This window comes from Stenella coeruleoalba (genome assembly GCF_951394435.1).
Source record: "Stenella coeruleoalba genome assembly, chromosome: 3".
In the NCBI taxonomy this organism is placed as follows: Eukaryota; Metazoa; Chordata; class Mammalia; order Artiodactyla; family Delphinidae; genus Stenella; species Stenella coeruleoalba.
In genome coordinates this window covers 126695163-126803916 of record NC_137148.1, presented here as the reverse complement: position 1 = coordinate 126803916, position 108754 = coordinate 126695163, and the positions used below count along the sequence as shown (strand labels likewise).

Genomic DNA, 108754 nt, shown 5'->3' with positions numbered 1-108754 from the left:
TCGGGGGGTTCTGAGGCTTTCCCCAGGGGCAGCCATGCCATATTGGTCATCTGACCAAGAGGAGACAACCCACTGGTCCTCACTTCCCGCAGCCATCCCCCCAAGCCCCACTCCCGCCCCGGCCTTTTCTCAGCCGCTGAACCGGTTGGGGGAACTGAACAGACGGCCCTAGTGTCCCATCCTAGGCTTGTCTGAAGTTTAGACTAGGGGCTGGGGGGCAGGGGAGGACAGGCGCCACATGCTGTGAATCAAACTGGGGCGGGTGAGTGGCTGGGAGGGGGGCACTGGAGGCCCTGCCGACTGGGCAGTGAATCGGGCATGGCACCGGTCCCAGGCCCAGAATCCGGTCAGTCTAGGGGTTACCGGCAGAGCTGCTGCTCCTGGACCGGGCAAGGCTCACTGCCCTGCACTCCCGGTCCCTCGGCCTCAGGGCCATCAGGACACGGGGGCCACCTAGTGGATCTAAGTACCCTCGACAGCCAGAGCTGGAACCTCATCCCTGTACTGATGAGGAAACCAAGGCGGGGAGTGGGACCCGCAGAGCCAGGACTAGGGCCTCACCTGTCATCCAGGTTTCACCTTATCATACTTTTTCTTCCTCCCCAGGCTCTGGGAGGTCATGTCTGAGACTTGGTCTTTCTCCTCCTTGCTCTGACTGCCCCCCACCCTTACGAGTGCTCTCTTTCATTCCTGCTCTCCACTTAATTCCTTCTACCACCCCTGACCCCAGGCCCACGGATCCTGGCCCTCAGCCTCCCCGTCAGTGCAAAGGGGTGGCTCGAATAACTAACCCCAGCAGGCCTGTCCAATCCTGACTGTCTGTGGATTCAAGATTCTTCTCAGGAAGTGTTGGGTCATCTGGAACCAATAACAATCCCACCCCTGTATAAGCATTTTAATTAAATGCTTTCATACACACCTCTCTCCTTGATCTGCAAAAGCTCCTCAAAGCAGGTTCTTACCCAGCTTTAGCAGAGAGCAAACTGAGATCACAGGAGCCAATGGGCCATGCCTGGGGTCCCCCAGCCCCCCGGACCATCACGTAGGAAAAGTCAACTCACAGGAACTGAGGTTTCCTCTGTCATCCCAGACTGCCTTCTTCATTCCCCCAGATGTGGGCTTCATCCATTTCTAGTTCTAGGGGTTCAGATGTGACTCTGTTTCTTCAGCCCTGGGCAAACAGGTTTTCCAGGAGCCTTGGGGACAGCTCTGGAGTGAAACACACACACACGTCTTCCTATAACTTTTCCCAAAGCCTGACTAGGATAGGCTAGTTCATTGGACGTTAATGGTCACAACCAAGAAAAGAATGGGTAGCCAAGTAATTTGGGAAACTCTAGGTTCACTCAAGTTAAACAGCTCTGCAAACCGCAGGATTTCTCAGAGCCTTTAAGATGCTAACGTGCACTGCAAACTCCCAAGGAGGAAGCAAAGCGTCCAGCATCTCCTAAACATCTTTGACCAAGTTTCTCCCCCAACCTGAGCACTTCAGGCTGCAGAATGCACTTTAGAAAACATCGTTCTAATTGAGAGAGTTGAGGGCTGGAGAAGGGGCAGGTTGTGGGAAGTGGGGTTTCCCTCATGCAGCCTGTGGTGGTTGTGAGGAGGTGAACTGAGGTCCTACCCTCACCCTGGGGCAGGCAAGCTATGGAAACTAAAAAACACGTGATAGGGCTTCCCTGGTGGCCCAGTGGTTGAGAGTCCGCCTGCCGATGCAGGGGACAGAGGTTCATGCCCCGGTCCGGGAAGATCCCACATGCCGCAGAGCGGCTGGGCCCTTGAGCCATGGCCGCTGAGCCTGCGCGTCCGGAGCCTGTGCTCCGCAATGGGAGAGGCCACGACAGTGAGAGGCCCACGTACCACAAAAAAAAAAACCAAAAAAAACCACGTGATACTGCCTTGATTTGGCCCCTGTTTTTCTGGAGAGGGTGGAGGTGGGTCCTTACTCAAGGCCTCTGCTAGGGGCAGGGATCCTTGAGGAGTAAGTCCTGGGGCCTGGGGGGACTCACCAGCAGTTCTGGGCTCCTCCTCAGGTACTGGGGCCCCACGGGCCCTGGCTTTGCTCAGGCTTGGCATAAAGGCTGGCTCAAAGGCTGGCTGTCAGAATAGGGTGAGGCCTGGAGTGAGGCCACGAGGCTGAAACAAGAGGTGAAAGCAGTGATGGGCTGGCAGAGTGTAGGGGGTGAACATGAAGGTTCTTTCTGCTCTGCAAGGGGCACCTCCTTGGCATCAAAACCACCGAGGTTCATACGGTCACCTACCCCTGCTTCTACCTACTGCTCTACACCTGGATGCCAGGGAGCAAGGGAACACAAGGACACGGGTGGTAGCTATCCCTGGGCCCTGAAGGTTCATGGCCTGGCAGGTGTCAATGCCAGCGTCCCCGGCCCAGGTCTCTTCCACATATAGGGTGTTCCCTGCATCCTACCTGGCTTTCCTGGCGTACCTGTTCACATCGCCATGGGCCTGCTCACTGACATGAGCGGGTGGATCCAGCTGCAGAGACAAAAAAAAACCTGTCCATCAGCTGCCCCAGGTGCCATCTCTGACTGGGGCACAGTGGGCAGGTTAGAGGCACAATGTACCCCTTCAGGGAAAGGAGGAGCGACTTGGCCAAGGTCACACCTCAGTATTAGAGCACCTGAAAGGCCAGGGTCTCTGTGGAAAAACAAGCTGTTCAAGTCCCTGGGGGGAAGCTGGGGTCTGCTCCCCGACTCAAGGAGAAGCAGGAGGTAACGGCACTTTCCGGTGCGGGTTTTATCGCGCTCTGCTTCTGTGGGGATGTTAAAGGGTGTTCCCTCCGCAGAGCGGGGGCAAAATTGTTTGGTAAACAGTCAAGCAAAGTGAAACTGGGGAGACTCAGACCACTGAGTCTAACACGTGTCCCTCTATGTTTTGAAGCTCCAAGGCAAATGCCTTTAAGAGACAGTGTTTTCCTAAGAACGCTTTTTTTTGGAGAAGGGGGTGGTATGACTTTTTTGGTTTTCTGCCATTCCAAGGAACATGTCTGTGGAAATGCTGGCCCAGCAAAGCCAGTGTCTCCCAGCCATCGGGGTGTTCTTTTCCCTTTGTTGGGTCTCAAGTTTCCACTTTTGACAAGTGGGAGAATAATACCTCACTCTCTCTACTTCCTAAGGCCTCTTGGGGGGGCTCACCTTCAAGTCTCTGCACCTCAAATTCCGGCCCCTCCAGGAAGGTCTTTTAAGAATTCCTAAAGTCCGCATGGTTGGTAGCCTACTGCTTAGCACAGTTCTTCTTCAGATGTTTGAGGTTATGGGTTAAGTTCTTCGAGAGTAAAGAACATCACCACCACCACCTGGGGAAGGTCTGGGCCCACATGGGTTGGTCACGAAACCGTTACTAATGCATTTAGTCCATTTCCGATCACATACACACCCAGCCTCAGGGCATGAGCATTTGTTCGAGACCCATTTTCATGGGATTTGGGCCACTTTGGTCTCAGCTTGAGTGTCACCTCAGAAGACTCCCTGACCCCTATCTCAGTAGACCCTCTCACATTGTATCCTCGATAGAGCACTTAGTATTGGGTAGATGATCGTGTTTGTTCACCTCCCACTTCTTCCTCCCCATTTAGACTGTAAGCTTGCAAAGCGGGGGCAGCCATCTTTCTCTTTAATTCGTCATTGTAACCTCAGCACCTAGTTCAGCGTCTGCTCTGTGGTGGGTGCTCAATAATTGTCAGACAAATTAAAACAAATTATATATTTTTATACAATAAGCTGATAAGTAGTTCTACTTGACAAATGAGGAAACTGAGGCCCAGAAAAGGAAGTGACCTCCCCAAGGTCACTCAAAGCAGCAGTGTCAGAGTTGGGACTAGAATGCAGATTGCTCAGATTCCCAGTCAAGCCATGTCTCCCCTCTGGCTCCGGGCCCTGATCCCAAGCCTTCACTCCCACGCCCCTGCCCTGATACGCCACCACCACATACACACTCTGCCTCCTCTTACCTTCTGCCCTGGATATTCCCAACTCAGTCCACAGCCACCTGTGGCTCACTCAGAACTACGCAGATCACACTGAAGTTCTCTCCCAGTCGGACTGATGTTGCTGAAGCTTGGATGGTGGGTTCGGGTGAGAAAGAAGGGTCTGCCATGGAGAGAAGGGGAGAGAAATGGGGACACATATGTTGAATTATTGTTAGAATGGCTGGAGTGAAGGTCTGGGTCAGAGCCTGAACAAGATGGCTGCGCAAGAGGACATGGAGCTCACGTCCCTCCCACAAACACATCAAAAATACATCTACGGGGCTTCCCTGGTGGCACAGTGGTAGAGAATCCGCCTGCCAATGCAGGGGACACGGGTTGGAGCCCTGGTCTGGGAAGATCCCACATGCCGCGGAGCAACTAGGCCCGTGAGCCACAACTACTGAGCCTGTGCGTCTGGAGCCTGTGCTCCTCAACAAGAGAGGCCGTGATAGTGAGAGGCCCGCGCACCGCGATGAAGAGTGACCCCCCCCCCACTTACTGCAACTAGAGAAAGCCCTCGCACGGAAATGAAGACCCAACACAGCCATAAATAAATTTTTTAAAAAATTAAAAAAAAATACATCTACGTGTACAACAAGTCTCTCAGAATACTAACTGGAAACTGGAAGAGTTCCTGTATAACCAAGGCTATGAAAAGATTCCTGCAGAATCGGGTAGGATGGGAAGAAAAGCATTGGGTCAGCACCTGTGAGCCTGGGAGGGGACTAAGGTAAATCAGAGAGGTGGATGCTCGTCCTGGAGAGTGAGTAGGTTGAGCCACATACTGGGTGTCCCAGTCCTGGGGTCCTACACGGAGGGGACAAGCCCTCTTGGCTGCTTGCAGAACCAGTGGGACGGACAGAAATGCTGGCAAAGCCAGGACTCCACTCATGAGGAGTACAGGGCTACCAGCCTGCCAACAGACAGGGTGGAGAGGTCTACCCTAGCAGCAACTGCCTCGCCACAATCCCCAACCTGAGCTGAGCGAACACCCTGGCCCCACTCGCTCCACACCACGGCCTGGCGCTGGATCTAGGAAAGCCCGGACCTGGGAAAAGACTATCTAGGGCTGCAGAGGTGACCTGGGGGCCTGGGGTGTGGTCCAGGTGGGGCAGCAGTGGCCACTGCCAGCGCTTACATAAATAGCACCACAGAAGCAGCCCAGACTTCTGACTGCAGCGCAGCCACTTCAGTTCCCGCCACCACAAGACCACCATCCCCAGTAGCAGCCTAGTGAACGCTCCAGCTCCACCCACCCCGTACCACAGCTTTGCACTAGATCCGGGACAGACGAACACAACGGGAGCGATGCGATCACGGGCTGGGTCTGAATGGAGCAGCAGCCACCTACACAGGCAGTGCATCAGACCCCTGTAAGCACGGGAGCCCCACTTGTTTCAGCGTTACCCTCCTTTGGGGCAAAGGCCCCAGTGCAGGGAGGAGGAAAACACACTTAAAAGGCAACAGAGCCAGCTTGAGCCTGACCCTCAAGTCATCTACTCCATCAACTTGGGAGCGGGCCCCACCCAACAGGCCTATGACCACCACTGAGCAGACAGTGAGTCCCACCTCACACCCTGTGCAGGCTCTGGCTTCTCCAATACCAATCACACCCCTTTCTCAAGGTCACAGTGGTCAGCACACCCTGAGGAAAGATGTGGCTGGTGTCCACATCAAATCGAGCCCTCACACTGAAGACACTGGCACACACAGTCTACATAGGGATGCTCCCACATAAAAACACCACTTTGAGACCACAATAAGTAACTGTTTTGCCTAAATTCATACAGAGAGAAAGTTAAATAAAATGAAAAGGCAGAGGAACTACTCCCAATTTAAAGAGCAAGAGAAAACCCTTGAAAAAATAATGAAACAGATAAATCAGACTACCAGACAATGAGTTCAAACAGTTGGTAATAAAAATGCGAACTGAGTTACGAGAATTGATCTATGCACAGATCATTTTAATAAGGAACTAGAAACTATAAAGACCCAATCAAAAATAGATAATTCAGTCTCTGAGATTAAAAGCAATCTAAAAGCAATGAATAGCAGACTAAATGACACAGAATGCCTAAGTGATCTGGAAGACAGAATAATGCAAATCACCTAATCAGAACAGCAGGCAGAAGGATAAGTGAGAAGAAAGAAAGAAAGAGAGAGAGAGAGAGAGAGAGAGAAAGAGAGAGGGAGAGAGGGAGGGACGGAGGGAGGGAGGGAGGGGGAAAGGAAGGAAGAAATATGCAAGATCTATGGGATAAAATAAAATGTGCTAACATCCACATTACAGGGGTTCCAGAGAAGAAGGGAGAGAAGGGGATCAAAAATATATTTGAAGAAATTATACCTGAAAACCTCCCAAGCCTAAAAAAACAGATATCCAGGTACAGAAAGAACAGAGAGTCCCAAACAAGATGAAATCAAACAGACCCATACCAAAATATATCATAATCAAAACAGCAAAAGTTAAAGAGAATTCTAAAGGCAGCAAGAGGAAAAACAAAGATTCATATACAAAGGAACTCCATAAGGCTATCAGCTGCTTTCTCTGCAGAAACTTTGCAAGCCAGAAGGGAGTGGCATGACATATTCAAAGTCCTAAAAGGGAAAACGCTGCAACCTAGGATACTCTACCCAATAAGATTATCATTTAGAATAGAAGGCGAAACTAAGAATTTCTCAGACAAGCAAAAACTAAAAGAATTCATCAATACTAAACCTACCCTAAAAGAAATGTTGAAGGGTCTTCACTAAATGGAAAAGTAGTAAGACTCTGCAGGAAAGGGAAAATCCCAATAAGAAAAGCAAATATAAAGATTGAGGATCACTTAAATAAGCCAGTACTTAGATCAAAAAAATTTTAAAGCAACTACAACTAAAACAAACAGTAAATAGTTAAGGATGAAGATGTAAAATATGACATCAAGAGCAAAATGTGGGGAGGGGGAGTAAAAATATAGATCTTTTCGAATGTGTTTGAACTTAAATGATTATCAATTTAAACTAGATCATGGTAACCACAAATCAAAAATCTATAATAGATACACAAATCAAGAAGACAGGAACTCAAGCATACTACAAAAGAAAATTAAACCATAATGAGGGAATTCCCTGGTGGTCCAGTGGTTAGGACTCTGTGCTTTCACTGCCAAGGGAAACTAAGATCCCACAAGCCATGTGATTTTGCCTAAATAAATAAACAAACAAACCACAATGGGAGAAACAAAAAGAAGAAATGAACAAAGAACTACAAAAACAACTGGAAAACAAGGAATAAAGTGGTAATAAGCACATACCTATCAAAAATTACTTTAAATGTCAAAGGACTGGTACAGCCACTACGGAGAATAGTATGGAAGTTCCTTAAAAACTAAAAACAGAACTACCATATGACACAGCAATCCCACTCCTGGGCATATACCCAGGAAAAAACAAAGTTCATAAAGATACATGCACCCCAATGTTCATTGCAGCACTTTTACAATAGCCAGGACATGGAAGCAAACTAAATATCCATCAACAGAGGAATGGATAAAGAAGATATGATATATATATACAATGGAATATTACTCAGCCATAAAAAAGAACAAAATAATTCCATTTTCAGCAACATGGATGGACCTAGAGATTGTCATACTGAGTAAGTCAGACAAAGACAAATATGATATCCCTTATATGTGGACTCTAAAAAAATGGGTACAAATGAACTTATTTACAAAACACAAGTCCAGTCATGGATGTTGAAAACAAACTTATGGTTACCAGGGATGGTGGGGGAGGGATAAATTGGGAGACTGCGACTGACATATACACAGTACTATATATAAAAGAGATAACTAATAATAACCTGCTATATAGCACAGGGAAATCTACTCAATGCTCTGTAATGGCCTATATGGGAAAAGAGTCTTAAAAAAAAGAATGGATATATATATATATATATGCCATGCACCTGAAAGTAACACAACATTGTAAATCAACTATACTCCAATAAAAATTAAAATTAATATGTATGAAAAAATGTCAATGGACTACATGTTCCAATCAAAACACACAGCGTGGCTGATTGGATAAAAACAAGACCTTTTAATATGCTGCCTACAAGAGACTCACTTCAGGGTCAAAGATGAACAGACTAAAAGCAAGGTGATAGAAAAAGCTATTTTATGCAAATAGAAATGACAACAAAGCAGGGGTAGCAATACTTAGACAAAACAGACTTTAAAACAAAGACTATAACAAAAGACAAAGGGCATTATATAATGATAAAAGGAGCAATACAAGAAGAGGATATTATACTCGTTAACATACATACCCAATATAGGCACACTTAAATATATAAAGCAAACACTAACAGACATAAGGGGACAAACTGACAATAATAGAGACTATAACACCTCACTGACATCAATGGACAGATCATCCAGACAGAAAAAACCAATAAGGCAGAGATCCTAAGAGACACAATAGAGCAGGTGGACTTAATTGATATCCACAGGACACTACATAGAAAAAAAAGCATAATATACATTCTTTTAAGCCTGCATGGAATGTTCTCCAGGATAGATCACATACTAGGTCACAAACAAGCCTCAACAAATTTAAGAGGCTAGAAATTATATCAAGCATCTTTTCTGACCACAACAATGTGAAGCTAGAAGTCAACTACAGAAAGAGAAATGGAAAAAAATGTGAGAATTAAACAATATGCTCCTAAAAAAAGCCAGCATGTCAGCAATGAAAGCAAAGAAGAAACCAGAAAATACCTCAAGGCAAACGAAAATGAAAACACTACTTTCCAGTATCTATGAGATACAGCAAAGGCAGTTCTAAGAGGGAAGTTTATAGTGATACACGCCTTCCTCAAGAAACAAGAAAAATCTCAAACAACCTAACCTACAACTTAAAAGAATAATAAAAAGAACAAAGCCCAAAGTCAGTAGAAAGAAGGAACTAAAAGATCAGAGAGGAAATGAAACAGATCAAAAAAAAAAAAAAAAAACAATAGAAAGGAAACCAAGAACTGTTTTTTTTTAAAAAGATAAACAAAATTGACAAACATTTAGCCAGGCTCACCAAGAAAAGAGGGGACTCAAATAAAATAAGAAATGAAAGAGGAGAAATAACAACTGATACCACAGCGATACAAAAAATCGTTAAGGGAACACTATGAACATTATACACCAACAAATTGGACACCTAGAAGAAATGTACCAATTTCTAGAAACAAATGGCATGCCAGGACTTGAGTCAAGAAGAAACAGATGGGGCACTTCCCTGGTGATGCAGTGGTTAAGACTCCGTGCTCCCAATGCAGGGGGCCCAGGTTCTATCCTTGGTCAGGGAACTAGATCCCATGTGCATGCCGAACTAGAGTTTGCATGCCACAACAAAGGAACCCATGTGCCACAACTAAGACCCAGTGCAACCAAATAAATAAATAAATAAAATATTAAAAGAAACAGACAATTAGAACAAGTTGACCAGGAATTCCCTGGCGGTCTAGTGGTTGGGACTCCGCGCTTCCAGTGCAGGGGAGCCCTGGTCAGGGAACTAATCCTGCAAGCCATGTGGCATGGCCAAAAAAAAGAGAACAAACTGATCTTAGTAGTGAAACTGTAATTTAAAAAACTCCCAGCAAACAAAATTCCAGGACCAGATGGCTTCACTGGGGAATTCTACCAAATTTAAAGAAGAACTTATACTGATCCTTCTCAAACTATTCCAAAAGACTGAAGAGGAGGGAACACTGTCAAAGTCATTCTACAAGGCCACAATTACCCTGATACCAAAACCAGACAAAGACACTACCAAAAAGGAGAATTACAGGTCAATATCTTTCAGTATAGATGCAAAAATCCTCAAAATATTACCAACCTGAATTCAACAATACATAAAAGGAATCATATACCATGACTGAGTCACAAAAGGCTGGTTTGTTCAGTATATGCAAAATCAGTGTGATACACAATGTTAACAAAAGACAAAACTCACATGATCTCAATAGACACAGAAAAAGGATTTGACAAAATTCAACATCCACTCATGATAAAAACTGTCAAAAAGGGAACATATCTCAACAAATAAAGGCCATTTACAACAAAACAACAGCCATCATAATACTCAACAGTGAAAAGCTGAAAGCTTTCCCACTAAATTCAGGAACAAGACAAGAATGTCCACTCTCACCACTTCTATTCAACATAGTATTGGAAGTCCTAGCCACAGCAATCAGACAAGAAAAAGAAATAAAATGTATCCAAATTGGAAGGGAAGAGGTTAACCTGTCACTATTTACTTATGACATGATACTCTAGAGAACCCTTATGTCTTCACCCCAAAACTATCAGAATGAGTTCACCAAGGTAGCAAGATAAAAGATTAATATACAGAAATCTGTTGTGTTTCTATACATTCGTAATGGAATATCAGAGAAAGTAAAAAAAAAAAAATCCCATTTAAAATTACATCAAAAAATTAATACTTAGGAATAAACTTAACCAATGAGGTGAGAAACCTATACTCTGCAAACTGTAAAACACTGATGAAGGAGACTGATGATTCAAAGAAATGGAAAGATAGCCCATGCTCTTGGATTAGAAGAATTAATATTAGTAAAATGGCCATACCACCCAAAACAATCTATAGATTTAATGCAATCCATACCGAACTACCCAGGACATTTTTCACAGAACTAGAAGAATCCTAAAATTTGTATGGAACCACAAAAGACCCAGAATTGCCAAAGCAATCCTGAGAAAAAAAGAACAAAGCTGGAGGTATAACCCTTGCAGACACCAGATTATACTGCAAAGCTACAGTAATCAACCAGCATGATCTTGACACAGAAACAGACACATAGATCAATGGAAAAGAATAGAGAGCCCAGAAAAAAACCCACACACCTACAGTCAATTAACCTATGACAAAGGAGGCAAGAATATACAGTGGAGAAAAGACAGTCTCTCCAAGAAGCGGTGCTGAATAAACTGGAAAGCATATGTGAAACAATGAGATTAGAATATTCCCTCAAACCATATACAAAAATATACCAAAAATAACCCTCAAAATGTTTTTTTTTTTTTTTTTGCGGTACACGGGCCCCTCACTGTTGTGGTGGCCTCTCCCGTTGCGGAGCACAGGCTCCCAACGCGCAGGCTCAGCGGCCATGGCTCACGGGCCCAGCCGCTCCGCGGCATGTGGGACCCTCCCGGACCGGGGCACGAACCCGCGTCCCCTGCATCGGCAGGCGGACTCCCAACCACTGCGCCACCAGGGAAGCCCCCCTCAAAATGTTTTAAAGACCTAAATGTAAGACCTGAAACCATAAAACTCCTAGAAGGTAACATAGGCAGAACACTCCTTGACATAAATCATAGCAATTTTCTTGGATCAGTCTCCTAAGACAAAAAAAAAATAAAAGCAAAAAATAAACAAATGGAACCTAATTAAACTTAAAATCTTTTGCACAGCAAAGGAAACCACTGACAAAATGGAAATACTACCTACAGAATGGGAGAGTAGTTGAATAGAATGAATAGGTGGAATAGTTAAATTGATAAGAGGATCAATGGTTGAGATGGTTGAATTGATAGAGGCCATGTGAATGGGTGTAATGAATTAATGGAGGATGGATGAATGGAATGGTTGGCTGGAGGAAGGGTGGATCAGTGGAACAGTTTGAGAATGGGTGGGTGAATAAACAGGATGACCTGATGCAAGCTAGCTTAAGCTGATTGGCTGGCAGTCAGACAAGGTGGTTGAACATGTGGAGCATTGTTAAATCTGGTTGGTTGTTTAGAGCTCCATAATCCATAGAACCCCAACCTGAGGTGCCCAAAGGAGGCATCTCTCCCCATCACCTCCCCCTTCCCTGCCCACCCAGAGCCCTAGGTTCATGCACAGTGGATGCAGATCAGCACGTACTTGGTAGAGATTCGTCTCGTGCCACCCAGGCTTGCCAAGCAGAAGAGAGAGCCAGCCAAGGAAGCTCAGGGCCAGTGGATGGTGAAGCCCTCTTCACCACAAAGGAGATGTCTGTCCTCACAGATACAGAGAACAAACTAGTGGTTACCAGTGGGGAGAGGGAAGAAGGGGTTACTATACAGGGGTAAGGGATTAAGAGATACAAATTATCATGTAGTAAATAAGCTACATGGATATACTGTACAATACAGAGACTATAGCCAATATTTTACAAAAACTATAAATGGAGTATAACATTTAAAAATTGTAAATCACTCTATTGTACACTTGTAACTTATGCACCAACTATACTTCAATAAAAAAAATAATAAAACTTGAAAAGGAGACGTCGGTCTCATCCATGGGGACCTCCTTAGGGGCTAACTCCCAATGCAGTGTCACCTGGGCCAGGGCGTTGGTCACCTGACAGAGAACTGGAACTGGCTGCACCGCCTCATATAATCCTCTGTGAGGACAAAGAGTTCCTCTGGGTCTGGAAGGAGAGAGAATGAGCTTGACAGATTTGTTGCTTCCTGATGCTCTACCACCACCCACAAGCATAAGGTCCCTGGTGGGGACTTGAAATCCTACTTTACCTGCCTATCCCCATTCTCTATGCTCTTGGCTGTCTCACATGGTGTCCTGTACTGAAGGCTAAAGACCAGTCTGCTAGTTTCAGTTTTGTCATCAGTTTGCTGTGCATCTTCAGTCTCTTTCCCTCTCTGATCTTTAGTGTCTTCATTTGTACAACAAGGGGTTCAGACCACTCAGTCTCTAAGGGCCCTTCTCTGTGAAAAATATCACAGGAAATACTGAAGCAGAAGTCCAGATTTCCTAATCTTGCCACCCACTACCTGTGGGATCTTAAGCGAATCACTTTCTTCCTCCAAGCCTTGGTTCTTGTTTGGTTTTTTTTCATCAAGTAGGAGCAATAATCCCACTCTGGCCTATTTTGCAGAGCTGATAACAAGCAAATGAGATACTGGATATGATGCACCAGGCCTGTGGGAGGCAAACGTTCATCAAACTCTTTCACGGTACTTTTAGCAACACAATCTCAAGTCAGATTCTTCGGTGCATAATGGTGCACTGAGTAGGAATTAACTGGGGACTAGCTTTCTAAAGCAGTGCTACCAATAGAACTTTCTGTACTTGTATCTGTGTTGTTGAAGATGTAACCGCTAGCCACATGTGGCTATAGGGCTCTATGAATGTAGCTAGTGCAACTTAACTGAATTTTCAGCTTTTAGTTCATTTAGGTTTAAATAGCCCTATCTGTTGAGTGGCTTCTGTATTGGGTGAAGAAGCTCTAGAATTAGACAAATGCAAAGGTTCTTAACCTGGCTGCACAGTAGAGTCACCTGAGGTGTTTTTAAGGTAACCAGTTCCTGGGCCCCAGCCCCAGACTAAGTCCATGGGGACCTGGCTTGAGGCGGGGGGTTGGTATCAGCGGGTTTAAAGCTCCCCAGGTGACCCTGATGTGCAGCCATAGCTGGGACACACTGGCTGTTGGTTCCCATATCTTCCTGAAGATTGGAATCAGCTATAGGACTCGGTAGGCTTCTAGATTCTGTCCAGAGTTAATGGCAGTGGGGCCTAAGAATCTGTTTTTAACAGGCTCCCAGGTGATGCTGACAGTCATGATCAAGACCCTCTAGATTAGCTTACCATTACTGCTAGGGTTGGAACTGAGGAAGAGAGAGACCATGCTGAGTCTAGAAGAGTCATCTCTTTCCTCCGTTGCACAAAGGTGGACTCTGACTCCTCCATTCTACATGCAACTAGCCATAAAATCCCAAAAGGTCACAAGAAGGACCTTAGAGATCCACGAGTGCCATCCTCTCATTTTATAGGTGGGTCTAAGGAGAAATACTGAAGACAGGTTTGAAGGGCTTTCTGAGTTGTTTCGTGGAGACCCTGACTCCAGGGCACCTGTGAAGATGAAGGTCTTCCCCTGGAGGTCCTTGCTGTCTACACACATGCTGTCCTGGCAGTGCCAAGCCCACCAGCTGTATTCCCATCTCTGTGCCCTTAGATTCCACCAGCTGTAAGTGACTGTGCTGGCTGAAGGGCTTGATTCTGAAAGACAGTCGGTGGGCAGTGGGCCGGGGCGGGCAGGAGATGGGGATAACCTGAGACACCGAGTGAGCAGCGTCTGTTTAGCTGACAGTGCCCTTCCCCAATTTTTGTCACTCCACCCACCCTGTCTTCCCCGATCGAGCTGTCAGGATATATATTGGCCCTACCCACAGTTTGATCGGCTCTCCTATCCCACTGGCCTCAAGTGCAACTTCTGATTGGTCCATCTTCCCCCGCACTGACGTTGCCCACACATTGCAAATGAAATCTCCCAAACTCCTTTGCCCTTCTTGGCTTCTTTCTTGTGTCCCTTTGTTCAGGCCAGCAAATGCCCTCTGAATGCCTCCACCTGCCAAAAGATGCAGAGTCCACAGAACTCTCATTTTAAGAGACTCAGTTGAGGGACTTCCCTGGTGGTCTGGTGATTAGGACTCCAAGCTCCCACTGCAGGGGTCATGGGTTCGATCCTTGGTCGGGAAACTAAGATCCAGCATGCCGTGTGGTGCAGCAAAAAAAAAAAAAAAAAAGACTCAGTTAAGGGAGGACAAATTTTCTGAACCCGGTTTTATATCCCAACCTTTGCCCGATTTTCTTCCGGACTTGGGTGGGCAACACTGTGGGACCAACTTTGCCTTTATTTATGCCTTCCCTGCGATGGAGCACCTGACAGGAGGGTGGTCTCCAGCCTGACCTCTAAGCACAGATAGGTCAGTCTTTTGGCCTTACCATTGCCACCTTTTTCCCTACAGGCACTGTTTGCTGCCTCCACAATTGACATCCCAAGATTGTGGACAGCCTTATCTCCCATTCTGTAAAACCACTAGGCATCTGACGGGTCCTGTGAGCCCATCTTACTGTGCCTTTTAAATGCCTATAGTTGCTTGTAATGGGATGCCCAGTGTGGGTTCTGGGCCATTTTAATCCCTATAAAGACTTATCAAAGTGCTTGACAACTACTGCCTGACATCCTCTGACCCACCCCCTGCATCCATTTAGGCTGTCACAGGAGTTCTTCCATCCCATACCTCAGGCATCCCTAACCCTCCTCTCCCAGGTTCACAGGGGCCCTCCAGCAGACCACCTTCCGCTGGCAGCTCTGGGGGCTCCCCAGCCCACAGGCTCAGAGTCCCCCACCTTTTGGAATCGGCCTCTCCTTAGCACCTGGGTCAGGATGGAGGGAGCTGGGCGGCTTGGGGCTGCGGCCTCCACAGGCGTCTTCATCTGCAGGGACTTCTGGCTCTGGTCTGATTTGGGTTCTATCACCTGGAGCTCCTGAGCCTTCGCCTCACCAGGGCTGGCTGCTTTGAGGCTCCTCTTTTCTGGGCTTTGGAGTTCTGCCACACTCTTGGATTTCAGCTGCAGGGAAGAAAGGGTGAGTCTGGGGTCAGCCTCCACCATTCTGTCCTTTCCTCACCCGAGCAGTTGACAGAACCACAGAGCTCTGTTGTTTTTTATACTTACTACTACTACACAAGTAATTCTCACTCTTTAAAGAAAAATTATAAAATACAGACAAACCAAGAAAAAGGATTAAATTTGCCCCAAAACTTACCATCCAGAGATAACCACCATGAGTATTTGAAGCATATTTTCCCAGGGCTTTCTAATGCAAATATTTTAAATAAATATTGTTAAAATGGAATATAATACATATTAATAATCTGCATTTTCAGTTAGTATGTGATTACCATTCCATGTCAAACACATGCGGACCAACATTTTTAATAACTTGAATGGTATTTCATGACAGTGATGTATCTTGATTTGGGGGTATTTGGGTTTTCATTCTTAGCCCAAATAAACCATTTTGCAATTATCATCTTGTTCATGCACCTTCAGTCAGGTTGCTTCCTCAGAACGAATTCCTTAGAAGCGGAACTGATGGTAGGCTATGCAAGGGACCTTACACGTGTTCGTACCCAAGCTTCCACCAGTATTTCAAAACCTTCTAAGCATGTTCCAAAAGAGGGAGCTTAACCTGCACTTAGATATGTCTCATGATCGGGAGCTTGGTATTTAAATATACCAATAGCTACCTTTAATGTTAGTGTTTCTGGAACAGGACTAGCCCTTTATATACATCTTATTTCATCCTCTTAATGGCTGCAAAGTATTATTCTGATTTTACAGATGAGGAACTTGAGGCTCACGGAGGCTAACTTTCCCAGGGTATGTGGGGAAGTAGGAGACCCAGAACTCAGACCTAGCTCAGCCTGACTCCAGAGCCCACGGTAATTCCACCAGCAGTGCTCTTGACGCTGAGTGGCTCTGGCTGCAAAGCAGTCCTTTCAGATATGGACTCACTATCTCCAGCTTTTACCACTGAGCTAATTATCTTCCCTGTGGAAGAGGAAGTGGAATCATTCCACATGCCTGCCTGCCACGCCAGCCCCCAAATCTCTCTTCATACAGAGGAAGTTGTAAATTTATACTAAGTCCCGAGGCTCTTTTCCTTCCTAATAGTTACCAGATTCATCCTTTTCTATCACCACTGTTAACACCACACAGTCAAAGCTGTGATCAGATCGCATCTAGACTGTTGCAGTACCTCCCAGCTAGTCTTCTCGCCTCTGTTCTACTATCTTACACACAACATCAGATGCATCTTCTTAAACCACCATGTTACAAAAGCCTTGGGCAACCCCTTCACTGGTATGGATGGCAGGGGCCAATCGGGGCAAGGAGACTCTGGTACAGTGTCTGGGCATCAGTAATAGTAAAAAGTCCCAATGGAGTTTAGCAATCGTCCTTTTTTTATGGTCCGAAACCACCATCACCAACATATAGGCACCCAATGGGCAGAAACAAAACAACAAAGGATCCAAACCACCACTTTCAAACCTGAGTCCTCTGGTTTTCACCACTGTTAAGAAAAAACCACACTCCTGTTTGCTTCTCCTTTGTTCTCACACTACGACCACACTCACAACATTTCTGACACGAGATGTGTGGATTTTTCCACCCCTACCCTAAACGATTCTGGGACACCAGCTGCATGTCCTATAATTCAACTCAATTCTGACAATATCCACCTGGAGAGAGCATCAGATTTCCCCACCACCACCACCACCATAGGTTAAGGGCTCAGTTCCAAAAGACTACCCCTGCCCCCCTACTTCAGATGACAGACTTAAGTCCCAGGCTGTCACCTATGCTTGTGACCAACCAGCTGCAAATCAGGGTTCCCACAACCACCTCCTGGGGGCTTGTTAACTTGCTAGAATGGTTTACAGAACTGAGGGAAACATGTTTACCAGCTTATTATAAAAAGATATGATGGGGGCTTCCCTGGTGGCACAGTGGTTCGGAATCCGCCTGCTAATGCAGGGGACACGGGTTCGAGCCCTGATCTGGGAAGATCCCACATGCCATGGAGCAACTGGGCCCGTGAGCCACAGCTGCTGAGACTGCACTGTAGAGCCCACGAGCCACAACTACTGAAGCCCGTGCTCCTAGAGCCCGTGCTCCGCAACAAGAGAAGGCACCACGATGAGAAGCCCGCGCACCACAACGAGGGGTGGCCCCCGCTCGCTGCAACTAGAGAGAGCCTGCGCGCAGCAACAAAGACCCAACACGGCCAAAAATAAATAAATAAAATTAAATACAACAAAATTTGTGCCCAGGATTTGTTAAAAAAAAAAAAAAAGATATTATGATTCCTGACTTTGTATACTACAAAGCTACAGTAATCAACAGTATGGTGCTGGCACAAAAACAGAAATATTGATCAATGGAACAGGATAGAAAGCCCAGAAATAAACCCACGCACCTATGGCCAATTAATCTACAACAAAGGAGGCAAGATTATACAATGGAGAAAAGGCAGTCTCTTCAATAAATGGGGCTGGGAAAACTGAACAGCTACATTTAGAAGAATGAAATTAGAACATTCTCTAACACCATACACAAAAATAAACTCAAAATGGATTAAAGACCTAAATGTAAGACTGGACACTATAAAACTCTTAGAGGAAAAGATAGGCAGAACACTCTTTGACATAAATCACAGGAATATCTTTTTTGAATCCATGTCCTAGAGTAATGGAAATAAAACCAAAAACAAACAAATGGGACTTAAAAGCTTTTGCATAGCAAAGGAAACCATCAACAAAATGAAAAGGCAGCCCACAGAATGGGAGAAAATATTTGCAAATGATGTGACTGAAGAGGAAATAATCTCCAAAATCTACAAACAGCTCAGGCAGCTCAATATCAAAAAAACAAACAACCCAATCAAAAAATGAGCACAAGATCTTAATAGACATTTCTCCAGAGGAGACATACAGATGGCCAAGAGGCACATGAAAAGATGCTCAACATCACTAATTATTAGAGAAATGCAAATCAAAACTACAATGAGATATCACCTCACACCAGTCAGAATGGCCATCAACAAAAAGTCTACAAACAATAAATGCTGGAGAGGGTGTGGAGAAACAGGAATCCTCCTACAGTGTTGGTGGGAATATAAATTGGTACAGCCACTATAGAGAACCGTATGGAGGTTCCTTAACTAACTAAAAATAGAGCTACCATATGATCCAGCAATGCCACTCCTGGGCATATGTCCAGACAAAACTCTAATCCAAAAAGATACATGTACCCCCAATGTTCATAGCAGCACTATTTACAATACCCAAGACATGGAAGCAAACTTAGTGTCCATGGACAGGGGTGTGGATAAGGAAGATGTGGTATATATATACAATGGACTATTACTCAGCCATTAAAAATAATGAAATAATGCCATTTGCAGCAACATGGATGGACCTGGAGATTATCATACTAGGTGAAGTCACACAGAGAAAGACAAATATCATATGATATCACTTACATGCAGAATTTTAAAAAATTATACAAATAAACTTATTTACAAAACAGACTCACAGATTTAGAAAGCAAACTTATGGTTACCAAAGGGGAAAGGTGGAGGGGGGGGATAAATTGGGAGTTTGGGATTGACATATACACAGTGCTATATTTAAAGTAGATAACTGGGACTTCCCTGGTGGTCCAGTGGTTAAGACTCCATGCTCCCAATGCAGGGAGCCCAGGTTTGATCCCTGGTCAGGGAACTAGATCCTGCACGCCGCAACTAAAGATCCCACTTGCGCAACTAAGACCCAGCACAGCCAAATAAATAAATATTAAAATAGATAACCAACAAGGACCTACTGTGTAGCCCAGGGAACTGTGCTCAGTATTCTGTAATAACCTAAATAGGAAAAGAATCTTAAAAAGAATATATGTATAACTGGATCACTTTGCTGTCCACCTGAAACTAACACAACATTGTAAATCAACTATACTCCAATATAAAAGTTAAAAAATAATAATAAAATAAAAACCAAAAGATGTGACGAAGGATACAGATAAATATCCAGATGGAAGAGATACGTAGGACGAGGTGTGTAGGAAGGGGCTTGCAGCTTCCATGCCCTCCTCTGGTGCCCCACTCTCCCAGAACTTGCCCATTAGCTCCAGAAGCTCTCCAAACCCCATACTTGGGGGATATTTATGGAGGAGGCTTCTTCACGTAGGCATGATCCATCAACTCACTCTCCAGCCCCTCTCCCCTTCCCAGAGGATGGGGGTAGAGTTGAAAGTTCCAAGCTTCTAGTCATGGCTTGCTCTTGATGGTGACCAGCCCTCATCCAGGAGCCCCCAAGAGTCACCTCATTAGAACAAAAGACACTCCGGTCACTTGGGAAATTCCAAGGGTTTTTAGAAGCTCATGCCAGGAACGGGGGACAGAGACCAATATTTCTTTTTTCTGTAATTACACTACAGTGTAAAAGGTTTCCCTAGTGTCCCTGGCAGGGATATATCCTGAGAGCCATGCCCAGCCTTGGAGGGAAAGGAAGTTGCAATGGTTTGGGGCAAGTTTTGGTAGTTTGGGGGAGGTTTATCCTGAAGTTCTTACATGGAGAGCACTTAACAGAGCAGAGAATTTTTCCACCCACATTCTGGTTTAACCCTTGCTGTAGCCCCAAAAGGGCACCCAATGAGCATTATTATCCCCTTTTTACAAGTTGAGAAACTAAGCCTCCGACAGAACAGCTGGACTCAACATACTGAAGAGGTGGCCTAGAACACTGAGGTCTGGCATCTGAAAACAAAGATTCTCTAAGGAGGTATTCTCTAAGACACTCCAGAGACGTGGGGATAAGCCTGGGCGAACTGACGGCAATATGGCCTTTAGAGCCGGTGGTGCCGGGCTTTGAACCTTTGCTCTGCTACACACTAGCTGTGTGACCTTGGCCAGGTCAATAATTTCCCTGAGTCCCTTTTGCTTCATTTAGAAAATGGGAACAAGAACCCCTGCTTGGCAGAGCTATTGTTTGTATTAAATGATAAGCGTGAAACAGCACAATGCCTGGGTTATGATACACGTTCAATAAACAGTTATCATGAATAGCTTATTCATTTCCTATCACTGCTGTAACAAACCGCCACAAACTCAGTAGCTTAGGACGACCCAAATTTATTATCTGACAGCTCTGAAGGTCAGAAGCCTGAAATGGGTCTCACTGGGCTAAAATCATGGCGTCAGCAGGGGCTCTTGGAAGATTTTAACTTGCCTTTTCTGGCTTCTAGAGGCTGCCCACATTCCTTGGCTTACGGCCCCCTTTTCTCCTTCTTCAAAGCCAGCATCGTTGGACCAAGGCTTCCTCACGGTGCCGTCTCTCTGGTTCTCTGATGTGAGTCCCTTGGTTTCAGAACCAGGTTTCTTATCTCATCGAACAGCCAGCCAAAACGCTGAGACGCGGGGTTTGAGAACAGGGAGTTCAAGTCTCGAATCCACATCCCCAAAGGCAAAGGGGCTCAGGGTACGTATCGAATAAAGGATAAAGAAGCAGCGCGGTCTGAGGCGTGCGGAGCGGGGAGAGCGTGGGAAGCCTGGGGAAAGGTGATTGGAAAAAGGTGCGAGAAGTGCTTTTCTGCGCAGGCGTAACTAGGCTACACGTTCTGCACGTTCTGAGGCGTTTTCGGCCCTCTGCTGGCGAAAGATCACTCGCGCATGCCCAGTTGAAGGGTCAGTGGTCCTATCCAGTCCAAACCAACCCAGCTCGAGCTAGACACGGCTGATTCCAAGTTCCCGGAAAATAACTCGGGCAAACATTGTTTAGGCTACGTGCTGCTTGGAGGACATGACCTGGATCAGTGAAGGCAGGTGAACTGGATTTAACCCATGGTTTCATTTCTTCCACATTTAAGGATGCTTGTGATTACATTGGGCCCACCTGAATGAATAATCCGGCATACTCTCCCTATTTTAAGGTCCGTTGATTGGCAACCTTAACTGCATCTACGGCCTTAACTCCTCTCTGCTGTATAAAGTTCTGGGTGTGAGGATGTGGATATCTTTGCAAGACCACAGTATATTTTTTAAAATCTAAATATAACGCTAATGCTTTAATAGCCAAACATCTATGGATAGGGGCCTTCCATGAAACAGAAGCCAGCCAGTCAGTGGGCAGGATAAGAGAGGGGCCAGGAACGCCCCCTGGTTCTTTGATTGTCCTAATTGAGAAGCTGTTGTCTGAGCAGCCAGCTGGAGGTACCTTTGGAATCTGGAATCCTGTAGCTCTCAGAGCTGGGGCTGTCCTGGCTGGATTCTGCCAGGGCCCACAGCAAACCCTGATTACAGGGTGGCTGCACACACTTCAATAGCAGAGGCCCTACCTCCCAGGACGGAGCGCTTCCATGGAAGATGGGGTTCTGCGGGAGCCATCACAAGATACCTACAGGTTTGGAGCTCACGGGTTCGCCAAGCCAACAAGTCGCTGAAGCAAATTAAAGGAAGATGTCAATCTTGACTTCAGGTTTGGATGATAATGATCATAACTCAGAAATTGGGAACCCAGGCACTGTGCAGAGTGCTTTCCATGCATTATCTGACCTAACCCTACGAAGCCCTGCCAGGAAGCTTTCACTCATGCCCCGTTTTACAGATGAGAAAAATGAGTAGCACATAAGTTACATAGTTTGCCCAAGGTCACCAAATTAAGAGAGATCCTGTCTTATGCTACCTCTTTGTATTCTTCATCTTGCTGGCCCTGGATCTCAGTTTTTGCAGTTATAAAATGAAGAGGTTGGACTAAACTGAGATTTTCAAGTTTAAAAACAAACCAATAGACAGAGTCTAGATAAAAGAACCCTGTCTTGAAATGTCGAATAATAATAATAGGATTGCTCTGGTTGAAGAAGATGGGGGGCTGAGACTCACCCAATCAGCTTTTCAATCACTGCTCACCCCCTCCTCTCTTGTCCCCACCCCAAGGCAGGCAGTAAGGCAATAGAATTAATTCCTCAGAGCATAGTTTTTAAATTCCTGGACTATATGAGCTCTCAAGCATCCTTCTCAGTGCCCATGTTCTAAATGAATGATCATGTCACCTCCAGTATCCCCCATCCTCCAACTCCTTCTCCTTCAAATAAACCCTCCAATCTCAACCATCAGCCCTTTCATAAACTGCTACTTCTTATCAGGAGGGTGCCTGTCCCTTCCCTTCCACCTGAGGCTCCCTAAAGGGCATCTGATAGCACCACGTGGGAATAGCTATTGCCAATGACGTGACAGATCTGGAAGAGGACGTCTGGGATGACACCAGCTCTCTAAATCCTATTTCAAGCACAGCTGTTCTCTCGCAGAGATTATTACAGCCCTAACCTCTTCCTGGGATGGCTGGAAGCAGGGAGATAGAGGGACAGTCTCCCTGGGGCCTCAGCCTCCCCTGGGTATTTACCTACTGTCAGGTTCTGGGCCAGAAATCCTTCAGGCTGTGCCCCTGCTGGACCCTCCCTACAACTGTTGATATTTGTAAGCAAAATCATAGATTCTTAGAGTCAAAGAATTTAGAAATAAACACTCAAACTCTTAGAATTACATAATCTTGGTATAATCAGGTTCCTTTAAATTAAAATAATACTGCTACCACTTATTGTTTTTGTGCTAGGCTCCAGGCCAGATGTTTATATACATCATCTAATCGTCGAAACTACCCTATAATTGTAAGATTACTGTTATTCCCACTCTACTCCTGAATAAACTGAGTCTTGGTTTTATTAAATCTTTCCAGTGATCACAGGAGCCAGGGTTTATACCGTCAGATTTCAGAGTTGCACACACTGTACCACCGATGAATCCCACATTGCTAGACTTAAAATTATAGCCTCTGACTTTCAGATCAAAGAGGCCTGTTGGGTCTGGAAAGGACTTGGGCGATAACACTCACGGTCCGTCCTTGTCACCATAAGAGGAGGAAGCTGAGCTCACGGAGGCGACAGTACCCAGCCACGGGGCACAGACAGTGAGGGGAGGAGCTGAGCTAAGTGCTCAGATCCAGGACTCACTTCCCTCCCTCTGCTGTCGACAGGGCAGTCCTGGGAAAGGCAGAGACAATGGGGCGGGGTGTCCTCAAGAGTCCCAAGGGAGGAAAAAGATCTGCCAAGATGGAAGAAGATGCCCATACCTGACATGACTCAGGTGAGCAGGCACAGGAAGCAGAGGGCTCTGGGGTACATGGTGGAGCCACCTGGAGCTGAGATGCTGATGGGGCTGCAGGGGAGAGATGGTCGGTGCCAGCCAGGTGTGATCAGGGAAGTGGCGAGGGACCCCTGGGAATGGGAGAGGAGGGGGGCTAATTTCAAAGGCAAATCAAAGTTCTGGCTCTTCTCCAGTGGACTCCACACAAAATTCTTTCCTCTGGGTTCCCCCTGCTAAGGTGAATGGAGCCATTCGGAGCCCTGCTCAGGAAAAACTAGCCCTGCGGCCCTGAGAGAAGGTCTTCAAGGGCAGACAGGTAGAGCTGGGAGGCAGCCGGAGGGACCACTGCAGGTCACAGGAGGGTCATGAGGGGGCCTGAAGGACAGTAATATCTGAGGACGAAACAAATGAGTGTGGTAGGAGGGAAAGGCTTGAACTGGATTTAGAGCAGGGTTTGGCCAGTGCCCCAGGGCCAGATCTGCCTGCTGCTGGCTTCTAGAGAGCCTGTGACCTAAGAATGGTTTTAACATTTTTATTTTATTTTCCAAAAATATTTATTTATTTATTTAGATATTTAGTTGCGCTGGGTCTTAGTTGCGGATCCAGGCCTCCTTAGTTGCAGCATGCAAACTCTTAGTTGCAGCATGTATCTAGTTCCCTGACCAGGGATTGAACCTGGGCCCCCTGCACTGGGAGTGTGGAGTCTTAGCCACTGTGCCACCAGGGAAGTCCCTGGTTTTAACATTTTAAATGGTTAAAGAAAATATTTGGTGACACATGAAAATTATGTGAAATTCAAATTTCTGTGTCCGTAAATAAAGTCATATTTGAAAACGGCCACACTCCTTCCTGTATGTACTGTCTAGGGCTGTGCTTGCACTTACGACAGCACATGTGGCCCACAGATCCTAAAATATTTACTGCTGCCCTTGGCAGGAAAACTTTGCCAACCCTTGCTCTAAAGGATGTTATTTCTTTTTTTTCTTTCTTTTTTTTTTTTTTTTGCGGTGCGCAGGCCTCTCACTGTTGTGGCCTCTCCCGTTGCAGAGCACAGGCTCCGGACGTGCAGTCAGCGGCCATGGCTCACGGGCCTAGCCACTCTGCGGCACGTGGGATCTTACCGGACCGGGGCACGAACCCGTGTCCCCTGCATCGGCAGGCAGACTCTCAACCACTGCACCACCAGGGAAGCCCAAGGATGTTATTTCTTAATGCCATTTGCAGCAACATGGATGGAGCTAGAGATTATCATACTAAGTGAAGTAAGTCAGAGAAAGACAAATATATCACATCACTTATATGTGGAATATAAAAAAATGATACAAATGAACTTATTTACAAAACAGAAACAGCCTCACAGGCTTAGAAAACAAATTTACCAAAGGGGAAAGGTGGGGGGAGGGATAAATTAGAAGTTTGGGATTGACATATACACACTACTGTATATAAAATAGATAACCAGCAAGGACTTACTACTGTACAGCACAGGGAACTCTGCTCAATATTTTGTAATAACCTAAATGGGAAAAGAATCTGAAAAAGAATAGATACATGTATATGTATAACTGAATCACTTTGCTGTACACTTGAAACTAACACAACATTGTAAATCAACTATACTCAAATATAAAATAAAAATAAAAAAATAAAGTATGGTATTTCTAAAACATAGTTTTATTTAAGTAAATAATATGTAAATAAAATTCATTCTCAAAAAAAAATTACCGATGAGGTTTCATTTGACCAGCCCTTCCCCCCAACACATGGCCCCCCTCCCCTTGCCTAAGAGGTTATTTATTGCCTTGGTGTGTGTTTTTCCAGATTTTTTCCTGCATTTATATAAGCACGTGTGTATCCGTAGACGAATACAGGATTGATTTATGAGCTGTTTTTTTTTTCTGTACGTAGTTTTACACTGTACATATTTTTCTTAAACTTGCTTTTCAGTTTTTTTAACAAAACAATGTGCTGCAGGCCCCTGTGTAGACCTACCTCTATACTTGTAAAGTGCTACATAGTGTCCAATGCCTTGGTTCTATACCATCCATCCATTCCCTTACCACGGGATGTTAATTAGGCTGTTTCAGAGGTTGTTTCCTTTTTTTTTGCTACAGGAAACCATGCTGCAATGAGCAACAGCTAGCATTTCAAGACTCAAATCACTACGTTTACTCCGAGAAAATGTTTGTGAAATGAAAAGAATGGTATTCAACACAGGCATGTCATGGATGGGTTTTCACTCATGTATGTTTGTGACCTAAGTGAACACAGCAGCGTAGATCGCTCCGAACGGAGCCTGGGGCTCTTGCTCTCCTGCAGAGTTTGGTCAACATTCTAACTGCTGTTTGTAAGCTGGCAGAAACCCTCCTGTCTCTTGGTTGACACAGGATCCCCCTGTACAAACGTAACCATCATTCTTGGAAGGAGGGAGGTAGTGCGGAGGGCTGGGGGACAGCAGAGCACGGGGAGCCTGGGGGGCTTGGGGTCCGGTTTTCACTTTGCCACTCGCTGTGTGACTGTGAGCAGCCTCTTCCCTCTGGGCCTCAGTTTCCCCGTCTGTTCCAAGAGGGTGACAGACACCTAGAGCTCCAGCCTTCCAGGGCTTTAGCATTCTATTTTCAGTCGCTGAGTCCTGCGAGGAGGGGCAGGATTTGAGAGGTAATGGTTTAGCTGCCAGCTTCACGGGCACAGTGCTCTCAAGCGAGGTGCTAGGAGCTGGGCAGGTCACTACGTTGGACTCAAGTTCTCTCTGACCATTCCCTAGGGGAGAGATTTCACCAGGATCGCAGCCATGTGTCCCAGATAATGGGCATAGGGGATCCACCCAAGATCCTGGGTCTAGACCACAGGCTGTTACACACTCTCAGAGAGCCCTGTTCCTCTCCGTCCCACAGCACTTACCTCAGTTTGTAATTTTATGATAATTTGTGTGATCGTGCCATGAATGTCCACCCCTGTCCCTCTAGGGCATGAGCTCTGTGAAAGCTGGGACCAGGTCTGCTTTGCTCCCCCATTGTTCCGGCCCCCCAGCACACTGCTGGGCACTTTGTGGGCACTAGACAAACATCTGCTGAATGAATGAATGAACTGCTCCAGGCTGGTTTCAATAGCGGAGACATGGCCCAGGGCTTCTCTCTAATCCAAGGGCTCCCAAAGAGGCAAGTGACAGAAGGGCAGGGAGCAGAGGGGGGCAGGACACAAATGATCCAGGCAACATCATGGAATTGGAAAGGTCACTCCCTCCCCAGGTGTCAGCCCAGGTGGGGTGGAGGGTGGGGAGTTTCTGGAATGGTAGACCTTGGGACTAAATACTCCTGAAATCTTTAAATTGTAGGATTCATTCTTTCATTTATTTTTCATTCATCAAATATGTATTGAGAATCTACTTTACCAAGCAATGGAGACATGGAGACAGGCATTAACCAAAATCACAAATAAATAGATAAATACCAGCTGGGACCTGTTTTGATGGGAAAACACAGGATTCCAGGAGAGGCAATGGAGAGGGGTATGCTCTGGAGGAAGAACTGGGAAGGAATTTCTGAAGAAGTGCTATTTAAGGAGAAACCCACAAGAACAGTAAGCTAGTCAGGTAGGCTTAGAAGAAGAGCTCTCATTTCATGCAAATGGAATCTTTCAGTAGAATTTTGAGTGAGTCATGGGATCTTGGAGTCCCAGAAAGAAGATCTCAGGATTACAGAATCTTGAGACAAACACAGATTCTTCAACAGCAAATGGAGTCTTAGAATGTTACAGACTAAGAGGCATCACAGATAAGAACAAAGGGAATCTTAAGAGATCATTTCTTCCCATCCCCTTCTATCAAAACAAAAACTACAGTGCAAGGTCATATGACCCAGCCAGATTAGCTCTCACCTCTTATTATTAATAGACCAGGACTGTATCCATTTAATAAATAATAACAATGCTTATATTGATTGTCTCATTACTAAGTGCTAATTGCTGCTAAATGATTTATATCATTATATCAGTGAATTCCAACCTGAAAAAACAGAATCTCAGAAAGGTAAATAACTAAATGGTTCAGGGTCACTCTGCTAGAATGTGGTGGAACCAGACCCCTCAGGCTTTTATGCTTATTTCATTTTTTAAATTTTATTTATTTTTTATTTTTGGCTGCACTGGGTCTTCATTGCTGCATGCGGGCTTTCTCTAGTTGCGGCGAGCAGGGGCTACTCTTTGTTGTGATGCATGGGCTTCTCATTGCTGTGGCTTCTCTTGTTGCGGAGCATGGGTTCTAGGCGCGCGGGCTTCAGTAGTAGTGGCACGCGGCTCAGTAGTTGTGGCTCATGGGCTTAGTTGCTCCGCGGCACGTGGGATCTTCCTGGACCAGGGCTCGAACCCATGTCCCCTGAAGTGGCAGGCGGGTTCTTAACCACTATGCCACCAGGGAAGTCCCTATGCTTATTTTATTTTTAACTTAAAGACTGGGCTCTAAAGCACTGTACTACATAGCTTTCTCTCATTACAGTGGCTTTCAGGCCTGCCCCTTTCACTGTGACCCCAGGATTCCTAGATCTCTCTCCTTGGGGGGGTCAAGGGAATCTTTTAGCTCTGCTTTGCTGTGGAGTGATGAACTGCCTGTAAGGTCCACAGTACACTCTCGTCCTAAACATGCAACGATAGGCAATTAGATAAGTAAATTGTACTTTACTGGTATATGGTAAATAGTATTACCATATAAAGGAATTTGATATAGCTACTTTAAATGTTTTGAATAATAATATTTAATCACATGAAAAGATGTTCAGGGCTTCCCTGGTGGTGCAGTGGTTGACAGTCCGCCTGCTGATGCAGGGGACGTGGGTTCGTGCCCCGGTCCGGGAAAATCCCACATGCCGCGGAGCGGCTGGACCCGTGAGCCATGGATGCTGAGCCTGCGCGTCCGGAGCCTGTGCTCCGCAGCGGGAGAGGCCACAACAGTGAGAGGCCCGCGTACCGCAAAAAAAAAAGATGTTCAAAATAAAGATTTATAAAAGATGAAATAATATTTGCAATATGTTACAATTTTTTTGCAAAGAAAAGTTTGTGTGTGGTGCATAAGTGCTCCATAAATGTTGCTATTATTGTTGTTGTTGTTGTTGTTATAATACAGAATGATGTGATGGGGACTTCCGTGGTGGTGCAGTAGTTAAGAATCCGCCTGCCAATGCAGGGAACACGGGTTCGATCCCTGGTGTGGGAAGATCCCAAATGCCACAGAGCAGCTAAGCCCATGCGCCACAACTACTGAGCCTGTGTTCTAGAGCCCAGAAGCCACAACTACTGAGCCCACGTGCCACAACTACTGAAGCCTGCGCACCTAGAGCCCATGCTCTGCAACAGAGAGAAACCACCGCAATGAGAAGACCGCGCACCACAACGAAGAGTACCCCCCGCTCGCTGCAACTAGAAAAAGCCCACGCAGAGCAATGAAGACCCAATGCAGACAAAAATAAATTAAAAAAAAAAAAGAATGATGTGATAATGTAGGCCATATTTGGATTGTAAACTTATGACTTAAATTTTTTTCATCTTTTGATTATCTATAATGATAATTGTTAAGCCTGTCTTCCATTTGAACACTGCTTCTCCACCTCTTCATCCTCTAAGTGACATGCCTACCCGAAACTAAGTGTCCTCATGTTGCTAAGACCCCATAGCAGAAAATAATCTGCTTTGTGCCAAGTGAAACTCTTTATGTGCTCTCCCATAGACAGAAGCAACCCTCAAGTCTATGGAGAAATGCCAGGCATTGCAACAGGCCTTTTTGGTTTTTTTCCTTCTGGCCGCACTGCGCAGCTTGTGGAATCTTAGTTCCCCAACCAGGGATTGAACCAGGGCCCTAACCACGGGACTGTCATGGAATTCCCCTGAAACAGGCCTTAAGAAGAATTGTGATAGAAGAAAGAGAGCCTTCCTGGTGGCCATGTGAACAGTACAGACTAGGGCCCCTTCCTACAGTGAATTTTTTTTTTTTTTTTTGGCTGCGTTGGGTCTCCGTTGCCGTGCATGGGCTTTCTCTGGTTGCGGCAATCGGGGGCTACTCTTCCCTGCAGTGCGTGGGCTTCTCATTGCGGTGGCTTCTCTTGTTGCAGAGCGTGGGCTCTAGGTGCATGGGCTTCAGTAGTTGCAGCACACGGGCTCAGTAGTTGTGGCTTGCGGGCTCCAGGGCACAGAGTTTAGTAGTTGTGGCGCACAGACTTAGTTGCTCCGCGGCATGCAGGATCTTCCCGGACCAAGGATCAAACCCGTGTGCCCTGCATTGGCAGGCAGATTCTTAACCACTGCGCCACCAGGGAAGTCCCTCTCCAGTGAATTTAAAGTGAGACCCGGGGATTCCCTGGCGGCCCAATGGTTAGGACTCCGCACTTTCACTGCCCAGGGCCTGAAACTGTTCAATCCCTGGTCGGGGAACTAAGACCCCACGAGCTGCATGGCACGGCCAAAAATAAAAAGAATTTTTAAATAAAATAAAATAAAGTGAGACCCATCTCTGGGAACACCCAACATTGGGCATCCTCTCCGGATGGAGGCCGGCAGAACTGGGAACTGCCAGTAGGTGGCAGTATGTGACTGTTTCCAGCTTCCCCAGCTGGCAGCCAGGAGATCTTGAACTCCTCTCTTAAATTGCAGAAACCACAACCCAGCTAAGGGAAGTGAGAAAATCTGGAATCCCAGTCCCTTGTTCTGGTACGCATCACAGCACCACAGTCTCTCTTACAAACACTTTTGGAAGGGCCACCCCATGGAGGAAGGGGCTTGGGTCAGTGCCAAAAAGATGAAGTCATCTTAGCCTGTTCTCTCTTCCTATCATAGTCATCCTTTGTTTGTCTCTCTCCTTCCAGGCTTTGTTTCCACCAGCCAGTGAGGCTGCGTGACATGTGCTTATTTGCTATTCCAGCCCCTGGATGTTTAGGTTGTTTCCTTTTTGCAGTTAATAAATACATTGTTGGGGCTTCCCGGTGGCGCAGTGGTTAAGAATCCGCCTGCTAATGCAGGGGACACGGGTTCGAGCCCTGGTCCGGGAAGATCCCACATGCCGCAGAGCAACTAAGCCCGTGCGCCACAACTACTGAGCCTGCACTCTAGAGCCCGCGAGCCACAACTCCTGAAGCCCACGTGCCTAGAGCCCATGCTCCACAACAAGAGAAGCCACTGCAACGAGAAGCCTGTGCACTGCAACGAAGAGCAGCCCCTGCTCACTGCAACCAGAGAAAACCCATGCACAGCAACAAAGACCCAACGTAGCCAAACAATAAAAATAAAATAAATTTATTAAAAAAACAAAACACTGTTGGGCCTAAAAAAGCTTTCCCTGTATTTCAAACTATTTTCTTAGGACTATTTTCTTAGGACTCATTCCCAGAAATGAGATGATCAGCTCAAAAATATCAGGGGTATATTAGACTTTTTTCTGTAGCTCAGGGAATAAGGCCCTGGGCTCTGCAGTTAAGGGAATCTGGCTTTCACGCCTGCCCTTAGTCCCTTGGGCTGACTTTGGGCAAAGGCCATGATTTCTCTGAACTTCAGTTAACTTTACTGCGAATTAAGTATACTAACTAGCTCCCACACTTGTACACTAGTTCCCACTCTTTCTCCATCATCCGTGTTGCCCCCCTCTATCTGATCATTCCCATCAGCACACAAATATGCTGTGATGCCTCCAATCTTAAAAAAACAAATGAACAAAAACCCTCCTCTCAATCCCTATCTCCCTGCAAGACACTGCCCCATTTCTTTGCTGGCCTTTGCAGCAAAGCTCCTGGAATAAGTAGCTAATACTTATTATCCTCAGCCCATTCCTATCAGGTCCATACCACCAACAATGCACTGAGTCTGCTCTTCACAGAACAGGAAACAATGCTTCCCATATAATGTAACATATCAAATAAGCCTAATTAGTTTAACATTTCCCTTTTTACAAGGAGAGAGAACAAATCTTTGGCACATTTTAGGGGCCCTCTGAAATATTTCAAATCTCAGAGTTAGTTCTAAGTCAAAAAGACTTCATTTAGAATCCGATTTCGGAAAGTTAGTCAAAAATATCAAAAGTTTTCAAAACACTTGGTCAAACAGGATCATAGGTCACCGTGAAAATATGCTTAGCTATCCATTTAAACAAAATAACAAAGACTTCATAGGCAAACATAAAAGGTTATATAGTTCTGAGCAAAACTTAGCTTTTTAATATCGAGAAGACTAGGTTTACTTAAGTAATTAAAGACCTGATAAAGACAACATAGAAAATAAGGTGTAATTTTGGCAAAGCATAAGATCTACCTTTTATAATCTCTTATTATCAAGAGCAGACCAATAGGAAAAAGCTGTCCTTTTAATAGACAGAAAAACCAAATTTAAATTTTGCACCAGCTTACTTTTGGTATTAAAATGCATTCATTTAATTAAATTTATTCCAATTTTAGCCAGTCCCGATCAGACAAAAAGTTCTTCCTCAAGATTCCTTTTTTCGTAAACCTTTTATAACCTTCTATATCCATTTTATTTGTCCCTTGTTTTCTTTCCCATTTAGAAATAACCAGCTTTAAGACAAAATCACCTTCTTTTCCCTTAACAAAATGCATTTCCATTCCTTACACCTTTACAAAAAAAACCCTTGCATACAAAGATGTTTTCCTTATTAATTTTAGTAGTTTTAATTACATATATTAATTAAAATTCTTAACCCTTAAAAACCTTAATTTCTAGTGAAAACTAAGAAGTAAGCAATTATGAACATTTACATTAGTATTCTGTAGATTGGCAAACTTATACTTTTTATAATTTCTAGCAACATGTGCTTTCTCATAGAAAATTTTCTCAGCATGGCACCAAAGATATTTACTAATAGTTCCAAACATCTTTATTAAAGGATGCCTATGCTCAGTAATTAATGTCTCAGTATCTTTTTAATTTGGGGTTGATCTAGATATTCAATAAATTTCTATCATTCAACTTAATTTAGCAAAACTCTACAGTTTCAAGTTCCCAAAAAGATTTAAGGAAACTGTTTTTAGGTAGACATACCATAAAACATAATTAGTCTTAAAGAGTTCACCTAAACTCTTATCACATTTACATTTAAAGAAAATTTTACCATACCAAGTTATTATTCTTGCTGACAAATCTTGTAACAGAGATAACATGAACTTATTTGACTTTTAGTTAATCTACATACAATAAAAGTATTGTACTTAATGTTGATAACTCTAAAGACCCATCTGTATTAATCAAAACAACAAAGTTAAATTAGCTTTATTTACTGTAGATGAATCCTAGATCATGTGGACTTGAAAAACATTTGGCTTAGTTTCTGTTATATTTTGGCGAGTATACTCAATTTATATACTGCTTTTTTGTTTTAAGCCAATTAAATAGAGTTCTTTTACAAATTAGTTTTAGCAACACCATCTGAAGGTAGAAAAAATACCATTATCTATAATGTGCATACGTAGATATATATACAAATAGACACAAAGATCTCATAGTTTTCATTTTAAAACTTTAGTCATGAATCAGGTATAATACTGATTATATTACTAGGTATAAAACTCACTCGTTTATAGAGTTTATTATACTTAGTGAAGTAAATCAGACAGAGAAAGACAAATATATAATATTGCTTATTTGTAGAATCTTAAAAAAAGATACAAATGAACTTATTTACCAAACAGAAACAGACTCACAAACATAGAGAACAATCCTATGGTTACCAAAGGTGAAGGGGGTGGCATAAATTAGGAGTTTGGGATTAACAGATACAGAATACTATATATAAAATTGATAGGGACTTCCCTAGTGGTGCAGTGGTTAAGAATCCGCCTGCCAATGCAGGGGACACAGGTTCCAGCCCTGGTCCAGGAAGATCCCACATGCTGCAGAGCAACTAAGCCCACGTGCCACAACTACTGAAGCCCGCGCTCCTAGAGCCCACGCTCCTAGAACCCGTGCTCCACAACGAGAAGCCACCGCAATAAGAAGCCTGCACACCATAACAAAGAGCAGCCCCTGCTCTCCGCAACTAGAGAAAGCCCACCCGCAGCAACGAAGACCCAACACAGCCAAATATAAATAATAAAATAAATAATAAAAAATTTTTAAAAATAAAATAGATAAGTAACAAGGACCTACTGTACAGCACAGGGAGCGATATTCAGTATCTTGTAATAACCTATAAAGGAAAAGAATCTGAAAAAGAATATATAACTGAATCACTTTGCTGTGCAACTGAAACTAACACAACACTGTAAATCAATTATACTTCAATAAAAAAACAAAAAAACTCACTAGCTTAGGGCTTCCCTGGTGGCGCAGTGGTTGAGAGTCCGCCTGCTAATGCAGGGGACATGGGTTCGTGCCCCATTCCGGGAAGATTCCACATGCTGCGGAGCGGCTGGGCCCGTGAGCCAATGGCGGCCGCTGAGCCTGCGCGTCCGAAGCCTGTGCTCCGCAACGGGAGAGGCCACAACAGTGAGAGGCCCGCGTACCACAAAAAAAAAAAAAAAAAACAACCCCACAACACCTCACTAGCTTATAAATAACAGTTGGAATAAATTGCCTACTCACTCAGATGACTAAAGTCTTTCACTATTTGTAGAGAAGATTTTTAAGATCTGTATGTGCCCTTGACAAGCAGTTTTAAGGAGGCTATTTGGGCAAGAGTGTCCTTTAAGCAGTTTGTGTTTAAAAAGGCCTCTTCCTTTTTTTTTTTTTTCCCCTCCTGTCTTGGAAATTGGAGATGGCCTAGGTAAGAGTTCTCAGAGAGGTTACAAGCCTTTTGAGTTAAAAGGGGATCCATGAAAAAGAATGGGTAGAATGGGTAGAATCTGAACTGTCTCTACAGCTGCATTTACAGTTGTGCAAAGATTTGTAAGATGTAACTTAAATGACATTGTAGGTTGATCCACCCATATAAAAGCATTATAGCTGGTTTTAAAAGGGGCTGTCAGAGGGCTTCCCTGGTACCGCAAAAAAAAAAAAAAAGGAGGTTGTCATTACAGAAAAGTCAGTATGGCTAGCCTTCTGCAGGGGATAAATCTCAGTGTTAAAAAAAAAAAAGGAAGTTCAGAGTGAGATGGCTAGCAGGGAGGAGAGCATCGTGGTAGATATTCAGAGGAACAGGGAGGAAGAGAGGAAGCCGGAGAGAGAGCGCTCAGCAGCCTCAGAGGATGTTTCCAATGTGGAAATCCTTTGACATAATTAGGAGTTTCTCTGAGGGAAGCAACAGTGGGTTCATTATGATGTTTCGAGGCTTCCAATACCAATTGAAATAGGCTTCCCATTATTTGTTGTGTTACATCCTTTTTCTAATTAACTGTGCAGATAAACTAATTTAGAAATTTCAAGTGAGACCCAGTTTGGCCAATTTAATTGTAAATCATCCCAGGTAATCATAGTCCAGTAAGATCAATACTTGCAGGACTAGGATACATAGTTTTTACACATAAATCCAGCAGGAGTTCCAGAAAGGGGCTGCTCTGCAGCCTCACCCTTAGAGAGCGAAGTTTCCATTTTTCTAAGAGTGATTAGTCACCAGACCAACGTGGGAAACAAAGTCCTGAAAACAGAAGCGCACAGAGGAGACCCAAATAGAGTAGAACTTCTGCCAAGGTGGGAGGTTCAGGTACAAAACTTACCACTATGAGCCAGGACCACCTAAGAAACAACAGAGCACAAAGGACTCTTAGAGGTACCTTATTCCCATCATAGTGATGCTGGAGTTCGGGAGAAGGCAGGTCACTCTGTATCCCATTTGTCTGACACCAGGTCCACCAAAGACATGCAGAAGGCTGCAGATAAGAAGAGAGTTTATTTGGTCTTCAGAACTGCAATTTGGGAGATACAGATTCCAGTAGAACTGAAAGAGTGCTCCAAGGAAGAGAAAGAATCAGGGTTTATAAAGGCAAAAGCGGTGAGGCTGGGAATTCCCTGGCGGTCCAGTGGTTAGGACTCCACGTTTTCACTGCCAAGGGCGTGGGTTCAATCCCTGGTCAGAGAACTAAGATCCTGCAAGCCATGTGGTACGGCCAAAAAAAAAAAAAAAAAAGTAAGGGAAAATTGTACTTGTATTTAAAAAAAAAAACAGCCATGAGGCTGGACTCTGACATAAGAAAGTAAATATTTGTCCTTAAGGGATGGCTATTATGAGTTGTTTTAGGGTAAGGGTCTGATGAGTACATTGAGTACCAGGCTCTGGATGACAATAGATATTCTGGAGAACAATACGTCAAAAGATCGGATTCCAAATAGGCTGAGACAAGCGTAAGTCACACTTCCTCAGTGGCCTCCAGGCTCCATATTTAGAGAGCTCTCTTAACAATACCAAGTCCATTTGGATTTTCCTTTCACATTGCTCTGCCCAGAGAGCTAGGTAAAACATTATTTCTGAGTGTATCTGTGAGGATTAGCATTTGATTCAGTAGACTGAGTACAGAGGCTTGCCCTCACCAACGGGGTAGGTATCATCCAATCCACTGAGGGACCAAATGGAACAAAAGGCAAATGAAGGGCAAATTTCTCTGTCTCTTCTAGAGCTGGGACGTCTCTCTGTTCCTGCCTTTACACCTAAGAGCTACGTCTTCTCATCCCCCTGCCCATCCCTGTCCCCTCACTACCTTCCCGCCCCCTTACTCTCCCTCTGGCTCACCTCACTCCAGCCACACTGGCCTCCTTGCTGTTCCTTCAATATTCCAGGCTTGCTCCTGCCCTGGAGCATTTGTTCCAGCTGTTTCCTCTGCCTAAAACACTCTTCCCACAGATCTCCCATCAGCTCTGCTACCTTCCTCACCTCCTGCATGTCTTTGTTCGAATCTCACCCTCTCATTGAGGCCTCTGCTGAACACCCTACATAATACTGCAACTTCCCATATCATCCTGGGACACTTCATCTGCTTCTTCTTCTTACTGTCCACACCACTTGTCACCTCCTAACATATTGTCATGTTTACTTATTGTGTGTCTATCTTCCCTCTGCTGGAATGCAGATTCCATGAGGGCAGAGATCTTCATTTTGTTTACTAATAAAACTCCTAAAATAGTGCCTGGCATGCAGTAGGTGCTGAATAAATATTTACTAATGAATTGTGAGGATTCAATGTGACATTGCAAGTAAAGCACTTACAACAGTGCCTGGCTCATACAAAATGCTCAATAAATAGCACATACGATTACGATGCTTGAGGAAACCTCACCTCTATCCTTGCTGGGGCCAGCCTCCTCATATCCTATCTCAGAAGGTGTTGCTTCTGAAGCCAAGCAGGACCCTGTGGGGCTCCCAGGTACAAATCCTTTCTGTGTCCCCATTTCTTGTTTGTAGAAAATAGGCTTTATTTAGAAGCAGGTTCAAACAGTTGCTAATCAGGGAAGGGAGGGAATGCAGAAACAAGGGAGGAGCAGTGAAGAAACAGTGCAGCCTTGGGTCAGGGTCCTGGTTCTTCCTGAAGGAATATACATAACAATATCTTTTCTTTTTTTAAAAATAAATTTATTTGTTTATTTTTGGCTGCGTTGGGTCTTCATCGCTGCACGCGGGCTTTCTCTAGTTGCAGAGAGCGGGGGCTACTCTTTGTTGCAGTGTGCAGGCTTCTCATTGCGGTGGCTTTTCTTGTTGTGGAGCACCAGCTCTATGCATGCGGGCTCAGTAGTTGTGGCTCGCGGGCTCTGTAGTTGTGGCTCACGGGCTCTAGAGTGCAGGCTCAGTACTTGTGGCGCACAGGCTTAGCTGCTCTGCGGCATGTGGGATCCTCCCGGACCAGGGCTCAAACCCGTGTCCTCTGCATTGGCAGGCGGATTCTTAACCTCTGCGCCACCAGGGAAGTCCCTCATAACAATATCTTTGAGTTCTTCTGCAGGAACTAAGGCCCCCACCCAGGAGGAGGATGTTAACTTCAGCCTGAGCACAAGATTCCTGGAACCACCCTGTTACCTCGCCACCAGCCAATCAGAAGAAAGTCACACACCTTGCAGCCCTCACCCCAAATTTTGCCTATTAAAAATTTCCCCCCCCAAACAATTGGGGAGTTTGGGGATTTTGAGCATGAGCCACCCATTTTCCTTGCTTGGCCCTGCAATAAACCTTTCTCTGCTCCAACTCTGATGTTTCAGTGTGTTTGGTGTCACTCTACTTCGGACACATGAACTTGCGATCGGTAACACTTCTGTTGAATACTAACAGCAGATCTCATCTTAAGGTAATTACTTACTTTATTTATTTATTTATCTATTTTAATTTCTTCTTAGTCTCCTACTAGATTGCATTCATCTTTTGGTCACAACACTACTCTCATTCAAAGGTCTAGGTTATGTGGGATCCATCTGCTGTGGCCATCATAGCACTTTATAGTTTCCAGATTACAACTGCCTAAACCGTATTGTAACAAAGACCTAACCATCTGTCTTCCATAAGAGTGGAAGCTCCATGCGGGCAGGTCTAGGCAGCATTTCCCATTTGCTCACTTTAGTCTCCCAGCTCAGTGCCCAGCATGCAGCAGGTAATCAATAAATGTTGGGGGGATGTATAGATGAAAGAACATACTAGGTCCCCTTGCTAAAAAGGCTTAGAGTTCTCTAATTAGTGAGAGGTTGAAGACAGCCTTTGGAAAGAGCATTGATCATCCCTATCTTTTGCTTGAGCTAACTGAAAATCAGAGCATCTAAGAGTCTTGCCTATGAAGACTCAGCAGCCCAGGGTTGCCATCTTTCCACCAAAGCAGAATTTCTAAGGGGTGGGTGGGTGGGAAGTACTACTGATTTCACTGCAGCATCACCTCCTCCAGGAAGTCTTTACAAATCCCCTGGGGGACAGTCATTCTCAGTTTCCTCTGGATTCCCAAAGAGTTTATCACTTTTTTATTATTCTATGGTTTTCCCCACAGCCCCGGATTATAACTGGTGGTCTGTCTCCCTTTCTTCTGGACTATGCACTCTCCTGAGCCAAGCTAGAGCAAGCGCCCCCCTGGAGTCACCTGGCACAGGTTTGAATCCGGCTCCACAACTTACTAGCTGTGTGACCGTTTAAAAACTGGGCTTCTCTGGGCTCTCCTCTGGAAAGTGGCTAAGTAATGTCACAGACCTGAAGGGGCTATGGAGGGACAGAATCTGATCAGGCAGGTTAAGTGCTTGGCTTTAATTTTATCAAGCCTCAAGGTTCTGTTTCTCAACAAATCTTTGGTGAGCAGTAGGAATTTGGGGACAGTGTCCAGAACTGGAGTCGGGAGCTTTGACTTCCAGCCCTGAACGGCCGAGTGACCTTGGCCAAATCCTCCTCCCCTCTTCAGGTCGCAGGTCTGGGGTCTGAGCAGAGACGGAGTTTTTCCTGGCGAGGCCCCTCCCGGCTGGTGACATTCTAAGATTCCAGGAGCGAATGAACTTGGCGGGGGCTGGGGGGTGGGGGGTGGGGTCGGCGGGGAGTGGGGGAGGCGGGACGAGCCCGATTGGGCCCCGCGCGCCACGTGTCCGGCCCAGGAGCCGAGGACTGTTCTCCCGGCCCGCCCCTGCGCTGCGGCTGCTGCTGCTAACGGGCTCTGACCCAGCGAGCTCCGCGTCCGCGCGTCCGCCTGCTCGTCCGTCCGTCCGCTACAGGAGGCTTCCGCCGCGCGGTAAGTAGGTTGAGGTAGGAGACGGGATCGCTCCAGTGGACCCCCACCCCTTCCGGCGGGCTTCAGGGATGCGGGGGGCGAGCCATAAATGCCCAGTCATCGCTGACCCACGCCTGCCGCCGGCTCCGGGGAGGGGCGCGGGAGGTGGAGGCCGCGGGGACCGGGAACCCGAGGGCGCGGGAACCCGAGTGGGTCGCAGGCAGGGCGCGTCTGCGCAGCATAGTGGAGCAAATCCACTGCCGCAGGCGGGGAAGCGGAGGCGGACGGCGGGCGGGAGGGAAGGGAAGAGAAAGGAGGGGAAGGGAAGTGGAGGCGAGGGGAGGCGAGGCGAGGGGAGGGCCGGCTCTGCAGAGGGTGTGGTGGAGGGGCGGGGGGCACCTGGGCCGGGGCCACGCAAGCTGCTGGCCGTGCTTTGCGGGACTAAAGCGACTCTGAAGGCCCGGGATTGGAGACAGCTGGACAGGGGACGGACCCACAGGGAAGGGTGTAGCTGAAGCCGAAGACTGAGGGCAAGAAGAGTCGGACCCTGCGCTGCACCTGAAATGGTGGTCGTTGGGGCAGGGCTTTTTGTGTGCAGACTGATGGGGGACCGGCTGTCCACACCTCAGGGCCCCAGTGGACCCTCCCGCCCTCTTGGGGCCACTCCTCGCCTCTAAAGGAGACTCCAGCTGGGCTCCAGGGGCCTTGTGATGGGTCAGAGGCCCCACCCTTCTTCCTGCGCCCCCTCAGCCCAGTTTCAGCCTTTCCAAAGCTTGGGGGCTTCAGATGACTCCGCAGATGCGAGCATGGGCGTGAAATACCTTGAGTCGGAATCCCAGCTCCACCAACAGCGTGCAGTGTGACCTTGAATCCGTAGCTTTCCCTGTCTGAGCCTCAGTTTCCTTCCCCAAGTCCAGAGCTGATAAACCCAGCCTTTCAGAGGAAACAATGGCTGTGAAAATTGATTTATCTGTCAGCTGCAAGGAATGATTACAGGTTTGGAAGTCTTGACTACAGGCCTGGGAAGCCTGGCCTACCCAGCTAGACCGTGCAAGGGGACAGGGTGGGGGTGGGGGTCCTTTGGGAGGATCCACCCTTTGCTTCCTCCCTCCCCCTCCTTTTCTCTAAACTCTGGTGGGTCTTCCCCGACAATTCCAAATTTGGACATACAGCTTCTGGGTTTGTAAAAGGACTCTGGTTTCCCTGGTCTGCCCTTTTCCCTCACTTCCCCTTCTCCCCTCTACCCAAAGCACACCTTAAATTGCCCGCCCCACTGACCCAAATGGGATATCGTGACCTGCTTAGCCCTCCCTTTGGAGGTGAATGACTGCCCAGCTTCAGCTGCCATGGACCCTGCCCCTCTGGCTGGCAGGCCCTGTGCCATGGCAGAGGGCACTGGCCTAGGGGCCAGTGGGAAGCTGGGTCACAGTTCCAGGTGCCAAGGGTCCTTGGGCAAGCCCCTTCCTTCCCTGTGCTTTAGTTACCATTCTGTGGTGAAGTCTGCTGAACTGGCTGCCCCTTGCAGTGCTGGTGTTCTAGAATTCAACTGTTCTAAGATTTAGGATGGTGGGAGTAGGGTGGGGCGGAGGCCTCTATCCCCCTATGCAGCTGTGACATTCACTCAGACATCTTTCTCTGCCTTCCACTCCTTGTTCCCGAGGCGCGGGCTGCTGGGATACAGAAAATATTTGTGGTTTCTGGGTAAGGGTCACAGCTGTTGCTGGGGCAGACTGTGGATGTGAATGTGTAGAGGAGGGGGCTGTCCCTGGGAAGTCGGGGACCTGGCCTCTTGGGGCTTGTTCCTGGGATAGGGTCGGGGAGCTCTGCAGTGTTGGGTAGCCGCCAGCGTCTGGACCATCTGCACTGCAGCACCCAGAGGGAGCCCTGGGCCACCAGGCTCCAGCCACACCCAGTCCCAGCCTCTGCCCTGCCACTAGCCACCTGGAGCCCTGGGGACATGCCTACCCCTCTGAGCCTTAGTGCCTGCCTCTCTAGAGGGACAAGAGCTGTGCCCAGGGCACCCAGCTGGTAAAATGGGTTGGAGTTGCCTGGCTTTTCTTAATGGCCATTCTAGAATTTTCCAGGGAGGTCCAGTAGTGTCACCAGCCTCACCCCACCCATCCCCTCTGAGATGCTTCCTGGGTGGGGACAAAGCACAGGATGTGGTCTCTACCCTGATTTTCGAGCAAGCATGTCTGTCTACCTCCCTCTCAAAAGAGGAGAGGAAGTCTTGGGTGAGGGTGCCTTTATTCGTCCTTTTAAACTTCTTGGTTTGGAATCCAGCCATACTCCCTTTCCTCCTGGGCTTGAGAACCCTCCCCACTCACCCCACCCCCAGACGGGCTAAGGAGGAGTGCCTGTCCTTGGGTTCTCGGAGCCTCAGATCCCCCGCCTGTAAAATGAGGATGAGGTTGATAGCCCCCTCATGAGATTATAAGATGGGAGATGTGAAAAAGTGCCTTGTAAACTGTAGAGTGCCCTGCCCAGAGAATCGAGTGCTCTGTGGTGTGGTGCCACAGAAGGGTGTAGTGCTTGAGAAAGCAGGTGATCCGAGCCTCAGGTTCCTCATCTGCAAAATGGGTGTCCTCGTAAATAATAGTAAAGCAGTCATTTTTATTATTTATTGAGCGCCTCTAACTCACCAGGCCTTGGCTGAACCCTGTGTTAGATGCTGTTACCACGCCCGTTTTGCAGATGTGGAAACTCAGCCCTCAAAAGTTTAGGGTAGAAAGAATATTAACACTTACCTAGGGCCTCCTGTGTGCCAGGGCGTCTTCTGAGCACTAGATATGTCTTAATTCTTTTCACGCTCACCACAACTCTTCTGAGGTGAGCATAATTTTTATCCCCCATTTTACATTTGAGGTTAAGTGTGTGCCCAAGGCCACACAGCTCCTAAATAACAGGTCAGGCTCTGATCTCAGGCAGTCTGGCTCCTGCCTCTGTACTGGGAGACACCATGCTTCGCTATCTCTCACAAAAGTGACCTGAGCATTCCAACCCAGGCCAGTCCAACTCCAAACCCGGGGCCCCTGGACCATATCCTGGGGCCTTATCCTGCCTGAGGATCAATGATTCTGGGTCAGGAGAGGGAAAGACTCTGCTCTCTAAGAAACCCTAGTGCTGTGAGCTGGGGGGTGTGCCCGGGCACAGGGCCAGGAATGGCATTTACTCTGGCTTCATTAAAGGCAGGTCCTGGAGGGCGGAGGGGCTGGTCTTTGGTGTCTCCCTGCAGACTGGGGGAGGAGCCATCAGGAAAGGGGAAAGGGAAGGATCTAGATTTTGTAGGCCAGGGGCCTCCAGAGGGGGGTACATACAACCTGGGAGGCACTAAGATGATTTTCTGGGATGCCGGAAGAAACTTAGACTTCTTATTATATATGCTTTTAATCTTATGCTTAAAAATGTATATGTTTGTTTATCATGATGAATGATCATTTTTTTCCCTTAGTTACTGACGGTGTATAGGATCAAAAAAATTTGCAGATCACTGCACAAAAATGTCAGCTTCGTGGGGTGGGAGATTCGTCTGTCTCATTGTCTGCTCTACCCCCAACTCCTGCCAATGGGCATGCAGGAGGCGCTCAATAAATAGGTTTTGAAAAGTGAACCTCTGCTTAATCACTAGCTTTCTTTATGAGCTGGGCAAGTTACTTAACCCCTCAAGTTATTTCCTCTCCTGGCTGTTTAACGAGTCTGAAAACCAGTAGGCAAGGTGATTCCTTTTTATTCTATGACTTTTCAAGGGAGTCACTAGAGAAAGCATGAAAACCACTCAGTACCTTTCACTCAACAATCCTTATGAACCACACTTAGTAGTAAGGGTACATTAAGGAAGCATATACAGTAATTTTAAAGAAAAGGTAAAATCATTCCTCAGATATAAAAATGATCATGTGCGAAAGATTTTATTCTACCCAATAATCAGTGACTGGACCAGGCAGATGTTAGAACCAGCTCAGAAGAGAATCAGCAGATGCCTTTATATTGAAAGGAATGTACAAATGGAGGCAAACTTGTTTTTCCACCAGAGGTGGGGGAAGGGAAGGGAAGTCCACTGAACCTTTATCAGATGGGACAGAATGAGCATGTCTCTAAGAATTATCGTGCATTTTTACAGATTTTTTTTTTCTCACAATACCTTGGAGACAAGCAGCCTCCATCTCATTGAGGAATGATAAATCCACAACGCTTGGCCCAAGCCACTCACGAGTAGATAGTCACACTGTGGTTCAGAGGTGGGAGAAATCCCTCCTGGCTTCCTAGAAAAGTTAGCAGAATCACCTAGGAAAGTTTTCAAAAATTACCAAAGCCCAGGCTTCCTCCCTGGCCTGTTGAATCTCTGGGGGTGGCCTTATGTGTTGGTAAGTTCGAAAAACTCCCCAGGTGGTATTGATAAAGCCAGAATTGAAAAGGCACTGGTTTTGTTGCTAGAAGGCTGGTTAGAAAATGCCAGTGGAAGAGATTCCTGGTTTAGGGGGGAGAGGGTGTGGTAGTGGGTGAAGAGGTGGAAGGCGAAGGCAGACAAATCAGGACGGGTGTCAGTGGCCATGAGTGCGGAGCTCAGAGGGCCTGCATTGAAGGGGGGCCGTTGGAGATGAGTGGGCAGAGTCCCTCCGGCACTCCTGGGGCGCAGGGGTCTGGGTGATTGTTTTTTGCATGATCTTCCAGGTTATAAAATTTTTCTCAATTTGCCCTTACCCTCCACACCTGATCTCACCCCCTACTACTCAACATCCCCTCTCTCCTCTCAGAAGTACGCTCTGTTCCACCAAAGCCCACAGGCTACGTCTTGAGAACAGAAATGCTTTTTCTTATGCCGGTGTTTCTTCTCCCCTCTTTCTTCTCCTTCCTCTGCCTCATTCTATCGAGTCCAAACTTTTTTTTTTTTTTGGTTGCGGCAGGCGGGCTCCTTAGTTGCATCATGTGAACTCTTAGTTGCGACATGCATGTGGGATCTAGTTCCCTGACCAGGGATCGAACCCGGGCCCCCTGCATTGGGAGTGCGGAGTCTTAACCCCTGTACCACCAGGGAAGTCCCAAGTCCAAACTCTTGATTGTGTACTTGTATCAGCCCTAATACGCATCTTTAACTTTATATATGTATAGCGAACATCAACAATGGAACATGAAAGGGCAAGATCAATTTAGAAAGTTGTAATATTCTCATTCTGCACCCCAATGGATCACTGTGCCCAGTACCCCACTTTGGAGACCACTGCTCTAATAACGGTGATTGTGATAACAGAAGCTACCACTTACTAAACATCTACTCTGAACCTGACCATGCTAAGTATTTTACCTGCCCTACTTCATTGAATTTTCACAAAAACCTTATGAGATTATCATTTCTGAGATGAAGAAACCGAGTCAGAGAGAAATGATGTAACTCCCCCAAGGTCATGAGCAGTCAGGATTTGAACTCAGGCCATGACTACAAAGCCCACATTCTTTATTACAGTGCCACCCTGCCTCCTTTGGGACTTCATAGGCATCTTGTAGATGCGGAAATTGAGATTCATATTTAGGTAACTTACAAAATTACTAATTGGTGGGGAGCAGAGCTGTGACTCAGTCCTTCTGTAGGACTTGGACAAGACCTTCTGTCTGGCTCTCGGTTTCCCCAATGCTATAGTTAGGCAGTGGTGGTTGAGCCAGCCCTGGTATTCTCTACCCCAGAGTGTTCCTTCTGGAGCGAGTCCTGATTGCTTGCAGCCTAAAGGACTGAGGCAGGAGGTGGCCACAGCAGCACAAGGCCACCATCAGCTCTATCGTTGAATGGGTTTCTGGAAAATGGGTTTCTGGAATGATCTTCCATGATGAGCCTTCATGGAAATCCAGGTCCAAAGAGATTCAGGGTTCCTGAGAGGAGAGAGGCACTGGTGTATAGCGGCCATACCTGCCAGTCTTGAGAAGCTATTTTAACCAAGATGGTGAAACTTGCCTATTGGGGGTGGGGTGGGGATAGAGAGGAGTCCTGTGGCCTTGGGGGAGAGCTCTCCTAGGACTGTTATTCTGAGATTTTGCTGTGAAAATCCCTGGTGGATACCTACAAAAGCCTCTCACATCCACTCTGGGTTTTCCCAAGGAGGGAGTGATATTATCCACATTGTGCAGATGAAGAAACTGAGGTCTAGAGAGACAACCTGGCTTGTCTGTGGTTACAGAGGGGCAGGCTGGGAACCAGAACCTGGGTCTTTTCCTTCGGCCTCTTCCTAACGTCCCAGCGTGTTATTACCCGGGGGTGGGATGCAGGGATGTGAGCCATTGTCTGGGCCTGGCAAGTCACTTATCCTCCCTGAGATGCCTTTACTTCATCTAGAAAGTGAGGGGCTTGGAAGTAATTGTTAAGGGCCCTCTGGGGTTCTGAAACATTGGATATAAAACATTTATTCAGGCAACCTGGGAAGTGTGGTCTGGGTCGCCCTGGGAGGGATCAGAGCCCCTCGTAAAGCCAGGGTAGATGGCGCCTCTGTGATTAGCTCCAGAGCTTCCCTGAAACCTCAGAGGAGGGACTGTGGGAGCCTGGCCCCCCTGAACTGCAATCAGAACATCTAGTTCTGGAAGTTTGCTTTCCATGTATACACAAGACATGCACTCACAAGAGGCACATATAAACTGCTCTCAGAGCTGAGAGTATTTTCCCAAAGACTTGGAGGCTCCTCGTCTGAGCCGTCCAGATGGGCCTGGGCTGCCGCCAGCAGCTGAAGTTTCCAGCAACAAGGCCAAAGGAAAATGCTTCGAGGCTGGAGGTGCAGGTGACGGGCCTCAGCTGACTTCCTGGGCCTCATGCAGTCCCTTTTTCTCTGCCGGCCCTGGAGCTCCCTCCAAACCTATGTTCTCCCTGCTGTGTCACATGTATTTTGCCCATACCATCCCCCAGACCTGGGGAAACCCAGAGCTGGCTCCTGGCCAGACCCTAGGGTAGATGTGGGTTCCTGCTCCCCCTCGGGGGAGTTTCTATTTCCTGAGGAGAGCTCAAGTTTGTACCAAAGGGCCCCTGGTTGTCAGGGAAACAGCAGGGTTTCCTCAAGCTCTGCTGTCAGCTCGCTGCGGTTACAGGCAGATCACTGCCCTCTGCTCTTCACTCCCAAGCCCATCATCTCACATCTGTCTGCTGACTGTAGTTTGGGGGACTTGTATTCAGGCAGTGGGGACACATGGGTAAACATGACAAAGCCCTGTCCTCAGAATGTCCCCCTAGCACACTGAATGCCACCATTTACGTCTCTGGCCTGGCCTTGACATAAGTTGGGTCTCATCCTCCAACTCTCCAAGGCAGAAAGGGGAAAGCCCCAGTTCTGTACTTAAGATAAGCTTGAATTCAGAGATGAGCAACGTGCCCAAGCTCACATAGCTGGTAAGTGACAAAACAGACTTGAATCCAGGCCTGTCTGTCTGACTCCAAACCTATGTTCTCCCTGCTGTGTCACATGTCTCCTGTGTCCCCAGAGTGAGAGAGCAGGATTATGGGCTGAGATCAGGGGCTGATTTCCCCTCAGTGTTGTTGTTTTTTTTTTTTTTTGGCGGGGTGTGGTGGCGTAGGGGTGATGGTATGTGAAGAACTGGAAAACACTGAGGTTACGCATCTCCTTTGTTTCTACCCTCTGTTCTGGTTCAGTTCCTTGTAGCTCTTACTGGATATAAGTCTGATAGAGTTTCTTATTTTTACTTTAAAAAAGTAATACGTAGACATGGTTTAAAAAGATCAAACCGTGCAGTCCTGACTACAATGGACAGCACTGGTCCTTTCTCCTCACATCCCAAGAAGATTGTGGCTCTTCCATCTCTGCCCTCCTGCAGAGAGTGCTCAGTAGCTCCTCCGCTCCCCCTTCTCTAACCCCTTTCCAAAGCAGCAATGTCCCTTTTTACGTTTCTTTTTAGATAAGATATCTTTGTTTCTTATTCCTTCACTGCAGACCCTGTGTCCTGACACCCCTTTCAGTGAGGTCGTGTGTCCTGTTTGTTCAGTTGCCCACCCTCACCCATGATCTGTCCCATCAGAGAAAAACCCAAGTCTTTACAGTGGCCTTAGGCACTGGTCCCTTGATGCCACGTCTTACCAGTGTCCCCACCCCACTCCCTGCCTCTGTATCAGCCACACTGACCTCACTGCCTTCAGGTAGCCACATGGTTCATGAGGCCTCTGGCCACTTCACCTGAGATCACACCCCTTGTCACTCTCTCCCAACCAAGCTTCATCTTTTCTCCTTAGTTTTTATCATATGTTTGTTATCCTTCCCCATTATAGAGGAAGCTCCAGCAAAGCACATGTTTTAGAAAGTCTCTTTTATTTACTGGTATATCCTCAGTGCCCAGAGCAGTGCCTTATAGGAGTAGACGCTAAAGAAACCATAGCCCGTCAGATATTTGCAACAGGTGACCCAGAGCCCCTTGAGGGTGCCCATCTACAGACTGTTAAGCCCCGAATTCTGGAACTGTTCTTGGTGACTTGGAAAGAGAGCATGCATGGTGCAGATGGCATGGACCCTGGGATCTAGACTTTGTTGAATTCAGGGTCTTTTTTTTTTTTGCGGTACGCGGGCCTCTCACTGTTGTGGCCTCTCCCGTTGCGGAGCACAGGCTCCGGATGCGCAGGCTCAGCGGCCATGGCTCACGGGCCCAGCCACTCCGCGGCACGTGGGATCTTCCTGGACCGGGGCACGAACCCGTGTCCCCTGCATCGGCAGGCGGACTCTCAACCACTGCGCCACCAGGGAAGCCCCAGTGTCTTTTTTTAATTGAAGTATAGTTGATTTACAATGTTGTGTTAGTTTCAGGTGTACAGCAGAGTGATTCAGCTTTTTCAGATTCTTTTCCATTTTATGTTATCACAAGATATTGAATATAATTCCCTGTGCTATGCAGTAGGTCCTTGTTTATTTCATATATAGTGAATTCAGTTTTAAGATGTATGATCTTGGGCAGATTATTTAACCTCCCTGAACCCCCATCCTCAGTTTCCTCCTCTATAAAAAAGGGGAATTTGACTCCAGGAAGGATTGCTGTGAGGATTAAGTGAGACAGCATCTGGGAAAGTGCCCTGCGTGGCCTGGAGGCGTCGTGCTGGTTAGTGGTCGTGCCCTTTCCCTCTTTCAAGTTCTCCTGGTTCCGAGAGTCTTTCCCATCCTGCTGTGAGCATCTGGATACTGGCTAGTCCATCCATTATCCTCCAAAAACTGCGCCTGGCCCTGAGCTGGGTCTTTGGGTGTGATTTAACCTGAAGGGCTGGAGGCAGCTGGAAAACAGCTGCGGGAGCACACTCTCCCTTGAAGGGAATGAGGCTGAGGAAATTGAGGGGAAAGAATGGAGGGAATCAGAGTGCAGAGGAATCTCATGGCATTTCTTTTTTCTCCGCAGTGTTGTCTGCTGCAGAACTCGAGACCATGGCCAAGCTAGCACAGGTAAGGAGGCTTTCCCCTCCTATAGTCCTTCCCCTGGGCCTGGGCTTCTCACTGTGCCTGCAGCACAGATCCCTGGTACCTTCAGTTACAAAAGAGCTGGAGAGGTTCTCAGGCTTTGCTTGCTCCTATTATATAAGTCACGGCTCTTTCAGATGCAAGTGACCGATGACAACACACAACATTCTAAGCAGAAAGGAGGTGTATTGGCTCACATGACTGAGAAGCCTAGGGCTTCAGGTCTGGCTGGATCCAGGGGCCCATGTGATATTGTCAGGATCCTGCCTCCGTGAACTGGGCCTCCTCTGGGTGGCTTCATTCTTGGACACATTCTTCCTTAATTATTCATACTAGCCATCAGCAGCAGCTCTAGGCTTCCATTCTGCTTCCTGGGCAGCGTGCAGGATACAACATAATTTATACCAAACGATTCCAGGGAAAGTCTTGGGTTTGGTTTTCATTGGCTGGGCCTGGGTAACTTGGATCCAGGTGGTAGAGCTGGTCCCACCTGAACTGCCTGGCCCAAGAGTGGTTCCCCCAGGAAGGGAGATGGATACTGGATAGGCAAAAGCATTGGAGAGGGTCCTCTCTGCTCTGGAGGTGGATTTGGGTCCTCTCTGTCACATGCATTTGGGATTAAGTTTCCCTGGCTTGGGAGACAGCAGTCTTTCACGCTGTCCGAGCGCTTTGCTGGGCTGTGGAATTGGAGGTGTATCAGAGCTTCTACTCCTGTGTGTGGCCAGGATTAGGTTCCGTCCTTGGTCAGAGCTAGGTGTTGCTCTGGGCCAGGGTTTGCCCTGTTGGCTGGCCTCAGAGAAAAAGACGTGGTCACTGCAACAGTGGGGTTGAAAAGGGAGAATAAAACAAAGGGACCCCTGACTTGGCCCCTTTGGTCCCTCATGTCAGTCGTAGAGCTATTGGCCACAGACATAATACAGGAGCTGTGTGATCTTGGGTGAGTTCTTTACCTTCTCTGTGCCCCCAGTTTCCATTAGGAGGTGATTGAGCTCAGTGATAGCTAAACTTTGTCCCCATCTTCAGGACTTGCCACCCAATGAACAAGGGCCTTAAGGATGTCTATTCACAATGTTTGAAGAGCCCAGTGTGTTATATGATGTAGGATCAGTACTCAAAAAAGTCTTAGCCGTGGCCTCCCTGTCGGCCTCTGAGGAGCACACTTGCACAAGTGGCCTCTCTGACCAGGAGAGAGTGCTAGTGGTTATAGACAAAGATCCAAGGCGTAGCTGTTGTTGCTGCCCATTTCCCATGAGTAATCATCCCAGAGTTACTTCCTGAGAGGCGTTCGAATTGCAGGGTTCTGGATGACCCAAGTGGACAGATCAGGTCCTGGGAGACCAGGGTGGCCAGGAGCTAGGGCACACATCTTTGGACTCCTGCACCAGTGCTCGCAGACCCTGCTGTCTGCCTAGCTGACCTGTGCTTTCTTGTCGCCACGGACCAGCAGCCATAGACATCCTACAAGCGAGAGTCCTAGGATGGCAGAGCCTTAGGGCGTCCCTTATCCTATGGGATGAGTTGGAGCCCCCATGCACAGGGCTAATGCTCTAGTGGGAGCAGTAAAGGAGCTCTGGGGGCACGCAGGTTGAGGAAATAGGAAAAGTTGCCTGGAGAGAGCTACTTGAGGAAGAGCAAGGGAGCTGAGAGTGCTTTAGGTAGAGGGGATGCTGGAACAGAGGGGCAGAGGGGAGAGAACGTAGTGTGTGCAGGGCAGTAAAAGCAAGTTGGATGCTTGGAGTGCAAGGGTCGGGAGAAGGAAGAAGGTGGCTGAAGACAATACAGGTCTTCCTTGACCTGCAGTGGGGTTACCTCCCAGTAAACCCATGGTTAGTTGAAAACATCATGCGTTGAAAATGCATTTAATCCACCGACCCCACTGACCGTCAGAGCTTAGCCTCATCTACCTTAACTGTGCTCAGAACTCTTACAGGAGCCTACTGTTGGGCTAAGTCATCTAACACACAGCCTATTTCGTACTAAAGTGTTGACTATCTCATGTAATGTATTGAATACGGTACTTAACGTGAAAGCCAGAATGGTTGGGTACAGAATCGCCGTCAGTGTATTCGATGACCACCCTCGTGGTCGTGTGGCTGCCTGGGAGCTGCGGCTTGCCCCTGCTGCCCAGCATCACGAGAGAGGACCCTACAGCATATCGCAAGCCCAGAAGAAGATCAAAATGTACAATTCGAAGTACAGTTTCTACTGGAAGTGTATCACTTTTCGAATAATCGAAGTTGGATCAGTCGGGTACCGCCTGTGCTAGGGAAGAGTGAGAAAGGGCTTCCTTCCACTGAGCTGAAGTTTGTGTCTAATGCTCCCAATTATTAGCACCCCAACTCTGCTGTGCACCCCTTCCCAGCACACACATGCGTGCACACACGTGTACACACACACACACACACACACACACAGAGGCACAGAACAAGCCACTCCCTCTTTTCTCTGGTCCAGGCCGCCCCCAGTTACTTCTACTGTGATCTCTGTGTCAGTTCTCCTTCTCTCCTTCCAGAAGGGGGGACCCTGAGGCCCAAAGTCATAAAGAAATAGTGTGGTGTCATAGAAAGGCCCAGAGGCATGGCTCTGTGGCCTTCATTTCACAGGGATGTTCTGGGTTTGACGTGAAGGTGAGGGGACAGGGCGAGAGTGGCAGGTGTTGGTGGGGAGGCCTTGGTCAGGCCTGCTCCAGGTGGAGTCCTGGTGGGGCAGCCACCTCTCTGACTCATGTGGCTTAGGTTCCCGAGCGGCCTCGGGACTCCTGCTCTAGCAGCAGCCTGGGTGGAGCCTGGGGTCCAGGCTGCTCACCAGCTGGCACTGGGGCCTGCTGAATATTTCAGGGTAGAAAGTCCTTTCTCCTCTTCTCTCCCCTCCCCTCGCCGGTACTTGAGGCCAGGAACCTGTGTGCCAGAGGAGTGGCAGGCGGTCAGGGTGAGGTGGAGAAGTGGGGACGGCTGTGCAGGTGGCCCTTGGAGATGTAAATTCACCAGGTTGGTGTGAGAATGACCAATGATGGGAAACCTGGGTGATTTGAAGGACTGTCCCTGCGTCTCTAAATGTGACCAGTGCTGGGGCCCCCCTGCGCCGCCCTCTCCCCGTGGCTGTGATCCTGCAGGGTGCTGGGATAACTAGTCTGATGGGCTACTTACTATTGTTGTGCAAAGAGCCACATGGGAGAGAGACCGACTTGCAGCTGGCCAAGCCCGCCTCTAAGGGAGCGTTTTCTCCCGTTGCGGACACGCGGGCTCAGCGGCCATGGCTCACGGGCCCAGCTGCTTTGCGGCATGTGGGATCTTCCCGGACCGGGGCACGAACCCGTGTCCCCTGCATCGGCAGGCGGACTCTCAACCACTGCGCCACCAGGGAAGCCCTAAGGGAGCGTTTTGATCGGGACTTGTGTCAGCAGTTGGACTTCCTGTCCTCCAGCATGGCATGGCCCCATCTTTCAGCTGCAGCCTCTGCCCCAAATGCTGCCTCAACCACTGCACTGGGTGAGGAGGGAAGAGGGGGGAGCAGAAGCAGGAGAGAAGGTGTCAGCTTACTGCTGGGACCTCTTCCCTTCTTCCTGGGGGCTCCGCTTCCATCCTTCCCCTCTCCTCCTCCCTCCCTCCTGCCCACTTACAATCCCACGATCTTGGCAACTTTGGGCATCCGCAAGAGCCCTGAAGAATCTGGGCTTGCTTTCCTGACTGTTCTTGTATGCTCTTGGCTCCAGGCCTTTGCCATGCTGTTTCTCTGTATGAAGCCTTTTCCTTCCCTCCCCCACCCCTTGGGCCAGCTGTTGCTCATCCTTTAGGGCTCAGCTTAGCCTTCTCCTCCAGGAAGTCTTCTTTGATTGCTCAGGATATGTTCACAGTCCTGTGTCTGCCCGTACACCTATCCACCTAGGAAACAAATGGTGCCTAGTTGTGGCAAGCCTTGAGCTAGCTGCTGGGAATACATCAAGACAGGTACGCGTGGAGCTTTCTAAAGGGAGTATCTCTTTTCTGGTCTGGGTATCTGGCGTGTGTCACTCTTTCTTTCTCTGTCCAGCGGTGTGATCAGGTTGCAGGGGATTCACGGGTGGCGGGAAGAGGGCCGTTTCCCTTTCTGGTCATCCTCCCTGCCAGAACTTTAAATAGCAACCCTGCACCCACGCATGCATACCTTGGAGGAGCCAGCAACGGCTGACATAAACCAACAGAGCGTTCAAATGCCAGGCCGGGTCCTGCAGTGCAGGTGCCGGGAGACACAGGAGGTGGTCGGAGGCTCATTTGCTGCCGTGCACTTCTTACTGCTCTAGGCACAGTTATGCGAGCCACCCTGCCCCTCCCATGAAGCCTGTCCTGGTTCCCTCATGCACCTGGAATTGCCCTCCACTGTTTTCCCAAGTCGCTTTGCCTCTGTCGTGGGGTATTTATTACGAGCTCTATGCTAATTTGTGTTCTAGTCTCTCTCCTCCACTGGGTCAGAAGCTCATGAAAATCAGGCTCGGGTCTTCTTTCTCCCTGAATCTTCGGCCCCTCACATCGGACCTGGCACAGGCTAAGTGCCCTGTCACTGCACTGTGTGCTTAGTGCCCTGGGCTCTGGTATCCACGGCTATCCCAGCTCTCGCTGCTCTCCGGGGCCCCGTGGCTGACCCATATCTGACTTCTCTGTGAACCAGCCCATTGTGCATTCAGCTTCGATGTCTAAGATTCTCTGGCTCTGCCTCTCCCCGCCTTTGTCCCAAGGACCCAGCCAGCTTGTCCTCAGATGCCAGTTCATGGCTCAGTTTACTGGGCCCAGAAGAGCAGCACCTCATCTGGGTGTTGATTCTGAGGGTGGCTCTGGGCCCCCCACCCTGGGCCAGGACCCCACCCTCAGAAGCTGGCAGCTGCAAGGTTTCTGGAGCTAGAGAGCAAAGAGGAACTGGAGAGAGATGTGGGTTCTGTGTGACCCCAGCAAGTGGCTTCCCTTTGTGGGGCTTGGTTTCTTTGTTTCCATGATAGAGATCATCTGAAGCGCTTCTACAAGACACTAAAAAAATCACACTCGTGGAGGTGAAAGGGCTTTGTACATAGACATATATGGAGCTCTGGTTATTTTTGCAGGAATCATTCCCACCCCCTGCACTCAGTCTGGGTTTTATCTCTCCCGGCTCCTGGGAAAGTGGTGCAGAGCCGGGGGCTTGGCCGAGCGCTCCTCCCGTGGGGAAATGGTACCACCCTTGGGGCAGGCGGTGGCAGGAGGTACAGGGAGAGTCCTCCGTACCCTTGCCCGGGCTTTCTGTAGCCAGAAAGAGGCAGGGAGCTCAGCCACGCTCCAGGTGAGCGACGACGGTGTCTGGGGTAGGACAGTGCAGGTGGGGATAGAGAGAAGTGGGCAGATTCCATCTCACCACGTCCCGGGTCTCTTCAGAGAACTGTGAAAATACACCCCTGGGTCTTGCCGTGGCCATTATGGAGGCTGAGTTTTGGGATTTGTAGCAAATATCTGATCATTTTAGGGACAGCGGGGACCTGTATCCTGTGGCCAGGGCTGGGAACCCCGTTCAGGGCCAGCACCTCACCCTCTGCTCTTCTCTCCACAGGGTGCCAGGTACCGCGGCTCCATTCACGACTTCCCCGACTTTGACCCCAGCCAGGATGCCGAGACTCTGTACAATGCCATGAAGGGCTTCGGTGGGTGCTCGGCCCCCAGGAGTGGGGCCCTCAGGAAGAGAAGCGGGATTCAACTGGGCTTGAGGGTGTCCCCATACCAAAAGGATAGCCCTCTTGGTGGGCGGTGGGGTGGGATGGTGAGATGTACTCGGTCATTCTTTGGTCTCCTCTCTTTATTATTATAATTTTATAATGAACTATTCGAATAAAAAGATCTAAAGAGTAGGAGAAACTTTACCCATAGACCTGCCACCCAACTGGAGAAATAGCACTTACTTCCTCCTATAGTTGAAACCTCCATGGTGGGTCGCCCTCCTGATAGCATCACTCTGTCTTTTCTCTTGGGGGTAAGCACTACCCTGAATTTGCTGCTTATTCTCTTTTCTTTTCCCTATCACTGAAATAACCCTGTCCTGGGCGTTAGGACACCTGGGTTTCTCTAAGCCAGGCTCATTAGAAGACCTTGGGTGAGTTGTTGCTCCTTTCTGGGCCTCAGTTTCCTTATCTGTGTGATGAGCTAGATCACGGGCCCTCTGAGCTCGGATACTACATGTGCTAGGATCTCTCTCAGTGGTGGCTTGTCAGGTCCCCATAGATTCCCCCCTCCAATGTCACTGCCTCACGTGAGCAGAAGGCTGATGCTGAGGACTTGCAGGGAACAGCCCTGGTGGGCTTCCTGGAGGCAGGTTGGGGTAGGGTGACGGGTGCCTCCCCTCTTCTAGGCAGTGACAAGGAGGCCATACTGGAGCTGATTACTTCCCGGAGCAACAGGCAGAGGCAGGAGATCTGCCAGAACTACAAGTCCCTCTATGGCAAGGTAACCATGGCAACCAGAGGGCGGGTGGGATGGGGGTGGTGGTGAATGATTTCATTCACCTGTGTGTTCAGGGCCTTTTCTGAGTATTTTACTCCAGGTCAGCCTCTGTGCTGGCACTTCCGCCCTCCTTTTTTCTTTTTCTTTTTTTTTGGCTGTGTTGGGTCTTTGTTGCTGTGCGCGGGCTACTCTTCATCGCGGTGCGTGGGCGTCTCATTGCAGTGGCTTCTCGTTGCGGAGCAAGGGCTTAGGTAGTTGCGGGCGCGTGGGCTCAGTAGTTGTGGCGCACGGGCTCTAGAGCGCAGGCTCAGTAGTTGTGGCGCTTAGTTGCTCCGTGGCAGGTGGGATCTTCCTGGACCAGGGATCAAACTTGTGTCCCCTGCATTGGCAGGCGGATTCTCAACCACTGCGCCACCAGGGAAGTCCCCTCCTTTTTTCTTCTCTCAGGCAGGGGCCATTCAGCCACGGGAACATCTAGAGCACCTGCTTCACGCTGGGCACTGCGTTAGGTGTTAGGGCTACACAGGTGAATAAGACCTGAGGGTGTTAACCCTATGGACTCACGGACCGTGGGAGAGACACACAGGGAACAAATAAACACAGACAACGGGGGGAAGAGGCACAGTGCTGTGGACTTGAATCCTGCCACTTGCTAGCTGCGTGCCTCTGGGGAGGTTACCTGATGTCTCTAAACCCATTTCTGAAGGCTGATGATAGTACGTACCTCCACGAATGAGGATTAAGTGAGATTACTTAGTCCAGTGCCTGTACAGAGTAAGTGCTCATTAAATGTAATCCTTATCATTATAACTGCTCTTCTATCTCCTCCTCCCTCTGCCCCGCAACCAGGACCTCATTGCAGACTTGAAGTACGAGCTGACAGGGAAGTTTGAACGACTGATTGTGGGTCTCATGAGGCCACCTGCCTATAGTGATGCCAAAGAAATTAAAGACGCCATCTCGGTATGCAGCGTGGGTCTGCGCATGTGTGAGGGTTGGGGGCGTGGTTGATGGGAGATTCCAACCTCTCCAGCAAGTGTTCAGTGAGCCCTGCACCCACCCCGCGTGTGTGCGCCGCTTGGAGGCAGCTTGCCCAAATCCTATCCCAGAGGGGCGCCACGGTCTCTTCCAGGTGGACAGAGGTGGGACAGGTGTCGGTGTGAGGCCCACCCTGTGAAATGGGGCCCTTGGCCCACACGCCCACCCCAACAGCTTACAGTCCCGAGGAAGCAGGACACAGGGAAGTGGAGACAGGTTGTGTCCAACACCCAAAGGGCAAGGGCATGTTAAAGGAGGTCATGAGGACAGGCCCTGGGCTCGGGGTGGCTGGAGAGGGCGTCACAGAAGGTGAGAGGATCGAGCTGGGCCCAGAGCCTGGAGAGGATTTGGTTTGATCAGAGTGGGCTGGAGAGGAAAGGACAGGAGCGGCTGAGGAGGTGTGTTCAGGATCTGAGGGGCAGCCCAGGCTAGTGGAGGTAGAAAGTCGCTCCCCACCAAGCGGCGGGAGACTAAATGCCCTCGAGTGTACTTAGCACTTTACAGTTTATAAAGTGCTATGATCTTTGCCTCAGATGAGCTAGTAAACATGAATTTGTTTCTAACTAATAAACGTAACCATGTAAGAGGTTATCACCTTCTCATTCTTCCTGTGAGTTCAGTAGAGCAACTAGTATCATCTCCATTTTATAGATGAGAAAAGAGAGGTGCAGAAAGGTAGAGTTTTTTTAGTGAGCAGTCACAAAGCAAGCTTCAGGCAGAGGTGGCGCCAGAACTCCGTCTCAGGGCAGCAGCTCCAGCCTGGTGCCTAAGAGCTGTGTTAGGGGCACCCTGAGTGCTGCGGGTTTCCTTGCTCTGACCACCCCAGGTTCCCATCTCGGGGCTGGTGGCCTCCCATCCCAACCCTTGACTCACATGCCCCTTCCCCTCTCCCAGGGCATTGGTACCGATGAGAAGTGCCTCATTGAGATCTTGGCTTCGCGGACCAACGAGCAGATCCACCAGCTGGTGGCAGCGTACAAAGATGGTGAGAAGAGCGGGAGGGGCCATTCAGGGTTTTTCAGATGCATAATGAGGGTGATCACAAGAGTAGGGACCCTAAGACTCTACCCATTCACCTTTTTTTTCTCCTTCCCTCTGTTCTGTCCATCCATCCAATAAGTACCTGCTCCGTGCTGGGCAGTGTGCTAGGTTCTCAGGATATGGCGGTGGGCATCCGTATAGTTCCTGCCTGAGAGCTTATAGATTAACGAGGTAGTGAGGGATACAGATAATAAACAGGTAAACAAGTCAACATGACGGTGACTTGTTGTGGTGAAGTGTCATGAAAGAAACAAACAGAGAACAAGCATCCGACTTTAACTGGGGAGGACGTGCTTCAGACAGGTGGTCAGGGAAGCCTGTCTTGGGAGGAAATGAGAAGGATCCAGTTGTACACAGAGTGGGGAAGAAGACCCAGGAGAGGGAATGGCAAGACCAAAGGCCCTTGAGCGGAATAAGCCTGGTATCCAGTGCGAGCCTAGAGCCTAGGGCAGGACCGGATTACACAGGGCCGTGTAGGCCAAGAGAGAGAGACAGTGTTTATTCCAAGCCCAGTGGGAAACAGGCGCCCACGATGAATGTGGGCTTTAAGACAGTCACCCATGTTGCTGTGGATTGGAGAAGCAGAGAGAACAGTCAGAAGGCCGTAGCCACTCTCCAGGTGAGCGACGACGGTGTCTGGGGTAGGACAGCGCAGGTAGGGATAGAGAGACGTGGGCAGATTCCATCTCATCACATCATGGGTCAGTACAGAGAACTGTGAAAATACACCCCGGGTCTTGCCATGGCTGTCACGGAGACTGGGATTTGTAACAAATATCTGATCATTTTAGGGGCAGCAGGGACTTTTATCCTGGTTTCCTGGGGTGTCCTGGGGATGGGACTAGAGCTTGTGTTCCTTCCCCGCAGCCTACGAGCGAGACCTGGAGGCTGACGTCATTGGGGACACCTCTGGTCACTTCCAGAAGATGCTCGTGGTCCTGCTGCAGGTTGGTCCACCTTGGGGCCCTCCCCGAGCTCTCTGCCAGGGTGCAGGGGGCTGTGAACACCTTCTCCCTGTTTTCCCAAACAGGGTGGCCCGTGAGGGCCTCCTTGGTGGTTCTTCACATGTAAAGTCCTCCTTGGTGTTTTGTGGCCTCCCCCCTCCCTCTGCCCATCTTATCCTCAAACTTGAGATGGTTTCTCTCTGGCTCACCTGGGTGTGGAATCTGAGCGTCCAGGGTCTATTCTGTCCCCCGTGGCTTGCACAGGCAGGTGACCTGCATTTCTTTTCACATACCCTGTCTCTCTTGTGCTCCTGTGTCCTCCTTCCTCTCTCCGCACGTACCCCTTCCCCCTCCTCTCCAGCCTCGCTCCTGCCAAGGCTTCCCCAGCCGCTGCACCTACCTGAGCTCACCAGCAGGGGCGCCAGCGGGGTCATAGCATCTCTGGAGCTGCCTACGTGGCATTCCCCCATAGCCAAGCCCTGCTACTCCCTCCCACCCACGGATGACATAAAAAAGAGCGTAAAGATGCTGCACACTGGTGTCCGTGGCTGAGTTCTGCCTGCCCAAGTTGGGTTTCTTCCTTTGTTCATTTCCCCCCACATACGTTTTTTTTAAAAAAACACTTTGAGTTAGTTGCTAACATTTAAAACTAGGGAGATTTTGGTCCAAAACCAGATCTCTAGATTCTTTTGAATAATCGAAAGCTCTGGCAACAGCAGGCCTGCATTCTGCACGACTGCAGTGGCTGGAGTACACATCCCACCCTGCTGCTTCTCCTCTCCCTGCTCAGCCCCTTGGGAACAGGCATTGAGGTATCTCAAGTCCAGCTCCAAGGACCAAACTTTTAGGAAGGTTTATATATAAAGCCACCTCTTTGTTTCTTTCATTGCCCTCCCTCCCCTCATCTTACAGCAGCTGCTCCCAGTTCTTTTCCTCTTGTTACCATAACTATCCTCATTCGGTATTAAGCAGCTGCGGAATTATCAGGAGATGCTCTTCAAGAGTGGGAAAGCGTGGCCTTTGCCCCCATTTTCAAAGCTCATGTTCCAGACAGGAGCGTGCCAGCCTGTATCTTGGAGTCAAAGGTGTGGCCTCCTCAATATCTAACATCTAGCAGGCGGTTACATGGCACGGATTGTAAGCGTACCGGCTCTGTCTCCTTAGTCTCGCTCGCAAAGAGAACCAGGGGGTTTGAGATCGTGAAATGCACAGTTCAGGGGGAACAGGAGATCAGCATAGGCTTGACCTCTGCCCACATAACTGGGAGCCCGGTATGGCTGGCCCCTGGCCCCTATGAGTATCCCCCTCTGTCTGATGGGGCGTAGGGCGTAGGTGGAGTGACAGGAACACAAATAGGATCTGGTGCCTTCACAGCTTGTGAGCTCAGATCTCAGGCCCCCAGTCTCAAATCCTCATTGGTGAATTCCTTGGCTTAAGATATGGGAGCCCCTAACAGAATGCAAATATGCAGACTTTTGACCCCTGTGATGTTGTTGGATGGCCTCGTGGGCCATGCCAGGACTTGTGGCAGGAGTCCTATCCTCAGAGATGTTCTCAGTACAAGGCTTCCTCTGGGGTGGAGGCACCTAGGAAGACCTTGGTTATTCTCAGGACTCCTCTGTTTGGTCCAAGCTCCAAGGATGAGGGAGAAGCCAGTGGGAGGGGCCCTATGATTTGCTGCAAAATAGATGCCGTGGTCTTTTTTTTTCTTTTTCTATTTTTTTGGCTGCACTGCGTGGCATATGGGATTTTAGTTCCGCAACTGGGAATTGAACCCGGGCCCTCAGCAGTGAGAGCTCGGATCATAACCACTGGACCGCCCAGGGAATTCCCAGGTGCTGTGGTCTTGATCCAGTGGCTGCTGTCAGTCTCTTCTCCTGGACACTCTGGGCCACCACGGTTTTCCCAGTCCTCCCTGTCTCTACCACTGGCATCCAGGCTTTGTCTTGGCTCTGGTATCTGAACCATGTGTTCCTTGTCTTTCTGCCCAGGGAACCAGGGAGGAGGATGATGTAGTGAGCGAGGACCTGGTGCAGCAGGACGTCCAGGTAAATCAGCACCAGTGGAGGTCCCCGGGCACAGCGAGGCAGCCCTGAGAGAGGGGAGAGGTTGGGCATGCAGGGAAGGGCTGGAGGCAGAGTAATTTGCATCAGATGCCAGAAATAACTGACTCACAGCCATCATTTATACAGTGCTTTGTTGAAGAAAGGACTTAAGTTAGCTTTCAAAGGTACACAGTATGTAAAGTTGGTGAGATGTATTTTGGAGCTTTTCATCATTTGTTCCTTTATTCATTCAGTTAATTAATATTTATTGAACACTTACTATGTGCCAGGCATTCTGCCAAGCATTGGGGAATCCTAAATGAACAAAGTTGGACAGTACTGGGGAGACAGGCATATATTAATCACACAAACACCCTCCCTGTGGATATACCGTACATTCCAGGTGTTTTGAGCCCCCACTATGTGCCAGTAACACTGCAGCAGTAGATACAGAGAATGTAAGACATAATTCCTGTTCTTGAGGAGCCCATGTCATAGTGGGAAGCAAGGCATATAACTATTATAATATACACTAGATCAAAGCTATAAAGAAACAGGAAGCCTAGAAGAGAGAGGGAAGGAAAGAGAACTCTGCCTAGGGACATCAGGAAGTGCTCTGAGAACAAATGGGACATTTAATCTGGGCCCTGAAGTTTGAGTAGGAGTTTCCCCAGAAAGAAAGGGAGAATATGCAAATGTCCTGAGGCTACCAATTAATGGCATGTTCAGGGATCTGGCAGCAGTTCTGAGTGGCTTGGCTGGTGAGTTCTGTCTCCTGCGGTTTCCTCTTTTAGTTAAGTCTCACCTCTTCCCCTTCAGGACCTGTATGAGGCAGGGGAACTGAAATGGGGAACAGATGAAGCCCAGTTCATTTACATTTTGGGAAATCGTAGCAAGCAGCACCTTCGGTTGGGTAAGCGCCAGAGAAGACCTACCGCTGCCCCCTTCGAGTTATGCCAAGAGTCCCTTTCTCGTTTCCTTTTCTGCTAAGGGAGCATGATAGCTGCCCCATCCACAACCCAAACACTAGTCTTGATTTTATTAGTTGGTGGTTTGTATAGGCCCTCATGAGAGGCCTTAACAGGATGTTCAGCCCCTCCATCTCAGTACCAGTCCTGTCTTCATGTTGGAGCAGGAGGTGTACACAGTCCCTCACAGCAGACGCAGCGAGGCTGCATGGTGGCCGGTGATGTGCACGACCTCCCTGACCCCTCCCTAGGTGCCAGCCCTACCTTCATGGTGGCACTCTGGTCCTGGCCACTGTGCCTCCCCTTCTGAAGTCCCCATTCCTTCCAGTGTTATGGGGGTACTCTTGACACCCCTTTCTGTCTGTCGGACTCAGTGTTTGATGAGTATCTGAAGACCACGGGGAAGTCGATCGAAGCCAGCATCCGAGGGGAGCTGTCCGGGGACTTTGAGAAGCTGATGCTTGCTGTGGGTACGTCCTGACATTGCATTCCTGGGGCCTTTGAGGGATTCAGGGATTCTGACACAGGAACGGGGAATTGTATGGTATGGAGGTGGGAAGGAGAAAACCAGATTGTCTGTTTGCAAGCCAGATATTTCAAGAGTCAGTATGTCTGAGCCTGGGGTAGGTTGTGTGTATGTGTTTCTTGGGGGAGAGCTACGGCCCAGCCCTCATCTTGCCCAGAGCTATCCCCCACCAACCCTATTTAAAGTAGTCAGGTTCTAGCCCGCTCTGCCAGCAAGATCCAGAGGTTCAGCTGGTACCTTTCTGTTGAGGAACTACCTTTCCCAGCCCCATCCCAGATGCTTCCCCACCTGACCCGGTTCCCTGTGAAACCCCGAAGGACTAGAAAGTGGAAGGGGGTCCTTGCAGTACACTCCCCACATTACAACAGGCCCATTTTCTGATTTCTCTGTCCCCTGGGTTTGTGATAAAAGCGGTGGGTCTGGGGTGCTCTAGGACTGCGGCTTTTCAGGAACCAGGTTCTTCCCAGGTTTGAACTTGGTGACCCCCAAGGAACGGAAACAAAAAAGGGCTTGGGCCACCCCTTCGTCCTTCCGAGGCAGCCAGAGTAACTACCTCTTCCTCCCTCTTCCCAGTGAAGTGCGTCCGGAGCACCCCAGAGTATTTTGCTGAAAGGCTCTTCAAGGCCATGAAGGTGCGTGGTGGGGTTGATGTGAATGAGGTAGGGGGATGGGGGCTCTGCACGCCTCCACAGGACTGTTGGGAGTCTGACAAATCCTTGGGGTCCACCGGCCAAAGCGAGTGTTCAAGGCGTTGACCACAGGACAGCGTGATGCCACTTGGTCCCAGGTGAGCTCCAGAGCCTGGAGTGCTGCCTGGTCACACACCTGTCCACCCAATACCTGCCCTGTCCTCATGATTGATCAGAGGGTGCAGTGACAGCCTGCACCCGATCCAGCTAACCGGCTGGGGTGGAAGCCCATGCTTTTTTTTTTTTTTTTTTTTAATTTTTATTGGAGTATAGTTGATTTACACTGTTGTGTTAGTTTCAGGTGGACAGCAAAGTGAATCTGTTATACATACACATACATCTGCTCTTTTTTAGCTTCTTTTCCCATATAGGCCATTACAGAGTATTGAGTAGAGTTCCCTGTGCTATACAGTAGGTCCTTATTAGTTATCTATTTTATACATAGTAGTGTGTATGTGTCAATCCCAATCGGAAACCCATGCTTTTTTAAATACTATTAAACAGAATGTTTATATGCAATGTACGTAAATAAGTGAAAAACAGTTTGGCATTTTCTGCCAAGATTCGTGATGTTCATCCCTGAGACCCAGGTACTGAGGGTAGTGCTTCCCAGGACTTTACACACATGACACACAGAAAGTGGTGATATTCCCACAGTGCGCCAGGCTGAATGAATCATTTGTTGCCAGAGGCCATAGGCCCAAAGTCCCTGCATGGCCATCCCACAAGGACAAGTGGCCTGTAGCCCATCCTCTGTCTTCCAGCGCCAGAGTGAGCTGGACAGCTGGGCCCTGCAGAGACGTTTGCCTGTATGATGTGTTCATAAGAACGTTCATAGCAGTGTTGTCCATATTATGAAAGAACTAGAAACAACCCAGTGTCCATCAGGAACATCATAGACAAATAAATGCATAGGGGTGTATTTACAGAGTCCCAAAATGTGCAAACCTAAACCACGTATTGCTTAGAGTTACAAAGTTAGGTAAAATTATGAGGGTATCAAGGATGGGAATGACATGAGGTGGGGGAGGAAGGAGATAAAAGCAGGAGGGACACACAGGGAGCTTTGGAGGGATTGGCAATTTGCTGCTTTCGTTCTTAACTTTAACATTTGATCTCAAAAAGTTGTATTTTCAGTTGAGTTGGGGGCTGTCAGCACTCCAGCCCCCTCTCAACTCCCCGTCCCCCAAACCCGCTTGTCTTGCAGGGGCTGGGGACTCGGGACAACACCCTGATCCGCATCATGGTCTCCCGCAGTGAGCTGGACATTCTCGACATCCGGGAGATATTCCGGACGAAATATGAAAAGTCCCTGTACAGCATGATCAAGGTGAGGTGCTCACGGGGGTACAGAGAAGGCTGAGGAGCTCTCCCAAGAGAAAAGGCACTGTCCTGGAAAGTTGGGCATCTCATGGGGATTCCAGGAGCCTCAGCCTGTGGCACCTTCAGGAAATTTAAGGCAGCTCAGCAGAGGAGCAAGTGTCCAGGGTGCTTGTAAGACCTGAGGCACCTCTTTAGAGGAAGGCAGGGCGGGGCCATGAAGAGCATGAAGTTGAATCCAGGTTGAGGGCTCCATCCCTAGGGCAGTGAGAGGTCAGCCTCCTGAAGGCAGCAGGAGGCACTGAAGAGCACAAAGGAGGGTTTATTTGGGACCTGTTGGCCCTGGGCCGGGCAATGACTCTGGGCTGTCCAGCCCACGAGACTGGAGACAGGAGACAGATGCAGAGCTGGTTGAGTTCTCCTTGTTTCAGGTGAGTGGGATAAAGCTTTCTGAGTTCAAGCTGAGCTCCCCAAAGTGTGTTTCTTTTTTTTTTCTTTATAAATTTATTTATTGATTTACTGATTTTTGGTTGTGTTGGGTCTTTGTTGCTGCTCGTGGGCTTTCTCTAGTTGCGGCGAGCGGGGCCTACTCTTCGTTGCGGTGCTCGGGCTTCTCATTGCGGTGGCTTCTCTTGTTGCGGAGCACGGGCTCTAGGCACACGGGCTTCAGTAGTTGTGGCTCACGGGCCCTAGAGCACAGGCTCAGTAGTTGTGGCACATGGGCTCAGTTGCTCCGCGGTATGTGGGGTCTTCCCGGACCAGGGATCGAACCCGTGTCCCCCGTATTGGCAGGCGGATTCTTAACCACTGCGCCACCAGGGAAGCCCCCCAAAGTGTATTTCTAAATAGGAATTGTATAGGCATTGTGGGCAAAAATGTCCCATGGAAAACGTTTGGGAAAAGGTAGAATAAGCAAAGATAAGTCAGCTTCTTTACCTCAGCACTTCTCACAGCCTTCACTTTAGTATGTCCATTACGAGGCTCCAAGAGGGATGTGGAATGTGCCGTGTCTATCAACTGTACATTTGTTTGTTTGGTTTCGGCACTCCCAATGTTTTTGCTCAGGGAGCCCTATCTTATGGACTATTTCATGTGGGAGAGCACGGCTGGGGCTTATCTGGTGGCAGGGGTGTGCTGAGGCCAGCTGTCTGGGGAAGGCATCTCTTCTTAATTCCACGTTCAGTAAAGGCATATCGGTAGCTTGGAATTGTCCATTGGAGGTATTTACACCATGGAAATTGGCAAATGCTACAAATCAGGGCTTTTTTTTCTTTTTTTCCCAGAGAGCCAGTTGTTACTACTTACCAGTACACCACTTTTTGGTCTCAGCCACCTCCAGACAGGAGGAGAGTCAGGGCTGCTGTGAATACGTGGACAGCCTCCCCCTGTTTGGGGGAGAACCTCCCCTCCTTGTCTGAGAGGATCCCAGGGCTGAGTGAGAGGTAACCTTTCTCTGTCTTTCTCCCCAGAACGACACCTCTGGCGAGTACAAGAAGACTCTGCTGAAGCTGTGTGGGGGAGATGATGAGTAAGTGACCAGCCGAGGGCTGGAGGGCGTGGCCTCGGGCGTGGCCGCAGTCGTGGCCGGTCAGGATTCTCTTGGCCTCATCTGGATGGATGGGTGGATGGATGGATGGATGATGGATTGAATGGGCTTGGGGATTCCCCGAAGGTCAGAGCACCACACAGGTGAAAGTCTGCGTGTCCATGTATGTGCACATGAGTGTGGTCTTCCATACATGGAGACGTCTACTCCTGTGAACTTGGAAATCAGCCTGGGGGTGTGGACCAGGAATCAGAATATGAGGGTCTAGGCCCTGCTACTTTCTTCACAGGTGCTTCTCGGTTTCATCATCTGTTAAATGGAAAAAAATACAGATGCCTGCTCTGACTCCTTGTTTATTCAGCATCTCTATTAAGTACTCTCCATGTGCAGGCATTGAGGGGAAGCACAGTGATGATGCCTCCGGCCTAGAAAAGCATACAGACCAGGGTGTACGTACATGATGGGGAAGTATACGAGCCTCTGAGAGCCCTCAGAGGGTGCACTATGCCAGACAGGGCGGGGAAGCTCCTGGAGACAATGAGGCTGAGATGCAAGGAGGAAGGTGAAGAGGTGAAGACAGGGCCTGGAGGGAGAGTGTTTGGGGTGGAGAGAGGGCCTAGAGAGGAGAAGGCACAGCCTGGTTCATTTATGTAGCTGAGGTCACACTTCTGTAGCATGCTGGGGAGAGATGAGGCTGAGAGGTGGGCAGGGTCTGGGGCCTCTTCCTGGCACACGAACCTCACCTAAGGGTAGCAGAGAACCAGCCATCGGAGGCGTTAAATTGGGGCGTGACTTGACCAGATTTGGGTGCTAGGAAAGGAGCTACAGGTACTCTGATTTCCCTTCTCTGGGGCTTCTAATGATCCAGTTAAGTAGGGAATACGAGAGCCTCCCGTTTACCTTTGTTAAGCGCCTTAGGGGCTGATTCAGTTCAGCAGATATTTACCTGGCAACTAATAAACCGGGGTGCTTGGCAGAAGGAGAGGTAGAGATGGCGTGGCCCTAAGCTGGTCATGGAAGTGTCTGAGAGGGGAGACTTGGATAGAAGTCACTCAGATTATAAAGAGGAAAGGGGAGGTTGAGGGACTAGAGAAATCATCTCCTGCGTGGGGCCTGGTGCCAGGAAGGCTGCTGCTCAGAGCCAGCATGGTGGGGGGGGGGGGTCGCCAGAGAGGGTAGAAGGTTCTCAGAGGTGGAGGGAGGGCTATGGTGAATGGGTGAGGCCCAGGCTGCAGAGAAGGGAAAGCCAGATGGATTTACTTAAAGTGTGTGTGCATGAGTGTGTGTGTGTGTGTGTGTGTGTGCGCGCGTGCGTGCTTGCGTTGTGTGTGAGTGTTGCCCACGATGACCTTCCCTCCTGTCCTCTCCCTAACACCCTCCGTTCCAGTGCTGCTGGCAAGTTCTTCCCGGAGGCAGCGCAGGTGGCCTATCAGATGTGGGAACTTAGTGCAGTGGCCCGAGTAGAGGTCAGACCCTCCCCCCACCCCGCCTGCTTGACCTCTTGACCACAGTTTCCACTCTTCTGCTCGCACCTTCCTGCTGCTCTGGTTGGCACCCAGCTGCCCCCTGGTGGCCAACCTGAGACATTGAGTCTCACGTCTTGAAGCTTCCTGTTCTCCGCGGAGTGATGGATGGGTGGGTGGGCACTCTGGTGTTGGCACCTGATTCCTGCGTTCACCTCTCACATGCTGGGGGGTGTTCTGCCCCACTAACTACTAACAGACCTTGCCAAATGGAGACCTGGTTGGTTCAGTAGCGGGGCCTGTCCCATCCTAGGTCCGACAGTTGGGTTTTGGAGGCATGAAAACTGAGAACAGCTGGGCACCCCTGGGTGCACTGGGGGATTCTTGGTCATCCTGACCATCCTCAGACCCAGGGTCCACACAGGGCAAGAAGGAAAGCTTTCACAGAAGTACTCAGGGCAAACGCATCCAGGGACTGGTAGCCCTTGGCCCCTACGAAAATATTTGGAACCTAGGACTCTATTACTCACTCGCTAGCTACCTTTGGCGGGTCCCCACCTCTCTCTGTCTCCATCTCTCAGACGAGGCTGTTCGACATGGCAGTCTGGATGCCCTCCAAGGGCTCTTGTGCTCTGATGTTATAGGACGGCGTTTCCCCAATCATAAGGCAAGAGCTGTCATTGCAGATGATGTTAAGTCATATGAGAAATGAATTGCGTTTTTCTTCTGGGGAGGGGGACCTCCATGGCATTAAATAACCCTGAGTCCACATAGTGAGAAAGCTGCCCCACTTCACTTTCATCGACCTTATTGTTAATGTCAAAGAAGGAGTCTCAGTTTGGTGCCACGGCTTTGCCATAGTCGCTAATTTCCCCTTTTCACAAAGAGCTGAGAGAGCTAGCTTCAGGTTCACAGCTGCTGGCAAGCAACGGTGTCTTGTTAAATTAGGTGGTATTTGAAAACATGTGTTTTGTTTTTATGACATGTATTTTCATGGGTTATTATCAGTTTATGGCACATGACACCAACTTTCTATTCATGATAGTGATATAAAATTATTTTCATTCATTAATTCATTGAGCAAATTTTTTTTGAGAGCTTACCCCTGTGTCAGGCACTGCTGCAGGCTCTTGGGGTATATCAAAGAACGAAATGGACCAAAATCCTTGCCCTTTAGGCATATTTAAATACCCTTCAAAATGAATGCATTTAAATAAAACAGAAAAGAAGCTGAATTAAGTTAAAATATTAAGAAATAACATAGGGTGTACACAAATATAGAAAACATTATGAAGTCATTCAGGAGTGACTGAAATTTGGGCAACTCTGTTCTGGTATTTCAGAACATTTCAGTTGCCTTTTCAGGGAGAGTGTTTCTCTAAGAGGCAAAAAGACCTTGGCAACAGGGCAGGGTTCCGAGGGACTGGGTTCCAGTGCAGCTGGGCCAGAGCTGACTCCTGGGGCAGGAGCCCGGCCTCTCTTCCCCTGACAGCACTTGACCTGCTCCCAGGCCTGGGTCTGTCGCTCTCCTCCCTCTCTCAGCTCTAGGGCAGGGGTCTGTCTGCTGTGCCTTCACCCCCGCCTCTTTCCCCCCAAGCTGCTTGGTTTGGGGCTCATGGGGAAAAAGCCTCCCCTCCCTCGCATGCTCCTTTCTTGGCCTGGCCCCCGGGGGGCCTCCAGGCACCTGCTGAGTCACTTTCTGCTTCTTGCAGGTGAAAGGAACTGTGCACCCAGCTGGTGACTTTAACCCTGACACAGATGCCAAAGCCCTGCGGAAAGCCATGAAGGGACTTGGTAAGGGGCACGTGAAAGGGACCAGGTTGGCCTCTGGAGCAGCAGGGGTGGCAGGTCTGGCAATGGGCCTGGCAGGGGCAAGAGCTGAGGCCTCAGACTGGGATCTGCAGGATGATGAGCCCTTTATTTGCTTTGAGTCTCCACCACCCTGGAGCCTCCAGCTCCCTAGGTCTAGGGAGGAGAGGAGTGAGGGCGTTTGTAAGGAACATTCCCAGAGACCAAGGTGCTCCCAGGCCCTGGTATAGAAAAAAGTACTAGGTGATAAGGCTGCGTTTTTGCTCTGGCTTTGCTGCGGACTCACTGTGTGACTTTGGGCAAGTCCCGTAACCCACCTGGGGGTCTCAGTATCTCCGTGCATAAAATAAGGGATGTGGACCCTGTAACCCAAGAGGCCATTTCTGGCGTGGGAACACCCCCTGCTGGTTGCCCACATCCAGGCCTCCGTTTGGCTTAGATGAGAAGAACCACCTGTGGGTGGGTGGCCTGTCCTCAGGAAGGCCAGCGGGGACAGCGCATCTGGGTTTGGCTTCCATTGCCCTTTCTCCCCCGTCTGTCTAACAGCACCTCCCAGGGGACCTTGGGCTAAGTCTTTTACCTTCTGGGCCTCATTTTCATTTGTCTCATGGGAATAATATCTACCAAGCATATCTAGGACTGTAAGATGACAGGGGTAAAAATGCTCTTGAAAGATAGAGTCCTTAATAAATAAACAAATAAATAAAGACAGAGTCCTGTGCCAGGTCTGAGGTTGATAGCATTGATCTGAGGGGCAGGAAATGGTACCCTGATGCCTTCCAGAGTCAACCTGCTGTGGTTAGAGGGACTTGGGGTCCAGCTTTCAGGGCGTTACAGAGAAAGGACGCAGGGTCCCCAAAAGGACTTAGGTTGTCAGGTTGGAAGGATCCCTTAGTAACCCCTCCAGCTCTTCGTGAAACAGAAGGGGAGGGGACTTGTCCAAGGGGATGGCCATTGCCAGAGCTGGGACTAGAACTCAGAAACCCTGGCTCTCCACCCAGTGCTCTCTGCTCCCCCAAGGGTCTTTGTTTCCTCAACTACTGACACAGCAGAAAGAAGTGCAGAAGGAATCCAGGGGAAGTTAGTGTCTTGGGCCAGAAGCAAGGCTCCTGCAGGGACTTGGGGGCATAAGACTGCCTATCTTGGCCTCTACCCTGACAAAAGTGGATGGGGCCCATCACTGGGGGAGATGGGGGAGCTGGGCCAAGGCCTTCCTCTGAACTGTGGTTTTGGGGACTCAGGAACTGACGAGGACACCATCATTGACATCATCACGCACCGCAGCAACGCCCAACGGCAGCAGATCCGCCAGACCTTCAAGTCTCACTTTGGCCGGGTAAGGGCCTCAGCCTGGGCCCTGGGCCCCGCATCCACGCTCCTCCTTGGAGGGAGCTCGGCCTGTCACAGCCAGCTCTGCACCTGGGTCTTCATGGCAGTGGGACCCCCCGCTGTGGCCACGTGTTCTTGGAGTGTCTCCGGCACTGGATTTGGGCTGCCTGCACACACACCTCTCCCTCCCACTGCACCCCGGGTTCCTTGTGGTCAGGAACACGTGTGTGACTGGCTCCACTTAGAGCTTCGATCAGGGATATGAGTTGTGTTAGTGGCATGTAGTTTTGGCTGACCAGTTTCCCCAGGATGGAAATGGCACTGCCCTCTTTCCTTCTCTGTCCCCTGCCTCCAAGGAGAACAAGCAGGTCTTCCTCCAGCTTGGTTTTTTTCCCCCACCCTCTTTGGCTTCCTCAAAACAGTGAACCCAGTGTCAGCCAAGACAGACACAGGCTCCCACGATCCCTGCATCCACGTGGAGCCCCCGTCTCCTCCTTCCACGTCTCCTCCCTGTTCCAAGTCACATGTGGGCAAGTGCTGATGTTGGCGTGACCTTGGTTCTGCTCTCTGCAGGACTTGATGGCTGACCTGAAGTCTGAGCTCTCTGGAGACCTGGCGAGGCTGATTCTGGGGCTCATGATGCCACCGGCCCATTATGATGCCAAGCAGTTGAAGAAAGCCATGGAGGTAAGGTGTGGGCACCAAGGGAGTAGGGTCCAGTCTCTGTGGGTGACACAGGTACTCCTCCCAAGCCCAGGTGTGTTGGGTGTAACTCCTTGGTAGCGCCCCTCCCACACCTATCCTGGGCTCAGTGTCTTAGCTCAGTTCCCTGTCTCATCAACCCACAAAGGCAAGGCCTCTCTTTTGTCCCCATTTTACAGATGAGGAAGCTGAGGCTCAGAGCTTAAGTTACTTGGTTAAAGTCATAGCACTAGGAAGTAGCAGAGCTGGAATTTGCATCGAGTCTGTCTGATTCGAGTGCCTGACTTGACAACCACATGAAACCACTAGAGTTTTCGGCTCCTTAAGGATTAAGAGGAGAGCAGACATTCCCTGGGCAAAGCAAATTGAGATTATTGTCCTTTTAAAATTCCTGGACAAAAAAAGGAATGACTTAAAAACATGGAATTAGGAGAAGGATGGGGCTAGACCATGGATCTCAGAACACTCTGAGGGTAAGGCTGTCCTCATCACACACCGGCTTTTAATAAAGAGACTGTTGAAGCTTTCCTTCAGGTCAGAGAACCCAGAGACCAGTTGACCGCTGGGCAGTAACCTCCCAGGACAGAGACACGTCTTACCTTTTTTTATAGCCGTTGCCCCAGCAGTTTGCACAGTGTCTGGCACATAATGGGTGTTTAATAGATATTTGAATCCGTCAGTCAGCCAGTCTTGTCTGCCTCCCTTCCCTCCCCCAAGGTGGAGACCTTAGAATAATAGGTTCCTCAGCTGCCTCAGTCCATGTATCGTCCGTCAAATCCAGATGTAAACAAATGCACCTTGTTGTTTTCCTTAAAGCACGGAACTTGTTGTTTTCTCCTGACAAATATGTGTTCACCATGAAAGCTTGGGAAAACATACACAGAGCAAAAAAGAAGAAAATAAAAATCATCTGTGATCCCTCACCCACCCAGAGACCGCAATCACTGTTACACTGTGATGCATGTCCTCTGTCCTTTTTATGTACTTAGATATAAATATTTATATTCAGATATGTATGCATCTAAGCATTTTTATACACACACACACCCCCATATCCTGTATATTCTTTGCTTTTTAAAATTTTTGGTCCAAAGCACTTCTCATGGGAGGTTCTGGAAATCTTTACAAGCTAGTATGGTCCCTTGATTGTGCCAAGGTCTGGTCTGGGGGCCACATCTGAGGGTAAAAAGAAAATTAGGGAAGGCTTGGTCTGAGCGTTGACCTCCTGTGTGGTTTCTTGGAGCAGGGGTCTCTTTGACCTGGGCCCGTCGGGCCTCTGTACGGGGGTCGGGGCTGTGGTTCAGTTCCTCTTTGCCTTGACCTTCTAGGGAGCCGGCACAGACGAAAAGGTTCTCATCGAAATCCTGGCCACTCGGACCAACGCCGAAATCCAGGCCATCAATGAGGCCTATAAGGAGGGTGAGTGTGGGAGGCCTGGGGCCAGTGCCGCTGGGAGGTGTGGGCGGAAGAGCAGGTCCCCCAGCTCCTGGCCTCACCCTACAGCCCTGGCCCATCTCCCTCCTCTCAGGCCACGAGGCTTTAATAAGCCCGTTGGGTGTGCCCAGCCCTGTATCTGGGAAAAGGGTGCCCCAGACGGAGTCCCAGCAGGACAGAGGCCTGGAGGTAGAAGAGGGTTTGACTGGGAGTGGGAGAGAGAGCACCCAGGCCACTGGAGAGAGAGGGTGGCTTCATGGGCGTTTGGCCTGTGCAGTCACACAGGCCCCACATTCAGAAGGCCCTGTGCCTGGTTACATGCTTTGCTGTCACCGTCTTGAAATTTTTAATAAATTTTTAACAAATGATCCCATATTATCCTGAAGAACCTTGCGTGTCAGTCAAAAACGTTTTAAGCATTTTCTCTTCTGAGCAGCTTTAAAATGGTAGAGTCTTTGAGCAGGGAAGTGACATGATCAGAGCTGTGCTTTTGTGTCCAGCAACTGCCATGCAGAAGCGAAGGTAGGAAAGAGAGTGAAGACAGAGAGGCTGTTGTATGGGAGGGGGGAGAGGCACTGAGCCCTCAGCAGGGGCAGGAGCAGAGGGAGATGATGGACCGATGGGCACATCACTGTCAAAATCAACAGGAGCGTAGCTGGATGCCCCCAAGAGCCAACTACAAACTCCTTCATCTCCACCACCCCACCAGCACTGCTCTGACTTCAGTCTGCCCTTCTAGGACCCCTTCCCCATCCCATGTCCTTCTTGGCCAGCAGGTGCCCACACCTCCTTTCTCTGTCTCAGACTATCACAAGTCCCTGGAAGACGATCTGAGCTCAGACACGTCCGGCCTCTTCAAGAGGATCCTCATCTCTCTGGCCACGGTGTGTGAATTCACGGCCCCAGGCCTGCTTGGCCCTCTGGGGCCCTGGGAGGGGGGGAAGGGTTGCTGCAGGGAAGGGCAGGGAGTTAGGAGTCCACTCCTGATGAGAGGATGTCTTCCCCTGCTGCCTCCTCAGAGTCTTACCACTGAGGCAGTTACTACTTGTGCAATGCCTTCTCCATTGTTCACTTTTCAAAGCTGGCTTAGTGCCCCCTTCTCCAGGCAGCCTTCCCTGATTGCCCTCAACCTGGCTTTTTGGGCCCCCAGCTGACAGGACAAAGCCATGTAGGTGACCTTTCCCTGTGTCATCATCCAAGAGCTTCTGTTACCATGTCTTGAATTCTCGCAACCCAGGCGCCAGGCCCTGATGCACAGTTATGGCAAGCTCAGTGTGTCTGAGTCAGGCATTGGGCTAAGCGCCTTCCCGATGTTTGTGGTAATGCTCATGACTGCCTACCTTATGAAGGCAGGTTTATTGTCCCCATGTTACACATGAGGGAGAGGATTCAGAGAGGTGAGTGGCTGAGCAAAGTCCTGTGGCTACTGAGGGACAGGGAGGGTGGATGTTTGGAGGCTGAACTTTCTTACTGGTCCTGCTACAGGGGAACCGTGAGGAGGGAGGAGAAGATCGGGACCGGGTGCGGGAAGATGCCCAGGTGAGACACCCCACCCCATCCCCCGCCCAGTGACTCCAGCTGACATCTGTCCATGCCAGGCCCTGGCTATCTGGGAGTGGGGAAGGCATCTGGCAGGACATGGCTGGTGTGACCGGCTACACTTAGACTTTTGGCCTCTGCACCTCTCCACCCTTAGAAGTGAGACTAGGACACTTTCCAGAACTTTCAGAGAGAGGCTTGGGAGGGTGGTGCTGATTCTACCGACATTCCCTATGTGAAGAGTAGAGCTTGAGCCCTAGACCCTCAGAGCTAGAAGGAACCTATGGATGGTCCAGGTCAGGCCCCTCATGTTACAGTTGGAAAATGGAGGCCCCGAGAGCGTGAATGGCTTCTGAAAGTCACACAGCAAATCAGTGGCCCAGGTGGAATTGACCCAGAGGGCGCTGGTCTGGGAGCTTGCTGGGAAGGGGGCCTGAGTGCTAAAGGTCTCAGTTTATTATCCATAAAATGTGACCAAGTCGAAGAGAATGTCCTGGGAGACCTAGAAAGGGAGTTCATCGAGGGCTGGGGTCTTTGTTTTGCTCACTGATGTATCCAAAGTGGCACATGGTTGGTACTCAATATATATCTGTTGTTAAGTGAATAGGGGGGCAGGGGGTTCTATAGGGTCTCCTGGATGCTCTGCTGCTACCCTGCTTCTAAGGCTGATGAGCTTGAGGTCTGGAGATGGCTTCTCATGGAGGCTGGACAACCCCAAATCCATTGTCCCTCTGGGTCCCCATGGATGGGGAGTCCCTGTTGAGGCCATCTGCACTGTCCCCACTCACCTGTGCCTTTTTCCCGGCATCCTCTGGCCCGGCCCAGGTCCAGGGGTCAGGCATAGATACCACAGCCAGTGTTTCCAGCCCCCTTCTTTTACAGTTGGTGGGTTGAAAAGAGCCCTGATAGACTGGGAGTCAGGGCAGCAGCCCTGTTCTGAATTCTGCCAGCAGAGGTGTGAAATGTTACAGCACCCTCTGAGCTGAAGAATCTGTACCTGTAACCCGACAACTACAGAACTATTACAGTGTGTACTGAGTAGGATGCTGAGGCTATTTCATACTTTGGTATGACCCCATTTTCTTACTGGAGGAAAAATGAAGCCCCTTACCTATCCAAGGATACAGTTTGTAAGTGGCCGAGGTGTGATTTTAAGCCGGGCTGGCCTGACTCCAAAACCTGCACTTAATACCATTTAATATCCTCCAGGACCCAGTATAGTAATTTCCCTGCAGCTTCCAAAGCAGGTAGCTGCTGATACCTAGTTTTCCTGCCCCTTGTTTGGAATACAGTTGTCAGAAGCTGCAGGGTTCCATTCAGATAAGGTATTCCAAATGTGTTATAGATATGTTTGGGGGGGCTAGCCTGGGAACCCAGTCTAGGGAAGCCCCCCACCAGACTGGCTTGCTGAGACCACATTTCATCCCCTCATTCAGCAGGTATTTATTAAGTACTGCTGTGAGCAGCCCCATTGTGCCGTTAAGGGTCTTTGAACCTGGCTTTCTCCTGAAAGCTCAACCCAAATCCATCCATCACCCTGAAATTCATCCTCCGGGGAATTCTGCTTGGTGCCTGGTCCGCCTAGGAGGCTATGCTTCTAGTTGCTGCCAGCAGGGGGCAATGGTGGGCCTCGCTGGCAGCTACTTTTCAGGAGAGAAGCCGGGAGAGAGAACCTGGGTGGAGTCAACCAAGGGAGCCAGAGCCAGACCCCGCCCAACTCAGCTGCTTCTCCAGATTCACAGTTGCTAGACCCTGATCTTAATGTGGACTCATTTCCTTATAGCTAGAAATATTTTGTTTCTCAAGTAATACATATTATTTTGTAGAAACTTTAGAAAATAGACAAGCAAAACCAAAAACAAAACCCCATAACCTACTACTAATAATAGCTATTTTAGAATATATTATTCTAGTTGTCTTTTTATGTATTTATAAAAATGGATTCCTGATTTATAACAGTTAAAAATGAGTATTCTGTGAATACGGTAACATATTTTTTAAAAATCAATAGCATCATTTAATGGCTAAATACTTAAGAATCTACCAAACTTCTTTTAAAAAGCTCTCTCCCTGGCAACCAACTCTCATCACATTCATGATTGTTTTCCTTAGAATAGATTTCTAGAGGTGAATTGGGAATGCTGGAGGAAAATGTATACAAAAATTGAAGGCATTTCACATGCAGAGCCAAGGTCCCCCAGAAAAATAATGACATTAGTGCTTGACGGTGTGTGCTTGCTGGTTTTACACCTCCTCCTTCCCAGGCTCTCACTCTGGGCATCGAGAACAACCTCAAGCTCTTGGAAATCTGGGTCTGTTATGATCAGGTGACATATGGCCAGTGTTTACCTGTTGCCCCACAGTATTGCAAGTAGCTTGCCCTTTACTCTCAGTGTTCCAGTGTGAGCAGTAAATCATGTAAATAATCTAATTATTATAGACCCAGAGTGAAATGAAAATTGTAGCCATTTTTAGATAATTCAATCTCCAGGTTATTTTTTAATATAACAGCTTTATTGAAATATAATTTGCATACTATCTATTGACCCATTTAAAGAATACAATTCGGTGGTTGCTAGTGTCTTCACAGACTTGTGCAACCATCACCACAGTAATTTTAGAACAATTTCATCATCCTAAAAAGAAACCCAGTACATATTGTGGTTCCTCTCATTTCCTCCCAACCCCCCAGCCCTAGGCAACCACTAATCTACTTTCTGCCTATATAGATTTACCTATTCTGGACATTTCATATAAATGGAATCCTACAATATACGGCCCTTTGTGGCTACTTTCTTTCACTTTATTGTAATGTTTTCACAGTTTGTCCATATCATAGTATATATCAGTACTTTATTCTTTTCCAATGCCAAATAATATTTCATTGTATGGATATATTACTTTTTTTTTTTAACCTCCATTCATCAGCTAATAGGCATTTGGGTTGTTTCTAGTTTTTAGCTATTATGAATAATGCTACCATAAACATTTGTGCACAAGTTTTTATGTGCATGTATGTTTTCATTTCTCTTGGGTGTATGTCTACGAGTAGAATTGCTGGGTCATGTGGTAACTCTAACTTTTGGAGATTAATTTTGGCATGAAGTGGCTCAGCTAATAAGGAAAAGCTTTTGTGTTGAATATCTGGAAAATTATTGTAGTTACCCACTGCATTTTTCATATTACAAATAGGATGGTCTTCAAGTGCTTTGAAAAAACAAATATATCTGGGGGTTCTTCTCATCCAAATAAGTAAAGAATCTTGACACTTTAGATTCCATTTTGTTTAATTTTTTAAACATCTCCCTCTTTTTAATAGCAATACTAGACTTTTTAGCATAACTTTTAAAAAAAAACCTGTGGTAAAATACACGTAACACATTGTACAATTTACCATCTTAACCTTTCTGAAGTGTACAGTTCATTGGCATTAAGTACATTCACGCTGTTGTGCAGCCGTCTCCACCGTGCATCCACTGATCTCTTCATCTTGCAAAACTGAAACTCTGTACCCATTAAACAGCAACTGCCTACTCCCCCTCCCCCCAGCCCCTGGCAACCACCATTCTGCTTTCTGTCTCCATGAAGTTGACTACTCTAGGGACCTCATATATTTGAAATCATACAGTATTTGTCCTTTTGTAACTGGCTTATTTCACTTAGCATAATGTCCTCAAGGTGCAACCAGGTTGTTTTTAATATGGAAAAGTGTAAATAAAAACCAGAAGCATCCCATAATCCTAGTAGCTCTGATAACTCCTATTTGACTTAAAAAAAAAAAAAATTAACGTATTTGCATGTTGAAGAAATGTAAACATAAAATTTCAGGAAAAATAAAACAAAATGCAAAAGCTCTTCCCCCCAGTCCTTCTCCTTGAAGGTAACCGCTGTTAACAGTATCTTGACTACCCCTCTAGCACGACTTCCCAATAAATATGAAAGAGTGAGCATACATTTATCTTTTCTCATCTAGATAAAAGGAACACTTACACACAGCATGCTGTACTTTACTTTTCTGCTTAATTTAAATGGAAACTCTCTCCTTATCAGCCCTGTAGACCAGTCTGATTCTTTTTACTCGCTGCGTGGATTTCCATTACTAAATGAACCATTGCCTGTTTAACAAGTGATCTAGTGATGGTTTCCAGTTTTTCTCTATTACAGTGAACAATATCTCCAAAGACTTCTGCTGGTTTATTTGTAAGAGAAATTCCTAGCCACGTGTAGTCGCTTGATCAAGCGGTGTGTGCATTTTGAATTTTGATAGACATTACAAATTTATTTAATGCAAAGGTTTCTAAAGCCCAAGTCTACTGAGATGTTTATAAAGAGGATGATTTCAGTCTGCCCAATAGAATAAAGTAGTTGGCAGAGTTTCGGAAAAAAAAAGAAAAGGCAAAACTCAGTCTGGGGTACACAGGACTGGCTATATTCTGTTCCCAGGCCCTGCGAGTCACAGCTATTTGCCTAACAAAGTAGTGTCCTAACCTCAGAATTTTGTGTTCAGCATAACGTGATGATGAAAATTCACCCTTGTAAGATGACTTGAACAACTGGCATCTTCCACCTGATCGGCTGCACGTCCCCTCCAGGCCTCAGCTTTCCTGTCTCCTGTCTGTAACATGAGGGGGTAAATGACAGGTCTCCTAAGGACCCTTCAACTCCGAGTGTGGTAAAAGGTGTAGGAAACAGGGCACGTCTCACGTCGAACTTCTCGGTGGCTCTGAGGAGCCTCCCTAGGTTGCCAGGCGTGAGGGGTAGAGTGTCCTGTCCTGTGCCCTCCTCTTACCCCTCCAGTAAACACGTTTCATCGTGAATTCCCAGACCTGTCCTCATTTTGAGCTCCAGCCCAAAGGTCAGGGGAAGGTGCCTCCTCCCAGCCCCTTCCCTGCCCCCGACTGTGGGACCTCTGCCACCCTGAGCCAGGCTCCCTCACCTGCACCCCAGGGCCCCCTCTCCGGGCCTCCTCTGACTCTTGCCTTCCCCCCTCTCTCTCCTGTCTCCTCCTTGCTCTCAGGTGGCTGCTGAGATCTTGGTAAGTGCCCGGTTCTTCACGTGGATTTTAAAGGTCTGAGTCTGGCTGTGCCTCTGGGCGGAGCTGAGGGGCAGAGTCAGGCAGTGATTTGGGGGCGTGCCCCCCAGGTTCTCTCTCTCCCCTTCAGGGCCTCCACAGAACCCCGGTGGGTGACATATGGGCCAGGCGAGTGTTTCCCAAAACTTCACTACCCACCATCTGCCTGATTTGTGCTACATACCACCAGATGTGAATAATTTTCTTTAAATGGACTCTTTTTATTTTAACCCAAAATGAGTTATTTTAAAGGAAATTTCATATCGATGTAAATAGAACTGATAGCTGGCTAGAAGATCACTGTGGAAGCCTACATATGTGATGTGTAAAAATATGTTTGCCTGTTTACCCCACTTGGAGAAACACTGGCTAGGCCATTTTTCCTTGCACACGTGCACAGACACACTTCCCCAGAGGGGCTTTCAGAGGGGTTTAAAGATGGAAGGAGAAGTCTGAGTGTCCATGCCCAGTGCCTGTTTGCCCCTCCCCTGGGCCCAGTCCCGTGACCCTGAGGCCAGGGTGGAAGTGCTCTGTGCTCAGCTCCTCTGGGTGAGTCCACGGGGTCTCTGGGAACTGGAGCGGGGATGTGGAGTCCGAGGAAGAAGGAAGGGGCCAACGTCAGCCTCCTTGGGTGGCTGAGTTAGCCCAGCTTCTAACTGCCCTCGGCCCAGGCAGACATGAAAGTGAATAACAAACGAGGCTTTCTCGTGTCTTCCCTCTCAAATTCTCTCCCCGACCCCGGCTCTGCAGGAAATAGCAGACACGCCCAGTGGAGACAAATCTTCCCTGGAGACACGTTTCATGATGATCCTCTGCACGCGTAGCTATCAGCACCTCCGGAGAGGTGAGGCCTGACTCCCTCCCCCTCCCAAGTCAGCAGGAAGACCCCCTAGTCTTGACAATAGGAGCTAGTTGCCCACGCACCCACTCCTTACCCCAGCAAGGGAGTGTGGTGGCCAATGGGGACCGGGAGCCAGGTCTAGTCCTGGCTCTGCTGCTAACGGCATCATTCAGCCTCGGGCCAGCTCTCTTCACCTCCTTTGGGAAGCATGTGGGATGCCTGGGATAAGAGATGGCAGGTGGCTTTTCCCTCCAAGGCCAACTCCAGTGGATTGGTAGTGGCTGCCTAGAATGCTGCGTTGAGGATTCGAAGGTTCTGTGTCATGATTCTTTGGTAACGTCTGCCAGGAGCGAGGCGGTGAGGGGTGATGATGACACAAGGACCATGTACACACACCAGGCTGCCAGGTGCACAGGGCACACCCGTATGTGGCGGCCCTGACACTAGGTGATGATGAAGTGCCCTTACCACTCAGACATGGACGTTTTGACACGCGTATGCCTGGCACTTGCCAGTAAAAGTGCTTTCGCACAGTGACTAAAAGAACGGACTCGGGAGCTGGAATGCCTTCATTCAGATCTCCCACTTATCAGTTGTGTGACCCTGGGCAAGTTACTGAATATCTGTGCCTTACTTCCCTTACCTATAAATTGAGGATTTTAATTCTACCTCACATGACTGTTGTGAGAGTACAAAAAATAAATACACAAAAAGCACTTAGCACCTGGTAACTTCCTTAGTGTTATCATTGTGATTACTTACATGAGTCTCTATCCCGACTTCCCTGGTGGTCCAGTGGTAAAGACGCCACGCTTCCACTGCAGGGGACACGGGTTCAATCCCTGGTCAGGGAACTGAGATCCCGCATGCCTCAGCACAGCGAACAGACAAACAAACAAAACAAACCTCTATCCAGGAGGAAGGGGAGGCCCAGAAAGGGGGAGGGGTTCACCCCAGGTCAACTTGATGAGCTTGTGGCAGAGCTGTGAATAGGACGCATGCTCCTTCTGCTACCCATGCCTGGGTTCCTGGAACTTGTCCAAAGCTCTGGGGCACTGTCTGACTTGATAGAGATTTGGCTCTGAGCTCAAGGCAGCCCTGAGGTCAGAACATCCCTTCCACAGCAGTCCTGACCAATGCATTTAGGTCTGGGCTGCAGCCATACCTGCTGCTGCTGGGTGGGTTGGGGAGGGGTGATCTTCCCCCCTTCCTCTGAGTCAAAGCTCACCTCCCACCTCCGGGGCTTCTCTTGGGGCCAGTCTTCCAGGAGTTCGTCAAGATGACCAACTATGACGTGGAGCACACCATCAAGAAGGGGATGTCCGGGGATGTCCGAGATGTGTTTGTGGCCATTGGTAACTGGTGGGGACCAAGGGAAGGGGCTGGGGGGCACAGGGAACATGGCCAGATTCACTGGATGAGTGTGGCCTCTATAGTTTCCTAAGCTACTAGTACTGGAAAGTAAGCACTGCCACTCCTTGGGCTCTGCCTGTGTGTGATTGGCAGGATAAGACAAGAACGTGTTCTGGGTTGCAGGGCAGGATGAGGAAACAGTGCTCTCTGGGGAGGTGGCTGGGAGGGTGATGGCCAGGCTGGGTAGGGGGTGCAGTGTCCTGCAGGACTTGGGTGTGTACACACACACACATACACACACACTTACCTTTCCCTCCTCCCAGCACCTGGATCTCTTTGGTTACTCTCTTATTGTATAATTTGAGTTCTTGCCTTTGAAGAAGTCTTTCCCCTTTTGGATCTCAGTTTTTCCATGTGTATAAACGGATGAGTAGATATGAGCAAAAGTCAAACTTGTTTTTCTTAGTATTAGTGATTAGCAGCGTCTTATTTATGATTACAAAATGCATGGTATTGACACACATTTGTTTTTCATCTTACCTGGAGGTGTCAGTGGAAGGTTTTCACATAATTGCCTTCAATTACAGGATGCATCTTGATTTCAGGGACTTCAACTTCGAGGAAAAGGTGTTTTAGAACAGATGGAGCAGAGGTGTTATTGTTGTGATGTTATCATCTAACTTTCAGTGGGTCTTTACCACCTGGGAACGATACCTAGGAGGCAGAATAGCATAGTGAATCCAGGTAGAGTCCCAGCGGTGCCACTTACTATCTGTACAGTTACATCCATTGGCAAGTCACAGAAACCCCATGCCTCAGTTTTCCTCCTCTGTAAAGTGGATGTGATCATAGTACACAGATTTAAATGAGTTAATTATACAACACTTAAAAGCATCGCCCCCTGGCACATAGAATGCACTGGATGAAGGTTAGCTTCTATTATTATTTCCTGCCAGGCACTGTGTGAAGCCAGTTGCACACAGCTTTGGTTGAATCCTTACGAGGTGCTTTTATCTGCTTATTTTACAAAGTGGGGCACTGAGGTTCAGAAAGGTTACATGTCACTGGTGGAGGCAGGACTCACACCAGGGGCCGCCCGAGCCCAAAGCTCACGCTAGGATTAATCACCAGAGTAATTGGTCTATGGAGACACGTCTAGACCTCTTTTTCCTCGTGTTTCTCCCTCTGTCCTCTCTCCTCCCACCTAGACCATGTGTATGCGCGTGTGCACGAGTGTGCGTACCGACACACCACTCCAGCTCATTCCATCCCACGGCAGGCCCCGGGGTCCTCAGAGGCAGGTGGCGGGCTTCAGGTTCTGGAGAAGGTTTTCGGGGACGGTTGCAGAGGATGGAAGTTCCTGCCCAGTCTGCTCCTTAACCACACTGACTGAGCCCCAGGCTCCCAGTCAGGGCAGGCTCCTCGGGGGAGGTGATGGGACTGGGGTTGTGGATTCGGGAGGTAAAGTAGTGGAAGGCAGACAGCAGACTTCTTACCAGGAGGACAGAGGCACAAAGGAATTCACAGAATGTTCAGAGAATGGGCAACAGAGACAATGAGAGAGCAGAGGCAGGCAGGAGCTTTGATTTTCAGGCCAAGGAGCTTAGGGTTTGTCTGGGAGGTGGTAGGGAGCTACATAAGGACCTGGGAAGGTGGGTATGTAATGTGATCTTTCCCACGGTTCCCGAGCCTGCTGCAGGGGAGGGTACAGGCTTGTCTCCTGCATGACTGTGCCCTTGGGATGCACAGCTCCAGCCTCTCGCCCCCTGCCTTCCTGATAGGGATACTTTTATATCCCGAGTCATTCTGGCTTTCTGGTCCTGGCGTCTGATTCCTCCTCCTTAAGCTATCTGAGACACCCTCCCGCCCCCCCGTGAGCTCTGGAGCCTTGAAATCCAGCAGCTGCTGAGGACTAGAGACCCCCAGGCCTTGCGAAAGTGTGGGAGGTTGTTAGGCAGGCAGTATCTGGGGTAGGGATGGGGGCTGCCAATGGGGCAAGAGTGGGCAACACTCAGCCCTAGAGATTGGCACCGTGCCCTAAATTATACTGACAAACGTTCTTTGGCATATTTCAATCAGTAGTTCTCAAACATTAGGCTGCACCAGAATGGAGTGACCAACCATCTGGGTTTGTGCTAAAACCAGGAATGTCCCAGGAAAAGTGGGATGAGTTGGCCACCCACCGTCCGAGTTGCAGATTCAGCACATCTCGGATGGGGCATGAGCATGTGCATTTCTACCAAGCTCCCAGATGATGCGGATGCCTTCCAGGAGCTATACTTTGAGAACTTCTGCTTGAAATATTTCTTGAATCTGGGTCTCTAGGGTAGACCCAAAACCTGAGTTTTAAACAAGTTCTTCTTTGATTCTGATGCCCTTACGAGTTTGAGGCCCTGTACCTTGGGTTCACGAGTGGTTTCTTCCCTTTGAGTCCTCTACTAGCCTTAGTTAGCTGCAAGCACCTTAGCAGGAAGCGAGTTGCAACCCAGTGAGAGCCAAGTCTAGGGATGAGACAGAGGAGGCAGCGTCAGGAAGAGGGAATGAAAAGTGTCAGGCCCTGGATATGACCCTGGCGTTGGCAACGATCCTAGGCCCAGGTTGCGGATAGAGGAGATGCTACTTCTCTAGCAGCAGTAGCAGCCCATGGTCTGGGCACATCTCCTCTGACCAAGTTCCCTGCATCTCTTTCCTCTTCCTACCAGTTCAAAGTGTCAAGAATAAGCCTCTCTTCTTTGCCGACAAACTTTACAAATCTATGAAGGTAAGAAGACTTGTCTGTTCGTTTCCCTTCGAGCACTTCTGCCCCCACAAACACAGATGTGCGCCATCCCCTGGATCAGGAATTGTGTTTGTTTCCGCCCATTTGATAGGTATCGGCATCTGCCTCGTGCCTGGTTCTAGGAGAGTAGTCCTCAACCAGGGTTTACGTTGCCCCCCGGGAAACATGTGACAATGTTCAGACTCATTTTGGTTGTCACAACTTGGGGAGTGTTGCTTTTTGCATCTGGTGGGTAGAGAGCAGGGACGCTGCTAAACATCCTACAACGTACAGGACAGATCCCCGCAACAAAGAACGATCTGGTCCCAGGCGCCAAGGTTGAGAAACTTATTCTGGGGACTCAGGGCTGAAAAGGACAGTCTCTGCCCCTTGGAGCTCACATTCTAGCAGATGACACAGTGTCTCCTATGACCAACGATCACGAAAGGAAGCAAGTGCTCAGCTCTGGGACTAGCCCTGGCTTCCTGAAAACCCAAGCCACTCTGGCCACCCTCTCAGCCCAGCAAGTGGAGTCTCAGCTGCTGACAGAGCCTGCGCAGGCAGTCTGGTGGGAGTGAGCCTGAGAGCCCTGTCAGCCTGCTGTCCACAAACATGACAGCCGTCTCTTGAGCCCCCGCCGTGTGCCGGCTCTGATTCCTCAGCTGGTGTTCAGAGCTCCTTGGGGAGCAGAGGTGGGCCTTGGCTGCCCGTGTATTCCATGTCCTGTGTCTGCTCCTTGGGCCCTGTATTAGTTTCCCAGGGCTGCTGTCCCAAATTAAGTGACAACAGAAATGTATTCTTTCACGATTCTAGAGGCCAGAAGTCCAAAATGAAGGTGTTGGTAGGACTGGTTCCTTTTGGAGGCCCTGAGGGGGAAACTCTCCCATGCCTTTCTCCTAGCTTTGGGTGGGCGTCTGGAATCCTGGTGTTTCCTGACTTAAGCATGAGTCCCTCCAGTCTCTGCCTTTATCTGTGTGTATGTCCATGTGTCCTCTTCCTGTAAGGACACCAGTCATTGGATCTAGGGCTCACCCAAATGCAGTATATCCTCAACTGATTACATGTGCTAAGACCCTATATCCATATTAGATCACCTTGTAAGGTTCTAGGTGGACATGAATTTGGGGGGCACACTATTCAACTCATACAGGCTGTTCTTGCCTCTGTCTGGCCAGTCCTGGCACAGGGGAGTTTGAGTCAGGACTGTTTGTGGAAGAGGGAGGCAGGATGTCCCATCCTGGTTTTGGAGGGAAAAGGGAGAGAGGCAGAGGGACACCCATGAGTTCCTGCCTGACCTAACCCCATTTCTCCTCCTGCCCTGTGTTTCTCCCTGTCGCCTGGCTCCACCAGGGTGCTGGCACAGAGGAGAAGACCCTCACCAGGATCATGGTCTCCCGGAGTGAGATCGACCTGCTCAACATCCGGCGGGAGTTCATTGAGAAATATGACAAGTCTCTCCACCAAGCCATTGAGGTGAGGGGCGGGGTGAGAGGTCAATGGGGGAGCGGTGAGTATCAGATGCTTGAACATAGATTAGAAGTCCTTTTTATTCCCAGAATGTTACCTCTTAGAACAGCCAAGATGTTGCTAAATGAGAGGAGACCTGCCTCACTCTTCATACCAAAATAGATTTCAGATGGATGGATCAAAGGCTTATAAAGATTTCCAAATAAAACAAGAGTCTTGGGTCTTCCCTGGTGGCGCGGTGGTTGAGAATCCGCCTGCCAATGCAGGGGACACGGGTTCGTGCCCCGGTCAGGGAAGATCCCACATGCCACGGAGCGGCTGGGCCCGTGAGCCATGGCCGCGGAGCTTGCGCGTCCGGAGCCTGTGCTCCGCAATGGGAGAAGCCACAACAGTGAGAGGCCCACATACCGCAAAAAAAAGAGCCTTTTTTTTTTGGCTTTTTAAAAGCAATTTTATTGAAGTGTAATTTAAGTATCATAAATTTTATGAAATTTACTCGTTTAAGGGCCTCAGTAATTTTTAGTAAAGTTAATGAGTTGTACAGCCTTCACCACAATCCAGTGTTAGAACATTTTCATCACCCCACTGATGTCCCTTGTACCTGTTTACCTATTTCCACCCCCAGCCAACCTACAAGTGACTTTCTGTCTCTATGGATTTGCCTTTTCTGATTATCTCATGTAAGTGGAATCATGTAATATGTGATTTTTTGGATCTGACTTTTTTCATTTATGAAGCCCATTTCTTTGATTTTGGGGACTGACCAAAATCTGAAAGTTTGATGCTATACTTGGTTGACAAGACCATGAGGAAGCTCACAGGCAGTCTCATACAGACTTGGTGTAAATGTAACTTGGTAGCACATCTTCGTTATTTTTTTCTTCCGGTTTTATTGAGATATAATTGACATATAGCATTATATAAGTTTAAGGTGTACAGCATGATGATTTGACTTAGATACATCATGGAGTGCTTATCACAATAACTTTAGTGAACATCCATCATCTTGTATAGATGCAAAATTAAAGAAATAGTAAATTTTTTTGTGTGTGTGATGAGAACTCTTAGGATTTACTCTCTTAACTTTTATATGTAACATACAGCGGTGTTAATTATATTTATCATGTTGTACATTACATTCCTAATACTTATTTGTCTTATAGTTTGTGCCTTTTGACCGCCTTCATCCAGTTGCCCCTCCCCCACCCCCTACCTCTGGTAAACACAAATCTGATCTCTGTTTCTATGAGTTTGTTTGTATGTTTGTTTGTTTTTGAAGTATAATTGACCTACAGCACTAGGTTAGTTCCTGTTATACAACATAGTGATTTTTTTCTATGCATTTCAGAATGATCACCATGATAAGTCTAGTTACAACGTGTCACCATACAAAGATAGTAGTTGTTGACTATACTCCCCACGCTGTACATTTCATACCCATGACCCACTTATTTTGCATCTGGAAGCTTGTGCCTCTAATCTCCCTCACCTTTTTCTTTCCTCCCCCTACCAGCTCTCCTCTGGCAACCACCTATTTGCTCTCTGTATCTATGACTCTTTCTTTTTTTCTTATGTTTGTTCATTTATTTTGTTTGTTAGATTCCGAGTATAAGTGAAACCATACAGTATTTCTCTTTCTCTTTCCTACTTATTTCACTTAGCATATGTTCTAAGTGAACATATGGCAAAGATTTCGTTTTTTTATGGCTGAGTAATATTCCATTGTATGTATATACCACATCTTCTTTATCCATTCATCAATTGATGGGCACTTGGGTTGCTTCCATATCTTAGCTATTGTGAATAATGCTGCTCTGAACATAGGAATGCATATATCTTTTCTAATTAATATTTTTGTTTTCTTTGGATAAATACCCAGGATTGAAATTGCTGAGTCATATGGTAGTTCTATTTTCAATTTTTTTTTTCACATGACAATTAAAAATATGGTGACTTTATTTCTATCTTCTTACAGTCCCCAGTATCACATCTGGTAAGAATCTTCATATCTGTAACACAAAAATATCTCAGAAAGCATGTTACAAGACAGTATATATAAGCAACAGTTTGGCAGAATTCTAGTTCATATCCCCCACCCCCCCAAACATTTTTTTAATTCAAAAATGACACTTAAGTTTATCTAACATATGTTCTACTTACTACTTAAAATACCATGCTCTAGTTAAATAATTCATCAACAACACTGTATACAAATAAAATATTACACAAAATATATTTAAGAAAATGTTTTGGTATTTGATCTGAATAATAAATAAAAACACAGGCACTTCTACACTGAGACAGGAAAGCAGTCACTACTCAGGATAATAATTTTGTATAAGCAATGCGTAACCATATGGCAAGAATAGAATTCTGCAGTTTTAAACTGACAAACCACTGATAAAAAGGTCTGCCACTTCAATCTTTTCACTTAAAGTTCAAAAGTTACATATGCTTTCCTGGTTCACAATGAAAAATCAAAAACACAATATGGTTGCCAGGGTCAATTCAGTCTTCAGTTTGAAGATTATGGAATCATACTCATTATTTTCAAATACTGAAAAAGAGAGAACTATCACAACACCACCCAGCAAACCAAATACAAGATAGTTAAGCTTCCTCCTTATTATGACCATAAGACCATAACAAGATAAACTGGATGAATGTCACACGGTGATTCCCATTTTGCAAAACTGGTTGATTAGATTAACACAAGGAAATGTTGCAGTGGCAGGAAATTTTGAAAGAAGTCAAATTTCTCTAGACAATTTTTAAAAATTCATCCAAATTTCATGAAAACGTTATTCCATTCCACAGAAAGCACTGAGTCATACATAACAATGTCTTTGTAGCCAATAGGTTTATGAATACCTAAATTGCAGATAGTTCACTCATTATAATGGGAAATAGGGTTATCATCATGTGAGAGCAAAACAAAAATAAAACAAAGATAACACGATCAAATTCCAGAAACATGATTTCAGATGACAAGGGGGACAAGTTAGAAAACAATGACCACTAGCCAGCAGGAAGGGTCAGAACCATTCGTCCTGTCATATCCTACATAAACATTAGTGTCTTCTGCTTTCCCTCTTCAGAAAGTACTACACTGAAAGGTTTAGAGACCCTCATATGGATACTACCCATAAAGGCAATTTTGATGGTTTTACATAGAAATTACCTCTAATGTGAGAGAACATCACATGGGAACTATTCGAGATACATCTTTCTATGCAAAATTTAGTTTGTACATAATTTAACAACTTAAATAAGCATTTTGCAACCGAGACCAAATATCAATCATCTCTTGAGGTTTTCTACTATGTACCAACATCAAACCTACATAGGAACGAATGTTATTCCTGTTTTACTCTTCTATATCAAATGTCCTGAAGCCTTTGTGTTTCTCTGGAATGAGGCCGAGTTTCTGAAGGCACATTCCAGTATAAACAGCATCGATGGAGTAGAAAAGGACCTGGCCAGTTACATCGTATAGCCTCAGAGCCAGGTGGCTAGAGTAGAGGAATCCCCCTCCCCCTGCATAAGGCAGGTAGACGCCAGTGTAAAGAACTTCCAGGACGTAGTACTTCAGTTTCTTATCCTGACGGGGTCCAGCATTGGGAATCACATCACCTATAAACAAATCTTTGGCTTTGTTCTTGGATAAGCTATTCAAGTGATTCAGGATGTGACGGGTGTTCACAGAAACATCATCATCGCCCTTGAACTCAGCATTTGGGCAGGAAGTGCTCACCCACCTGAGAAGGAGTACTTCTTTCAGAGATAAATTGAAGAAGGTGTCTCTGTAGTTCCACATAAGAATGCCTTGGTGCTTCTCACTCTCGAATTTCAGCACATCTGAAAGGTCAGGATGGTTGTCCCCTGCAGGGGTCTGGCCCAGTAAGAAGACTCGCACCACTGTTTGGTTCCCCACATTGGTTTCTTTGCCCCAAGATTCCCAAATCGCTTGCCTTCTATCGAAATGTGAAGTAAGGGACTTAATCGCCAGCAATAAGAAGGGCTGCTTTGCGCACTTACCTGGTTGATCTATAAGCAGTGAATAATTTCAACATCTCAAATACAACAGAAAGTCTTTAAATCTGTCTGGCAAACTGTCGAAACCTGAAACTACTGACGTGACCCTCAGGTCAGGTTCACCATAATTCAGATGGCTTATGTTGGAAAATCCTTATGCTTCCCCTGTCTGGTTGGCTAACATGTTCAAAATGGGATTGTACCTCCTGTTCAGCTTTTCTTGTTCCCTGTTCCAATGTGCCTTGGGAGGGTCAGGTATCTTCCAGAGCTTTTCTTTGGGTATTATTACTTCCCCTCCCCATTTTTTTCTTGGCTACTGCTTTTGGAGACTGCCACGATCAAATAACTGAAGACATTTACCATCATACAGAACTGGTTAAATAAATTACAGTGTATCCGTATGACAGAGTACAGTACAGCCATGAAAAAGCATGAGGAGGTTCTATGTGCTGATTTGGGATCTTCTCTAAGTCAAAACTTATGGCCCAGAATAGTATGAATGCTCTGCAGAAAAGGGACATTATACATGTATACATATTTGTATATGCATATGGAAAAGCATTGCTAGAAAATCACACAAGTAAATACCACAGTGGCTACCTCTTGATTTAGGAAGTTAGGGGTTGGGGTAGGAGGGAGACCTATTGTATAATCCTTTGATTTGAATTGTTTACAACAATGATTTTTTTTTTTAAGAGGAAAGTTCCTCTTTTTTTATATATAACTTTATTTATTTACTTACTTACTTTTGGCCGCGTTGGGTCTTTGTTGCTGCCCTTGGGCTTTCTCTAGTTGTGGCAAATGGGGGCTACTCTTCGTTGTGGTGCGGTGGCTTCTCTTGTGGAGCACGGGCTCCAGGCACGCAGGCTTCAGTAGTTGTGGCACGTGGGTTCAGTAGTTGTGGCTCGCAGGCTCTAGAGTGCAGGCTCAGTCGTTGTGGCCACGGGCTTCGTTGCTCCGTGGCATGCGGGATCTTCCCGGACCAGGGCTCGAACTCGTGTCCCATGCATTGGTAGGTGGATTCTTAACCACTGCGCCACCAGGGAAGTCCTAATATATTACTTTTAATCATATATCAAAAATTACAGAAACAAAAAATATGAAAATGACAGGAGCCCTCTAAAAAGAGGGAGAAAGTCTGCTCCCTCCCCCCCATAGCCCTGTCGCATGCCAGACAATACAACATAAATCCAATGAGGGTCACATCAATTCTTGCAAGGGCCTGTTACCCAGTAAGTGCTCAATGATGTTTGTTCAAATAAGGAATTCCGTAACACAGGGATCCCCAATCCTGGTCCGAGGGCTCTTAGGAACCGGGCCGCACAGCAGGAGGTGAGTGGTGGGTGAGCAAGGGAAGCTTCACCTGTCACTCCCCATCGCTCGCATTCCTGCTGAACCATCCCCCTCCCCTCACCCCCCACCACGGTTCGTGGGAAAATTGTCTTCCACGAAACTGGTCCCCGGTGCCAAAAAGTTTGGGGACCACTGCCATAACACTTGTGTTAATGGCCGTGGGGGGAGGGTTAGCAGGGTGCAAGGCAGCCATGGGAGCAGACAAGAATAGAGGCAGGAACGCTTCACAGAGGAGGGGGCATCTGATGGCAGACAGGATTTGGGGGCAGTGTGGAGGGCGTGCTGGGTGGAGCAATGGTAGGTATGTAGGTAGTAAGATGACCAAGATGCTCCCGGAAGGAAGCGGGGAGGTGAAGCCACAGAGCTTCATGAGGGTCAGACCACACAAGACCTTGAAGCCAGGCCTAGAGCTTGGACATTTTCCTGAGGTTGATGGGGAGCCACGGAAGGGACATGGTCACATTTACGTACTAGGGAGACATCCAGGCTGCCAGCGGCTGGGAGGAGGGGGCCTTGAGGTCATCAAGATTGTTTCACTCACTCTGCTCTCCCTCTGTCCCTGCCAGGGCGACACCTCCGGTCACTTCCTGAAGGCCTTGCTGGCTCTCTGTGGAGGCAAGGATTAGGACCGCCGGCGTTGGCGGGCACCTCTGCTAAGAAGTGGTCATCCCCCCGCCACGACCCAGCCTGATGCTCCAGCTTCAGAGACTAAAGAAGGGACAGGGGTGGGGGGGAGGGGCCAGGGTGGGCTCTTGTCTTCAACTGGGGTTTAGGAAAAGCTCCCACTCCCACTAGCCAGTAAGGGCGCGGCACGGTCACTCCTACTCACGTCTGAGTGGCTGAAGAACCGTAGCCATTGATCCCGTCCACCTCCTCTCCCCATCTTCCTCCTCCTGCCTTCCCAGCTTCCGTCCGTTGTCACAGTCCCTGCCCTGGTTTGGGCTCTGTCGAAGCCAAAAACATTCTGAGGCTCTGAATGTGAAGCGAGTGATGTGTGTGCTTTGCATGGTGGGGTGTGGTGGCAGGTGCCAGTTCTGGGGGCGGTGGGCGAGGAAGAAATATCTTCGGGCCAACTGACAATCCTCCCACCGTTTCACCACCACCTCTGTCCCGGTTATTGTGCTAGACCACTGAACCAGGAGTCCAAATACCTGTGTTCAAATTTGTATCCGCCACACACTTGCCTTATGACCTTGCACCAGTCTCTTTCCCTCCCTGAGTCTCCTTGTTCTTGGCTACAAAATGAGAGAGTTCAACAAAAAGATCTTGGCTTTCTAACATTGACATTCTAGGATGTGCCTCCAAATCATTCCCTTTCTTCTCTCCCATTTCTCTCCCTCCCATTTCTTCTCTCTTTAAATAAAAAGAGACACACAGACACATAAATGCATTTCCAAGAGGGATCTGTGGTTTTGACCTAGAACCTGCAAGCCCAGATTGTTGCCATTAGAGCTGAGGTGTTAACCTGCCCAGGAGTGACTTTCTATCTTCCCATCCCTTCCTGGGAATCCCAAATGAGGGTCTGAGCTCAGGTCAGCCTGGGAAGGCTGGCGCAGCCGGGTCTGGGTCTCGGGTCCGCTCTCCTCCCTCTGCTACCAGGATGTTTCTCTGTGCACGCTTCATCCATGACATCCGAGCCCAGACTTCCTCTTTTGAGCTCTTCAGGGGCACCAGATGTGATCGTGATCTGGGGAGGCCTGTGGGAAGCTTCCAGTTTGTGAAGATCAGTGATCAATGGGAGGTCAGCTGCACTTTCTCCATCTCCCTTCCCCCAGCTCTGCTTCTGCTCTGGGACTCAGATCTAAAGTTATCTAGCGACCACGGATTTAAAGTTATCCAGTGACCATGGCATGTGGGTGCCTACTGGCTGGAGGGCTCTCCTCCCTGGCCCGGCGGACCTGCCCTCTCCTGCAGTTCAGCGTGTGTTTGTTGTAGCTGCTGAGGAGGGAGTGGCGTGGGGACATTGGGAAATGTGCTGCGTCTGGTCTTTTTTCTTTTCTTTTTTTCTTATTTATTTATGTCTTTGGCTGCTTTGTGCATAGCATGCGGGATCTTAGTTCCCCGACCAGGGATCAAACCCGTGTCCCCTGGCAGTGGAAGCACAGTCTTAACCACTAGACCGCCAGGGAGGTCCCGAGTCTGGTCTTGTGGGACCTTGGACCAGCCCCTGCCCTCACTGGGCCTCAGTGACTCCATTTGTACAGTGAGGGGTTGGACCTAACAGTCTCGAAGAGCCCTGTCTTCATCTCTGACGTAATGAGTCTGAAAGTCAGGCAGTTTACCTTGTGTCTTTCCCACTTCCTTCCCTCTACCACCCTGTGAGCCCAAACCCCCATGAGGGTCAGCTGCGAGCTTGTTTGACTCTTTGCCCAACTTAATTGAACTGTTACCGAAGATAAATTAACACAGTGGTTCAGAGCTGTGGAGTCAGACCTTTGCCACTAACTGGCTGTGACCATGTTATCTCTGTGACCCTCAGTTTCCTCGTTTGTAAGACAGGTCCCAGTCCTACCTGTGGCACAGCCTTTGTGGGGTAAATGAAATGATTTGTAGAAGTTTGGGGCCATCTGGCTCGGAGTCAGCTGCCAGCACTACCTGCCCTGAGCCAGGCCCCATTGTAGAAGCCGAGAGGTGGCTCCCAAGACGCTTCCTTGAGCTTTGTTTTCAAAAAGTCATCAGCCGCGCATCACAGAGGCATCAGAAGACAAATATCGAAGCGCCTTAAAAGTATGCACCGAGGGGGGGGGCTTCCCTGGTGGCGCAGTGGTTGAGAGTCCGCCTGCCGATGCAGGAGACACGGGTTCGTGCCCCGGTCCGGGAAGATCCCACACACACACAAAAAAGTATGCACCGAGGGGGGACTTTGCTGCTCCCATGGTTAAGACTCTGTGCTCCCAATGCAGGGGGCACGGGTTTTGATCCCTGGTCGGGAAACTGAGATTCCCCTCATGCCACACAGCGCAGCCAAAAAAAATAAATAAAACTTCCGAGGGAAAAATAGGCTGGGGATGGAAAGGAAAGAGTGATGGAATCTGAGGCCATGGGAAGACCTCATGAGGCTGAGGGGAATACACAAGTGGAAAACCCAGGAATTTCTAGAATTCCTGGAAAGCAGGAAGAAGGATAGCTCAAAGGGAGCACTGGCCGTGTACCGGACACCACACTAATCCCTCAACATGCAGTTTTCACTTGTTAACTTGAATTTTCAGTTAAGGTATGTTGCATTCTGGGATAGGTCAGCAGTAGGAGGGAGACCCTCAGCGTTTTGAGGGGAGGTAGATGAGATTAGAAATGGGAGTTCGCATCCACTTAGAGGACCTTGTAAGTCAGGATTTTATCTCATAACCCAGGGGGAGCCTTTGGAGGTTCTTGGCCGGGGAAAGTAAGCCTCTGAATTTAAGCAAAGACTATGAAGGGAGGGTGGCCAGTTGGGAGGCTACTACAACAGTTGCGCTAAGTCCCAGGTACCTGCAGAGCAAACCCCACTTTTTTCTTGGAGCTGTGGCAGAGGAGGGAGTAACCACTGTCCTGAATCCAAGGCACCTCATTCTTCCATTCATCCATCCACTCATGCACCTCATGCGTACTGAATGCCTCCTATGTGCCATGCCGTGTGCAGGATGCTAAAGATAGAACAACTTAGACCGTTGTGGTCCTCATCCTTAAAAGATTATGTTCAAGTGTCCCTCCCATCCAGCCGTCTCCAAAACTGTACTAAACAACACCGGAGGTTGTTTCTGTGGCCAGAGTTCAACGGAGAGAAGTGGTGGGGACTAAATTAAAACTAAAAGGAAAGGGAAAGCAGAAGCCCAGACCGCTGCTGTCTCAAAGTGGGAGCACAGGAGGATGGTCGTGATGCTCTAGTGTGGAAGGGACCCTCAGAAATTCTCACCTCCCTCTCAGCCAGACAGACAACTGTCACTTCACAGAGAGGAAGCAGCAGGCCTAGGGTCACGTAGCCTTTCAGCGGCAGAAAACTGGAACCGTGCAGTCCTGGCCCCGGTCTAGTGCTTCTGTCAACACCCTGCATGTCCTTCCACTTTCTTCAGTCTTCCCCTCCGAGAGGGCTTCAGCCCAGAGCCGGCTCCCCTCCTGCCCTGAGCCGTGCCTTTTCTCTCGGGGCAAACGCTTCTCGGCAGCCCTGGACGGGTATGCGCCCACCTTGGTCTTTGGGACCAGGAGGAAATGTCTGAAGGAAGTGGCTGGTTGGGAGGAGGTTGCCCTTTTAAGCTGAGCAGAGAGCGACTCTTTGGGAATCGCTGCCATCACATTTCCTGCTGTCGGAGAACATTGTGGGAACTGTTGGCTATTTACAGCACCCTGATAACTTGCTGTGCCCGGCTTTGCTGAGAGCCGCGAGTCACCATCAGCAGAGTGATCCCACCGGAGTGATTCCCCTCCTCAGTAATCCTCTGCTGCTTTGCAGGGGTGAGCACCTCATTCTACTAACGAGGAAACTCAGGGTCCAAGTGGTGACGCAAATTGCCTGAAGGCAGCACGTCATGGGTTGACTGAGCTGGAAATGGTCTTAGAGATCATCCAAACCAACCCTCTTATTTCCCAAGTTTGGAAATCGAGGCCCAGAGAGCAGACTGTGGCCGCGCTGTCAGCAAGGGCTAGTCCTGCAGCTAGCACCAGGGTCTCCTGATTCCGGCTCTGCTCTCTCGGGTGACACATCCCCCTCTTCCTCCTGATGGCAGAGCTGAGAACAGGAGGGACAAGTGTCAAGTTACGCAGTCCAAATTTCAGAACCCAGAGCGGTAAATCACCCCTCTAATGGGCCTCCCCGCCCCCCTCAGACCTCAGGTTTCCCAGGGCAGACTTCCCCACTTCAGAGCTGCAGTTAGGCAATTGGGAAATTCTAGTTCTGTCACTGAGCCTAGTTAGATCTATGGAGGGAGGGAGGCAGGCAGACCAGCCTGGATTTGAATGCCAGCCAACCACTGGGAAGTAGGTAAGTTGCTTGGCCTCACTATGCCTTGATGTCCTTATGTGTAAAATGGGAACATCCAAGGTTTCTATCTCACAGGGTTGTTGTGAAGATGAACTAAGGCAATGCATGTCTATCTCTGGGGACACTGTCCAGGACACAGCAAAGACTCAATAAATATCACCTCTTTGTTATTAATAAATAGACTGGATTCCATTTCAGAGCAGAGAAAGACAGAGAGGAGTCTCTTTCAAGAGCCTCTGATGATGGGCTTCCCTGGTGGCGCAGTGGTTGAGAGTCCGCCTGCCGATGCAGGGGACGCGGGTTCATGCCCCGCGGGTTCGTGCCCCGGACCCGGAAGATCCCACATGCCCGCGGAGCGGCTGGGCCCGTGAGCCATGGCCGCTGGTCCTGCACGTCCGGAGCCTTTGCTCCGCAACGGGAGAGGCCACAACAGTGAGAGGCCCGCGTACCGCAAAAAAAAAAAAAAGCCTCTGATGATTAACTGAGTCCCTACAACTGTTCTCCTTACCTTCAGAGAGCTAAGTCGGGAAAGATTATAAGAAAAATTCAACCAAACACGCAGTAGGAAGGGGTACCAAGTGCAGAGGCCACAGATTAACCACAGAGAGGCCTGAAAAATCTCCCTGGAAAGAGGGCATGTGAGAAGCACCTCAAAAGATGGTAGAGAAGCTCTCAATAGTAAAAGATATTGAAGGAGGGAGAGAGTCGCAGGCAGGGACAACTTGAGTAAAGGTACAGAGGTGGGAATTGGAGGCAGTGGGGTGTGCCCGTGGAGGTCCTGGGCCCCGCACCCAGCGTGAAGACAACGTTTGGGAAGGTCACGGAGAGTCTGGGCTGGACTGTGGCCCTTTCCCTCTGGGCCCTAGCCAGCCCCTGAATGTGCTGGGGATGGGAGTAGTATATTAGAGACATCCTTTAGAAAGCCATCTCTGGGGCCCTGCGTGGAGGAGGAGACCAGCCCAGCAGCTGGGAGACCATCGGACAGGCTTGCAGTTATTCCCCTGACGTGGAGGGATGAGGACCCGAGCCAGGGTAGGGGGAAGCAGAGATGGAGAAAAGAAAGACACAAGAGGGAACAGGAAACCAAGGAAACTGCCTGACCTGCCATGGGGAACAAGAGAGGGAGGCCGAGGTGAAGCCAGGGGTCATCACCTGGGAGCCCAGAGGCAGCAGGAAGTGCTTTAAAGGCAGGAAGAGGCCAAGGCCCCTGGTGCGGGCCATCCCATCGCCCTCCGCTCAGCTAGGTGAGGACTGAGGAGGCCCTCAACCAGAGCCATCTGGGAACTGGCCCTTCCCCCAGGCCCAGGTGTCTAGCAGTTAACAGATTCTGTGGGATGGTCCCACCCCTTCCTCTAGCCCCACCACCTGCCTTCAGTGCTGCCAGCTGTAGCCAGAACCCCCTAGTGGCTACCCCACAGAGATGGCCATGGGTGATAGCCATGGGTGGGGATGGGAGGGCCTGATAGGAGAGCAGGGAGGGCGGGGGATGACACAGAGATCCCAAGCCTGTGCTGGGCCAGGGATCTCCATTTCCACTTTCCCACGCATCGGGTATCCACTCAAAGCCCATAAGTACTACTTACCACACACACACACACACACACACACACACACACACACACACACACACACAATTCCAAATCACCACCAGACACAGCCACAGGGACACACACTGTATACCCAGAATCAGAAACACACATTCTTGACCATAGAGAGAAAAATGATTAGGCCTCCAAAACACGGTTGGTCACAAATAGAAAGACAGACACCGCTGCCCACAGATGCACTGCTGGCCACGCAGGAAGGGCCTCACACAAGCACCCAAACTGGCGTTTCACACGCACTCGCTAGGGCACGTGTGAGCTCATGCTTTTCCTGGCACGCAGCCTTGCTGTGCAGCACACAGCTCCAGGAACCTGTGACCTGCCTGTTCCGGTGTATATTCTTTGTTCTGTTCTTCGGTAGGAGGAGGAACAACCAGGCTGTCTGGCGGGCAGACTTTGGGCCTAACTACCCTGCCTTGAGCTCTGGGGAGGCAAGACCAGCTCCCTGGAGGAGCTGGGGGGTCAGCCTTGCAATGGAGAAGAATCCCCGGGAAAGGATTCCTGGAGGAAGTGAGCCTCAAGGTGAGTGAAATGTAAAGGTGCGGGAGGGAGAGAGAGATTTTCCTTCAAAAGCCTCCAGCCCGTTCTCCACTTCTCTTGGAGTGTTCTAGAAGAAGCTGGTGGTGAAAGGGTTAACAGCGCCAGCTGTCACCCCCAACCTCCTACCCTTGAACCTGGGAAAACTTGAGGGCTCGGATTTGCCCACAGGAAGTCAGGGTCACTACATTCCTGATGCCTTTTTGCTGTTTCCAGAATAAAACTCCCCAGGTGAGTGAGATGGAAACCTAAAACGAAACTGCCAGACTTCTCAGACTTGGGCCCCATTACTGTCACCTCAGTCAGCAGCTGCAACACCAGACCCATCCTCATCATGACCTCTCCCCTCAGGGTCAGAAGTGCTGTGCTTTCTCATGGGCAAATGTACCTTCCCCTTACTGGGTCTCAGGCTCCCAACCTTCCTACTTAGGAGGATGTTTCAGGAACAAAATGAGATTAAGCACACAAAGACCCTAGCACAGTGCCTGGTACCTGGGAAGTTCAGGCCCTATTACCTGCCTTCCCAATTCCCTACCCCTCCCAGGGTCCCCTCTCTCCCCTGCCTCTCTCCCATCTTGGGGTCCAGGTTAATTGGAGTGCAATATTTGCGTAGACATGAGACCTCACCCGGGGAAATTCCCCCTGGTGACCAGGCTTCCTTTCTGAGGTCAGGCCGCATCATCAGACACTGCTCCTTCCTCTCCAGCTCCCCCCAGTCTCCCGCTGGCTTTCATCCCTGTCATCTGGCCGGTGTAGATCCAGGCTCACAGATTTAGTCCCATCCTTTGATCCTGGGTGCTATCCAAGAGGGTGTGAGGGTAGAGGGTGGGCTGGGAATCTGGAACAAAAGCAGAAGTGATACGTACTTGAGGGACAAAGGGCAGCAGGCAGGAGGTGTTCTGGAAGCCTGGATTGTAAAGCTAACTCAACCTTGGGCACGTGCCTCCCCCTCCCTGGGCCTTAGGTCTCCTTCCGTCTGGCCAGGGGGTTGGTCTGGATAATCTCAAAGCTTTGTTCCAGAGCTGATATGCTAAGAAACCACTTCCTTCAGCAGTGCAGTCTTGCAACATTTGTCCTTGGATCTTCTTGCTTTGACTCTTGCTACATACCGCCTGCCCTGTTTCTGTTTCCTTGGAAACAACAATTTTGCAAAATGCATCCCTGAATTCCATTTTTCAGGTGTTGACAGAATTATATGTACCTCCTCTCTTCGTAGTGACTTGGTTTGAGTTTTAATTTTTCCTTTCACATCCACCATGTATGATGTCCTGTGACCCACAGAAGAGGGATAGAGCTCTCCAGATGCTAAGATCTGTTCTCCTCCTGGACTCTGACCCTGGTACTGAGAAGCTACCTTCCCTGGTACAAAAAAAGGAAACAGTGAGGTCCTGTGACCACCTGCATCAGAACCAACTGTTAGAAAAGACCTTTGAGGGCAGTGGTCACAACTTTGAATCACCTGGGGAGCTTTTTATTTATTTATTTTAAAATTTAATTTATTTTATTTTTATTTATTTTTGGCTGCATTGGGTCTTCGTTGCTGTGCGCGGGCTTTCTCTAGTTGCGGCGAGTGGGCGCTACTCTTCGTTGCAGCACACGGTCTTATTGCAGTGGCTTCTCTTGCTGCAGAGCACGGACTCCAGGCGCGCGGGCTTTAATAGTTATGGCACGTGGGCTCAGTAGTTGTGGTTCGCGGGCTCTAGAGCGCAGCCTTGGTAGCTGTGGTGCACGGGCATAGTTGCTCCACGGCATGTGGGATCTTCCTGAACCAGGGCTCAAACCTGTGTCCTCTGCATTGGCAAGCGGATTCTTAACCACTGCGCCACCAGGGAAGCCCTGGGGAGCTTTTTAAATACCAATCCCAGGCCACACCCCCCTGAGATTATGCTGTAATTACTCTAGGGTGGGGCCTCGGCATCTGTAGTTTTACAAGGCTCCCCAGGTGATTCTGATGTGCTGCCTGGATTGAGAAACACTGATCTAAGGCCCCCACCCAAGACCAAATGGATCAGATGATTCTGACAGACACTAAAGTTGACAAACCCCTCACCTATGATATTCTTTATGAAATCATCCTAATGGGCACACCTCTACGCACACAGCTATTCCCTGAGTTATAGATGGGCAAAGAGAATTGACCGCTTTTCACAAATGAGGAAGGTGAGACACAGAGAGGAAATTTCTACTGAGGTCACATAGTGAGTCAGCAACAGCAATGGGCCTAGCACCTAGTGGATGCTTGTGGACTCAAAGCATTTTTGCAAAAGTCACAGATTTGATGTTTGGGTGACCCAGAGAAGTGCTAGCATACTTGGTACTTCCCGCTAGTTCATGACAGTGAGTTCTTGGCTGTCTGTATCTGAGCAGGTAATTCTCACTTTGGAGTTGGAAGACCCAGCTTAGGGAGCTTGGGCTTCTCAAACTGCTAAGTACTAAGACTACCCCTGAAAGGTTATTTAAAGTGCTATCTCTAGGGCTCTATCCCCGAGAGTCTGATACCTCAGGTCTATGGTGGGATCCAGAAATCTGCCCAGAGTCCTGGTCTAGGTTCAAATAACACTGGGGGAGCTTTCAACAGAATTGATGAATCAGGAAGCCCACAGAGTCAAATCTATTCATTCGCTAAATAAATATTGATTGACTATTATGAGACGGGCTCAATGCTATTCCCACAACATCAGCAACGAGACCAGAGACGTCAGGGTAGGAGAGGAAATTAAGGGTAGGGTGGGCGGCGGGGTGTCCGGTTAATTAAGTAGCAAAGGAGTGGGCCTGTGAGAGCTTCCCCCTGTATATCCAAATCTCACCCATCTTTTGAAGTTCAGCAAAGCTCTCATCTCCCCCAGGTAAGCTCTGGAGACATTAATTACCTGAGTTTGAACTCCAGCTATGCCACCTAGTAGCTGTCGGCTTAAACCACTATAAGCCTCAGTTTCCTCCTTTGTAAAACCGCAGTACCAATCTCATGGGGTTCTGATGAGGAATGCATAAAAGAACGCATTGAAGAGCACTTAGTACCATGCCTGGTACATGTTAATCTTAAGTATCAGATATTACTGTTATTATTTCCTGACCATCTTGGCCTGCTCTGATTTCTCCTTCCTTTGAACTTTTAGTCTTCCTTACAGTGTCAGAAGGGAAGGTCGCTTCGTGATCATCTAGTCTGATTCCTTCATGTTATGGAAGGCGAAGCTGAGGACCAGAGAGGGGAAGGAACTTGCCCAGGGCCACACAGCAGAGCCAGGACTCAAACTCAAGTCTTCCGATACCCAGTCCAAGGGCCTCTTCTTCCTTGATGTCTAACCCTTGGCCTGAACAGGGAAGGCAATTTCAGGAAATCCATGGCTGGAAGAAGGAAGAAGGGGAAGAGAAGGTGGGAGAAGCTGATTGTTCTCAGCGTTTGAGCAGGGAAAGCCCAGAGCTAATCTTCCCACTGGGTACGCAAACCAAGTGTTCTAACTGGAGATTGCAGCTCATGTGGGTCCAGCTACTCGAGCCTCCTTAGCCCTTTAAGGTCCCTCCACCATTTAGGACTCCAGGAGCAGGACCCAGTCTAAGCTGAGTTTTGTAAATTCACAGAGGATCTATGATGATTGTGGCCTCTGGAGAGAAACTACTGTGTATAGGGGAAATATCACAATCCCGGAACATCAGGGCTGAATTACACATTATACTAATGAGGAATCTGAAACTCCATTTCCTCTAGGAAATTGAGGGACATTCCTCAATTTCACAGAAGGCTCTGGCTGACTCAGGGGGCTTCACAAAGGGAGCCAGGAGCAAGATCTCTCTCCCTGATGCTGAGTCCTGCCATCATCCCAAATGCCAGTTTCTGAGCTGTTGGGGACATGAGTAAGGGAGGCCTTGCAATTTGGTATCAGAGGACAGAGATGGGAGCATCTGACAACGTGGGTGTGAGAAGGTATATTTTTACTCCCCGCAGAGAAAAGAGTTTACATGCATGGAAGCGTATCACCCTTTGCGCCTGGTCTAGCTCAGGGACTGGTGTCATTGGTCCTGTAGGACTTTCTGCACGGTTTGGTATGGTAGCTGCTTGCCAGATGTGGCTATTGAAACATTTAAAAAGCAGCCTGTGCAACTGGGGGACTGAGTGTGGTGTGGGAAAGAGCACTGGACTAGGAGTCAGGAAGTCCCGCGATTAACTCACTTGGAAAGTCACTTCCCCTGTCTGTTCTTTACTTCCACATCTGTAAAGTGAGACTGTTGGGCCAGGAGGTGTCTCTAGCATTCCCCGGGCAATCCCAATCTGAAGGGCACAGAAGCAGTTGAGGATCAGAGTCAGTGGGCTCTCCCACTCCGTCACCCCCTGTCCCCCTACCTCCCAATGCCCTGTCCAGGACTGATGTGGCCTCTTGATATCTGACCCTGGGTATTTCTCCAGACCCACCTCTGTCACTTCCCCTTTGCTTGCTTCAAACTCCATGGTCCACTCAGAGTGAACAATTTTCAGTTCCCTGAATGTACTCTCTCTTCTCTTTGCATATTCTATTCCCTTTGCTGAGAACACCCTTCCTTATGCTCTTGCTTGGCTACTTTCGGGTCTCAGCCAAAGTGTCCCTTCCTTTAGGAAGACTTCCCAGATCCCAAATCCTGACCAGACGCTCCCTTGTCCTGGCTCCTATAGCTCCTTGTATTCCTCCTGTCAAAATATAACTCTGCCACCCTTGACTGTAGTTACCTATTGATTTGCCTGTAGCCCCCAGAGCAAAGCTATCCAATAGAACTTTCTGTAGTGATGGAAATATTCTATACATGTGCAGTCTAAGGTGGTAGCCACACATGGCTCTTTAGCACTTGCGATGTGGCTAGTGCTACTGGGGAACTGAATTATTAATTTTATTAATTTCAACAAATTTATATTTAAATAGCCATGTACTGCTAATGGCTACTGTACTGGACAGCGCAGCCCAGAGCCTGTGAGCTCTGAGTGGGCAGAAAGTGGGTGTGACTTGTCCATTCCTAGGTCTTCGGTGGTCTATAATGTTGTGCAAGAATGATGAAACTCCAGAACCGGGAATGATGGAGAAAGGCCGGCTCATCCAGATGGTCCCCATCCTTCTCCTCCTCGGCATTTTTTCAGCAGATAATGAACTGAGACCTTACGTTTGTAAAGCAGTCAATAGTTTACAAAGAATGTCTGTAAACCATCATTTTATTTTAATTACCATCGCAGGAGGCGGGCAAAGCAGGACTCATTATCCCCATTTTACAGCAGGAGATCACTGAGGCTCAGGATGGGGAAGTGAGCCTCAGGAGTTAGTGCAGAGCTGGGCTGCTCATTGGTGGGTAGGTCTCTAAGGCCCCACTCAACATCTCAATGAGATCCGGCACAGAGGGAAGGAGTGGGCTTTTTCCTACCCTGTGGAGAAGAAACTAAGTGGAAACAGATGGGAGAGGAACGGGGAGGGGGGATGGGCAAGAGGATGTGCGCTGGGCGGCTGGTGATTTTGGCCAGGACCCTGGGTGCTGGAATCCCCCCACCTTAGGCAAAGGAAGAGATCGAGGTCCTCGGGGAGAACTGACGCTGGGGCAGGGTGGGCCCGCCGGGTTGCCTCTGCCCCTGGGCCAGTTCCCAGTCCAGCCACAGAATCATCAGGCTTCCGGGCGGGCTCTTACCAAGACCCCCCTCCCTGCCCTGGAATTCACAGCAAGCGACAGCCCGTCTGGGAAGTGACAGGTGGGGAACTGACAAAGAAGGGCCCTGTGCTCTGCCAGGGGGCGGGATGGGCCTCAGTCGAGTCTGCGGGGCTGCCTGCGTCTCTGTTGTGGGGAATTCCCCTCCTGCCTAAAAGTCAGCCTGGCCCAGCTCTCCTTCCTGCAGAAGCGCAGTGAGCTGAGGAGCCTTCTCGGGTGGCAGCCCCGCTGCACAGACCCCGTCCTCCCCTGCCCTTCCCCAGGTGAGTGACCCGGCCCGGGGGCCGTGAGCCAGGACAGGGCAAGGGCTCACCGCACAAGACTGCCGGGGCCACCAGACCCTCCTGGCTGAGCCACGAGCCACCTGGCCCCCCTCCGCTTTCCTGCCAGCTGGGATCTGTGGCTGCCCCGGCCCAGCTCCCTCACCCGCTCAGGGCTTGGCCTCTGGGTCTCTACCTCCTTGCCTGGCCTGGTTCTCCTCCTGCGTCTCTCCCTGCATTTCTTATTTCCTCTTCCTGCCCTCCTCTTCTTGCTCTGCCTTCTCAGCCAGTCTTTTTCTCTCCGGTCGCTGCCAATTTTTCCAAAGGGAAGGAAAAGAAAGGTCTATTTTTGTCTTATCCTTCTCCCAAGAAAAGGGGTTAGGTAGGTTTGCAAGTGTGAAGGCAGGTGTGTGTGTGTGCATGTGTGAGAACGTGTGTCTACGTTTGTGAGTGTGTGTCACGTCTCCCGAGGTTCCTGTGTGTACGACTGTGTGAGCAAAAGCGTGTGCGCATTGTCTATGTGTTTGTGCGTGAGTGTGTCCGTGGGCGTCTGTGTCTGGGTCATTACACGATTATGCGTCTGTGAGTTTTTGAGGGTGAGTGTGTGGGCATGTGTTGGGCACTTCAGTGGTCTAAAGCTAGACAGGAAGAGACCAGGTGGGAGTCTGGCCCTGCCTCCCCTGGGAACATGGTGGAAGGCTGGGGCCCTCTGTAACACGGGGGAGAGAGGACGTCTGGAGGGCTCTCCCACCTGCTCTCCTCCAGCGTCAGCTGGACCTTTCTGTGGTTGAGGCTTTAACACAGAGAGAGCCTGAGGCACTAGGAGTGGGTGATGGGCGGGCAGACAGTGGTGGTGCAGCCTCCTCTTTGATCACAGTCAGTCCAGATTTTCCAAAGCTGGTCAGAGGCCCAGCCCAGGGAAGTCCCTGGCTAGGAGGAGCAAGGAGTGGAGGCCAAGTCGCTGTCACAGTGGCTTCTGGGCTGGAGAAGAATGGAGGGAGAAGTGGGAGGGGCCCTAGAAGAGGGTGCATGGGAGAGGACTTAGGGTGAGGCTGAACAGCGCCGTCAGGGCTTCCCAGGATTAGGAAATGCTCTGGTTCCCATGGGTCTGCCTCCTTCAGGGGCTGGGCTGAGCCTGGCTGACCTCTTCCCACTTCCAGGAGGATGACAAGGGGCAAGCTTGGATCCAAACCCAGATCTGCTTGACATTCTGAGCTGGAGACAGGGAGGCCAGAGGGAGAGGAGCTGGCCTGGGGCTCCCAGGAACTGTGGGAGGGGCCTGGCTAGGCCACGTCTGCTACAGGCGGGAATTTCCCCCACTGTCACTTTGCCCTTTCCTCTCCTCCAGCGGTGCCCTAGAAAGCCTAGAGTAAGAGGCAAGCCCAGGGACGCAGCGGAAACAGTTGGGATGAAAAAAGAGGAAAACAGGAAAGACCCTGGAGGAAAAGGAGAAATGCCTTCTAAGCCTGGTGTTTCCAAGAACACTTTGTGAGGTCTAGGACAAGTTCCTCCACAGCTCTGGGCCCTGAGGTCCTCACTGGAAAGAGTAGATGAATGGTCCCTGCCCACCCTATAGGGCTGATCATAAGTATCATTGTTGCCTCTCACTGATGCCAGGTTCTGTGACGTTTCATTCTTTCTACGCTGTGTATTGGGCACTGTTTTAACTTTCTTGTTATTGATGAGGAAACTGGAGGAGAGTCATCGTGAGGTGTAAGTGGCAGGACTGTGATCCAAGCCAGGGTCTATCAGACTCCAGGGTCCACCTCCTAACCCTTGCATGACATGCCTCTTGGAAGTGGGGCAAACTGTTAATATGAAACGGTTTAATTCACCTTAAAGTGCTGAATGAATGTGAAAAGTTATGGATTTCTTTTTTTTTAAAATAAATTTTTATTTATTTATTTATTTATTTTTGGCTACGTTGGGTCTTCATCGCTGTGCGTGGGTTTTCTCTAGTTGTGGCAAGTGGGGCTACTCCTCGTTGCAGTGTGCGGGCTTCTCATTGCGGTGGCTTCTCTTGTTGCAGAGCATGGGCTCTAGGCGTGCAGCCTTCAGTAGTTGTGGCACACGGGCTTAGTTGCTCCACGGCATGTGGGATCTTCCCGGACCAGGGCCCGAACCCGTATCCCCTGCATTGGCAGGCAGATTCTTAACCTCTGCGCCACCAGGGAAGCCCCGAAGTTATGGATTTCTTAGCGCCGTTGTATCCATCCTCTCATGCAGTTATTTGGGATGTAGATAGAACTAAATGCTTTCTGGGGCTTAGGGTGGGAAGCAGAGACCATAGACTGCTCACTTATTTACTCTTTACCCCCAAATACAATTACCTAATACAATTTCAGCCAACACCATGTGCTTGACATGCATTTCTCATTTATCACTGAAATCTCCCTCTCATATATACACACACACCCAACACCAAAAAGCACCTAGAATCCATCGTAGGATTTTCCATTCCTGAGATTGCCTCCGGCTATGGAGATGTGGGACTGGATCTAAGGAAGGGACCCAGACCCAGGACTGCTCCTTTCTCAGTTCATTAGCTGCTCATCACCCCTAGCGAAGGCCCAGACTCACTGATTCACCTATCAGAGTGAGGCACATGTTCGTTTGTCTTAGAAGCTCTGTTTTCCATGACTGAGATGTGTGGAAATAGCATTGCTCCGGGAGCAGGAGACTTAAGTACTGTCCCAAACTTGCTGTAAGACTTGTGACAAGTCCCTGGCCCTCCCTGGCCCTCCGTGGCTTCATCCCTGTAAGAAAAAGGCTTGATCTTTTCTAAGGACTCTTTAAGGACTGGCATTTTGAGTTCTGTGCCTTGCTAGCTGGCAAGACTCCATAATATAATGTTCAAGAGCGTGAAGAGATTAAGAACCGGGATCTTCATGTTCCAGTGATCTGTTGCTGCTGAAGACCCTGTGGAAGTCACCTAATGCCTCAGAGCCCCAGTTTCATCTGTGAAGTGGGGGTGATAATGGTTCTGACCTCAGAGGCTGGTTGGGAGATATGTGAAAGTGCAGACCTAGCACACAGCAAATATGCCATAAATATTACCTTCTAATGTTTTTAATATGCAGCTTTCACTCCTTTTTAGGCCCTTGATTTAGAGCTAAATCACTTATAGGTTGAGAGCTTTTTGGTATGTGTTTCATATCCCTCAAATGTGGATTTAGGTGTGAAACTTTGGAGCAGCCTTGGTGGAGGTGGTGGAAGGGGGCGGGGGAGTGGTAGAAAAGAGATTGGGAAACCGCCTGCCTTAAAACAAAACGAAACAACGAAACAACACACAAGGCCTTTTGATTCTCCTGCCAGGTGGGGCTTTGCACTGCTGCTTGTCCTCACTCTGGAAGAGCAAGAGATTCCCAGCTGACTAAGTCACTCAGTTCTCAGTGTCGGGCCCAGCTTCCCAGCTTGGAAATTGCCTTCCAGGGCTGGGGGGAGAAGGGGGTGCCAGGCTAGGGGGCCCATCTCCTACCCTGCCTAGCCCCCAGAGTCTAGGGTCCCAGAGAGTTTGTGGATGGTGGGATGGAGCCTGGGGAGGTTGCATTCCTGGGTTTAACAGTGAAGTTCTACTCAATGCGTGCAATCCACATCTACAAACCACTATCTTTTCCTGAATACCTACTGTGTGCCAAGCGTTGGGCTTTACTTACATTATCTCATTTATCCTCATGATCACCTAAGGGGTAGGTAATCATTATCTCCATTTTTTAGAGAGGAACAGAGACTTAGAGAGCCACCCAGGAAGGCAGTGGTTGAATGTTTAGAACCCCATTAGTTAGGTCCATGGCCTACGTTCATCATGAGTGTTGAGTTTCTGTAAGAAAGTAAGAAAAATCAGGACACTGTAAAGACAACATGATGCAGTGGAAAGAGCACATATGACCGGGAGCCAAGGACCTGGGTTCCAACCCTGGTTCCATCACTCCATGTGCGTGGCCTTAAGTAAGTTCTTTACTACTCTGAGGACTCAGTTTACCATCTGCCAAATAGGGGATTGTGATCAACGGTCCAATGGCTCCTAACATGTAATGTTTAGAACTCAGACTGAAATGGATGGAAGAGGTGGATGTGGTCATGACTTCGAAGAGATGCATCTTCTCACATATTGCAGTTGTTAAGAAAAATTATCCAGAAGGAGGGAATCGGGCAAAAAGATGACTGTGTGACCTTTTTGTGCCATACTAGAGCACTGTCCAACAAGCCCACCTCTAGGAATCACCTGGCACTTTGGGGAATGAAACCATTTGCATAATTCTCTAAGGTCAGACATTTACAAAAACAGCTGAAATAGTTTGGAAACAAAATGCAAACAGTTGGAGACTCTTCATTTTTTAAAGTAAATTTCAGTGTTCATGAGAAGGACTTTGTTTGGGATTAGGAAGAGTGCATTCCAGGAAAAGCAAACTGGGAATTACAGACAAGAGCAGGAAGAAAACCGGACAGGGCAGGCGGGGACAGCGCACAAATGGGTGAGGTGATGCCTGAGAGCTGCAGTATGAACCAGTCCAAGATCGTAATCTCCTGGTGATTGGTCACACTCAGTGGTGCTTTGTTTGGTGTTCGCATCCCTCTCTTCAAAATATGTGTACTTATTTTCATAATTAAAATGAACTAGAATTAATATCGTTTTGAGACTTTGATAACCCCTTTGAAGTAACTAAAAGCATCCCAGGATGTCACAAAGCCTGAAAAAGAGTTCTTGGATTAGGCATATAGTTGTGTAGGTTGTGTGTGTGTGTGTGTGTGTGTGTGTGTGTGTGTGTGTTTTCACACAGAGTCACAGTTAATTTACAGAGCTCTCCTGTAAAATGAGGGCCTGTATGAAATAGTTCCCCAAATCCTTTCTGAGGATGAGGGCCTGTCAATGACTAAGTTTTCAATAGTTCCGGTGAAATGAATCTTTTGGAATAAGTTTTTCATAAAGCTATATTAAGCTAATTTGAAGAGCTGTCCTATATTCCAAGGTTAGGACTTGACACTTTTTGAAATTAAAATTTACCCTCTTTTAAATAAAATGGTGGGCTTAAAAAAACAAGTGTTCCCAAGCGTAAACCAAGTTACTGCTCCTTCCTGGTCTGGGAAATCTCACAGCCTGTTTGCATGATCTGGCCCACATATAGGTAGACCGTGTAGAAAGTGGGCTACGGATTTGCTCACTTGGGTTTCAATCTTGGTTCAGCCACTTACTGAGGTCATCTAACCTCCACGCGCCTTGTACATTAATTTATTTACGGTTAAAAAAAAAGGGGGGGGATAAAAACCATCTCACTAGGGTGGCTGACCGAATTAAATAAATAAAGCATGCAAAGTGCTTACCAAATTTGGAGCAGTAAGTACGCAAAAAATGTCAGCTGTGACAATGAGATTCTTTAAGGGTACTTTCACCTCAGAATTTCTGTGAGCTCTGTAAGAAGTCCGGGGGAGCCCTGGACCGAACTCTAGGACCCCGAACTCTAGCTCTGGCTCAGCTACAAATGCTTACATGCCGTTTGGCAAGTCTCCCCCTCTCCCCCACCG

General features: G+C 48.5%; 1 protein-coding gene and 2 pseudogenes across 4 annotated transcripts; 1 reads left to right on the top strand and 2 right to left on the bottom strand.

Moving 5' to 3' along the window:
- Positions 1-3910: 3910 nt before the first annotated feature.
- On the bottom strand, positions 3911-15430 carry LOC307184896 (platelet-derived growth factor receptor-like protein; annotated as a pseudogene). The gene is made up of 5 exons: positions 15149-15430; positions 13886-13940; positions 12289-12446; positions 11892-12005; positions 3911-4109 (listed from the first exon to the last, which is right to left on the bottom strand). The product of its transcript is annotated as a platelet-derived growth factor receptor-like protein (transcript).
- Positions 15431-39015: 23585 nt separating this feature from the next.
- Positions 39016-91732, top strand: ANXA6 (annexin A6). 2 transcript variants are annotated; one of them, XM_079918410.1, is made up of 26 exons: positions 39016-39118; positions 48458-48501; positions 54067-54157; positions 54859-54953; positions 55800-55913; positions 56883-56973; positions 57897-57976; positions 59965-60021; positions 60838-60931; positions 61361-61456; positions 62086-62144; positions 63409-63531; positions 64991-65049; positions 66455-66533; positions 68243-68324; positions 69581-69675; positions 70242-70355; positions 71699-71789; positions 72609-72688; positions 73290-73343; positions 78361-78378; positions 79165-79258; positions 80515-80610; positions 83311-83369; positions 84717-84839; positions 90788-91728. In XM_079918410.1, exons 2-26 carry the CDS (start codon positions 48484-48486, stop codon positions 90845-90847), a joined length of 2022 nt encoding a protein of 673 aa, XP_079774536.1. In that variant the 5' UTR covers positions 39016-39118; positions 48458-48483; the 3' UTR covers positions 90848-91728. The 2 variants fall into 2 exon arrangements, with proteins under 2 accessions (XP_079774536.1, XP_079774537.1); XM_079918411.1 differs by lacking the exon at positions 78361-78378 and having other exon boundaries at positions 90788-91732.
- On the bottom strand, positions 87024-89343 carry LOC307184218 (N-acetyllactosaminide beta-1,3-N-acetylglucosaminyltransferase 2-like; annotated as a pseudogene). The gene has a single exon. The product of its transcript is annotated as an N-acetyllactosaminide beta-1,3-N-acetylglucosaminyltransferase 2-like (transcript).
- Positions 91733-108754: the final 17022 nt, after the last annotated feature.

What these genes read in the sequence shown, in the direction of transcription:
- ANXA6 (XM_079918410.1), top strand. An exon ending in GGTGGCAGCGTACAAAGATG is followed by an intron (nt 56,974 to 57,896) that starts GTGAGAAGAGCG and finishes CCTTCCCCGCAG; the next exon opens with CCTACGAGCGAGACCTGGAG. An exon ending in GGCTCTTCAAGGCCATGAAG is followed by an intron (nt 62,145 to 63,408) that starts GTGCGTGGTGGG and finishes CTTGTCTTGCAG; the next exon opens with GGGCTGGGGACTCGGGACAA.